This window comes from Lithobates pipiens, unplaced genomic scaffold (genome assembly GCF_037356315.1).
Source record: "Lithobates pipiens isolate NorthernLeopardFrog02 unplaced genomic scaffold, aLitPip1_a1.2 Scaffold_16, whole genome shotgun sequence".
NCBI lineage: Eukaryota > Metazoa > Chordata > Amphibia > Anura > Ranidae > Lithobates > Lithobates pipiens.
Genome location: NW_027507748.1, coordinates 10,228,108 through 10,372,286, shown reverse-complemented (window position 1 = coordinate 10,372,286; position 144,179 = coordinate 10,228,108). Strand labels below are relative to the sequence as shown.

The following is a 144,179-nucleotide window of genomic DNA, read 5'->3' as shown; positions in this document are numbered from 1 at the left end:
GCACCTTGGTTATCCTGTTCACTAGCGGACATATTCTCCCACTTTGGTGTCACGAATCGGTACACTTCCTCCCATTTCAACCTCTTCATGACTCTGTCCGAGTATCCTGGGCATTCAGGGTCCCATATTTCAGGTTGGTCTTGCACCAAGGCTATAATGGCCTCATGGGCTATAGCACAGGCCACCATTGCCATGCCCCTCTCTGAGTACACTCTCATCAACTTCCTGTGTCATTCCCAGGTATACCTTGTAACTCTGAGATGTGCTTCCTGTTCTTCATTTCCTGTTGCTGCAACTATCTGCCGGAGAAATAGTACACTGCGATTACCTGCAGTTATGTGCATATAGCTGCGCTAAATCGTTCCCGGACAAAACCGCATGTAATGAAACCGCCCTTAAACGCAGTGTGTGAATGGGGCCATAGGAAAGCATTGTGTGCGTTTAGCTGCAGTAGATAACTTCATCTGTCCGCAGATAAAAGCACAATTCTGTGAAAGGGGCCTTGTTGTCACCACTTTTAATGGAGGGGGAACCGCCATTTGGGTTATTGGGTGGATTGCTTCTTAGCTGCTCATCACCAGAAGCCTCTCTCTTTCTTGAGGCCGCCTCAAACTCCATTTCAGAATTGGAACTTTGCTCCCGAAGAAGCCCCAGATGAGGAAATATTCACCTTAGAGGACCTATGATGGTTGGAGACAGGCACTGGAGCTATCTCGTCCCTGTTCTGTCCTCGCCGCCTGCTTCTTCCGCCGCCCAACCTTCCTTCTCTCCTCCAGGTACTACAGGTCAGCTTCAGAGATGCCCTCATCCCTTGCTTTTTTTCTTTGAAGTCTTCAGAGAAGATTTCTTTACAGAGGAAGAAGCAGCACCCTTTTTGATACTCTCTAGCACTCCTGGTGGTGGGGGCAGCTTTCTTTAAGTCAGACTTAGGAGGGGTAGACTCCAGGGGGGTAACTGACTCAGGGGACACAGACTTGGAAGGTTCTGACACAAGAGGAGAGGGTACAGTAGGCTGGGGGGACACAGAGACAGATACAGAAGGAATACTTGCAGACACAGGAGGGGTGACCACAGGAACTGGAGAGGGATCCCGAACAGGACCAGGGGAGTCGATCACCGCAGAGGAGGATGGTACACCAGGGGCCTTACCCTCCATACTGTCCAGCCTTGACAAGTCATCTATTACCTCCTTCTCTATATTGTGCCAGGCTTCAGGACATCTGCTATAGGTGTGGCCAAGGCGCAGGCACAGGTTGCACCTGATCATCTGGGTGCAGTCCTTGGGCATATGACCCTGACCCCGACACACTGAACATATCAAGGTTGAACAGGAGGAGCTCAAATGCCCCTTTTGTCCACAGCAGTGAAACCCTATCCCTCCCTTTAACCACTTAAGGACCAGGCCTCTTTTTCGGACTTGGTGTTTCCATGTTTTTTTTGCTAGAAAATTACTTAGAACCCCCAAACATTTTATATTGTTTTTTTTCTAACACCCTAGAGAATAAAATGGCGGTCATTGAAATACTTTTTTTCACACCGTATTTGCGCAGCGGTCTTAGAAGCGCACTTTTTTTGGAAAAAATTAACTTTTTTGAATAAAAAAATAAGACAGCAGTAAAATTAGCCCAATTTTTTTTATACTGTGAAAGATAATGGTATGCCGAGTAAATTGATACCCAACATGTCACGCTTCAAAATTGCGCCCGCTCGTGGAATGGCGTCAAACTTTTAGCCTCAAAAATCTCCATAAGCGACATTTAAAAAAATTCTACAGGTTGCATTTTTTGCGTTACAGAGGAGGTCTAGGGCTAGAATTATTGCTCTCGCTCTACCGATCGCGGCGATACCTCACATATGTGGTTTGACCACCGTTTTCAAATGCGGGCGCTACTCACGTATGCGCTCGCTTCTGTGCGCGAGCTCGTCGTAACGGGGTGTTTTTAAAAATTATTTTTTTTTTCTTATTTATTTTAATTTATTTTATTTATTTTTACACTTTTTAAAAAAAAATAAATAAAATGGATCACTTTTATTCCTATTACAAGGAATGCAAACATCCCTTGTAATAGAAAAAAGCATGAAAGGACCTCTTAAATATGAGATCTGGGGTCAAAAGGTCCTCAGATCTCATATTTGGGCTAAAATGCAACAAAAAAAAACAAAAAAAAAAAAAAGAAAATCTGACATTTAAAAAAAAAAATATACCTTTAAGAGGTATGGGCGGAAGTGACGTTTTGACGTCGCTTCCGCCCTCCTATGGTATAGAGACGAGTGGGGGCCATCTTAGCCTCACTCGTCTCCATACCCAGCAGACTGAAGGACCCGATCGCCTCCGCCGCTACCGACGGCTCCGGTAAGCGGCGGAAGGTGCGGGAGGGCGGCGGGAGGGGGGGTGGCACCTCTCCCGCCGCCGATAGCGGTGATCTCGCGGCGAATCCGCCGCGGAGACCACCGTTATCGTACAGCCGACCGCCGCCTGAAGAGATGGATATCTCGGTTGTGGCAGCAGCTGCTGCCGTTACCGAGCTATCCCTCTTCAAAAAATGGACGTACATCGTCGTGCAGCGGTCGGCAAGTGGTTAAAAGCTGAGGAGGGCCGGTGACAGACGACATTCCCATCCCCGGCCAACCTGACTGTTACTGACCAACCTCCAGTCCAGATGTAACGCTCATCAAGGATTTTGTTGGGCTTAGTCAAAACCTCACCATAATTTTTCAACCAGACCTCTAGATCCCGAGCAGGAATGCTCTCATTAATGAGAATAATTGTGATCTTTTTCACTGTTGACCTTTGCGAAACTGCAACGGGGGCCAGACCTTCCCATTCAGGTCTTGACATGCACCGAGCCTCATAGCGCTCTCAGAACAGGTCAAGACCCTCTGGCCTGGTGAAGCTAATAGTATAATCCCGTGTCCCAGCTACATGTATTAGGGCATGGAGGTCGTTCACCCCAAAACCCATCTCCAAAATCATATCCACCACTGCACGCTGTGCTGAAGGGATTGCACCACCTTCCCATTTAAGAATCACTACATTTCTTCTCGAACCCCAAGCAGAAGCCAGAGACCCAAGACCAATCTTGGGGTGCTCAAAGTGGTAGCTTGTAGTGGGAAAATCTACTTGGATGTAGAGTTACCAGGAGCACAACGTACCACCTTAGCAAATGTAGGCTTGTCAGGGCCAAGGCCCCACACTGATGTCACAGTATTCTGTATATTATTATTATTATTATTATTAATTGCTTGGACTGAGCTGGGACGATTGTCCATCACACTTGTACTGGGACCATTGCTATCAGTCACACACACATTCAATTTCCCATTGGGAATAGTAAACATTTTCTGCTGCAATACTAGCTGTCTCCTGAAGCTGTGCTGTAGAGTCGTCAGCAGCTGTGGGGGCAAACAGCTTTAGACTCAGCTAAGGGAGGGTTAATAGGCTGAGCTGACACCTGTAGTTCCTTTGCAGAAGTTTCATTTTTTAAATGCAACTCTTGCTGCGCTGCAGCATCAGCAGGTACAGCATTGCTACACATAGCATTAGCAACTTAATTGTCGATGGACACACTTTCATCATTGCTCATGGTGTTAGATGGCACACAAACTGAGGCTTGACATTATCAGGCACATCATCTGTTATGTCCTCACCACCAAACTCCAACTGTTCCCCCCTCATAGGAGACTCCATTGCCTGGATGGCCCTCAGCATGCCTCCTGAGTCCTGGGAAGGCATGGGGCTGCTTACCTCTCCCTGAGTGGGCAGGGGGGTCAGAACTGGGGGTCTCCGCCTCCACCTCCACCTTTGCCATCCTTCCAAACCTTTGGTTGACTCATGCAGTTGGATGTGTAATTGCCATCATCCCATATAATATTTAAAAAAATATAAACAAACCTCTATTTTGGGATTTTCAAGGCAATGAAAAAAACTAAATTATATATAAAATTAATTTATTATAAACATAGATAGAAAAATCCATTGTACTTCAACATGTTGTAAACATTACATAGTATCTTAAAATCACATTGCATATTTGAAAAAGATCGCAGGAGATACAGCCTACTACAAGATTCAATGACCACCAATATAGAAAGGTGACGTTGAGTAGCAGTAATCCAACGCGTTTCAACAAATGTTATTAAAAAAATCTTCATCAGGGAAAATGTATCACAATCTACAAAAAATTACAATGTTATACAGTACATATAAATATTGCACTTTGTATAAGCAGACAACAAATATCTATTATTGTGTCCACTAAAGAACTTAAATTTTCCTTATGCATTCAGTAGGTAATAACAGGTGCTTTAGCAGTGTAAGAGTAGCAAAAGTCATCAAAACTGCCACTCATCCTCTACAGGACAGCTGGATGCTAAGCAAATCCCAGTAATGGCATTCCAAAAAGTGTGACTTATTGGCTATATAGAAACATTATAGGTATAGTAAGAAAATCCCCCCATTACTCCAAAAGTACCCCCACCAGTACCCGGATACTCCTCCAAAAAGGGGAAGCCAAAAACGTACTTTCCAGAACCGGACTGGACTGTCAGGTGAAAAATGTCTCCACAGAGTTGTAACCCCCTTCGACTGAGCACCGAGGGGAAGAATGGTGCCATATGCCATCTCTGGCGTCGTTTATATGATCTGGGCGATGGAAGATGATGCGCCTTGCCGTGCCCCTATGGTGACCCGCCATCAGTGATGGCCATCACATGACACAATGGTGACATGTCAGGCCGCCACAGCACAGCCAGGATATTTGTTCAGCGTCGTATCCTGTTCCTCGGATGTAAACATCCGGAATCACAGGATGGCCACCATATTGGAAAGAAGTCGGCTTACAATGCCGCATAGCAACCCCCATAAATGCTGCAAAACTTGCAGCATGTCCCCCTCGCCATAATTTCCATCACCCATGAATGGAGACGGTGAAAAAACAGGCAGTGGGGACTAAAACCACCGACACATTAAGCCCCCAGGCATGAACAAATTTCAAGCCCTGAGGTAAGGAATGCCGCCGCATCTACAAGGACACGGCGGAACCCCTGTGTCAGGTAGGGATGAGTATTCTCAAGCAGAAATTATGAAATTCCCTGAATCTGACCAGCAGGGAGCTGGGAGACAGACCCATAGCCTGATTCTTGACACTGGGAATGCTTTCTGTTGTAGTATACACTGTTTCCTCCTACAGGTAGTCTTGGTCCTAGATACCTAATTATAGCGAAAAAAGCAACCAAAAAAACACATATTTAAATATTCATATAAACCCTCAAAATGTGCATTTCATATTAAGAAAATCCCCAACGGTCCAGGGGCCCAAGGGGGATACCTCGAGCGCGGAAAGGGCAAAGAAAAAAATTGCCTGGAATGGAACATCTTATCAAGAAGATACTAGCCTGAGTTATGTAGTCACCCATCTGCATTAATTTTACCAATTTGGTCCTCTCAAAGATTTTAGGATGACCTCCATATCACAAGTTCCTAGGGACATGGAAATTTTAATTTTTTTCTGTTTTAGTCCATCTTCCCCGAACTAAAACCATCCAAAGAGGGTCTGAAGCTCTCAACTTCATTTAGGCCAAGGGGAGTTGTGGCTTTCAGGTATCTGACCCAGCGCATTTCACGCTGGAGCAGAACCTTGTTCCAATTGCCCCCTCTGATGCGTATATGAAGCCTGTCCAAAACCGAAAAGTTTACTTTAGGCAATCTATAGTTGTGTTGTCTAGCAATGTGTCTTCCCAAGGGTAAGTAAAGATTACCTATACGCATGCTATGCATGTGTTTCTCCACTCGCTTGCCAAGCTCTTGCCCGGTTTTTTAAGATACTATGTAATGTTTACAACATGTACAAGCAAAATGGATTTTTCTATCTATGTTTATAATAAATTAATTGTATTTATAATTTATTTTTTTCATTGCCTTAAAAATCCCAAAATAGAGGTCTGTTCATATTTTTTGATCCTTCCAAACCCTTGATCATTGCCAAACTTCTCCTTGAAAGGCCCATTTTTTCCTTCCATCATGGCCACAATGGTCTCCTGGTGTTCCACCTGACCTTAGCCAGTTTGATCGCTGAAGCCATCGATCCACAGTTCCTGCTGTGCAAGCCCTCATGCTGCCTTTGCAAGTTCCTCAGCTCCGCTCTGAGCTTGTAGAGCTTGTCTCTTTCCCTATTCAGAACCTTAATCCCGGCCACCACTCGCTCCCAAATGGCCTCCGAGCCTTCACCCTCACCAGGGGCAGAGAGATCACCAGCCATGGCTTGTACAAGGGCAGGCGTGTCACTCGACAGCTCAGGAGATGGCTGCGAGCTTTCAGCAGGAGAGGCCCCGCTGACCTCCATAGCTTCCCCAGAAAGGGGCCAGGAGGTCTGGGAGAGATTTCATCACAACACTCCCCTCTCACACCAATCTCCTGCAGCAGCTTCAGAGACACCTTCCTCCTAACACACCTGTGCTCCAATGATGAGTGGGGCACTATTCCTCCCACTGACACTAGTGATGGGGCACGATTCCTCCCACTAATACCACTAAAGTCCGTCCATTTTGAACGTGATGAGTTACAACGGAACTAGAAAAGGAAGTCAATCTCACTACTTATATCAGCGAGATTGACACCGTCGCACGGTATGGATTTTAAGGGGAACCTCCTACGCTGAAAAAACGGCGTGGGGGTTTCCCTAAGGTCCATACCAGACCCTTATCCGAGCACGCAGCTCGGCCAGTCAGGAAAGCGGGTGGGGATGAAAGAGTGCTCCCCCTCCTGAAACGTATCAGGCTGCATGCCCTCAACATGGAGGTTGGGTGCTTTGGGGAAGGGGAGCCCTGCGGCACCCCACCCCAAAGCACCTTGTCCACATGTTGATGAGGACAAGGGCCTCTTCCTGACAACCCTGGCCGTTGGTTTCGGGGTTTGAGGGTGCGGGGCTTGTCGGAATCCGCAAGCCCCCTTTAATAAGGGGGCCCCCCAGATCCCCGCCCCCACCCTATATGAATAAGTATGGTGTACATCGTACCCCTACCCATTCACCTGGGGGGAAAAGTGTCAATAAAAAAACAAACTAGACAGGTTTTTAAAGTAATTTATTAGGCAGCTCCGGAGGTCTCTTCTGTCTTCAGTGGGTCTCTTCTGACTCCTTCGGCCTCTTCTCCCGCTCTTCGGCCTCTTCTCCTGCTCTCCCATTCTTCTACCGGGCTCCTCCGCTATCTTCTGCTCTTCTGCCGCTCTTTTGCTAGCGGTGGCCCGGTCTTTTCCGTCATCTTCTTCCCTGTTCTCTTCTTCCGATGTTGACACAACGTTCTCTCCCGCTTTAATGCTGTGTGCATGGTGTGCAAAGACTTGTATAGGCATGGGGCGGGGTCACCGGGTGATGTCACCCAGTGACTCCGCCTCTTATGATGGCACAGTCCAGAGAAATGCTGCAAATCAGCGATCACTTCCTGTAAAACAAAGATGGCGATGCATGCTGATTCACCATCTTTTTTTTACAGGAAGTGATCGTTGATTTGCACTTCCGAGATTGATGGCGCATCACGTGTCTATTTCTCATTATTGGGGTCATATTTCCTATATACTCAGAATTTCCTATGTAATCAAAATGGTTACAGTGGACCGGCACCCCAGATGATGTCTATTTAGATGAAACGCATCGGGACGGGCTCCACTGCCGCCATACACATTTCTTAAGCGCTGTTTACGCTTCTCAAAAATGTGAGTCTTTAACCTTATTAAATTTAATAAATGGAATTACGCTATGTATACTCCGTTCATTTTGACATACCAACCAATTAGGTGAGAAGACGTGCATCAAAATCTCCATTGGCGACGTTTTAAACATTTTTACCGGTTAATTCTTCAGAGAATGTCTAGTGCTAGAATTATTGCTCTCACTCTAACATTTCCAGCGATACCTCACATGTGTGGTGCAAACAACACTTACATGTGCGCGACTTACGCATGCGTTTGTATCTGTGCATGTACAGGGAGGAATAGGGGGGCTTACATTTTTTTTCTTATATATTTTATTTTTTAAACTGTTCCTTTTTTTTGATCACTTTTATTCCTATTACAATAGATCAAAAAGACCCCAAATCTCTCCTCCACCTTTAAAAGCAAAAGATCAAGAACTTTTTTTGACCATTTGCTTTAAAATAAAATAAAACTGTTTACTTCCGTCCTAGACCGGAAGTAATGTCCTCCAAGGCCCTAGAGGTGATCAGAGACGATCTGGTCTCTGTCCACCTCTGTGACCAGCCGACCACACTTTCGGATTATTTCTAAGGAGTGCCTATGAAAACGATAAGCCTGAGAAACACCAGTGAGCGACGCGCAGGGGGTATGTCCCCTCGCGCTGCTTCTGAAAGCGATCCAGTGGCTAATGAGTAGGGATGAGTCTGTTTGAGTCGAACATGAGTTTGACTCAAACATCGGCTGTTCGATAGTTTGACGAAGATCGAACATTATGGGGCGTTCGCGCCAAATTCCAGCGGCGCGTCACACCCCATAATGCACTGCGTCATCGCAGTGCATTGCTGGCTGATGATTGGCCAAACATGCACTATGACCACTCATAGCGCCGTCAGCAAAGAGAGCCATAATTGGCCAAAAGCACTGTGCCTTTGGCCAATTATGGGTCAGGGGTTAAGTCCACGCCCCACACTATATAAGGCCGCCTGCACATTGGCCTTGTGTAGTGTGTTCTTGGCAGAGAGAGAGAGAGTTAGAGAGAGAGAGAGAGAGAGAGTGTCATTTCATTTACTTTGAACAAGCAGTTGATTCAGTTAGCTGCAGTGTATTTAGTGTGTGTGTGTATATATATATACAGTGGGGATCGAAAGTTTGAGCACCCCAGGTAAAAATGTGTATTAATGGGCATAATGAAGCCAAGGAAAGATGGAAAAATCTCCAAATGGCATCAAATTACAGATTAGACATTCTTATAATATGTCAAAAAAAGTTAGATTTTATTTCCATCATTTACACTTTCAAAATTACAGAAAACAAAAAATGGCGTCTGCAAAAGTTTGGGCACCCTGCAAAATTTATAGCATGCACTGCCCCCTTTGCAAAGCTGAGACCTACCAGTGTCATGGATTGTTCTCAATCATCGTCTGGGAAGACCAGGTGATGTCAATCTCAAAGGTTTTAAATGGCCAGACTCATCTGACCTTGCCCCAACAATCAGCACCATGGGTTCTTCTAAGCAGTTGTCTAGAAAACTGAAACTGAAAATAGTTGACGCTCACAAAGCTGGAGAAGGCTATAAGAAGATAGCAAAGCGTTTTCAGATGTCAATATCCTCTGTTCGGAATGTAATTAAGAAATGGCAGTCATCGGGAACAGTGGAAGTTAAAGCAAGATCTAGAAGACCAAGAAAAATATCAGACAGAACAGCTCGCAGGATTGTGAGAAAAGCAATTCAAAACCCACATTTGACTGCACGATCCCTCCAGAAAGATCTGGCAGACACTGGAGTTGTGGTACATTATTCCACTATAAAGAGATACTTGTACGAATTTGGCCTTCATAGAAGAGTCATCAGAAGAAAACCTCTTCTACGTTCTCACCACAAAAATCAGCTTTTGAACTTTGCAAATGAACATATAGACAAGCCTGAGGCATTTTGGAAACAAGTTCTGTGGACCGATGAGGTTAAAATAGAACTTTTTGGCCGGAATGAGCAAAGGTACGTTTGGAGAAGAAAGGGCACAGAATTTAATGAAAAGAACCTCTGTCCAACAGTTAAGCATGGGGGTGGATCAATCATGCTTTGGGGTTTTATTGCAGCCAGTGGCACATGGAACATTTCACGAGTAGAAGGAAAAATGGATTCAATAAAATTTCAGCAAATTTTGGATGGTAACTTGATGCCATCTGTGAAAAAGCTGAAGTTAAAGAGAGGATGGCTTCTACAAATGGATAATGATCCTAAACACACCTCAAAATCCACGGGGGATTACATCAAGAGGCGTAAACTGAAGGTTTTGCCATGGCCTTCACAATCTCCTGACCTCAACATTATTGAAAATCTATGGATAGACCTTAAAAGAGCAGTGCATGACAGACAGCCCAGAAATCTCAAAGAACTGGAACACTTTTGTAAGGAAGAATGGGCAAAGATACCTCAAACAAGAATTGAAAGACTCTTGGCTGGGTACAAAAAGCGTTTACAAGCCGTGATACTTGCCAAAGGGGGCAGTACAAGATATTAACTCTGCAGGTTGCCCAAACTTTTGCAGACGCCATTTTTTTGTTTTCTGTAATTTTGAAAGTGTAAATGATGGAAATAAAATCTAACTTTTTTTGACATATTATATGAATGTCTAATCTGTAATTTGATGCCATTTGGAGATTTTTCCATCTTTCCTTGGCTTCGTTATGCACATTAATACGCATTTTTACCTGGGGTGCCCAAACTTTCGATCCCCACTGTATGTATGTATATATATATATATATATATATATATATATATATATATATATATATATATATATATATATATATATACATTTTATCCAGTTTAGCTAGATCTCACTGCAGACCAATCCTCCTGGTGTACTGTTTCTAATATAGTTCAGGCAGGCAGGCCAGGCAGGTTATTCAGTGATCTGCAGTGCATAATATATATAGACAGTCTCCAACATATATCTATATATATATCTATATAGATAAATATAGATATATAGATATATATATCCACTGCATTCTAGTCTAGCCAAGCCTATACCTGACTACAGGCCATTCCTGGTGTACGTTTTCAAAAACACTTTCAGGCAGGCAGACAGGCAAATGATTCAGTGATCTGCAGTGCATTAAATATATATACAGTCTCTAAAATATATATATCCACTGCATTACCAGTCTAGCCAAGCCCATATCTGACTGCAGGCCATTGCTGGTGTACGTTTTCAAATACACTCTCAGGCAGGCAGGCAGGTGATTCAGTGGTCTGCAGTGTATAAAGATATATATACAGTCTCCTACATATATATCCACTAGATTGTAGTCTAGCCAAGCCTATACTCGACTACAGGCCATTCCTGGTGTAATTTTTCTAGTAAACTTCAGGCGGTGTTTTACTAATCCAATTTTAAAGCATGTCTGGAAGGCCACCAAGGAAAGGCAGACGCTCGCAGGCCACTAAAAGAAGGCAAGCAGGCTCTGTGTCTACAGCCAACAGTCGTGGACACGGTGCATCCTCAGCACGTGGCTGTGGGACATGCTTGTCCTTTTTTTTTTACAGCTGGCCGTGTTGAGCCACAAGATGCAGAAGAGTTGGTAGAGTGGATCACAAAACCGTCCTCATCCTCCTCATCCTCTGTCACCCAGGCTAAGAGAAGTTTGGCTGCCAATGCAGCTTCCAAAGTGGCCTATTCCATCAGCTCAATGGCATCAGTCACTCCTTCCCTAGCCCCACCATCATGTCCTGAGGAATCCCCCGAACTGTTCGACCACAGTGTCGGGTACATGCTGCAGAAGGAAGCGCAGCATTTTGAAGTCTCTGATGATGGTACCCAGGTTGAGGATTCAAGGCAGTAACGTGAGCCCAGAGAGAGGGGGTGCCCAATAAGGACAAGAAACTGGCAGTCATGTTCCCCCAGCTGCAGCATACTGCCAGGTTTGCTCCAGTGGCGAGGAGGGAAGGGATGATGAGGTCACTGACTCTACATGGGTGTCTGATAGAAAAGAGGAGGAGGAGGAGGCACATCTCCAACGAGGAAGGATGCCCTCCAGGGGCCAGCTTAAGGACAGCCAACCAAATGCATCACACAGCAGAGCTCCACATGTGCAGGGCGCTGCTGACTCTGTGCATTTTTTAAAAAGTTCTTTGGTGTGGGCCTTTTTTGAGATGTGTGCAGCAGATCGCACCATTGCTGTTTGCAACATATGAAGTGTATCAAGCATGGCCAAAACAGCAGCCACTTGGGCACCACATGCTTGACCAGACATATGTTGAGCTCCCATGTAGTCCGTTGGCAATAGTACTTAAAAGACCCACACCAAAGAACAAGGCAGACCTCTCCAGACCTCTCCTTGCTCCTCATCAGCTGGGATCTCCAACTCCACTATACCTTCAGTCCTCTCAGAGACCTACACTGAGTGGAATGAAGGTGTAGAATTAGGAGTCCCAAACACTTCCGGGCAATCTGCTAGCAGTACACCAACATCCGATTGTAGCAGGCAAATTTCCCTACCCCAGTTGCTAAACCGCCAAAAGAAATTTGGTCCCAACCATCCACATGCTCAGCAGCTGAATGCTAGTTTGGCTAAATTGCTAGCACTCCAACTGCTGCCTTTTCAGCTGGTAGACTCTGCCCCCTTTTGCGAATTTGTGGAATGTGCGGTATCTCAGTGGCAGGTTCCCAAATGCCATTTTTTTTCTCGGAAGGCCATTCCGAGTTTCTACCAGCATGTGGAAGCTAATGTCTTGGCCTTGTTGGACAGGGCGGTCAGGTGCATATTACCGCTGATTCATGGTCCAGCAGGCATGTTACTTTTCTTTTACTGCACACTGGGTAACTCTGCTGGAAGCTGGGAAGGATGCAGGACAGGGTGCAGTAATGTTGGAGCTTGTTCGGCCACCACGCCTCCAAAATGCTGGTAGTGGTGATTCTGCCACACCTCTCTCCTCCACCCCTTCCTCTTCTTCTTCTTCCTCTAAGGCCTCTTACTGTGCAGATTTGTCCTCGGAACCAGCGGTGCTCCGTAGGCATTCTAGGGGCTTCACAAGCGCTCAGGTAAAAAGATGCCATGCAGTGCTTGAGTTGGTCTGCTTAGGGGACAGGAGCCAAACTGGGGCAGAGATTCTGGCAGCTCTGCAGTGGCAGGTTCAGAGCTTAAGGCCAGGAATGGTGGTTTGCCACAATGGCACCAACCTCCTCTCCACCCTCCGACAGGGACACTTGACCCATGTTCCCTGTTTGGCTCACATCCTAAATTTGGTGGTGCAGCGGTCCTTGTGCAGGTACCCAGGCTTACATGATCTCCTGAGGCAGGCCACAGAAGTCTGTGGGCATTTCTGACGATCATATAATGCCAGTGCTCGGCTGGCTGACCTTCAAAAAGAATGCAACCTGCCCAAGAACCGCCTCATCTGCGACATGCCCAACAGGTGGAACTCAACTTTGGCAATGCTGCAGCGGCTGCACATGCAGCAGAGGGCCATCAATGAGTACCTGTGTGAGTATAGCACCAGGACAGGGTCAGGGGAGTTTGGCTTTTTTTCGTCGCACCAGTGGCTAATGATCAAGGATGCATGCACTGTCCTATCACCATTTGAGGAGGCCACAAGGATGGTGAGCAGTGACAGTGCATAAATTAGTGATACTGTTCGTCTTGGCTTCCTGTTGGAGCACACGCTGCGTGGAATAATGGACAGGGCACTTGAGGAAGAACAGAGGGAGGAAGAGGAGGACTTCCTTACCTCTCAGGGCCCCCTTTATCCAGACAGTATTCCTGCAGGACTGCCTATCACACAGGAAGAGGAGGAGGATGAGGATTGTGTCAGCATGGAGGTGGAGCCTGGCACTCAGCATCAGCAGCAGTCTTCAAGGGATCGTTTTCATTCCCCACAAACCCATAGACTTGTACGTGGCTGGGAAGAGGTGGCTGCGGATCATGCCATCCTTAGTGACTCAGAGGACTCCGGACAGAGTGCCTCAGCAAACCTATGCTGCATGGCTTCCTTGATCCTGCAAAGCCTGCGAAAGGACCCTCGGATTCATGGTATCAAGGAGAGGGATCAGTATTGGCTGGCAACCCTTCTTGATCCACATTACAAGGGTAAGGTTGTGGAACTTATCCAGCCTTCGCAGAGGATGAAACATCTTCGGGAGGTCTTGCAGAAAGGTTTGTGCAATGCGTTTCCAGAGCCTAGGAGGTTACAATTTCCTGGTCCTCCTTGACAATGTGTTACTGAGGCTTCGGTCAGTCACAGAAGGAGCGATGGAGAAGGTGGCGGTATAAAGGATGCTTTCAGACAATTTTTTTAGTTTGCAGCCCCAAGGTCTGATCGGTTCCAGCAACCATTGCCAGCGTCTGATTTACATGGTGCAGGAATACCTTGGGGAAAGATCAGACTTGGAGACCTTTCCAACCGAAAATCCATTGGGTTACTGGGTCTTGAAGATGGATCACTGGCCAGAGCTTGCACAGTATGCAATTGATCTACTGTCCTGCATCCAGCATTCTATCTGAACGCACATTCAGTGCAGCTGGAGGCTTTGTAACCGATCACACAGTGCGCCTGTCCACAGACTCATTTGATCGGTTCACCTTCATAAAAATGAATCAGTCTTGGATGACCAGCTACCAAGCACCTGATGCTGATTATTTTTTTATGAATGTGAGATCCCTTTCTAGCGCACTACTCCCTTGGGAGCTGCTGGGTATGTTCATACCTTTCTGTTAACTTGCTTCATGGTTCCACCCCTGCACAAATTCCACAAACAGCAGACAGTCCATGATAACTTCAAAAAACTTTTATTACTTGCTTGAAGGATGCTACATAGCGGTTAGAGAATATGAGTTGCCTCTAACACTCTGGATCCTATTTCTGTCTCCATATCCTTTCCTGTAGTGAACTGACCAATGCCCCTCTGAAAGACATTGTGGTATGTGAATGTTAGAAGCCCCAGGCCTCACCTGCCTATCTTCACTCCTGCAATCCTCCCGGCGCCAGTTCAGGAAAGTGTCCTTGATGGATAAGCACTGCTGGGTTGCACTGCCCTTGCTCTCTCCCATTGACAGTCTATGATTGCCACAGAAGGTCAATCCCAGTTTACTCCATGCCTCTTTTCAGTTACTTCTTCCTCCGCATGGTCGGGTACATCCCAGGCTAGGATGCCCGGTCCACCTCTCCGGATTACATTGTGGCTGCTAGGACCATCCAGCACTGAGGTCTCTGAACCCTCAGGCTTTCAAGCCCAATTTTTCTGACCCTGTTTATCAGGGGCATGTAATTACAATTTTTGCTGTAATACTTCGTAAGCGGGCCTGTTCCTGGCTCAACAAGAGTATCTGTGAGGCTTTACAGTGTTGTGTCTAGACATGTGCATTCGTTTTCGTCCAAATGCATTTTCGTCCGAATTTCAGCTATTTTCGTTTTCGTTTTGACAAACAATAACGAAAGCACAGAATCCGAAAAACGAAAAATCCGACATAAATAAATGCTTTATTTTCGTTTTCATTGTTACAACATTTCGATATAGAATAGGAGATTCAACGTGACTCTGACAATAACAATCTGTCTATAGAACCTGTGGTCAAATGTGCCTAACCTTACCTCTATTAGTCCAAGATTATATAGAGAAAATATTCGACAGAGAAAAAAGATTTGACAGAGAGAAAAGATTCTGCAAGTTACTGTCCTAAAAAGTGTTTGGGGACCCGGGTCCTGCCCCAGGGGACATGTATCAATGCAAAAAAACGTTTTAAAAACGACCGTTTTTTCGGGAGCAGTGATTTTAATAATGATTAAAGTGAAACAATAAAAGTGTAATATTCCTTTAAATTTCGTACGGGGGGGGTGTTTATAGTATGCCTGTGAAGGGGCGCATGTTTCTGGTGCTTAGAACTGTGAAGGGGCGCATGTTTCCCATGCTTAGAACTGTCCCTGCACAAAGTGTCATTTATGCAGGAAAAAAAGTCCTTTAAAATCACTCGCAGCTATAATGAATTGTCGGCTCCGTAATACAGAGAACACTCATTGAAAGTCATTGATAAAAAAATAAAAAAATAAAATAAAAAAAAACGTGGGGGTCCCCCAAATTCAATTACCAGGCCCTTCAGGTCTGGTATAGATATTAAGTGGAACCCTGCGTCAAATTTAAAAAAAAATTGACGTGGGGGTCCCCCTAAAAATCCATACCAGACCCTTTATCTGAGCACGCAACCTGGCAGGCCGCAGGAAAAGAGGGGGGGACGAGAGAGCGCCCCCCCTCCCTCCTGAACCGTACCAGGCCACATACCCTCAACATTGGGAGGATGCTTTGGGGGTCTGTGCAGTGGCGTACTAACTAGGGGGCGGGGGGTGCGGTCCGCCCCAGGTGCCACACATTAGGGGGGTGTCAGGCAGCTCCCCTGTATGAAAGAGTGAGAGTGGGACAGGCTTGGTAGTGCAGCCAATGTGACATGCTGAGCAGGGAGACCTCAGGCAGACTGACCCATTGTCACAATGCTCTCACTCTCTGTTTAATTATAACAGCCCAGTGAGTGAGTACAACCCCCCCCTCCCCTCCACAGAGATGGAAGAGTCTGCATTAGCTCTGTCCCCTCTCTCCCCTGCGTGTCCCATCCATGCTCCATGCAGCCCGTGTGCTGAGCTGCTCTGAAAGGAATGTGGGGACGGGGACATTTAAACAGTGTGAGGAAGAACATCCAAGTAAGTTATCAGCACTGTCCCTGTGTCCAGACTCTGCCCTCTCTCTCCCAAATCTCATTCACTCCCCCTCTTTCTATCATGTCCCCATCATATTCCCATCATGCTCCCCATCATGTTCCTTTACCAGGGTTTACACTAGTGTGTTCATAGACATTGCATGTGATTCGCACCGAATTGCTGTGCAAATCACATGCAATATCTGTGCGATGCAAATTCAGCCATACAAACTGTATGGCTGAAATCACATTTGCACCAAAATGGTGAGGGACCCTTTTTTTGGTTGCACTGGAATTGGATTGGATGGGTGTTCACACCTATGCAATGCGATTCTTGCACCATTTCACAGTTCTCACTGCGATTTGCACACGGATCTATGGATGTCATTAATTTTACATTGACACCCGTAGCAGCTTGCAAAGGGCAGTGTGAACAGCCAACAAGCAACATGCGATGCAGGAATCTGCACTGGAATCTCGCCGATTCCTGCATCGCATCGCATCGCATATATGTGAACCAGGACTCAGGTGGGTTCACACTGATGCGCTGTGGTTCAGTTGCCTCAATTTTCACTACAGTCCCACAGACTTCTATTAGGTTACACATTTTTGCACCATTTTCTGAAAGCGCACCGAATGTCCTCTATACTGAATCTTTCAGAAAACACAGTAAAATTACCCCAGCTAATAGACATCTGTGGGACTGCAGCTAAAAATGAGGATTATATGCAGAAAAACTGCATATACCCCAACACTGCGACAAACTCCAAGACACCAGTGTGAACCCAAAGGCTTCAGGGTGCTGTGTAATGTAAAGGGGTCCTGAAGTGCAGGGGGTTGTGTAATGTAAAGGGGTCCTGAAGTGCAGGGGGTTGTGTAATGTAAAGGGGTCCTGAAGTGCAGGAGGTTGTGTAATGTAAAGGGGTCCTGAGGTGCAGGGGGTTGTGTAATGTAAAGGGGTCCTGAAGTGCAGGGGGTTGTGTAATGTAAAGTGGTCCTGAAGTGCAGGAGGTTGTGTAATGTAAAGGGGTCCTGAGGTGCAGGGGATTGTGTAATGTAAAGGGGTCCTGAAGTGCAGGGGGTTGTGTAATGTAAAGGGGTCCTGAAGTGCAGGGGGTTGTGTAATGTAAAGGGGTCCTGAGGTGCAGGGGGTTGTGTAATGTAAAGGGGTCCTGAGGTGCAGGGTGCTGTGTAATGTAAAGGGGTCCAGGAGGTGCAGAGGGTTTTGTAATGTAAAGTTGTCCTGAGGTGCACAGTGCTGTGTAATGTAAAGGGGTCTAGAGGTGCAGGGTGCTGTGTAATGTAAAGGGGTCTAGAGGTGCAGGGTGCTGTGTAATGTAAAGGGGCCCTGAGGTTCAGGGGGTTGTGTAATGTAAATGGGTCCAGAGGTGCAGGGTGCTGTGTAATGTAAAGGGGTCCAAAGGTGCAAAGGGTTTTGTAATGTAAAGTTGTCCTGAGGTGCACAGTGCTGTGTAATGTAAAGGGGTCTAGAGGTGCAGGGTGCTGTGTAATGTAAAGGGGTCTAGAGGTGCAGGGTGCTGTGTAATGTAAAGGGGCCCTGAGGTTCAGGGGGTTGTGTAATGTAAATGGGTCCAGAGGTGCAGGGTGCTGTGTAATGTAAAGGGGTCCAAAGGTGCAAAGGGTTTTGTAATGTAAAGGTGTCCTGAGGTGCACAGTGCTGTGTAATGTAAAGGGGTCCAGAGGTGCAGGGGGCTGTGTAATGTAAAGGGGTCCACAGGTGCAGGGGGTTGTGTAATGTAAAGGGGTCCAGAGGTGCAGGGGGTTGTGTAATGTAAAGGGGTCCAGAGGTGCAGAGGGTTTTGTAATGTAAAGGTGTCCTGAGGTGCAGGGTGCTATGTAATGTAAAGGGGCCCTGAGGTTCAGGGGGTTGTGTAATGTAAATGGGTCCAGAGGTGCAGGGTGCTGTGTAATTGAAAGGGGTCCAAAGGTGCAGAGAGTTTTGTAATGTAAAGGTGTCCTGAGGTGCAGGGTGCTATGTAATGTAAAGGGGTCCAGAGGTGCAGACTGTTTTGTAATGTAAAATTGTCCTGAGGTGCAGGGTGTTATGTAATGTAAAGGGGTCTAGAGGTGCAGGATGCTGTGTAAAGTAAAGGGGCCCTGAGGTTCAGGGGGTTATGCAATGTAAAGAGGTCTAGAGGTACAGGGGGTTGTGTAATATAAAGGGGTCTAGAGGTTCACCGGTTTTGTAATGTAAAGGGGTCCAGAGGTGTGTAATGTAAAGGGATCCAGAGCTGCGGGGGGCTGTGCAATGTAAAGGAGTCCAGTTGTGGAGAGGGGTACAAAGTAGTGACAAAGAGATATTGGTGGATGCAGAGGTATGCAGGGGACACAGTGCGGTGTTTTTACATTTTAAAGTGAGGGGGGGTGCCAGATATAGGAGTCGCCCCGGGTGCCGAATGCTCTAGGTACGCCCCTGGGTCTGTGACCCCTCAAAGCACCTTGTCCCCATGTTGATGAGGACAAGGGACTCATCCCCACAACCCTGGAAAGTGGTTGTGGGGGTCTGCGGGCGGGGGGCTTATCAGAATCTGGAAGCCCCCTTTAACAAGGGGACCCCCAGATCCCGCCCCCCCCTGTTTGAAATGGTAAGGGGGTACAAAAGTACCCCTACCATGTCACAAAGAAAGTGTAAAAAAATAGTTAAATAAGACAAACACACTTTTGAAAAATTCCTTTATTAAAAATAAAAAAAATAAAAAAAAGATTCCAGCGGTGGTAATCCACTCTTGCTATCCAGCGACGAACGATCATCTCTCCGGGGTCCAGCGACCGCTGATCTGAATCAGCGCAGCGAATCCATCCATCTTCTGTCTCCACTGAGGAGACACTGTGGGGATTCCGGCGGCCTGACGTTTCTTATATGCGGCCACCCGTCACCTGACCCCACCCCCTCTGACGCAAGGGGAAACCCGGGCTGTGATGTATGGGTGACCCCGCCCCCCTCTGATGTAACACAGGCAGGTTTCCGTTACATCAGTGGGGGGCGGGGACACCCATACGTCACGGGGAAGCCCGGGTTTCCCCTTGCGTCAGAGGGGGGCGGGGTCAGATGACGGGTGGCCCTGCCCTCCGCATATAACAAACGTCAGGCCGCCGGGATCCCCGCAGTGTCTCCTCCGTGGAGACAGAAGATGGATGGATTCGCTGCGCTGGATCAGATCAGCCATCGCTGGAGAGATATCATCCGTCGCTGGATAGCAAGAGTGGATTACCACCGCTGGAATCTTTTTGTTATTTTTTTTAGGAATTTTTCAAAAGTGTGTTTGTCTTATTTAACTATTTTTTACACTTTCTTTGTGAAATGGTATGGGTACTTTTGAACCCCCTAACCATTTGAAACAGGGGGGGCCAGGATCTGGGGGTCCCTTTGTTAAAGGGGGCTTCCAGATTCTGATAAGCCCCCCGCCCGCAGACCCCCACAACCAACGGCCAGGGTTGTGGGGATGAGGCCCTTCTCCACATCAACATGGGGACAAGGTGCCTTGAGGGGTCACAGACCCCCAAAGCATCCTCCCAATGTTGAGGGCATGTGGCTTGATATGGTTCAGGAGGGAGGGGGGCCCCTCTCTTGCCCCCCCTCTTTTCCTGCGGCCTGCCAGGTTGCGTGCTCGGATAAAGGGTCTGGTATGGATTTTTAGGGGGACCCCCACGTCAATTTTTTTTAAAATTTGACGCACGGTTCCCCTTAATATCCATACCAGACCTAAAGGGCCTGGTAATTGAATTTGGGGGACCCCCACGCTTTTTTTTATTTATTTATTTTTTTATTTTTTTATCAATGACTTTCAATGAGTGTTCTCTGTATTACGGGGAGCCGACAATTCATAATAGCTGCAAGTGATTTTAAGGCTGGGTTCACACTGCTGCGGGGGGAGAACCGGATGTGATTCGCACAGCAAATCACATCCGATCTCCGTAGCACTGCGAGTTCAGCCATACAGATAGTATGGCTGAACTCGCAGCTGTCCCGCAGCAAACTCGCACAGGACCCTTTTTTGGGTCCGCAAAGGAATCGGATCGCATGGGTGTTCACACCATGCGATCCGATTCCTGTGCGAGTCGGCAGATCGCACTGCGATATGCCGAGGGATCTGGGGGTGTCATTAACATAACATTGACACCCCCAGCCGTCCGCATAGGGCAGTGTGAACTGCCGGCGGGAGGTATGCGATGCGGCGTTCCCGCATCGCAATAGTGTGAACCTAGCCTAAAGGACTTTTTTTCCTGCATAAATGACACTTTGTGCAGGGACAGTTCTAAGCATGGGAAACATGCGCCCCTTTACAGGCATACTATAGACACCCCCCAGGTACTAAATTTAAAGGAATATTACACTTTTATTGTTTCACTTTAATCATTATTAAAATCACCGCTCCTGAAAAAACGGCCGTTTTTAAAACTTTTTCGTTTCTAGCACCAAGTGACCCCGAGATATATGGCCCTAAAGTCGGGTCACAAAATATTTTCGAATGCGGTTGAAATAATGTCGAATCATGTTGAAATAATTTCGAATGCGGTTGAAATAATGTCGAATCATGTTGAAATAATTTCGAATGCGGTTGAAATAATTTCGAATTATGTTGAAATAATTTCGAATGCGGTTGAAATAATGTCGAATCATGTTGAAATCATTTTGAATGCGGTTGAAATAATGTCGAATCATGTTGAAATCATTTCGATTGCGGTTGAAATAATGTCGAATCATGTTGAAATCATTTCGAATGCGGTTGAAATAATTTCGAATCATGTTCAAATCATTTCGAATGCGGTTGAAATCATTTCGAATCATGTTCAAATCATTTCGAATGCGGTTGAAATCATTTCGAATCATGTTCAAATCATTTGGAATGTGGTTGAAATAATTTCGAATCATGTTCAAATCATTTCGAATGTGGTTGAAATAATTTCAAATCATGTTCAAATCATTTGGAATGTGGTTGAAATAATTTCGAATCATGTTGAAATAATTTCGAATGCGGTTGAAATAATTTCGAATTATGTTGAAATAATTTCGAATGCGGTTGAAATAATGTCGAATCATGTTGAAATCATTTCGATTGCGGTTGAAATAATGTCGAATCATGTTGAAATCATTTCGAATGCGGTTGAAATAATTTCGAATCATGTTCAAATCATTTCGAATGCGGTTGAAATCATTTCGAATCATGTTCAAATCATTTGGAATGTGGTTGAAATAATTTCGAATCATGTTCAAATCATTTCGAATGCGGTTGAAATAATGTCGAATCATGTTGAAATCATTTCGAATGCGGTTGAAATAATGTCGAATCATGTTGAAATAATTTCGAATGCGGTTGAAATAATGTCGAACCATGTTGAAATAATTTCGAATGCGGTTGAAATAATGTCGAATCATGTTGAAATAATTTCGAATGCGGTTGAAATAATTTCGAATCATGTTGAAATCATTTCGAATGCGGTTGAAATAATGTCGAATCATGTTGAAATCATTTCGAATGCGGTTGAAATAATTTCGAATTATGTTGAAATAATTTCGAATGCGGTTGAAATAATGTCGAATCATGTTGAAATCATTTCGAATGCGGTTGAAATAATGTCGAATCATGTTGAAATAATTTCAAATGCGGTTGAAATAATGTCGAATCATGTTGAAATCATTTTGAATGCGGTTGAAATAATGTCGAATCATGTTGAAATCATTTCGATTGCGGTTGAAATAATGTCGAATCATGTTGAAATCATTTCGAATGCGGTTGAAATAATTTCGAATCATGTTCAAATCATTTCGAATGCGGTTGAAATCATTTCGAATCATGTTCAAATCATTTCGAATGCGGTTGAAATCATTTCGAATCATGTTCAAATCATTTGGAATGTGGTTGAAATAATTTCGAATCATGTTCAAATCATTTCGAATGCGGTTGAAATAATGTCGAATCATGTTGAAATCATTTCGAATGCGGTTGAAATAATGTCGAATCATGTTGAAATAATTTCGAATGCGGTTGAAATAATGTCGAACCATGTTGAAATAATTTCGAATGCGGTTGAAATAATTTCGAATCATGTTGAAATCATTTCGAATGCGGTTGAAATTAGACATGTGCATTCGTTTTCGTCCGAATGCATTTTCGTCCGAATTTCAGCTATTTTCGTTTTCGTTTTGACAAACGATAACGAAAGCACAAAATCCGAAAAACGAAAGATCCGACATAAATAAATGCTTTATTTTCGTTTTCATTGTTACAACAGTTCGATATAGAATAGGAGATTCGACATGACTCTGACAACAATCTGTGTCTATAGAACCTGTGTTCGAATGTGCCTAACCTCACCTCTATTAGTCCAAGATTATATAGAGAAAATATTCGACAGAGAAAAAAGATTTGACAGAGAGAAAAGATTCTGCAAGATACTGTCCTAAAAAGTGTTTGGGGACCCGGGTCCTGCCCCAGGGGACATGTATCAATGCAAAAAAAAGTTTTAAAAACGGCCGTTTTTTCGGGAGCAGTGATTTTAATAATGATTAAAGTGAAACAATAAAAGTGTAATATTCCTTTAAATTTCGTAGGGGGGGGTTGTCTATAGTATGCCTGTGAAGGGGCGCATGTTTCCCATGCTTAGAACTGTCCCTGCACAAAGTGTCATTTATGCAGGAAAAAAAGTCCTTTAAAATCACTCGCAGCTATAATGAATTGTCGGCTCTGTAATACAGAGAACACTCATTGAAAGTCATTGATAAAAAAATAAATAAAAAAATAAAAAAAAAGCGTGGGGGTCCCCCAAATTCAATTACCAGGCCCTTCAGGTCTGGTATGGATATTAAGGGGAACCCTGCCTCAAATTTAAGAAAAAATTTGACGTGGGGTTCCCCCTAAATATCCATAACCAGACCCTTCAGGTCTGGTATGGATATTAAGGGGAACCCCGCGTCAAATTAAAAAAAAAATTGACGTGGGGTTCCCCCTAAAAATCCATACCAGACCCTTTATCCGAGCACGCAACCTGGCAGGCCTCAGGAAAAGAGGGGGGGACGAGAGAGCGGCCCCCCCTCCCTCCTGAACCGTACCAGGCCACATGCCCTCAACATTGGGAGGATGCTTTGGGGGGTCTGTGACCCCTCAAAGCACCTTGTCCCCATGTTGATGAGGACAAGGGCCTCATCCCCACAACCCTGGCCGGTGGTTGTGGAGGTCTGCGGGCGGGGGGCTTATCAGAATCTGGAAGCCCCCTTTAACAAGGGGACCCCCAGATCCCGGCCCCCCCCTGTTTGAAATGGTAAGGGGGTACAAAAGTACCCCTACCATTTCACAAAGAAAGTGTAAAAAATGGTTAAATAAAACAAACACACTTTTGAAAAATTCCTTTATTAAAAATAAAAAATAAAAAAAAGATTCCAGCGGCGGTAATCCACTCTTGCTATCCAGCGACGGACGGTCATCTCTCCAGCGATGTCTCATCTCATCCAGCGCTGCGAATCCTCCGTCCTTCTTCTGTCTCCGTGGAGGAGACACTGCAGGCATTCCGGCGGCTGACGTTTCTTATATACGGAGGGTGGCCCACCCGTCACCTGACCCCGCCCCCCTCTGACGCAAGGGGAAACCCGGGGTTCCCTGTGACGTATGGGTGACCCTGCACCCCTCTGATGTAACACAGGCAGGTTTCCGTTACATCAGAGGGGGGCGGGGTCACCCATACGTCACGGGGAACCCCGGGTTTCCCCTTGCGTCAGAGGGGGGCGGGGTCAGGTGACGGGTGGCCCCGCCCTCCGTATATAAGAAACGTCAGCCGCCGAAATGCCTGCAGTGTCTCCTCCACGGAGACAGAAGAAGGATGTATTCGCTGCGCTGGATGAGATGAGACATCGCTGGAGATATGACCGTCCGTCGCTGGATAGCAAGAGTGCATTACCGCCGCTGGAATCTTTTTTTTATTTTTTATTTTTAATAAAGGAATTTTTCAAAAGTGTGTTTGTTTTATTTAACCATTTTTTACACTTTCTTTGTGAAATGGTAGGGGTACTTTTGTACCCCCTTACCATTTCAAACAGGGGGGGGGGGCGGGATCTGGGGGTCCCCTTGTTAAAGGGGGCTTCCAGATTCTGATAAGCCCCCCGCCCGCAGACCTCCACAACCACCGGCCAGGGTTGTGGGGATGAGGCCCTTGTCCTCATCAACATGGGGACAAGGTGCTTTGAGGGGTCACGGACCCCCAAAGCATCCTCCCAATGTTGAGGGCATGTGGCCTGGTACGGTTCAGGAGGGAGGGGGGGGCGCTCTCTCGTCCCCCCCCTCTTTTCCTGCGGCCTGCCAGGTTGCGTGCTCGGATAAAGGGTCTGGTATGAATTTTTAGGGGGAACCCCACGTCAATTTTTTTTTAAATTTGACGCGGGGTTCCCCTTAATATCCATACCAGACCTGAAGGGTCTGGTTATGGATATTTAGGGGGAACCCCACGTCAATTTTTTTCTTAAATTTGAGGCAGGGTTCCCCTTAATATCCATACCAGACCTGAAGGGCCTGGTAATTGAATTTGGGGGACCCCCACGCTTTTTTTTTTTTTATTTATTTATTTTTTTATCAATGACTTTCAATGAGTGTTCTCTGTATTACGGGAGCCGACAATTCATAATAGCTGCGAGTGATTTTAAAGGACTTTTTTTCCTGCATAAATGACACTTTGTGCAGGGACAATTCTAAGCACGGGAAACATGCGTCCCTTCACAGGCATACTATAGACAACCCCCCCCCTACGAAATTTAAAGGAATATTACACTTTTATTGTTTCACTTTAATCATTATTAAAATAACTGCTCCCGAAAAAACAGCTGTTTTTAAAACTTTTTTTTGCATTGATCCATGTCCCCTGGGGCAGGACCCGGGTCCCCAAACACTTTTTAGGACAGTAACTTGCATATTAGCCTTTAAAATTAGCACTTTAGATTTTGAACGTTGGAGTCCCATAGACTTTAATAGAGTTCTAAAGTATGCTATATACTAGCTCCGTCGAATCTTCTTTATACATTCGACAGACACCATAAGCCTTCCAAGACAGATTCGACCGTGATTCATGTGGATTTTCGGACGAATGCAATTTTTGAATGAAAAACGAAATAAATAAAAACGAATTTCGGGAGTAACTAAATAAATTAAGTTTTCGGACGAAAACGAAATTCCGAAACGAAATATTTTACTCTGCACATGTCTAATTTTTATCAGAGGTGTATTTTATATGATGGAGACAGAATATCACCCAAAAATCACACAATACAAATGTTATAAATGGAGTTGCAGTTCAGTGAGTAAAATAAGTATTTGATCCCCAAGCAGAACATGACTTTGTAGTCGGTGGAGAAACCCTTGTTGGTGATCACAGAGGTCAGACGTTTCTTGGAGTTGGCCTCCAGGTTTGCACACATCTCAGGGGGAATTTTGGTCCACTCTTGCTGCATTGAGGTGCCAATGGACGGGACCATCTATTGTAAGATCTTGGAGGAGAACCTTCTTCCCTCAGCCAGAACACTGAAGATGGGTCATGGATGGGTCTTCCAGCATGACAATGACCCAAAACATACCGCCAAGGCAACACAAAGTGTGGTTAATGAAGAAGCACATGAAGGTCATGGAGTGGCCTAGCCAGTCTCCAGACCTTAATCCTATAGGAAATGTATGGAGGGGCTGAAACTTCGAGTTGTCAAGAGACAGCCAAGAGACCTTCAGGATTTAGAGAAGATCTGTAAAGAAGAGAGGAGCAAAATCCCTCCTGAGATGTGCGAACCTGATCACCACCTACAAGATACGTCTGACCTCTGTGATCACCAACAAGGGTTTCTCCACCAACTACTAAGTCATGCTTTGCTTGGGGTTCAAATACTTATTTTACTCCCTGAACTACAACTTAACCACTTTCGGACCGCCCGCCGTCGTTTTACGTCGGTACTTTGAGGAGGAGTTCTGTTGTTATGGTAGCAACTAGTTACCATCACCCCGGTATCCTCTTCTTCAGCAGGCAGTCCGCTTCAAGATAAAAGTGGTCTCTGCGGCGGATTTCCCCCGAGATTACTTTTATCTGCGGTAGGAGAGAGTCCCCCCTCCCACCGCTCTCCGGTGCCCTCCGCTGCTTACCGGAGCCGACGGTAGCGGGGGAGGCGATCGTGTCCTCTTGCTGGCTTGACATGGAGATGAGTGAGGAGTAGATGACCCCCACCCATCTCCATATCATTGCAGGACGGAAAAGACGTCAAAACGTCACTCCTGCCCAATGATCTTAAAGGGACGTTTTTTTTTGCATTTTAGTGTAAATATGAGATTTGAGGTCTCTTTGACCCCCCAGATCTCATATCTAAGAGGCCCTGTCATGCCTTTTTGCTATTACAAGAGATATAAACATTCCTTAGGAATAAAAGTGACCTCATTTCTTTTTAAAAGAAAAGTGTAAAAATTAAAAATAAAAGGTAAAATTAATAAGAAAAAAATAAATACATTTTTAAATGCGCCCCGTCCCATGAGCTCACGTGCAGAAGCGAACGCATACGTGAGCAGCGCCCGCATATGAAAACGGTGCTCAAACCGCACATGTGAGGTATCGCCGTGATCGTTTGAGATTTCCTCTGTAACTCAAAACATGCAACCTGTCGCCTATGGAGATTTTTAAGGGTTAAAGTTTGCTGCCATTCCACGAGCGGGCGCAATTTTGAAGAGTGACATGTTGGGTATCAATTTACTCGGCATAACATTATCTTTCACAATATATAAAAAAAATGGGCTAACTTTACTGTTGTCTTATATTTTCATTCAAAAAAGTGAATTTTTTCCAAAAAAAAGTGCACTTGTAAGACCGCGGCGCAAATACGGTGTGACAAAAAGTATTGAAACAACCGCCATTTTAATCTTTAGGGTGTTAGAAAAGAAATATAATGTTTGGGGGTTCTAAGTAATTTTCTAGCAAAAAATAACTGTTTTTAACTTGTAAATAGGGATGAGCTGAACACCCCCCGGTTCGGTTCGCACCAGAACTTTTGAACGGACCACAAATTTGTACAAACTTTAGAACCATATTGAAGTCTATGGGGCTCGAACATTCAAAATAAAAAGTGCTAATTTTAATGGCTAATATGCAAGTTACTGTCCTAAAAAGGGTTTGGGGATCTGGCTCCTGCCCCAGGGGACATGGGTCAATGCTAAAATTTTTTTTTAAAACGGCTGTTTTTCCGGGAGCACTGATTTAAATGACGATTAAAGTGAAAAAAAGTGAAATATTCCTTTAAATATGGTGCCTGGGGGGTGTCTGTAGTATGCCTGTGAAGTGCCACGTGTTTCCCGTGTTTAGAACAGTCCCTGCACAAAATGACATTTAACTGAAATAACGTCATTTAAAACTGCTTGCGGTTTTAATGTTATATCTGGTTCCTGCAATATGGTTGAAAATCATTCAGAAAAATGGCATGGGTAGCCCCCCCTGCCCATTACCAGCCCCTTTGGGTCTTGTACTCATATTAAGGGGAACCCCGTACCCATATTAAAAAAAGGAAATGCATGTGGCCCCCAGGCCCTATATACTCAGAACAGCAGTATACAGGCGGTGCAAACAAGACAGGGACTGTGTAGGTTTGTTGTGTTAAGTAGAATCTGTTTGTAATTTTTAAAGTGTAGCTCCAGTCAAAAAAACTATTTTTAAGCTTTTTGGAAAACATAGGGAAGGGTTATCACCCCTGTATAATTTGTTTTGTCGTCCATCTTTTTTCATCTCACTTGCTGTTGTCTCCTTCCGTTTGCAAGTAGGAGATGTTTGTAAGTTGGATGTTTGAAAGTAGGGGCCTGCCCTATATGCTCTGCAGAAATGGCGGAACAAGGTGTTGGTGTTGCCACAACATTGTAAGCCCTCAAAGTGACTCTTGGAGCGCCCTGCTGTGAACGATTATATCAAGAATTGTAATTACATGCCATTGTTGAACAGTGGTTGAAAAATTGGGCCTTTGGTGGTTGTGGTGCTGGTGCCACAACACTATAAGTCCTCACCGTTACTCTGGGTGGGCACAGGAGGGGGCCCTCCTGTGAAATATTATATCAAGAATTGTAATTACATGTCCCTGTTAAACAAAGGGGCTGAAAGATTGGGCCTTAGGCACTAATGCTGGTGCCACCACACTGCAACCTCTCCCATATACTCTAGTTGTAGTGTAGGAATGAGCCCTGCTGCAAAGCATTGCTTCAGAAATTGTAATTAAACGCCCCTGTTAAACAAGGGCTGAAAAATTGGGCCTTAGGCACTGGTGTATACTGTGCTGGCGGCACACAACAACCACTTTAACAGTGCTAGGTTCACAAGGAAAGAACACACTGTCCCTGCCTATCCTGCTTTCTCCCTGAATATAAATCTGGCAGCCTTATATAGTGTGGGGCGTGTACTAAACCCCCTGAGCTATAATTGGCCACAGGCATCCTGCCTGTGGCCAATTATGGCTCTCCTCGCTGCCGGTGCTGTGATTGGCCAAGCATGCATCATATGACGGCCGTCCCAGAACGGGTGGCAACCAGTTAAAAGGATGAAATGCCTAGGGGACTGTACCCCCGCCATGGCTGCTGATAGCCGCCAACAAAAAACTCTGACCATCGACATAATGGGGCATGCAAAATTCAGCTTGCCGAGGAGGGACTGTAACTCCTATAGCTGGATGTTATGTTTGCCACTCACCAAACGGACATGTTCCTTGAGAGAAAGTAACTCCATCACCTGAAAATCAATTACTACCCCCAAGAATTCCATAGATGACGGGGGGCACTTTGTTTTGTCAGCTGCAAGGGGAATCCCAAAACGCTCAGCGAGGTGCCAAACCATAGCCAAAAGAATCCCACATAAATTAGAAGAGGGAGGGCCAACAATTAAAAAGTCATCCAAGTAATGAATAACTGAATTGACACCCACCAGGTCACGAACCACCCATTCCAGGCAAGAGATAAAGGTCCTGAAAAGGGTACAAGATATGGAGCAGCCCATAGGAAGGCACCGATCCACATAAAAGGAGCCCAACCACCTACAACCCAACAGGTGAAAACTGCGTGGGTGGACAAGCAAAAGGCTGACTCGATGTCGGTCTGAGCCATGAGAGGACCCTTTCCCATAGCGCCACACCCAAAAAACGCAGCATCAAACGAGGTGTAAGACACCGCACATGTCACTGGGTCAATAGCATCGTTAACTGACCCACCTTTAGGGAAAAAAAGATGGTGAATCAGGCAAAATTTATAGGGGTCATCTTAGGAGCGACACCCAAGGGAGAGACCATCAAGTTGTCCAAAGGGGGTAGGAAAAGCTCTGCACGTCCAGCCAAATAACACCTCTAGAGAGTTTTTCTGAAACCATCTTAGCCCTTGTACACACGGTCAGAGATTCCGACAACCAAATCCGTTGGATTTTGTCCAACAGATTTTGTCCAACAGATTTTGTCCGAAACTGTTGCATACACACGGTCAGACAAAGTTGTCGGAAAATCCGACGTGATGACGTTATTTCGTTACGACGGTACTACGTTCACACTAGTAGCCAATAGCTTTGGTGTAGGAATTTGATCTGAGCATGTGTGGCACTTCGTCCGATCGGAATTCTCTACACATGATCGGAGTATGTCCGATCGGAGCATTTTGTCGGAAAATTTTACCAACAAGTTGGAAAACTTGGTCCATTGGATACTCCGACGGAAACAGTCCGATGTAGACCACACACAGTCGGAATATCCGACAAAATGGTCCGATAGGACACATTCCGTCGGAATCTCCGACCGTGTGTACAAGGGCTTAGAGTGTAAAAGAGCCAACCGCAAATTGTCTGTGATGGGAGGGATCTGAGAAAGGGAGCAAGGGATTAAGAAACCTTTGGGGAAACCCGTCTGCAATAATTGGGCTGCAGGCTGGACCGGATATCTACTTAAAAAGGGGGCCATCCTGTCCACCTTCACCGGAGTCTTACCTTTTGCCCGCAACATCGCCAGGACGGACCCTGCCAGCTTTGAAACAGTGAGACGGGGAGCCCCCCGCATGGAGATCAATTGTGTTAGTATTTGCAGCCAATGCCGAATCTGCAAGAACCCTCATTGAACTGTTAGCACTGGCTCTGCCATTTTGTGGCCGGTTGTCTGGGGGCAGTCAGACTTCTGCCCCCCCTGGAAAAAAGCGAAGTGGAGGCCTGAGACGAGGTCATAAGTTTCATCCATAAACTGAGGTCCTTATAATCCCAACGTAATGAGTGACAAATAGCCTTATACTGACAAAACTGTTCATCATAACGCAGCCAAGCCACGCCCCCATACACCCGATGGGCCTCGCTAATGGCATCCAGATAACAAAAAAGAGGGGAAGAGTTCTCAGGAGATTTCCCCCGATCACGCTAACAAAAATGGTGAATGCCTGGAGCCAGTTACTAAACCTCCGTGGAATCAAACGGTAGTGACGTTTCTCCTCATCCTCCTTCTTGGATTCTTCTGGTTTAATCACATCCAGGTTAAACTTCTCAAGAGGCAACAATGTGGAATTTCACATAGTCCTCCCGCCAAATCTTGACGGCACCTCAGATTTGAGATGTGCACCCAAAGGACCCTCGAAACAGACATAAACCTCGCATTTGGTCGCATCGGCCAAGCAATCCATGTCTGGGCTCTTACTAATGTCCCTCAGCGAGTCCTCCGAGGTCTTCGCAGCCATTCCTGGAGCCGCCGTGTTCCCCCTGATGTCCCTCCAGGCACCTGTGCAGGAACCAAAACAACCTGGGCCTGTGCCACTGCCTGGCTGGCCCCCGATGGATCTGAAATCCAAGTTGCCACCAGCACTGAGCCGGAAGCCAAGCCCACATCAAATAGTTGTGCTGATGAACACAGCCGGGCCACAAGATCATGGACATCTGTGGAATCACCCTGCACAGCGGGCCCAGAGCCTGCCGGCCGTGGTAAAGGTGGGGCCTGCCGAGATCTGTCGGTGAGGAGGTCACCGGCCACTCTGCTTGACTGGCCAGCACCCATATGATGACTCCCCCCATGCTGGGCCATCACTCCCGCAGCGGCATCCACCTGGGAGGTGGATGTATCCCTCCGAGATCTCTCACATTCCGCAGAGCTCTGCCCCTGTTCCATGGAGCTGCGCCCACGATTGGAATTCCTCCCAATGCTCGCATGGAGCGGCCTGGGCTGGAGGATCCATGGCTGGGCTACCTGACTGGCTCTGCACAGGAGAGGGGGTGAAGAGCTGAAGCTCTCTGGGGGATGTGCCGGCAGAATGTGCCTCAATGGGGAAGCAGCCGGAGCCGAGAAGGAGGCTCCCTGCATGGCAGCTACCTGAGACTGTAGTCAGTCCATCCCCATCGATTCTGCCATGGAGTGGAGCTGCTCCTGCAGAGTGCTCAGATCTGACATGTCAGTCCAGCGGCGTGTAGAGGGAGCGATGCTGCTTACAAAATCTTCTCCTCCTCATGTCTGACCTCTCCCCGGATATCTGTCTCCTTGTATATCCTGCAGACTGACCCCCTGCGGACACTCCCTAGGGTTGCCACCTGTCCGGTTTTGACCCGGACAGTACGGGTTTAGGAGGCTGTGCCCGGGTTTCCCTCTGCCTCACACCCGGACACCATTTCCAGCTGACAGGGGTACCATGGGGCCTCCTTTTACGAGCCCCAGCACACAGGGGTACTGGACAGCAGGGGCATTGGAGCGGCGGGCGGGGGGAGCAATTACAGAGCAATCAAAACATATGGGAGAGAGAGGCGACAGACAGCTGCTGGTGTGGAAGGTTTTAATAAAATAAATGCTTAAAAACAAACAATCCACTCACTCTCCATGTCAGAGCTGTATATGTCAGTCTGTGAATTTGGATGTCCCATCCTCCCCTCCGATCCACACTGCTCTTATCACTGAATCTCTGGAGGAAGCCAAGGATACAGAGCTGTGGGGAGACTGCAGTGAGCTGTCAGCCTGGGATGCTGTGACCAATCAGAGCATTCCAGAGGCTTAACCACGCCTCCATCATCAGAGGCTGACAGTTCACATGAGTTTCCCGCGGCTCTCTGTTTCCTCCAGAGATTCAGTGATAAGAGCAGCGTGGATCGGAGGGGAGGATGGGACAGCCAACTTCACAGACTGACATATACAGCTCTGACATGGAGAGTGAGTGGATTGCTTTTAAGTATTTATTTTATTAAAAACGTCTGCACCAGCAGCTGCCTGTCACCTCTCTCTCCCTTATGTTTTGACCCTTCTGTGTTTGCACCCCCCTCCTCTGTAATTGCCCCCCTCCTCTGTAATTGCCCCCCTTCTCTGTAATTTCCCCCCTCTCTGTAATTTCCCCTCTCCTCTGTATTTGCACCCCCTTCCTCTGTAATTGTCCCTCCCTTCTCTGTAATTGCACCCCTCCTCTGTATTTGCCCCCTTCCTCTTTATTTGCCCCCCTCCTCTGTATTTGCACCCCCTCCTCTGTAATTTCCCCCCTTCTAGCACTCCTCTCCTCTGTAATTGCCCCCCTCCTCTAATTGCTCCCCAATCTCTGTAATTGTCCCCCGTCCTCTGTAATTGCTCCCCACGCACCGCCGCTCCGAACCGCCTGCTGTCTGGGTCTCCCTGTGTGCTGGGGCCCCGTGATACCCCCTGCCGGCGGCCATGGGGGTATTGGAGGGAGGAGGATGTGTGCTGGTAGGGGAAGAAGATTTGTGTAGCACTGACCCCCAAACGAGCAGCTGGATTTTCTGGGCTTACCGTTACCGTCTCCGCCTCGTATACGTCTAGGGGTTTCCCAAGGTAGATGGCCCATAAACTGTAGAGACCAACACTTGAATCCCTTTAGGAATTTTTATTTGCAAAACATTGAACAGAACACAGTCCCTCAGTAGGGAATAGAGGGGGTGGATAATAAAGCTCAGGTACTCTTGGAACTGCTGACACTTGAAATGTCTCTCTAGATAATCCAGGGAATAGCCATTCACAACTGGATATTACAGCAATCGGATAAATCCTTTTTTTGTGAATTTAGCAACCGACAGGTAATTCGGGTGACAAAGTCTCTGCCACAGACTTGGTTGTAGAACGTTAGAATGAGAGAGAGTCTCACAGACTTGGTTGTAACTGAAGGATGAAATTAGGAACTCTCATACGGTACCGGTATCTTGTAGCCGGTCCGGCGATACCGTAAGAGTGCGGATTCACTTGGTGTCCTTTCCAGCTTGGCTTACAGGCTCCTACCAAGCAGCCAGCCTTGTGCATGGCCCTCTTCTGAATAGTCCTCCCCTGGTTGCGTTTTCAGTTGCTGGGCCTCTCCAAACCCGAGACGGCACCGGACCACCTTGGAACCCTCCTTCCAGTTACTGTGACTCGGGCTAGCCAGCCCCGAGACTCGGAAACTGATAGATCCGCACTCCAGGCCATGAGGGCCTCTGGGGGCTGGTCAGGAGGACCAGGACCATGGAGTCAGAACAGACTTCTGGACCGGAACCCAGAATCACGTGACCTCAGCACCTTAAGTACCCTCTCCCTGTATACACAGCGAGACAACACACCCACTGATTGGCTCCGAGAGAGAGATTGGTACCCAATGAGTCCAACCAGACTGCGTTCCAATGCCTGCCAAAGGTGACACCCACACCAATGACCAGGCAGAACATAGTACAGTCCAGCCAAACTGATACGGAGACCACAATTTACTGCAATTAACCCTAAAACCCAACTATGGTCTTAGGAACATTTTAAATTTACAAAAACATAGTGCGTGCTCTTCAGGAGCCCGGCGCTACATTTGTAATAGAAGGGAATGGGGATAATGGCACCTCAATCACAAAGCAAAACTTCTTTTGGGTGACAGGCATCCCACAATTCTGTTTACGTGATTTTGCTGTGATGTGTCGGGTGACCATCTCTGCAAAATCGCACACCGAGGTTGGGGTGCCATGCCTTGCGCCGCTAAACTGTTTGGGTTTGGCTTGAAGAAAAGGTGGCAACCCTACCGTCCACTGCTCAACTGACACCATCCACTGCTCTACTGACACTGTCTACTGCCTGCCCTACTGACACTGCCCGCTGCTCTACTGACACCATTTACTGCCCTACTGACACTGTCCACTGCCCTACTGACACTGTCCACTGCCTCACTGACACCATTTACTGCTCTACTGACACTGTCCACTGTTCTACTGACATTGTCTACTGCCCTACTGACACCATTTACTGCTCTACTGACACTGTCTACTGCCTGCTCTACTGACACTGTCTACTGCCTGCCCTACTGACACTGTCCGCTGCTCTACTTACACTGTCTACTGCCTGCCCTACTGACACCATTTACTGCTCTACTGACACCATTTACTGCCCTACTGACACTGTCCACTGCCCTACTGACACTGTCCACTGCCCTACTGACACCAGTTACTGCTCTACTGACACTGTCCACTGCCCTACTGACACTGTCCACTGCCCTACTGACACTGTCCACTGGCCTACTGACACTGTTCACTGCCCTACTGACACCATTTACTGCTTTACTGACACTGTCCTCTGCTCTACTGACACTGTCCACTGCTCTACTGACACTGTCCACTGCTCTACTGACACGATTTACTGCCTTACTGACACTGTCCACTGCCCTACTGACACCATTTACTGCTCTACTGACACTGTCCACTGTTCTACTGACACTGTCCACTGCCCTACTGACACTGTACACTGCCCTACTGACACTGTCCACTGCCCTACTGACACTGTCCACTGCCCTACTGACACTGTCCACTGCCCTACTGACACCATTTACTGCTCTAATGACACCGTCCACTGCCCTACTGACACCGTCCACTGCCCTACTGACACCATTTACCGCTCTATTGACACCGTCCACTGCCCTACTGACACCGTCCACTGCTCTACTGGCTGACAGTGTCCACTTTTAAGGTAGGCTATTTTCACTGACATTTCTATTAATCGAATCATATTTTATGGGTACACTAAATGCTTTTCTTTTATTTAATCATGCCCCTTTAAGTCCCCCCACTGTTAATGCAATTTGGCTATAACAACTGTTCACTGTAGCACACTTCATTACTACTCTTTTTGGGTAACCCAAGGTATTTTACAATCCTATAGCGTGTACTACAAAAAAATTGCCATGCGCCGTGAAAATGTTCGGGTTTGGCTTGAAGAAAAGGTGGCAACCCTAACACTCCGCCCTTGCTGGCCGACCAATGACCTCCTTATACTTGCTGTGAACCCTCATAATGCTACCCTGTGCTTATTATTTTATTTTTATTTTTTTGCTGTGGGCTGTACTAAACAGCTGAAAAGAGCTGAAATGTGCGCTTATTAGGGCAAGAGAAATAGATTACGGATAGCATCAGTAAATCACTGCTCATTTAACCACTTCCTGCCCGGCCTATAGCAGAATGACGGCCCGGCGGGAAGTGGTTAAATGAACAGTGATTTTCTGATGCTTAAAGTGGTGTTGCCACCAAAAAATTAAAAGCTGCTTAAAATTCGTAAAAAATAAAAATAAAATAATTGGCAAAAAAAAAAACATTTTACTCACCTCTAAATACCTGTTGCTAGGGGGTCCCTCGTAGTCTGCCTTCTTCATTGCCCGGCTGGTGACATCACTTCCCCTCATGCCGCACATTCACCTGGGACCTGTCACGTGTCCCAGATGACTGTACGGCGTATCACAGTGCCCTGCGGAGCGGGGAACGAGGGGGGGGGGGTTTCGTTCCCCCGCATCGCTGGACCCTGGGACAGGTAAGTGTCCGATTATTAAAAGCCAGCAGCTGCAGTATTTGTAGCTGCTGACTTTTCATTTTTTTTTTTTTAGGGGGTACCCCACTTTAAAGTGAAACAATAAAAACAGAAAAAATTACATAATAAACCATAAAAATTAGAAATAACAATAATTCTTATTTTTATAAAATGTAGTGCCTGGGGGGTCCCCTTAGTCTACATGTAAAGTGGTGCATCTGAACTGTGTATAGAAGCTGCTGCAGCAAAACTGACATTTGCAAAGCCCAAAAGAAGACATTTTCCCTGCAAGCTTTCTTTATTTATAAACAACGGCTTGGGGAGCCGGTCTGTATGATGAGGCCACAATGTGGTGCACGTGGAACAAGATTAGAGTTACATTCTGCTGTACTTTGGGTAGAAGTAACAGGTGCATAGAAATTAGGCATTAGATGTTGGTGGTGCCTTCACACCGTAACCCTATAGAGCCGGGGTAGGCAACCTTAAAGAGGTGGAGATCTATCTGAACCACACGGAAGAAGTCAGAGATCTCCGGGCACACTGTCACCTCCTCACACCTGATTTAAACCTCTTGGTTTTGTTATCCTGACTGGGCATCATATGATGTCCAGCAGGATAACATGCCAGTGTGCGCCCACCGGGGGTCGTGAAGCACGGTGATCGGTGGTGATCGGTGGTGCCGTGTGTCACTCTGACACACCGCATCTCCCATCCTGGTAAGGAGCAGGGTTGCCAACCTCCCGCAGCATTTTTTACTGACAACACATGGAAAATTTACTGACGAAGCACATTTTTTACTGGCAGCCTGATAAATTACAGAACTCCTACTGAAAACTAACACAGAGAATATTTGAACAGTATAAACATGATATGGAAACACTGACTATACCGATAACAAAGTTATTTGCTTGAGTTACACTTAAAAAGTCAACACAGCATGAAATTATCAGCGTCTGATATTTACTGGTTTACTTGTTTTACAAACTGTCAGTAAATTTACTGGCGATTGGCAACCCTGGTAAAGAGCCTCTGACAGAGGCTCCTTACCACGTGATCAGCTGTGACCAATTACAGAGTGAACCAGGAAGTGCCGCCGGTAAACAGCTTTCCTCGATTCACACTGACAGAGACAGCCGATCGGCAGCTCTCCCTCTCGGGGGGGGTCTGTGCTGATCATCAGCACATTGATTGTCACGTACCTGGTTATTGAGCCCCATATGCAGAGGGGGGCCTCTCTTACAATCCTGACTCGCGGCCCCTGGTAGAGCAGACAGGAGGCACAGGAGTGCAGGACAGCACAAGTGCCTGGCAGGATCCACAGTTGGTAGGCAGGTCTGATGCTTTGGACGTATCTGGAACAGCAGGAACAGCAGGTGGAATGCAGCAGACAGGAAGCTGAAGCTGGGAGGGAAGCACTCGCAGGATCCGGGGGGGATGGTCCCAGGGATGGAGACACAGGCAGGACAGGCAGGCCGGGTCATACACAGGAAGGCAGTACTGGAACAGGTGCACAAGGCAAGCGGGAGGTCACTAGACAAGCCGGGTGGGTAACAGACTGGGGCAGATTAGCCAAGGGATCAGGCAGGAGAGAAGTCGTGGACAAGCCGGGGTTAGATGCAGGCGGATGGCAAGGAAGGTCACAAGGCAAGCGGGTAGTCACAGGAATGGATCGGGAACACTGGAAACACTCAGGAAATGCTGCAGATCTGGCAACAAGAATTCTCTGACATGACAGGATTTAAATAGTGCTTCTGGCACCAATGGCCGCGTGCCCGCACGCACAGGCGCGTGCACAGAACTACTACTCCCAGCAAGCCTTTCCTGACATTGATTATCAGCACAGCCCCCATCAGATGTGCCACCACAATTAGGGTTGCCATCTTTTCCTCAAGCCAAACCTGAACACTTTAGCGGCACATGGCAATTTTTTTTGTGGTATACACTATAAGATTTTAAAGACCTGGAGAAAAGAAATAATGCGTCACGCTTAGTGTGGATGGTAACAAGTGGTAAATTTGGTATGTATCTACCACAGGGTGGTCCTGGGGATACATTGTATAAAACACATGCCACGTCCCGATATTTAGATTTACTAGAAAACATTTAATGGCGAGGCGGGTTAATTCCCGCTGTCTTCCGGCGGGTGCACTGAACCCGGGACCGCCCACTGCTGTCCGTGGTGCTCGGGACACACGGGGCACTGACGTCAGTCAATGGGAAGTGGCCGGGTTAGTCAATGTCACTTCCGCTTTTGCGGGGTGACGTCACTACCGGGACGGCTGTCCATAAGACGGACGCGTTGGGTCGGCGTCTTTCATAGCAGCCCCGGTGCGTGGCTACGGAGGTACTGAGGGGTTGTTCTCCTTTCCCCTTCTCCCTCAAGGCCAAGTCGAAACTTTATTAGGAAACAGCTCCTTTACATTGGAAGGTAATCACTGACCCTTGTTTGGGGTTTTTTTTTTCGCTTTGCAAAAATACTGAAATGAATAACAATAATATAAGATATAATAAATAAGTCACTTTTTCAATATTGCACTTTTTTAATTTATTCACATAATGACATGTGTTCTAGTAAATAATTCATAAAAATACACATTTTTACTCCTTCTACTTGATAATTTAATCATTTAAATAAATAATAGTGAAATTTGTATGACTGAACAATAAATAAGGAAAATTGACAAAACAAAATATAAGTAATTATATAAATGAACAAATTACACAAAACATTTTGTTAGTAATAACACCAAATGATTTATATATAAATATATAATTGATTGTAAATAATTGATATATTTTTGGTTTATTGCACAGATGACGGTTTCTACAACCTTTTCCCCTTTTCCTTGTCCTGTATTTTTGGAGTCTTTGTTTCCTTTTGTGCCTTTTTTACACGATATATGAGCTACACCACTGCCAAACCTCTGCAGAGACGCTTTTTTTCTCTCTGGCTATCCATAGGGAACGTAAGTAATTAATCAATTCATCGTCCCGTCTATATAATTATTAGTATCATTTTTATCCCCTTCTTTAATCATTTTTAATATTTTTTTAACTTATGTTTGAAGGTGTCACCCCCGTTCCCATGTTGCCCCCAACTCCTATATAGTCCTACAATTTTTTTCTGGAGTTTGGAGATGGAGCTCCTCTACTGTAGTGCTGTTTTCCTTCCTTCCATTGTCTGGGGAGCCTTGGGGAGGATTCAGGAAACATCTGATCTGGCGCACTCACTCACAAGGCTGCTGTTAGCAATTATTGGGGCCCCATACAGTTGAGGTGGGGGAGGGAGGTAAGAAAGGGAAGGGTAAGAGGAAGAGGTGAGAGAGAGGCAGTGGTGAGGGGAGATGAGAGAGAGGCAGGAGAGAGAGGGGGTGAGGGGGGTGGGGTGAGATGGTGGGGGTGAGAGAAGGGGGAATAGAGAAAGAGTGGTGGGTGCAAGAGAGGGGGTGAGCGAGAGAAGATGAGAGAGAGATAGATGACACAGAGGAGGGGGGTGACACGGGGGGACACAGGGGGGGGGGAGTGACACAGAGGAGGGGGTGAAACAGAGGAGGGAGGTGACAGAGGAAGGGGAGCTGACACAGAGGAGGGGGTGAAACAGAGGAGGGAGGTGACACAGGGGAGGGGGGTAACACAGAGGAGGTGAGGTGACACTGAGAGGGGGAGCTGACACTGAGGAGGGGGGTGACACTGTGGGGGTGACACTGAGAAGGGGGAGCTGACACAGAGGAGGGGGTAACACAGGAGGGGGGTGACACACAGGCAGGTGACAGATAGGAGGGGTGTGACACAAAGGAGGGGGAGCTGAAACAGAGGAGGGGGTGACAGAGGAGGGGGAGCTGACACACTGACACAGAGGAGGGGGGTGACATAGGCGAGGGGGGTGACCAGGACAGGGATCAGAAATTTTGGGGCTGCTTAAAAAACTTTAGGCCTGGACCCCCCGGGGCTTGAAAACCATCATTCCCCACGCCCTGCCCACTGGCATCCCACCGAAGCCGCCCACATTGTGGAGACTGGAAGAATGAATAGATGGATGGTGCTGTGGGTGAATGTGGATAAATTGCGGATACTGGAGGAATGGATGGATGATGCTGAGCGTGAATGTGGATACTGGAGGGATGGATGGATGATGCTTGGCCTGGATGTGGCTACTGGAGGGATGGATGGATGATGCTGGGCCTGGATGTGGATACTGGAGGGATGGATGGATGAACCTGGGCCTGGATGTGGATAGTGGAGGGATGGATGTATGATAGGCCTGGATATGGATACTGGAGGGATGGATGAATGAATGATGCTGTGCGTGGATGTGGAAACAGGAGGGATGGATGGATGGATGATGCTGGACCTGGATGTGGATACTGGAGGGATGAATGGATGATGCTCTGCGTGGATATGGATACTGGAGGGATGGATAGATGGATGATGCTGGGCCTGGATGTGGATACTGGAGGGATGGATGGATAATGCTGGGCCTGGATGTGGATACTGGAGGGATGGATGGATGATGGTAGGCATCATCCACACCCAGCTTCATCCATCCATTGCTCCAGTATCCACATCCAGGCCAGGAATCATCCATCCATCCCTCTAGTACCCACATCCACACCCAGCATGATCCATCCATTCACCCCTCCATGCTGTGCCTGGATGTGGATACTGGAGGGATGGATGGATGATGCTGAGCGTGGATGTGGATACTGGGAAATGGATGGATGATGCTGGGCGTGGATGTGGAAACTGGAGGGATGGATGGATGATTCTGGGCGTGGATCCTGGATGGATGGATGATGCTGGTCCTGGATGTTGATACTGAAGGGATGAATGGATGGATGGATGATGCTGGGCGTGGATGTGGATCCTGGATGGATGGATGGATGATGCTGGTCCTGGATGTGGATCCTGGATGGATGGATGGATGGATGATGCTGGTCCTGGATGTGGATAATAGAGGGATGGATGGATGGATGATGCTGGGCCTGGATGTGGATACTGGAGGGATGGATGGATGATGCTGGGCCTGGATATGGATACTGGAGAGAGGGAGGGAGGGATGGATGATGCTGTTCATGGATTTGGATACTGGAGGGATGGATGATGCTGGGCCTGGATGTGGATACTGGAGGGATGGATGGATGATGCTGGGCGTGGATGTGGATACTGGAGGGATGGATGGATGAACCTGGGCCTGGATGTGGATAGTGGAGGGATGGATGTATGATAGGCCTGGATATGGATACTGGAGGGATGGATGAATGAATGATGCTGTGCGTGGATGTGGAAACAGGAGGGATGGATGGATGGATGATGCTGGACCTGGATGTGGATACTGGAGGGATGAATGGATGATGCTCTGCGTGGATATGGATACTGGAGGGATGGATAGATGGATGATGCTGGGCCTGGATGTGGATACTGGAGGGATGGATGGATGATGCTGGGCCTGGATATGGATACTGGAGGGATGGATGGATGATGCTGGGCCTGGATGTGGATACTGGAGGGATGGATGGATGATGCTGGGCCTGGATGTGGATACTGGAGGGAGGGATGGATGATGCTGGGCCTGGATATGGATACTGGAGGGATGGATGGATGATGCTGGGCCTGGATGTGGATACTGGAGGGATGGATGGATGATGCTTGGCCTGGATGTGGATACCGGAGGGAGGGATGGATGGATGATGCTGGGCCTGGATGTGGATACTGGAGGGATGGATGGATGATGCTGGGCCTGGATATGGATACTGGAGGGAGGGATAGATGGATGATGCTATGTGTGGATTTGGATACTGGAGGGATGGATGGATGATGCTGGACCTTGATGTGGATACTGGATGGATGGATGATGCTGGGCCTGGATGTGGATACTGGAGGGATGGATGGATGATGGTAGGCATCATCCACGCCCAGCATTATCCATTCATCCCTCCAGTATCCACATCCAGGCCCAGCATAATCCATCCATCTCTCCAGTATCCACATCCACACCCAGCATCATCCATCCATTCATCCCTCCATGCTGTGCCTGGATGTGGATACTGGAGGGATGGATGGATGATGCTGGGCGTGGATGTGGATACAGGAGGGATGGATGGATGATGCTGAGCGTGGATGTGGATACTGGGAAATGGATGGATGATGCTGGGTGTGGATGTGGAAACTGGAGGGATGGATGGATGATGCTGGGCATGGATGTGGATGATGGTAGGCATCATCCACGCCCAGCATTATCCATTCATCCCTCCAGTATCCACATCCAGGCCCAGCATAATCCATCCATCTCTCCAGTATCCACATCCACACCCAGCATCATCCATCCATTCATCCCTCCATGCTGTGCCTGGATGTGGATACTGGAGGGATGGATGGATGATGCTGGGCGTGGATGTGGATACAGGAGGGATGGATGGATGATGCTGAGCGTGGATGTGGATACTGGGAAATGGATGGATGATGCTGGGTGTGGATGTGTAAACTGGAGGGATGGATGGATGATGCTGGGCATGGATGTGGATACTGGGAAATGGATGGATGATGCTGGGCGTGGATGTGGATACTGGAGGGATTAATGGATGGATGATGCTGGGCCTGGATGTGGATATTGGAGGAATGGATGGACGATGCCGGGCCTGGATGTGGATACTGGAGGGATGGATGGATCATGCTGGGCGTGGATGTGGATATTGGAGGGATAGATGGATGATGCTTGGCGTGGATGTGGATATTGGAGGGATTAATGGATGGATGATGCTGGGCCTGGATGTGGATACTGGAGGGATGGATGGATGATGCTGGGGGAAATGTGGATACTGGAGGGATGGATGGATGGCTGATGCTGGGCATGGATGTGGATACTGGAGGGATGGATGGATGATGCTGGGCCTGGATATGGATACTGGAAGGAGGGATAGATGGATGATGCTATGTGTGGATTTGGATACTGGAGGGATGGATGGATGATGCTGGACCTTGATGTGGATACTGGATGGATGGATGATGCTGGGCCTGGATGTGGATACTGGAGGGATGGATGGATGATGGTAGGCATCATCCACGCCCAGCATTATCCATTCATCCCTCCAGTATCCACATCCAGGCCCAGCATAATCCATCCATCTCTCCAGTATCCACATCCACACCCAGCATCATCCATCCATTCATCCCTCCATGCTGTGCCTGGATGTGGATACTGGAGGGATGGATGGATGATGCTGGGCGTGGATGTGGATACAGGAGGGATGGATGGATGATGCTGAGCGTGGATGTGGATACTGGGAAATGGATGGATGATGCTGGGTGTGGATGTGGAAACTGGAGGGATGGATGGATGATGCTGGGCATGGATGTGGATGATGGTTGGCATCATCCACGCCCAGCATTATCCATTCATCCCTCCAGTATCCACATCCAGGCCCAGCATAATCCATCCATCTCTCCAGTATCCACATCCACACCCAGCATCATCCATCCATTCATCCCTCCATGCTGTGCCTGGATGTGGATACTGGAGGGATGGATGGATGATGCTGGGCGTGGATGTGGATACAGGAGGGATGGATGGATGATGCTGAGCGTGGATGTGGATACTGGGAAATGGATGGATGATGCTGGGTGTGGATGTGGAAACTGGAGGGATGGATGGCTGATGCTGGGCATGGATGTGGATACTGGAGAGATGGATGGATGATGCTGGGCGTGAACGTGGATACTGGAAGGATAGATGGATGATGGGCCTGGATATGGATACTGGAGGGATGGATGGATGGATGATGCTGGGCATGGAATTGAATACTGGAGGGAAGGATGGATGATGCTAGGTCTGGATGTGGATAGTGGAGGGATGGATAGATGATGGGCCTGGATATGGATACTGGAGGGATGGATGGATGATGCTGTGCGTGGATGTGGATACTGGAGGGATGGATGGATGATGGTAGGCATCATCCACGCCCAGCATTATCCATTCATCCCTCCAGTATCCACATCCAGGCCCAGCATCATCCATCCATCTCTCCAGTATCCACATCCACACCCAGCATCATCCATCCATTCATCCCTCCATGCTGTGCCTGGATGTGGATACTGGAGGGATGGATGGATGATGCTGGGCGTGGATGTGGATACAGGAAGGATGGATGGATGATGCTGAGCGTGGATGTGGAAACTGGAGGGATGGATGGATGATGCTGGGCATGGATGTGGATACTGGGAAATGGATGGATGATGCTGGGCGTGGATTTGGATACTGGAGGGATTAATGGATGGATGATGCTGGGCCTGGATGTGGATATTGGAGGGATGGATGGACGATGCTGGGCCTGGATGTGGATACTGGAGGGATGGATGGATCATGCTGGGCGTGGATGTGGATATTGGAGGGATAGATGGATGATGCTTGGCGTGGATGTGGATATTGGAGGGATTAATGGATGGATGATGCTGGGCCTGGATGTGGATACTGGAGGGTTGGATGGATGATGCTGGGGGAAATGTGGATACTGGAGGGATGGATGGATGGATGATGCTGGGCATGGATGTGGATACTGGAGAGATGGATGGATGATGCTCGGCGTGAACGTGGATACTGGAAGGATAGATGGATGATGGGCCTGGATATGGTTACTGGAGGGGTGGATGGATGGATGATGCTGGGCATGGAATTGAATACTGGAGGGATGGATGGATGATGCTAGGTCTGGATGTGGATAGTGGAGGGATGGATGGATGATGGGCCTGGATATGGATACTGGAGGGATGGATGGATGATGCTGTGCGTGGATGTGGATACTGGAGGGATGGATGGATGATGCTGGGCCTGGATGTGGATACAGGAGGGATTGAAGGATGGATGATGCTGTGCGTGGATGTGGATACTGAAGGGATGGATGGATGGATGATGCTGGGCCTGGATGTGGATACTGGAGGGATGGATGGATTATGCTATGCGTGGATGTGGCTACAGGAGGGATTGAAGGATGGATGATGCTGGGCGTGGATGTGGATACTGGAGGGATGGATGGATGATGCTGGGCCTGGATGTGGATACTGGAGGGATGGATGGACGATGCTGGGGGGAATGTGGATAATGGAGGGATGGATAGATGGATGATGCTGGGCCTGGATGTGGATATTGGAGAGATGGATGGATGATGTTGGGCCTGGATGTGGATATTGGAGGGATGGATGATGCTGGGCCTGGATGTGGATCCTGGAGGGATGGATGGATGGATGATGCTGGGTGTGGATGTGGATACTGGAGGGATAGATGGATGATAGATGATGCTGGGCCTGGATGTGGATACTGGAGGGATGGATGGATGATGCTATGCGTGGATGTGGATACAGGAGGGAGGGATGGATGGATGATGCTTGGCGTGGATGTGGATATTGGAGGGATTAATGGATGGATGATGCTGGGCCTGGATGTGGATACTGGAGGGATGGATGGATGATGCTGGGGGGAATGCGGATACTGGAGGGATGGATGGATGGATAATGCTGGGGGGAATGTGGATACTGGAGGGATGGATGGATGATGCTAGGCGTGGATGTGGATACTGGAAGGATAGATGGATGATGGGCCTGGATTTGAATACTGGAGGGATGGATGGATGGATGATGCTGGGCATGGAATTGAATACTGGAGGGATGGATGGATGATGCTGGGCGTGGAAGTGAATACTGGAGGGATGGATGGATGATGCTGGGCCTGGATGTGGATACTGGAGGGATGGATGGATGATACAGGGCCTGGATGTGGATACTGGAGGGATGGATGAATGGATTATGCTGGGCCTGGATGTGGATACTGGAGGGATGGATGGATGATGCTGGGCCTGGATGTGGATACTGGAGGGATGGATGGATGATACTGGGCCTGGATGTGGATACTGGAGGGATGGATGAATGGATTATGCTGGGCCTGGATGTGGATACTGGAGGGATGGATGGATGATGCTGGGCCTGGATGTGAATACTGGAGGGATGGATGGATGATGCTGGACCTTGATGTGGATACTGGATGGATGGATTATGGTGGGCCTGAATGTGGAAACTGGAGGGATGGATAGATGGATGAAGTTGTGCGTGGATTTGGATATTGGAGGGATGGATGGATGGATGATGCTGGGCCTGGATGTGGATACTGGAGGGATGGATGGATTATGTTGATCCTGGATGTGGATACTGGCCAGGTTGCGTGCTCATATAAAGGGTCTGGTATGGATTTTTAGGGGGACCCCCACGTCAATGTTTTTTTTAAATTTGACGCGGGGTTCCCCTTAATATCCATACCAGACCTGAAGGGCCTGGAAATTGAATTTAGGGGAACCCCCACACTTTTTTTTTATCAATGAATGAATTGTTGGCTCCGTAATACAGAGAGTTCTCATTGAGTGTTCTCTGTATTATGGGAGCCGACAGTTCAAAGTGATTTTAAAAGACTTTTTTTCTGCAGAAATGACACTTTGTGCAGGGACAGTTCTAAGCACGGGAAACATGTGCCCCTTCACAGGCATACTATAGACACCCCCCAGGTATGAAATTTAAAGGAATATTACACTTTTATTGTTTCACTTTAATCATTATTAAAATCACTGCTCCCGAAAAAATGGCCGTTTTTTCCACATTGATCCATGTCCCCTGGGGCAGGACCCGGGTCCCCAAACCCTTTTTAGGACAGTAACCTGCAAATTAGTCTTTAAAATTAGCACTTTAGATTTTGAACGTTTGAGTCCCATAGACTTTAACAGGGGTTCTAAAGTTCACACGAAGTTTAGGTCTGTTCACAAGTTCTGGTGCGAAGCGAACCGGGGGGTGTTCAGCTCATCCTTATTTTCATTATTACATGGTTACATACATATTACATACAATTTTATTACATGGTCAAGAAGTCCAGCAGCTTCTCCTCTGACAGTCCGATCTGGTCCAGATTGGAAAGTAAGTGCTTCTTAAGCCGCGTACACACGTAGCCGTCTGTCCGACGTACTTAGTCTGGCGGACGTCCGCCAAACTGTCCTTCAGAATTTTCGAACGGGCTACTTGCCCACACACGGCACTTTTTCAGCGGACTAATACGGCGTACTAAGTCCACCGTACTAAGTCCGCCGTACTTTCGAAATGAACGGACTCGCCCACACACGCGGAGGAAAGTCCGCTCATTTCGAGCGCTTCTCCAGGTAGGCGGGGCCTGCGAAGGAGTCGTCGCTGGCCCCGCCGCCTGGTATGGACTTAAAGGGGAACCCCCAACGCTGAAAAAAATCAGCGTGGGGGTCCCCCCCAAGTCCACAACAGACCCTTGTCCGAGCATGCTACCCGGCCGGCCAGGAAAGGGGGACGAGCGAGCGCCCCCCCTCCTGAGCCGTACCAGGCCGCGTGCCCTCAACATGGGGGGTGCCTTGGGGAAGAGGGGGCTGCGCGGCCCCCCCACCCCAAAGCACCTTGTCCCCATGTTGATGAGGACAAGGGCCTCTTCCCGACAACCCTGGCCGTTGGTTGTCGGGGTCTGCGGGCGGGGGGCTTATCGGAATCCGGGGGTCTTCTCGCCGGACTCCTCCGCTATCTTCTTGTAGCTCTTTTGCTAGCGGAGGAGTCTGGCTTTCTTCCTCGCCGCCGGCCTCTTCTCCCGACTTCGGGGGTCTTGTCCCCCTCTTCGGTTCTTCTGCCGGGCCACCGCGCCTTCTTATAGCTCTTTTACAGGCGGTGGCCCGGTCTTCTGTTGCCGCTGCCGCCTTCCATTCTTCTTCTTCTTCTTCTTCTCCTGGAGATGTTGACTCAACGATCTCTCCGGCCGCAATGCCAGGGCCGCGCTGCGCGGCCACTTATATAGGGACAAGGGGCGGTGTCACATGGCTTTATGTCACATGGGTTGATCACATGGGTTGATGTCACATGGGGACTGTGACATCGTAAGGGGGTGGGGTCACCATGTGACACCAACCCATGTGACATAAAACCATGTGACACCGCCCCTTGTCCCTATATAAGTGACCGCGCAGCTCGTTCCTGGCATTGTGGCCGGAGAGAACGTCGAGTCAACATCTCCAGGAGAAGAAGGAGAAGAAGAAGAAGAACGGAAGGCGGCGGCGGCGACAGAAGACCGGGCCACCGCCTGTGAAAGAGCTATAAGAAGGCGCGGTGGCCCGGCAGAAGAACCGAAGAGGGGGACAAGACCCCCGAAGTCGGGAGAAGAGGCTGGCGGCGAGGAAGAAAGCTGGACTCCTCCTCTAGCAAAAGAGCTACAAGAAGATAGCGGAGGAGTCCGGCGAGAAGACCCCCGAAGACGGAAGACCCCCGGAGCTGTGCAATAAAGTATTTTATCTCGTGTGTTGTGTTTTTTTTTGTACTTTTATTTTACAGGTGAATGGGTAGGGGTACATTGTACCCCATACTCATTCACATAGGGTGGGGGGCCGGTATTCCGGGGCCCCCTTATTAAAGGGGGCTCCCGGATTCCGATAAGCCCCCCGCCCGCAGACCCCGACAACCAACGGCCAGGGTTGTCGGGAAGAGGCCCTTGTCCTCATCAACATGGGGACAAGGTGCTTTGGGGTGGGGGGGCCACGCGGCCCCCCCCTTCCCCAAGGCACCCCCCATTTTGAGGGCACGCGGCCTGGTACGGCTCAGGAGGGGGGGCGCTCGCTCGTCCCCCCTTTCCTGGCCGGCCGGGTAGCATGCTCAGACAAGAGTCTGTTGTGGACTTGGGGGGGACCTCCACGCCGATTTTTTTCCGGCGTTGGGGTTCCCCTTTAAGTCCATACCAGGCGGCGGGGCCAGCGACGTCTCCTTTGCGGGCCCCGCCTACCTGGAGTCCCGCTCGAAATGAGCGGACTTTTCTCCGGGCGGGAAAAGTCCGCTCATTTCAAAAGTACGGCGGACTGGCACACACACGGCCGGATTGTCCGCCGAAATGCGAGTACGGCGGGCAGATTGTTGTGCAAACTGAAATTCTAAGTCCGCCGTACTGTTGGGTCAAAAAAGTATGCCAGAGGCTACACACGGGGGATTGTTTGGCAGACTTGAGTTTGCCGGACTTTTCCACCGGATTGTTTGATCATGCCCATTCGAGGCTGGGTGATAAGGAGCTGTTTTGTGGTGTTGGATGCTCAAGCCACTGAGGAAGGATTGAAACTCATGCGATGTAAATTGAGTTCCATTGTCTGAGACTATGGCTGTTGGCAAGCCATACTGAGCAAAGAGCTTCCTTAAGACTAGAATGGTAGCAGCTGAGGTAGTAGAAGGCATTTGAAATACCTCCAGATGTGCATCTACCACGATCAAATACATTTTACCCTGGATTGGGCCAGCAAAATCAAGATGGAGTTTTGACCACGGGTCTGTCGGCCATGGCCAAGGTAGCAGGGTTCCTTTCTTTTGGGGTCGCTGAGCTGACAGCACCCAGGACTTTGAGCCACATAATCTTCAATTGCTTTATCCATTTGTGGCCACCAAACATAGCTCTGGGCTCGCTGCTTCATGCATACCACGCCAGGATGGCCCTCATGCAGTATCCTTAGCATGGTTGGTTGCAAATACTGAGGTTTAACCACTTGCCGCCCGCCCTATAGGCAATTGACGGTGGCAAAGTGGTTGCATAATCCTGACCGGACGTCATATGACGTCCTCAGGATTATGAGCCGCTGCGCGCCCCCGGGGGCGCGCATCGCGGCGATCGTTGTTTCGGGGTGTCAGTCTGACACCCGGCAACTACGATCTTGGTAAAGAGTCTCCGACGGAGACTCTTTACCACGTGATCAGCCATGTTCAATCACGGCTGATCACAGTGTAAATGGGAAGAGCCGGTGATCGGCTTTTCCTCACTCGCGTCTATCAGACGCGAGTAGAGGAGAGCCGATCGGCTGCTCCTCTGACAGGGGGGGGGGTCGATTATCAGCACAGCCCCCCTGAGGATGCCCACACTGGACCACCAGGGGCGCCACCAGACCACCAGGGAAAAGGTAATCCTCCCTAGACCACCAGGGGCGCCACCAGACCACCAGGGAAAAGGTAATCCTCCCTAGACCACCAGGGATGCCAGTCAGCATAATGGATGCCAATCAGTGCCCATAATGGATGCCAATCAGTGCCCACAATGGGCATCACTGATTGGCATGCATTATTGTTTGGCACTGATTGGCATCCATTAGTACAGTATAACACCAATGCCGCCTATGAGTGCCCACCTGTGCCGCCTATGAGTGCCCACCTGTGCCACCTATCAGTGCCCACCTATGCCCATCTGTGCCGCCTATCCATGCCCACCTGTGCCGCCTATCCATGTCCACCTGTGCCGCCTATCCATGCCCATCTGTGCCGCCCATCCATGCCAATCCGTGCCAGCTATCAGTGCCAATTTGTGCCACCTATCAGTGTCCATCCGTGTCGCTCATCCGTGTCGCCCATCAGTGCCGCCTATCAGTGCCACATATCAGTATCCATCAATGCCACCTCATCAGTGCCACATCATTGGTGCCCATCAGTGCCGCCTTATCAGTGCCCATCAGTGTAGCCCCATCAGTGCCCATCAGTGAAGGAGAAAACATACTTATTTACAAAGTTTTGAAACTGAAACAAAAAAAAAACATTTTTTTTTTCAAAATTTTCGGTATTTTTTTATTTGTAGCGCAAAAAATCAAAACCGTAGCGGTGATCAAATACCACCAAAAGAAAGCTCTATTTGTGGGAAAAAAATGATAAAAATTTCATTTGGGTACAGTGTAGCACGACCGCGCAATTGTCATTCAAAGTGCGACAGCGCTGAAAGCTCAAAATTGGTCTGGGCAGGAAGGTGTTTAAGTGCCCGGTATTGAAGTGGTTAATCACTCTATTGCCCCACTGTAGGCAACCAGCGTTAGTCACAAGCTCACATTTTCTGGTAAAGCATGGAGGAAATTCACCTGGGACTTTCTCTGACCATCCAGCCTGAACATACGAGAATATCTGAGACAGGAAGGGATCTGTGGCTGTATGTCTGGCAATTAGGGAGGTGGACATGCAGGGCCGTGGCCTGTGTACTTCCACTATGCGTATGTCTCTAGGTAGGTGGTCTCCAATTGGCAATCTGCAAAATGCATCTGCATTGCCATGGGCCTCGTGGGAGCGATATCTGATAGAATAAGTATAACCTCCCAAGAATAAAGCGTACCTTTGTAAGCGAGATGCGGTTGTTGTAGAAATTCCTTTCTTAGGATTCAGTACGGACAACAGAGGTTTGTGGTCAGTGATCAGTGTGAACTCTCGTCCATAGATGTACGTGTGAAATATTTTTGTGGCCCATACAATGGCCAAAGCTTCCTTGTCTATTTGGGAGTAATTTTATTCTGCTGAGGTTAAAGACCTGGAGGCAAAAGAAATGGGGTGCTCCGTGCCATCTGGCATGACGTGGGAAAGCACGGCACCCAGTCCATAAGGTGAGGCGTCACAAGCCAAGGTGACGTGTTTCTTTAAATCGACCAGAACCTGAGAGGACTGAATGAGCTCTTTAGAAAGCCGAAAAGCTTCTTTACATTTGTCTGTCCATATCCATTGAGCTCTTGTATACAGTAAGCGATGTAACGGTTAGAGCTGGTGTGCTAGATTCAGCAAGAAATGGTGGTAGTAATTTAGGAGGCCAAGGTAGGACCTGAGCTGTGTGACATTCTGGGGAGTAGGGGCATGGGTAAGGCCTTTTCTTCAGTAGTGTGTAACCCATGTCGGTCCACAGTGTGGGCACAAAATTCCAGTCGAGATTGGAAAAATTTGCATTTTGAAGATTGGCACGTAAAGCATACCGTCGGAGTCTCTCTAGCACAGCTTCAACATTCTTTCTATGTTCTTCATCAGTGGGACCAGTAAAGAGCATGTCATCCAGTAGACATTGGGTGAAAGGTATGCCTGCCAGGACCTCATCCATGATCCGCTGCCAGATGGCTGGAGCTGGGGCTATGCTAAAAACCATGCGGTTATAGTGGAATAATCCTTTATGGGTGTTAATGGTCAACAGATGGCGTGAATCTGGGTGTTCTTCCAGTTGCAGGTAAGCTTACTTTTATCTATTTTTGTAAACTTTTGCCCCCAGCCAGTGAGCCAAATAAATCTTCAAGTCGAGGCAACGGGTATTGATCCACAAGAAGTTGGTTGTTCAGGGCAACCCTGAAATCTCCACAAATTCTAAGGTCTCCATTCTTTTTCTTGACAGGCAAAAATGGCGATGCCCATTCACTTCTATCAACTTTAGTTATGATCTTTTCAGCCAATAGATGGTCCAGCTCTGCTTCCACTTTCTTCCGCAAGGCAAAGGGCACTGATCTTGCCTTACAAAAATGAAGTGTAGCACCAGGATTTAAGATAAGGTGGGCTATTTTTCCTTTTACCGATCCCAAACAGTCCTCAAAAACCTCCTTAAAGTGTGACTTCAAGTATTCAACCCAGTGGTCTACCTCAGAAAGCAATGTACATTGGGCAATGGCAAGAGGGGGCATGCCCAGGGCTTTGATCCAGTCCCTACCATACAGCGGAGGACCTCCTTTACTTACAATATAAAGGCGTAGAGCTTTACTGCACTTGTCTAATGTCACAATGGGTTTCACATATCCTAAGGGCTGTAGCAGTTCCTTGCTGTAGGTTTGTAGTGTGAGATTTGTAGGTTGGAGCGGTAGGGACAGATCCGATGCCTTTATATCAGTCCATGAAATTAAGGACACAGCTGCCCCTGTATGAACATCCATGGAGAGAGGACAGCCATTGAGTGTGACATCCACTTTTATCACAGGAGTGTTCCCAGCTACCCGAAACATTCCAACATGCTGGACACAGGTCTCCTCATCAGAGCTGGAGCCATTCTTGTCACTATCCACATGAAATGTCTGTTTACGTCTACCTTTTGTGGTAGTGTTCGGGGCTTGTGAGCTGCGGCAAACACGCCCAATATGACCAGTCTTTCTACAAAGAAAACAAATGACCTCCTTGAACTTGCAAGCAGGTGCCCTGTGAGAAGTGTTACCACAATGGTAGCAAGTTGGTATCCTAGAGACAGAAGGATTAGGGTGGCGAGGTTTAGGGTGATTTGGTGACGGCCGTCGTGGGTGTCGGGTAAAAGCAGTGTGGAATATTTCCTCTCCCTGGCTTGCAGGAGGTTCAGGTGGTGCCTTCAGTAGGGTGGTATCCCGTGTAGCCAACTCCATGACCGTAGCAAGGTGCGTGGCTTTCGTCAGAGTCAAGTCGGGTTCTGTGAGTAAACGTTTCTGTATGGCTGGGTCGCAGAGTCCCATGACAAACATGTCACGGAGAGCCGTCTGCAGGTCTCCAAACTGACAAGTGGCAGTTGGTTTATGTAAAGCAATGATATAAGTCTTTATATCCTCCCCAGCATGCCGCCTCCTACTGTAGAATATAAACCGCTCTGCGATTTCTAATGGCTTTGGGTTGTAGTGCTCATGTAGGTCTCTGAATAAACTCAGGAAAGGGCTTAGAGGCCAGCTTGTCTGGAGAAATGAAGTCTCTGAGAGGGCCATATGTAGCCTGACCCAATGCTGTGAGCAAAACGGCAACTTTCTTTTCTACAGCAACACTATTTGCTTCCATCTACTGCTCCGGCCTCTCCACCCAGGAGCTCCATGATTCAGCAGCAGGATCAAATGTTTGAATAAACCCTATGAAAGCCACGTATGCTAAAATCCACAATCCTCCCCGCCACTGTTATGTCCCTTGGACACAGGGCCTCTCAGGGTGTTGGTAGCAATGCTGCCAGTATCTGATCAGTGAGTTACACACAGGCTGGAGGCACTTCTTATCCAGGGAAGGTTTATTACAGAAAGCGATGTACATTCTTACATGGAGGAGTCATATACAACAGATCTCCCTCTAAGTATCATGCTGCTGCTTCCAGTCCCACACACTGTGACTGACTTCCTGGTACAGCCCCTGCCCCAGAATGCATAAGGAGAAAGGGGTTAAGAGTCACAGTGATTCTGCATGAACATTACATCACCCTCCTCTTTGTCAGCTCTCCCTCCTCTGTGTCACCCCCTGCTCCGTGACAGCTCCCCCTCCTCTGTGTCACCCCCCTCCTCTATGACAGCTCCCCCTCCTCTGTGTCACCCCCCTGCTCCGTGACAGCTCCCCCTCCTCTGTGTCACCCCCTCCTCTATGACAGCTCCCCCTCCTCTATGACAGCTCCCCCTCCTCTGTGTCACCCCCCTCCTCTGTGACAGCTCCCCCTCCTCTGTGTCACCCCCCTCCCCTGTGACAGCTCCCCCTCCTCTGTGACAGCTCCCCCTCCTCTGTGTCACCCCCCTCCTCTATGACAGCCCCCCTCCTCTGTGTCACCCCCTCCCCTGTGACAGCTCCCCCTCCTCTGTGTCACCCCCCTCCTCTGTGTCACCCCCCTCCCCTGTGACAGCTCCCCCTCCTCTGTGACAGCTCCCCCTCCTCTGTGTCACCCCCCTCCTCTATGACAGCTCCCCCTCCTCTGTGTCACCCCCTCCTCTATGACAGCTCCCCCTCCTCTGTGTCACCCCCTCCTCTGTGACAGCTCCCCCTCCTCTGTGTCACCCCCCTGCTCCGTGACAGCTCCCCCTCCTCTGTGTCACCCCCCTCCTCTATGACAGCTCCCCCTCCTCTGTGTCACCCCCCTCCTCTGTAACAGCTCCCCCTCCTCTGTGTCACCCCCCCTCCTCTATGACAGCCCCCTCCTCTGTGTCACCCCCCTCCCCTGTGACAGCTCCCCCTCCTCTGTGTCACCCCCTCCTCTATGACAGCTCCCCCTCCTCTGTGTCACCCCCCCTGCTCCGTGACAGCTCCCCCTCCTCTGTGTCACCCCCCTCCTCTATGACAGCTCCCCCTCCTCTGTGTCACCCCCCTCCTCTGTGACAGCTCCCCCTCCTCTGTGTCACCCCCTCCTCTATGACAGCTCCCCCTCTTCTGTGTCACCCCCCTCCCCTGTGACAGCTCCCCCTCCTCTGTGTCACCCCCTCTCTGTGACAGCTCCCCCTCCTCTGTGTCACACCCCCTCTGTGACAGCTCCCCCTCCTCTGTGTCATCCTCTCCTCTGTGACAGCTCCCTCTCCTCTCTGTGACCCCCTCCTCTGTGACAGCTCCCCCTCCTCTGTGACAGCTCCCCCTCCTCTGTGTCACCCCCCTTCTTTGTGTCACCCCCTTCTCAATGTCAGCTCCCTCTACTCACTGTCACCTCCCCTCCTCTGCATCACCCCCTCCTCTGTGTCAGCTCCCCTTCCTCTGTGTCAGCTCCCCTTCCTCTGTGTCACCTCCCTCCTCTGTGTCACCCTCCTCCTCTGTGACAGCTCCCCCTCCTCTCTGTGACCCCCTCCTCTGTGACAGCTCCCCCTCCTCTGTGTCACCCCCTCCTCTGTGTTACCCCTCCTCTGTGTCACCCCCCTTCTTTGTGTCACCCCCTTCTCAATGTCAGCTCCCTCTGCTCACTGTCACCTCCCCTCCTCTGCATCACCCCCTCCTCTGTGTCAGCTCCCCTCCTCTGTGTCACCCCCCTCCTCTGTGTCAGCCCCCCTCCTCTGTGTCACCCTCCTCCTCTGTGTCACCCCCAGGGCTGCCATCAGGGGGGTACAGGCAGTACTCCTGTAAGGGGCCCCAGCATCCCAAGGGGCCAGTCTGTCATTATTCTGTTGCTGATATCATAACATCCAGCACAGCCAAGGATGGGCGAGCAAGCCTGCAGGATATCCACTGTGAAGCCCGTGACTTCCACTCATTCCCGCCCCCTTTGTCAAGCAACCAGTATATAGGGGAAGAGGCATTCCTATATTGCTGGCTGGGAAAAGGACCAAGGCAGTTTTTTTCTACTTTCAGTTTCTGCAGTAGTTGTAATGGGGGAAGAGCAGCTCTCCCACCTCCCTACTCTGCACAACCACCCTTATCTCCGATCTGGTCGGGGAGTTCAGAAGCTGAAAAGGAGGGTACAGAAAAGTTATTTTACAAGGTAATCATGTGGAGGATGGGGGAGCTTTGGGGGATGAGGGGAGGGCAGAGGAGAGGTGTGTGTATGGCAGAGGTTGTAGCACGGGAGGAGAGGTGCAGTATTGGGATGCACATGGATGAATGGACTCTGTACCTAGTGTTCTCTTGAACCCAGTACACAACACACACACTAGAACCCACCTTCCTGTACACAACGCACACCAGAACCTTCCTTCCTGTACATAACATACACCAGAACCCTCCTTCCTGTACACAACGCACACCAGAAACCACCTTCCTGTACACAACATACACCAGAACCCACCTTCCTGTACACAACGCACACCAGAACCCACCTTCCTGTACACAACGCACACCAGAACCCACCTTCCTGTACATAACATACACCAGAACCCACCTTCCTGTACACAACGCACACCAGAACCCACCTTCCTGTACACAACGCACACCAGAAACCACCTTCCTGTACACAACATACACCAGAACCCTCCTTCCTGTACACAACGCACACCAGAAACCACCTTCCTGTACACAAAATACACCAGAACCCTCCTTCCTGTACACAACGCACACCAGAAACCACCTTCCTGTACACAACATACACCAGAACCCTCCTTCCTGTACACAACGCACACCAGAAACCACCTTCCTGTACACAACATACACCAGAACCCTCCTTCCTGTACACAACGCACACCAGAAACCACCTTCCTGTACACAACATACACCAGAACCCTCCTTCCTGTACACAACGCACACCAGAAACCACCTTCCTGTACACAACGCACACCAGAACCCTCCTTCCTGTACATAACATACACCAGAACCCACCTTCCTGTACACAACGCACACCAGAACCCACCTTCCTGTACACAACGCACACCAGAAACCACCTTCCTGTACACAACATACACCAGAACCCTCCTTCCTATACACAACGCACACCAGAACCCTCCTTCCTATACACAACACACACCAGAACCCACCTTCCTGTACACAACGCACACCAGAACCCACCTTCCTATACACAACGTACACCAGAACCCTCCTTCCTATACACAACGCACACCAGAACCCTCCTTCCTATACACAACACACACCAGAACCCACCTTCCTGTACACAACGCACACCAGAACCCACCTTCCTGTACACAACGCACACCAGAACCTTCCTTCCTGTACACAACGCACACCAGAACCCACCTTCCTGTACACAACGCACACCAGAAACCACCTTCCTGTACACAACATACACCAGAACCCTCCTTCCTATACACAACACACACCAGAACCCTCCTTCCTATACACAACACACACCAGAACCCACCTTCCTGTACACAACGCACACCAGAACCCTCCTTCCTATACACAACGCACACCAGAACCCTCCTTCCTATACACAACACACACCAGAACCCACCTTCCTGTACACAACGCACACCAGAACCCACCTTCCTGTACACAACGCACACCAGAACCCACCTTCCTGTACACAACGCACACCAGAACCCTCCTTCCTGTACACAACGCACACCAGAACCTTCCTTCCTGTACATAACATACACCAGAACCCTCCTTCCTATACACAACGCACACCAGAACCCACCTTCCTGTACACAAAGCACACCAGAACCCACCTTCCTGTACACAACGCACAACAGAACCCACCTTCCTGTACACAAAGCACACCAGAACCCACCTTCCTGTACACAACGCACACCAGAACCCACCTTCCTGTACACAACAAACACCAGAACCCACCTTCCTGTACACAACGCACACCAGAAACCACCTTCCTGTACACAACGCACACCAGAACCTTCCTTCCTGTACATAACATACACCAGAACCCTCCTTCCTGTACACAACGCACACCAGAAACCACCTTCCTGTACACAACATACACCAGAACCCACCTTCCTGTACACAACGCACACCAGAAACCACCTTCCTGTACACAACGCACACCAGAAACCACCTTCCTGTACACAACATACACCAGAACCCTCCTTCCTATACACAACGCACACCAGAACCCACCTTCCTGTACATAACGTACACCAGAACCCTCATTCCTGTACACAACGCACACCAGAACCCGCCTTCCTGTACACAACATACACCAGAACACCCCTTCCTGTACACAATGCACACCAGAACCCTCCTTCCTGTACACAACGCACACCAGAACCCTCCTTCCTGTACACAATGCACATCAGAACCCTCCTTCCTGTACACAACGCACATCAGAACCCACCTTCCTGTACACAACGCACACCAGAACCCTCCTTCCTGTACACAACGCACATCAGAACCCACCTTCCTGTACACAACGCACACCAGAACCCTCCTTCCTGTACTGCTAGGCTAAATGCTAAACTATAGGCAGGACTAATGGGCCCCATGCCATCCAATAGGCAGGGCTCTGACAGGTCCCCTTTGTAATGCATGCTTCCCTATAGTCAAGACTCACATACACATCCCCCCCTCCCCCCACTGTAACGCATATTACACTATAGGCGGTACTGTAATGGGTCCCCTTTGTAATGCATGCTGGGCTGTAGGCAGGACTGTGACAGGTACACTTTGCAATGCAACACTACACTATGGGCAAGACTTTGACGAGGTCCCTTATATATGCAAAACATCATCCATCCCTCTCCACAATGTGTCCACATCCACGCCCAGCATCATCCATCCATCCATCCATCCATCCAGTATCCACATCCAGCCCCAGCATCATCCATCCATCCATCCCTCCAGTGTCCACATCCACGCCCAGCATCATCCATCCATCCATCCATCCATCCATCCATCCCTCCAGTATCCATATCGACGCCCAGCATCATCCATCCATCCAACCATCCATCCATCCCTCCAGTATCCACATCCACACCCAGCATCATCCATCCCTCCAGTATCCACATCCAGGCCCAGCATCATCCATCCATCCATCCCTCCCTCCATTATCCACATCCAGGCCCAGCATAATCCATCCATCCATCATTCACATCTAGGCCCAGCATCATCCATCCATCCATCCCTCCAGTCTCCAGGGGGTGACACAGAGGAAGGGGGGTGACACAGAGGAAGGGGGGTGACACAGAGGAAGGGGGGTGACACAGAGGAGGAGGAGGTGGTGACACAGAGGAGGAGGTGGTGACACAGAGGAGGTGGTGACACAGAGGAGGGGGGTGACAAATAGGGGAGGGGGTGACACAGAGTAGTAGGGTGATACAAGCAGGCATGATTATCATATCCACAGTGCAGCCCTGCCCCCGTCTCCACACATGACCAGCACCATCGCCATTCACAGACCCCCATGTTTGTCTGCCACCTGCCCCGCACATGGCCCGTTCAGCCAATCACAGGGCACCTGCCAGCTCAGAGCGCACCTCTCTGTCTGTGTAACAGTGATAGCGGGCACAGGATAATGCGCACAGCCCCTCTAGATGTTGCGACTGGGGACAGAGATCCGGCTCTCACTGGCCACAAGGCAGTGTAATGTGTGCCTGGGTTTCCAGCAGGCAGAAACCCAGGCACATGTGTCAAAACCCGGACTGTCTGGGTCAAAACCAGACAGGTGGCAACCCTAACCACAATATCAATCAGTGCCCATCAGCTGCCAGTCAGTGTCCATTAGCAACACCTGTCAGTATCTGATCATCGGTGCTGCCCATCAGTACCACCTGTCAGTGTCCATCAGTGATGCCTGTAAGTACCCATCAGTGCCAATCAGGTCTGCCTGTCAGTACCCATTAGTGTGGCATATCAGTGCTGCCCATCGGTGCCATCTATCAGTTGCCATCAATTCTACATAGCAGTGCCCCCTCATCAGGAAGGAGAAAACAAAATGAAAACCTGCAGAGGTGATCAATTACCACCAAGAGAAATCTCTATTTGTGGGAAGAAAATGATAAACATGTGATATGTGTACAGTGTTGTGTGACCGCGTAATTGTCATTCAAGGTGTGACAGAGCTGAAAGCTGAAAATTGTGCTGGGCAGGAAGGGGCAAAAGTGCCCCCCGGTATTGAAGTGGTTAAAAATGATGTTTACTAACTTTTTTCCCATTGATACATCCCCCCTCCCCCACGGCACCACCCGGACCCCCATAACCAATGTATTCCCAATAACTTGAATATAAGCCTTCAAATTGGGCACCTTTTCTTTTTCTCAGTTCGGGTCCCATAGACTTCAATGGGGTTCATTGTTTGGCTCCAAAACTTTTGTGATGTTCTAAAGTTCTGCCGCAAACTGAACTGGGGGGTGTTGGGGATACACTGAGCACCACAGACTGGGAATGGGGTTACAATGGAACATAACAAATAGCATGCAAATTATAAATCTTCTGCCCCTGGAAGCAATTGTCATATGAAATACATAAACCAGCAGGAATGGTGGGTAGGGTTGCCACCTGTCCGGTTTTGACCCGGACAGTACGGGTTTAGGAGGCTGTGCCCGGGTTTCCCTCTGCCTCACACCCGGACAGCTGACAGGGGTACCATGGGGCCTCCTTTTACAAGCCCCAGCACACAGGGGGACCTGGACAGCAGGGGCATCGGAGCGGCGGGCGGGGGGAGCAATTACAGAGCAATCAAAACATATGGGAGAGAGAGGCGACAGACAGCTGCTGGTGCGGAAGGTTTTAATAAAATAAATGCTTAAAAGCAAACAATCCACTCACTCTCCATGTCAGAGCTGTATATGTCAGTCTGTGAAGTTGGACGTCCCATCCCCCCTCCGATCTGCTCTTATCACTGAATCTCTGGAGGAAGCCAAGGATACAGAGCTGCGGGGAGACTGCAGTGAGCCGCCAGCCTGGGATGCTGTGACCAATCGGAGCATTCCAGAGGCTTAACCACGCCTCCATCATCAGAGGCTGACAGTTCACATGAGTTTCCCGATTCAGTGATAAGAGCAGCGTGGATCGGAGGGGAGGATGGGACAGCCAACTTCACAGACTGACATACACAGCTCTGACATGCAGAGTGAGCGGATTGCTTTTAAGCATTTATTTTATTAAAAACTTCTGCACCAGCAGCTGCCTGTCGCCTCTCTCTCCCTTATATTTTGACCCTTCTGTGTTTGCCACCCCCTCTGTAACTGCCCCCCCTCCTCTGTAATTTCCCCTCTCCTCTGTATTTGCACCCCTTTCATCTGTAATTGTCCCTCATTTCTCTGTAATTGCACCCCTCCTCTGTATTTGCACGGGTCCCTCCTGTCACACCGCACCCCCTCCTGTCACACCGCACCCCCTCCTGTCACACTCTGCACCCCCTCCTGTCACACTCTGCACCCCCTCCTGTCACACTCTGCACCCCCTCCTGTCACACTCTGCACCACCTCCTGTCACACTCTGCACCACCTCCTGTCACACCGCATCCCCTCCTGTCACACCGCAGCACCACCTCCTGTCACACCGCACCCCCTCTTGTCACACCGCACCGCACTGCCCTACTGACACCATTTACTGCTCTACTGACACTGTCAACTGCTCTACTGACACAATTTACTACCCTACTGACACAATTTAGTGCCCTACTGACACTGTCCACTGCCCTACTGACACTGTCCACTGCCCTACTGACACCATTTACTGCTTTACTGACACTGTCCACTGCCCTACTGACACCATTTACTGCTTTACTGACACTGTCCACTGCCCTACTGACACCATTTACTGCTCTACTGACACTGTCCACTGCTCTACTGACACCATTTACTGCTCTACTGACACCATTTACTGCCCTACTGACACCATGTACTGCCCTACTGACACCATGTACTGCCCTACTGACACCATGTACTGCTCTACTGACACTGTCCACTGCCCTACTGATACCATTTACTGCTCTACTGACACTGTCCACTGCCCTACTGACACCATTTACTGCCCTACTGACACAATTTACTGCTCTACTGACACTGTACACTGCCCTACTGACACTGTCCACTGCTCTACTGACACCATTTACTGCCCTACTGACACCATTTACTGCCCTACTGACACCATTTACTGCCATACTGACACCATTTACTGCTCTACTGACACTGTCCACTGATCTACTGACACAATTTACTACCCTACTGACACCATTTACTGCTCTACTGACACTGTCCACTGATCTACTGACACCATTTACTGCCCTAATGACACCATGTACTGCCCTACTGACACTGTACACTGTCCTACTGACACTGTACACTGTCCTACTGACACCATTTACTGCTCTACTGACACCATTTACTGCTCTACTGACACTGTACACTGCCCTACTCACACCATTTACTGCCCTACTGACACCATTTACTGCCCTACTGACACCATGTACTGCCCTACTGACACTGTCCACTGCCCTACTGATACCATTTACTGATCTACTGACACTGTCCACTGCCCTACTGACACCATTTACTGCCCTACTGACACAATTTACTGCTCTACTGACACTGTACACTGCCCTACTGACACTGTCCACTGCCCTACTGACACCATTTACTGCCCTACTGACACCATTTACTGCCATACTGACACCATTTACTGCTCTACTGACACTGTCCACTGATCTACTGACACAATTTACTACCCTACTGACACCATTTACTGCTCTACTGACACTGTCCACTGATCTACTGACACCATTTACTGCCCTAATGACACAATTTACTGCCCTAATGACACCATGTACTGCCCTACTGACACTGTCCACTGCCCTACTGACACTGTACACTGTCCTACTGACACCATTTACTGCTCTACTGACACCATTTACTGCCCTACTGACACTGTCCACTGCCCTGCTGGCTGACAGTGTCCAATTTTAAGGTAGGCTATTGTCACTGACATTTCTTTTATTAATCGAATCATATTTTATGGGTACACTAAATGCTTTTGTTTTATTTAATCATGCCCATTTAAGTCCCTCCACTGTTAATGCAATTTGGCTATAGCAACTGTTCTGTGTAGCACACTTCATTACTACTCTTTTTGGGTAACCCAAGGTATTTTACAATCCTATAGCGTGTACTACAAAAAAATTGCCGTGCGCCGTGAAAATGTTCGGGTTTGGCTTGAAGAAAAGGTGGCAACCCTAATGGTGGGAGACCTGAAAACTCAGCACAGAGATCTCACCAATATAAGAAGATAGAAGAAGTCAGAGGATGTAACACTTCTACATCCACCCAACACTGAGATATTCATTACACCAAGTGTGACCCCCTATAATAGGGTGACCAGATGTCCCCGGATTCAGGGGACAGTCCCCAGATTGAGGACACTGCCCCCGGACCAAGTCTGTCCCCGGACCAAGTCTATCCCTGGGTTTGACTTCAACAGGAGCTGGGGCAATTTTCAAAGACAGTCAGTGCAGAATAAAAACAAAATCTGAATTACACCCCCCTCCCCCGCTCCTACTAGCTGTACTAGGGGGTGTATTCTTTCCATTATCTGTGCCCCTTTCTGATGATGATGTGCTGGTCGGAGCCGATGGATTATTTCTTCAGTTTCCGGCACATGCCCATTCAGCTCCGCTCACATCTTCTTCTGCCTTGGCTCAAATCCCGGCCAGCCGCCTGCCTGCTTATCTCCTTGCCTTCCCCGGCAGAGTCATTTTCCTCTGGGCCCCACTCAGTAGTAGCCGGGGCCTGGAGAGGGAGACCTGAGAGGCTGTGAGGCTGGCGGGGGGCGACAGGCAGAGAGAGGCTGTGAGGCCGGTGGAGGCGACAGGCAGAGAGAGGCTGTGAGGCCGGTGGAGGCGACAGGCAGAGAGAGGCTGTGAAGCGGGTGGAGGCGACGGGCAGAGAGAGGCTGTGAGGCGGGTGGAGGCGACGGGCAGAGAGAGGCTGTGAGGCGGGTGGAGGCGACGGGCAGGGAGAGGCTGTGAGTCTGGTGGAGGCGACGTGCAGAGAGAGGCTGTGAGGCGGGTGGAGGTGACGGGCAGAGAGAGGCTGTGAGGCGGGTGGAGGCGACGGGCAGAGAGAGGCTGTGAGGCGGGTGGAGGCGCCGGGCAGAGAGAGGCTGTGAGGCAGGTGGAGGCGAAAGGGCAGAGAGAGGCTGTGAGGTGGGTGGAGGCGACGGGCAGAGAGAGGCTGTGAGGCCGGCGGAGGCGACGGGCAGAGAGAGGCTGTGATGCGGGTGGAGGCGACGGGCAGAGAGAGGCTGTGAGGCCGGCGGAGGCAACGGGCAGAGAGAGGCTGTGAGGCCGGCGGAGGCGACGGGCAGAGAGAGGCAGCTGAGCTGAGCTGATGATGTCCAGCAGCAGGAATAGAGGGGGAGGGGATCCAATTGGCGGGCTGCCAGTGCCTTCGTTGGGTGTCTGTGAATAGACTACATGGCACTGTGTCTGTCTCTCTGGCATAATGGATGGTATCAGAACTCACAGGCAGCACCACTTATTGGTCATGTTAAAAAAATCAGCACCCAGCAGCCATGTTATGTGACACACTGTGACAGAGTCAGCCAGAGCTATGATAGAGCGCCCCCTGCCTGTGAGTTATCATAATGCTGCCAGAGCCAGCCAGAGCCATGATAGAGCGTCCCCTGCCTGTGAGTTATCATAATGCTGCCAGAGCCAGCCAGAGCCATGATAGAGCGTCCCCTGCCTGTGAGTTATCATAATGCTGCCAGAGCCAGCCAGAGCCATGATAGAGCGCCCCCTGCCTGTGAGTTATCATAATGCTGACAGAGCCAGCCAGAGCCATGATAGAGCGCCCCCTGCCTGTGAGTTATCATAATGCTGATGATCTTAACCAGTTGCCGATCGCCTGATAGCAGATTTACTGCTACAGGGCGGTCTCACTGCGCAGGATCACTTATATACGTGATCCTGCATTTCTGGGTGTCAGAGCCAATCAGCGGATCCGGCGGACTCGCCTAGTGGTCTGCCTATGTAAACAAGGCAGTTCACCATTCTGTCAGTGTGGAAGACATTGATCCTGTGTTCCTGCAAAGCAAGTACAGGGATCTATGTCTTCCCTTAGTAAAAGCACCTCCCCCACAGTGAGAACATACTTGTTAGGCACACATTTAACCCATTGATTGCTCTAGATGTTATCCCCTTCCCAGCCAGTGTCATTAGTACAGTGACAGTACATATTTTTAGCACTGATCACTGTATTAGTGTCACTGGTTCCCACAAAGTGTCAAAAGCGTCACTAATGCCGCGTACACACGAGCGGAATGTCAGACAGAAAAAGTCAGACAGAATCTTTTCATCGGATATTCCAATCGTGTGTGGGGCCTCATCTGACTTTTTTTTTTAAATTCTGACAGACCTCGAAATAGAACATGTTTTAAATATTTCCGACGGAACCAATTCCTATCGGGAAAACTGCTCATGTGTATGCTGTTCCAATGGACCAAAAACGACGCATGCTCTGAAGCAAGTATGAGACGGAAGCTATTGGCTACTGACTATTGAACTTCCTTTTTATAGTCCCGTCGTACGTGTTGTACGTCACTGCGTTCTAGACCATCGGACTTTGGTGTGATCAAATGTAGGCAAGACAGTTTAAGTGGAAATCTGTTGGAAAAACCTTCTGAGTTTATTCTAAAGTGAAAACTGGTCGTGTGTACGCGGCATTAGTGTCCGATTTGTCCACCAAAATATCGCAGTCGCGCTACGAGACGCTGATTGCTGCCATTACTAGTAAAAAAAAATATGTCCCCGGATTTCATTTTAAAAATCTGGTCACCTTACTCTATAAATGATAAATAATTCATGTGTGAGATGGAGAGGAAACACGAGCCTGCCGGGCAGAATCTTCTTCCCTTTTATTATTTTATATACATTGTATTTATTTATTTTAATTCTCATCCTTTCCACACAGACCAGAGACCCCGACTGCAGCGATGTGTCCGCTCCGTGTCCTCCTCCCGTGTCCCCTCCGTGTCCTCCTCTCGTGGCCCCTCCGTGTCCTCCTCCTGTGGGCTCTTCTCTGTCCAGGCACAGGTATGTAAGAACATTATACAGTATTATCATTTTTTTTTATTGTTTTAATATTTAAACTTTCTTTTATTTTCTTAGTTTTTTTCTTTTATATGCTCATTTTAAAATACTACATAAAAAATACACAAAGTTGTAAAAAAACCTCCTTTATCTGATGTGTAAATAGCTTGTCCATGCTTTGTATCAGGAATGTAATGTGTCATTATAAAGCGGACATATTATAGAATAAAATGTGTACTTTGTATCTCCAGTCACATTCCTTCCATGAATGGTGAGATGTGAGGTGATTCCGCGCTATGGTCTGATATTTATAGTGATAGGTAGGGATGACCCCCCGGTTCGGTTTGCATCAGAACAGGCAAAACAATTTGGACGAACACCGATAAAGTCTATGGGACGTGAACATGAAAAATCAAAAGTGCTCATTTTAAAGGCTTATATCCATGGTATTGTCATAAAAAGGGTTTGGGGACCCGGGTCCTGCCCCAGGGGACATGTATCAATGCAATTTTTTGTTTAAATGGCCATTTTTTTCTTTAATAATGCTTAAAGTGAAACAATAAAAAATGAAATATTCCATTAAATATCGTGCCTGGGAGTCCCCTAATGCCGCGTACACACGACCAGACTTTTCAACATCAAAGGTCCGACGGAACAATTCCGGCGGACCATTCGATCGTGTGTGGGGGCTGCAGCAGACTTTTAATTTGCAAAAATCCGACAGACTTTAGAAATGGAACATGTTTCAAATTTTTCCGCCAGAACTCCGCCGGACCCAGTTCCTACCGAGAAATCCGCTCGTGTGTGTGCTGGTCCGACGGACAAAAACCGATGTGAGGGCAGCTATTGGCTACTGGCTATGAACTTCCTTATTCTAGTCCGGTCGTACGTCATCACGTTCGAATCCGTCGGACTTTGGTGTGATTGTGTGTGACCAAGTCCGTTCATTCGGAAAGTCCATCAGAACTCTGTCAGAACTCCATCAGAACTCCATCAGAACTCCATCAGAACTCCATCAGAACTCCGTCGAAAGTCTGTCGGACCTAGTCCCTCGAAAAGTCCGGTCGTGTGTACGCGGCATTAGTCTGCCTGTGTCAGTAAAATTCCATTCCTCTTACTGATCAGTCAACTCCGGTCACGTTGATTAGAAGACAGATTTATTACAGATGTACAGTACAAACGGATGAAGGACCCTTCCAGCAGAAGATCCACAGCAAAATCACACCAGGAAATATGTACACAGTTACTTTATAGTAGTATTTGGCAACCTGCCATTGGCAAAGGCACACTGGTGACTCACGGTGCATTGTCAGCTTCATTGCCAAAGCCAGAGTGCCTTCACAAGCTTTCCTAATTTGGTAATATCTGCTAGTTTCTTAAGTATTGCCCCAGACCTTGGTCAGGACCTGAAAAAGTTGCATAAACAATAAGCCAGCGCCTTTTCAGCTACACAAAGTACACACAAGGAACAAGGCAAACATCGATATCACCTGCAATTCTTTGCATATTTCTTATCATTCCCTCCTCTGATATCTATATTTGCCTCCTCAATTTATTATTTCAGTGCAGGCCCGTTCCACAACTGGGTTTTCAGACCTTACTTCATTCAGAGGAGTACTCTCATCATCATAGATATCTTCTCCTTGGGGATCTGTGTGGTACATTGTCCTGGTCATGGCTGTCTCAATTAATCTTTGAGAGAGTCCTCGAATACAGGGAATACAACAACATCCACAAATGACTAAGATGGCTAAAACCACGGCGATAGAGATCAAACATGAGGTGACAAGTCTGGTCCATTTCCCAAACCAACCTTCAAGCCAATTTGTGAATGGATCATTAATACCCGAGTTTTCTGCGAATTCATTCCATAAAGCTGTCAATCCTTCGAGGGCTCTAGTCACGGTTCCTCCAGGAGCTGTATTGTTAGGAATAAAGGTGCAACACATATCGCCAAACATTTTACAGACCCCTCCTCTTTCTGCTAGGATCATATCTAATGCCATCCTATTCTGCCATGCCATCAAAGAGGTAGGGGCTAATTGCTCTGCTAATCCCTTAACTGCATCCCTGGTGTAGTTTACAAACCTTTGTTGGTTATAGTATATATAGTTAATCCAGTCAACATTCTTGTTTACTGTCACCCACCAAAGAAGAGACTCAAATCCAGCTGCCACTTGATTCCTAGCCTTAAACTCGCTCGGCACTCCACGTGGAACCCCAATCTCATCCATGTAGATCTGGGGGTCAAAAGACCCTGCGGGAGAGGTGTCCCTTCTGCTCCTCTGGTGACCCTTCTTCCAAGGGGACTCTGACAGTAAGCGCAGAGGCATTGCCAGCTGTACTAGGGCACAATCCCCTCGGGAATTGGCTGGGATTCTCGTTCTGAGCCTCTTATCTCCGCATAAGCACCAGACGTCCGCTCTCTGGGTGTCGTGCTCAACCCAGTCGTCACCCTCTCCCTTTACAATTTTGTTAATCCTCTCCATGCAGTAGTCATCCGGTAAAGACCCCAAATCTGTGCAACTCTCATTCCCCGGAAGTGCAAAACAGAGGCGGCTCTCTAATTAGGCAAATAAGGCGGTCGCCTAAGGCCTCACACTCACAGGGGCCTCCCGACAGCCTAATTGAAGAGCCGCCTCTGCTGACAACAATGTCGCTGCAGCATTAAGCTCAGATCGACAGCGGTTTAACATTGCCTGTGAGATAGAGAGCACAGACACCAGCACTGAGATAGAGAGCACTGACACCAGCACCGAGAGCACTGACACCAGCACCAAGAGCACTGACACCAGCACTTTAAAGCTCTTAATATATGTAATTTATACGGTTCATTTTTTTATCGCTTGAATTATTTTTCCCATTATGGGCAGGAGTGGGGCCTCATGTCTAGGTTTTGCCTAAGGCCTCAAAAAAGCCTAGAGCCGCCTCTGGTGCAAAACAAGTAAAGTTGCCAGGGTATGCCATGACAGCTGGGGGTATCTGAGGTCTCTGAACCTGGGGAAACAACAAACTTAACGTGTGACAGGAAGTGTTGGTGTCAGGTTTGTATGTTTTTTTTTTTTTTTTTTAATATAATTTTTATTGAAGAATAACAGATACATCAGATAGTATCGGATAAAGTCATATACTATTTTACATTGTAACATTTGGCATCAATATACAGTGTAAACATGAATGAGATTAATACCGTTAATGCGAACAAACAGTTACCATTATGAATACTAAATAATAACAGTGTCAACTCCAGCTGGTCACCTCGTCTTGGGTCCCTATCTAGCCCCCTCTGGCGCCCAATTAGGCTCACACTGCCCCAGAGGAGGATAGACATGGGAAGGGGATATAAAGCTATCATATATCAACTCATATTGTTATTGCAATAGTGTCTCTGTTTCCTAACCAGTTATCAGATGCTATATAATAGGAGTATTGTTGTAGAAGAAATAGGCGTAAAAAATCAAAAGGGTAGGATAGGGAAGGATGGGGAAGGAGAAACAGGGTTATGTTTCAACGACCGTACCAGTCTTTCCAACAATTCCAGTTTTTGTCAAAAGTTGCACACAAATTTTTTCTGATCGACAATAGTCTTTCGTAGTGATAGTTAAGATTCACTTGTGCCATTACTTCTGAGGGGTTCGGGGAGAGGGCGTTTTTCCAGTGTCTGGCTATGATAAGCTTTGCAGTAGTTAAGATATGAGTGACCACCGATCTATATTGGGAGGGGTATTCATGTATGCCTATATGCAGGGCAGGACTCAGGGTGGTGGGGGCCCCTGGGCTTGAGTCACTTTCGGGCCCTATCTTCTATACATTACCGTATTTATCAGCATAGAACACGTGCCGGCGTATAACACGTACCCCAAGCTTAGGAAATTTAAAAAAAAAAAACTTTTAGGAGGGAAGTTTAAGGAAGAAACTTACATTTAAATGCCCATCAATGCAGCCTTATCAGTGTCCATCTGCAGCCTTGTCCATCCATCTGCAGCCTTGTCCTGTGTCATTTGCAGCCTTATCATTTGCAGCCTTGTCATTGCAGTCTTGAAGTTTAAAAATGGCGCCGCCGAGATAGAGAGGACTCTCGGGTCCTCTCAGCAGCTTTCCGGTCCTCTCATCGGCTCTCGGGTCCTCTCAGCGGCTCTCGGGTCCTCTCGCAGTCCTAAGCGGAGCCAAGAGTAGTCAAGTGTACTCGGCTCCGCTCACAGTAATGCCCAGTCCCTGTGTTATGTCCATCATAGGGCGGGACTGGGCGTGACTGTGAGCAGAGCCGAGCCGAGTACACTTGGCTATGTATCTCGGCGGGGGGCCCACGGGGCCCCCTATTGGGCGGGGCCCATGGGCTTGAGCCCAGTCAAGCCCAATGGTAAGTCCTGCCCTGCCTATATGAAGGAGTGCCAGTGCTGGATTTGGTGTTTGTAGTATCCCCGTGACTTCTGCTAGAATGGTAAATATTTTCCTCCAATAGCTGATCAAATTCATACATTGCCAAAAAATATGTAGAATTGTTCCAGGTGTATCACAATTCCTCCAACATAGTATGGAGTGCGTAGGGAACATCTTAGCTAATTGAAAGGGGGTCCTGTACCATTTTGTTAACATTTTTTGGGTCAATTCCCAGTGATTAATGCAGCTCGTGGCCTTAAAGTTGTATCTCAACGCTGTACGCCAGTGGCTTATGTCAAACGTTGTATCTAGGTCCTTTTCCCAGGATAGTATATTTGGGGACTTTATGAATTCTCGTTTAGATCGAAGTAGGTTGTAAATGAGAGATATACCTCTACATTTATAGGTTTGTATGTTTTTTTGATACAGCTTTAGCATACACCCCAAGCCATCTGGATCTGTATTATTATTTAAGGGAAAGGGCACTGTAGCTAGCTGGGGTCTGGCCCCTGCACAGACCAAGCAGTTCTCTTTTTTAAGGGTATTAGCAGTATATATTAACCATTCAAGCCATTCATTCTTATCCTGGTATCCTGTTTCTAATATTATAGTTTCTTCCACTGTGAGATTGGTGAATCTCACTGTGGGTCCTAATACCTCTACTGTAAGTTGGTCCTCATTAGCTAATTCTTTCTTCTTGTTTGTCTCATTCTTGGGTTTGACTTCAAGGAAGAATTTTCCCATAGATCAGTTCCTGATATCCAAGCTCCTATACGGTATAACCTCTGATCTTCTAGTTTAGGGTCCGTCAGGGAAAATCAATAATATATTGCAATTCTTTGGTTCCGTACAGGGAGAGTGGGCCCCTTTAGTTATGGTTAATCTATTCTTTAAATCTCCTGCTGCTGGGATCTCATATCCCCAATCCTGGGCTGCAGTTGTCCACATGACTGAATCCCAAGTAGTACACCCGGTAGTTCCAGTCAAGTAGCACACGTATTTGTCTGCCCAGGTCAGCTTACCTGCTTCTACCTTATCTCCACAATCTGTCATCTAGCAGAAATCCACCTGTATAGTACTGGTGGTTCCCTCAACAAAGGTGAGGTTCAATGCTCTTCCTGTCTCTTCCCAATTGATTGGTTCCACTATCCTCCCGTGTCTCCTACCTCCCCGTATAGAGGGCTCACCTAGAGTCACCAATGCTGCCACGAGGAACAAAATCCCTACCATCCTATCTGAAGTGAGGGGGGCCTAAATAGGGCCTTTTCTTCACCAAGGTTGAGACAAGCAGACCTTTTATCTGCCTCCCTTTGTAGTTGGGCTTTCCCCCTCCTTCAGTCTTTCTGTCCCTACTCTGCCTATGTTTACCTTTTTACAGTGGGATTGGTGAATCCAGGTAGTCCTTTCAGCAATTCTTACTGCGGTGGGAGTAGTAAGGAGTACTTGATATGGTCCATCCCACTTAGGGGAGTGCCAGTGCTTCTTTTTGATCACCTTGATGAGGACCCAGTCTCCGATTTGTACTTTATCTTCTCCTATGGGCTCTCCTTCTGGAATGGAACACACTTGGTTAATTTTTTTCTGTTTTAATAACCTTGACATGTATTCTGCTAAGGTTCTCTCCACTTCCTCTATGTGGGTTTCATTTGGTAATAAAGGTATTTTATAAGGTCTACCATACATCATTTGAAATGGACCCAGCCCCTCCTTAGTGGGGGTGATGTGCATGCTTAAATAGCTAGTGGGAAACAGTACATCCAATCTTTCCCTGTCTCTGCCATAGCCTTTTTTAGCTTGCTCTTTAATATCCCATTATGTCTTTCTACGAGCCCTGCTGACTGAGGGTGATATGCACAGTGATTCTTTACTTCTATACCCATCACTTCTGTTAAATGTTTTATGGTCTGATTTACAAAATGTGGACCATTATCACTATAAATCTTCTCTGGTATCCCAAATCGTGGAATGATATATTTTAGTAAGGCTTTGGATACTGTTAAGGTATCAGCACTTCCTGTGGGGAATATCTTTACCCATTTGGTCAATGCATCAATGATTACCAAACAATATTTCTTCCTTTCACATTTGTCTAATTCAATAAAATCCATGCAAATGTGTTGGAATGGATATTGAGGTGTGGGGAACTTCCCTTTTCCATGGTCTTATGCCTCCCTGAGCATTGTGTCTTGCACATATAATGCATTGAGAACAAAAAGTTTTTGAGTAGTTTGTAAAGCCAGGCTGCTACCACTTTATTTAGTATCTCACTCATCCCCCTGTTTGACACATGTGTTACTCCATGGGTCAAGAATGCTGCACTACTTAACCACTTCCCACCCGGCTAATGCACATATACGGCCGGGTGGGAGCCGTCTACTTCTGATTGGACATTTAGGAACGTCCTTCAGAAGGAGCGGAATCGCGCGTGCCCGCGCAGTGGCGCGATCCCGATGTGCTCGTGTCACCCGGACACGGTGCATCTCAGATCGGCAGGAGGGCTCTGTGATTGGCCCTCCTGATCACATGACGGCCGTGTCCAATCACGGCCGTCATGTGATGTAAACAAACAGCCGGTTGCTAGGCAATCGGCTCCTCCTCTCCTCACACAGAAGTCATCGCTGAGGAGAGGAGAGCAGATCGCTGCAGCCGGCTGATGATCAGTGAGTATGAGCTGTTTTTTACAGATTTTTACTCACTGATCACCAGTCTAGTGTAAACACACAACACACCACACAGTACAAACACAGTCCCCACATATGTCCCCAAAACATACATGTCCCCAAATAATAAAAACACATGTCCCTAATAATAAAAACATGTCCCCCACATATGTCCCACTAAAATCACATGTCCCAATGATTATCTGCACACATATGTACGTGATCACCTGCACACATATGTACATGATCATTTGCGTACATATGTCCCTGATCACACAAACCAATTATTATACACTTAACGGAATTTTTTTTTACCAAAAACATGTAGCAGAATACATTTTGGCTTAAATTTATGACAAAATTAGATTTTATTGGATTTCTTTTAAAATAGAAAAAAGAAAATATTGTTTTTTTTCCAAATTTCCGCTTTTTTTGCGCTTATAACGCAAAAAATAAAAAACGGAGTCATGAATAAATACCACCAAAATAAAGCTCTATTTGTGCGAACAAAATGATAACAATTTCATTGGTGTGATTTTGGAGTGATAGTCACTGGCTGGACTCCCTTAATAAGTCCTACATCTGCCGGTCCCTTGGTCCAGAGTTTCTCTGGAACCTGGTCCAAAGGATCAGCATCAGTCACCAAATATCATGGTGTTATGGTCTTTCGCACATGGGCAGATGGTGTAGTGGTGAGTGACCTCATCTCCCCTGGGTCACTGACAGAAGTAGCCAGTAGAATAACTTTCATACATGTCTGGTATCCTTGTCTGCTTCCAGTCTTGCAATTCCTGGCATTGTTTTACAAAATCCCCACAATCCACCCAAGCCCTATCTTTTGGTTTACTGAGGGACAGATGGGGGGTTGTTTCCTTAAACAAATCCTTTTCCTCTGGTGGCAGAGCACAAGATGATGCACAAAACCCTTCATTGTTCCAATAGACATTAGTTAACTGTAACACCACTTCCTTTTTCAAAAAGAAGTGTGAGGTATAGTCTCTGTCCGGTCCTGGTGTCTTTTTAACCCACATAGTGCAATGCACTCTGCCCATTGGCTGGAAATCTACTGACCTTTTAGACCCCATGACTTCCCTTGTATGTTTAACCATTTTCTCGATTGTTTCTGAAGTAATTTTGTCTTTAAAGTATGCATCTAGTGAGTAATAGTAATAGTTTTCATCCCATGGGTGGAAAACATGTTCTTTCCCCACCTTCACTGTGAACCCCGTGTCTTGTGCATGTATTGACATGTGCATTGCTGACATCAAATCTCTTCCTAGTAAGTTTACTGGGCATACAGTTGATAGGATTACCCTAGTAGTTACTCGCATCCCTATCCTGGGATGTTCTACTGTGACATATTCAGACAGGGCCTCTCTTACTGGTGTACTATTTACTCCCTGTACCAAAATTGATTTTGTGGATTGTTTTATTTGTGGTATGTCCTCTGGATGTATTAATGTCCTGGATGCTCCAGAATCTACCAAAAACGTAACTTCTTTCCCTTCAATCTTCAGGGTCACCTGCTGTAGGTTATCCACATATCCTACCCTACCCAGGTGACTTATGCTCTCGATGTCTAGTCATTCTGTCCTGCAGGGGTCCTGATCCCTCTGGACAGTCTCTGGCCAGATGTCCCTGTCGGTGGCATGTCCAACATACTATTTTTTTTACCCATTCCCTATCTTGCCATCCTTCTCTGTTTCCTTCATTCCTACCTCTTCCTCTATACCTGCCCCTTCCTCTCCCCCTGTTGCCGCCCCAACCTCTCCCTCTGTTTTCTGGCGCGGCATCAACAGTATATTCCTCCCCATCATCCTCATTATCGTCACCTTACAAGAAAACTTTCACTTTCACATTCTTCTTTCCTTTCTCCTTAAGCCAACTTTCATTATGTTTTGCCCATTGTAATGTGTCTAACACTCCAGCTGTTCTATATGTGACCATACTTTTTGTGATATACTCTTTGTGCTCTGGTTTTAATCCATTAATCACTTGAGATCCGCGCTATAGCCAAATGATGGCTACAGCGCGGATCTCCTTTTCCGGGACTACGTCTATTGACGTCGTCCCGTGCACGAGCGGCCTGCGCGCCCCCTGAGGGGCGCGCGCGGCGCGATCTGTGATCAGCGAGTCCATGAGACTCGCCTGATCACCGATCCGTGCAAGGGGTCGATCCCGACCACTTATCACGTGATCAGCTGTCAGCCAATGACAGCTGATCATGTGATATAACGGAGCCAGTAATTGGCTATTATTCCTCCTCGCGCTGTCAGCGCAAGGAGAAAAAAAAAAGCCGATCACCGGCGGCCGTGATCGGGACATCAGTCCCGATCACGGCCAGCCCTGCTAGTGTCCACCTGCCCCCTGCCAGTGCCCACCTGCCCCCTGCAGTGCCACATGTCTAAAAAGTAAGTGCCCCCCGTCAGTGCCACCCAGCAGTGCCCACAGTGCCACCCAGCAGTGCCACCCACAGTGCCACCCAGCAGTGCCCACAATCTGCCTCAAAGGTGCTGCACCCCAGTGCCACTTATCCGTGCCCATCAGTGTCATCTACCAGTGCCCAGCAGTACCGCCCATCAGTGCCCAGCAGTGCCACCTATCAGAGCCACCTATCAGTGCCACCTATCAGTGCCCATCAGTCCCATCTATCAGTGGTACCTATCAGTGCCCATCCGTGCCACCCATCCGTGCCACCCATCTGTGCCACCCATCCCTGCCAATTTATCTGTGCCCATCTTTGCCCATCAGTGCCGCCTTATCTGTACCCATCGGTGCCGCCTTATCTGTGCCTATTAGTGCCGCCTTAACTATGCCTATCAGTGCCCACCAGTGCAGCCCATCAGTGCCCACCAATGCAGCCCATCAGTGCCCACCAATGCAGCCCATCAGTGCCCACCAGTGCAGCCTATCAGTGCCCACCAGTGCAGCCTATCAGTGCCGCCTAATCAGCGCACTTCAATGAAGGAGAAAAATGACCTGTTTGCAAAATTTTATAACAAACTATTAAACATGATTTTTTTTTTTTTGCATCTTTTTTTTTTTGTTTAGCAAAAAATAAAACTCCGAGCTGTAACTAAATACCACCAAAAGAAAGCTCTATTTGTGGGAAAAAAATGATAAAAATTTCATTTGGGTACAGTGTTGTATGACCGCGTAATTGTCATTCAAAGTGCATCAGCGCTGAAAGCTGAAAATTGGTCTGGGACTGAGGGGGGTTTAAGTGCCCAGTAAGCAAGTGGTTAACAAAAGTAATCTTCAGCTGTTGCTGATATGCATTATTACCGTCCTCTGATTCCGGTAACCCGGAGTATGATTTGAAAATTTCCCTTAATCTATTTAAATAATCGTTAACGTTTTCCTTATCCTCTTGTGCAGTCATATTGATCTTTTGCCAATCTGTGTGCTGGATGAATCTATTAGTTATTCGTTGGAGAAGATTATTTACTCTCGCATTTAAATCTGAGTGATTTGGAGCAAGAGGGAGTTCCCTATTCCCTTGGTGGTCCACTGCACATGGTTCCCAGTCTCCTTTTACTGAGGCCCAATCTGGCCCCAATACACGTCTGATTGCCCGCTCTACCTCCACCCCATTTAGTTTATAGCTATCTCGTAGCCCTTGAATATTTTCAACAAATTCTGCTGGACCTAATTTGGGGTGCTTAATATGTTCGGTGGCTTTTTGTACATCACTTTCAGTCCAGGGCCAATATACGGTCATAGTAAGAGGCTGGACTTGTCCATTTATGTTTTGACCTGCCAATGGATTAGGGACCTCAATCAGAGGGCGCATATTCTCCTCATCGTCCTCCCCAGGGTATCTTGTGGGAGATCTTCGATTTCGGGCTGTTTCCCCCGCCTGTGCCCACCCCTTAGCAATGGCTTCCATTAATGTCTCTATCATGGATCTGTTTAACCTAGGGCTGTCATGGGATGCTTGTGCAATAGGGGAGATGCCCAAGCCTTCCTGTGGGGGCTGGTTGGGTCCCTTCTGGGGAGTGGAGGCTTGAAGGGGAAGAGGGTGTGACTGCAGGATGAAGGGGTTAGTTCCAGCCCCCTGCGGCAGGGTGGGATATGTTGGCTGTGGAGGGGGCGGGGCATGATAGGGCGGTGGTTGCTGCACTATACACATAGTATCATCTTCTCCATCAACCAAAGGCAACTGCATTTAGGATTTATTCCTTTGGTTTGATTTAGCTTTACTTTCTGCTCTACTCTGCGCTTGGTGCAACCATTCCTCTGCTACTTGAAGTCCATATCGCTTCTGATCCTTTGGTCCAAACATTTTAATTCTATCTACTAAAGCTTGACAACCCCTCACTGTTATTTTCCCATTAAACCCACAGTCCTTTTCCCACTTACGGCAATATTTAACATTCTTTGGACTTTTACCATGCATAAATTTCTTATCACCTTCTAATGGTACATTTGGTACACAGCAACAACACAAACAAGCGCAAGAAATACCTTTGCAGAGTCTATTCCCCATGTCTCTCTCTCTTTTTTGTTTTGTTTTTAACCACTTTCAGACCGGACCAATTTGCTGGTCAAAGACCAGACCACTTTTTGCGATTCGGCGCTGCGTCGCTTTAACTGACAATTGCGCGGTCGTGCGACGTGGCTCCCAAACAAAATTGACGTCCTTTTTTCCCCACAAATAGAGCTTTCTTTTGGTGGTATTTGATCACCCCTGCGGTTTTTATTTTTTGCGCTATAAACAAAAATAGAGCGACAATTTTGAAAAAAACGCATTATTTTTTACTTTTTGTTATAATAAATATCCCCCAAAAATATATAAAAAAATTTTTTTTCCCTCAGTTTAGGCCGATACGTATTCTTCTACATATTTTTGGTAAAAAAAATCGCAATAAGCGATTATTGATTGGTTTGCGCAAAAGTTATAGCGTTTACAAAATAGGGATAGTTTTATAGCATTTTTATTAATAATTTTTTATTATTTTTTTTTTTACTAGTAATGGCAACGATCTGCGATTTTTATTGTGACTGCGACATTGTCGGGGACCCATCGGACATTTTTGACACATTTTTGGGACCATTGTCATTTATACAGTAATCACTGCTATATAAATGCAGTGATTCCTGTGTAAATGACACTGGCAGTGAAAGGGTTAACCAGTGGGTGGCAGTGTAGGGGTTAAGTGTTCCTAGGGGTGTGTTACTAACTGTGGGGGGGGGTTGGGCTTTCATTTAGTGTACACTGATCTCTGCTCCAATCACATGGAGCAGAGATCAGCGTCACTAGTTGCTAGGCAGAATGGGAAAATGTTGTTTATACAGCATTTCCTCCATTCGGCCGCTCCGTGAGACGATCGCGGGGATGCCCGCGGCGACCGAGTCCGCGGGTCCCGCGACCGGACTCACGGGGGTCCCGACCAGTGCGGGAGCGCGCCGCCGCAGGCGCGCTCCCGATGGCACGGCGGCAACGAATATTGGACGTACCTGTACGCCAATATGCCTGCCCGTGCCATGCTGTCGACGTACATCGTCGTGCGCTGGTCGGGAAGTGGTTAACCACAAATCTGCAGGGACACAGATATATATATATATGGCTTGGGACTACATGCTAGCAGCCTTACGATCGATGGGATTTGGAGAACATGTCATAGCATATATCACAGCACTTTATTCGTCCCCGTCGGCTAAAATCAAAATTAACGGTCACCTGTCGGATGCCTTCTCCCTGTCCAACGGAACCAGACACGGTTGTCCTCTATCCCCCATACTTTTTGTTCTCTCCATGGAACCAATGCTCCAAAGAATCAGGGAAAATCCATCTGTCAAAGGAGTACAGGTTACGGATATTCAACACAAAGTAGCGGCTTTCGCCGATGATGTACTCCTGTTCCTCACTGATCCGATCACCACAATTCCCAATCTATTACAAGATTTTGCCCTGTTCAAGGAAATTTCCAATCTCCAAATTAACTTTGATAAATCTAAAGCCCTTAATATCACTCTATCTGAAGATGTTTTTCGGTTATGTAAAGCCAATTTTCCTTTTAGTTGGGAATCGCATTCCATCACATATCTGGGTATACAGCTTCCGGCCAAGTTGGGAGACTTATACCCCAGAAACTTTTTACCACTTCTTAACACCCTCAGACAGGACCTCGAACTTTGGCATAAACAATCCTTTTCCTGGTTTGGTAGAGCGGCGATCCTGAAAATGAACGCCCTTCCCAGACTCTTATACCTTTTACAGACAATCCCTATTAAACTTCCTCTAGCGTTTTTTTCCACATACAAAAGTATTTGCTTAAAATTCTTATGGGCAGACAAGCCTCCCCGCATCAGATGGAACACCTTAGTAAAACCCATTGGGAAAGGGGGAATAGGACTACCAGATGTACAGAAGTATCATTGGGCTTGCCTCTTGTCCAGAATAGTTGACTGGCACGTACATGCTGACATTAAAGCATGGGTGAGACTGGAAGAGTGCTTTTTCATCAATCCCAATACACCACCTACCCTGGATCAACTTTCGCTCCACGTTACCAGTCACCTTAAAACACCCCCTAATAGGCCCAACCATACACACCTTTAGTCGTGTCTGCCAGAGGTCACACATAGCTCAAACTCCTGGCCCAATGACCCCGCTGGATGGAAATCCAGATTTTCCTCCGGGCTTGCTTAATTGTTCAACTACTCTCGATAAGGCATTCACCGCCAGAAAGGCAGGAGCTTTTTTCGACAAGGGGGAATTAATCCCTTTCTCCACCCTCACATCCCGTTTCCCCGAATGGGAATTATCGTTTTTTCAATTCCTTCAAATTCGCCACTTTTTACTTCAGACGTCCACATCACAACAATGGAGTAGAGCTTTCACCCCATTTGAAACCTTGTGCAATAACAGGGACCCTGTTAAACACCTTATCTCCCAACTGTACACCATGCTATCCCCAACGCCATCTAAATCGGAAAACCCTTACGTCCAGAGATGGGAACATGACCTAAACATAACGCTGACTCAAGAGGATTGGGATAATATTTGGCTCAATATACACAAAGGCTCCTTAAACGTGTCGATACAAGAAAACGGTTACAAAATATACTCGCGTTGGTACAGAACTCCCGATCGGCTACACAAATGTTATCCCCAGGTCTCACCCACTTGTTGGAGGTGTGAGGGAGCCAGGGGAACTCTCTTGCACATCTGGTGGGAATGCGACCGAATCCAACCCTTTTGGGTCGCAGTTCACCGCCTCATCGCGAAAATCACAACATACACGCCTACATTTACTCCAGCTCAATTCTTGCTTCACCACACCTCTTTACCCCAAAGGCAATACAGGAAGTCCCTTATGCACCACTTAACTAACGCAGCAAAACTTTGCATCCCTACACACTGGAAATCAAACACCCTTCCTAGCGTCACAGTCTGGTCGCAGAGGGTATCCAGAATTGCCGAGATGGAAGCCCTAATAGATCAAGCCAAAGAAACCTCACATAAATTCCAGAATACATGGGCCTGCTGGCTGCAGTTTCAACAATCAGAGGAATACAAAAAACTTCTATGTAACCAATAGCTTGACCTGGGGGGGGGATTCCCACATACGTACCTACTTCAGGATATGCATATTTGACATCTGTACCTCACTATCCTATATTCCCTTTATCCTACCTCCTTTACCCTTCCCCCATACTTAACAATTAGTAGCAACTATGGTTGACCCTTATACTGTCTCTAAACCTCACTGACATAGTTACTTTCAAACCTTTCATGTCACAATCTCCAGTTGACGATTGGGTTGTCATTATTCACTAACAATTTTTGGGCTCCCCTCCCCTCTCACAGTCAGATCCCAGTTGGGGTGAGAGGGAGGGGGAGTGGAATACCAGAGTCCCGAAATCTTCATTTACTAGCCCTTTGGAGCAGAAGTTATGGTTTATTCTCCACCACGGTGGGTCTCATAAAACCCACTCAAGAATTACCTAATCCATACACTGACGACAGGCTGTAGGACTATAACTCGGCGTCAATAAGGCTGTACAAGAGGTTCTACAGCCTCTTGCTCTTCGTCCCAGATTATAGGAACCCTCACAATATGCCTGTCAGTAATAGAATATAGGACTATTCAGAATGAATCCCATGTTGACATATAACTTAAGGCACCCTATTCACTCTGATATGGGTTATAAATATGGAAATAAGTACAAATGTTATCCTTGCCACATAAAATATTTATGTCACTAGATAACTGTAACTTATACTACTTAACCTAATTTACGTGCCTTGATTGTCATTTTCCTACCTGAATGTTCCTGACCTTAGGTATGTTTTTGTTATTAACTACACCTGGCGGCTGCGTCCGCAATAATTTTTTTTTCATTTCTGTTCTGTTTCTCAAAACTCAATAAAATGTTTAAATATATATATATATATATATCTGCCTTAGCAAACAAATTCCCTACCATTAGCATTTAAGCGGGCCTTTTATCACCAGACTAGCAACCCTTGGATCATGAACAATAAGAATACAAGAAAAGCAAAAATATCAAGACACTCCACACTCAGTAGAGAATCCAAAAAAAAATAATCGCTGCAGTAAGGTTAAACATGAGGAAGAAAGACCAAGAGAGTTAGTCTCATGTGTTAACAAATGCAGCAAAAGGAACAGTGCTGGAAATATTGCTCTCGAGAGAAAAAGAGAAAAAGAATCGATCTATGGGGGGGAAGTGTTGCTGAGAAAGTTCCTACTCGCACATTCACTTCCTCTTTTGTCCCAACCATCGAAAACCTGAAATGGCCACCGTGACTCTCTGTAATCTATCCAGAATACTTGTAGTCACTATTCACAACAATTATCAATCATCTTCCGGTACCTTATATTTTTTGTAATCTGTCTCGGACAGCGGGCTACGTCTATTTACCATAGGCAACGTCCCCAAGTGCCTCTGTCTTCGGCCCCTGTGTCACCTAGCCACAGTGCCGGCATACTCAATAAATTGAAAAACCCAAATCACCTTGAGTAGAAGAGAAAAAAAAAGATCTGTCTTACCTTTCAGGCCGCGTACACACGGGCGGACTGTTCGCCCAACTTTGTCCGCTGAACAGTGTTTCGGCGGACAGTCCGCCCGTGTGTGGGCTTTCAGCGGACAGTTTCAGCGAACAGTCTGCTGAACAAAGTTTTTCGGAAATTCTGAAAAACTGTCCGCTGAAACTTGGTTTCAGCGAACAGTCCCCTCGTGTGTAGGCTTGTTCGTCAAACTAAGTTCCGCGCATGCTCAGAAAGGATTTACACGCCGAAAGTTGTAATGCAGTGTATAGGACGTCGTATTTTCCGTCCCGTCGTACGTGCCGTTCACGTCATCGCGCACGGTTTCAGCAAACTGTTCGTTCGTCGTGTGTGGGCAAGTCCGTCCATGCTAATTTTGAGCGGACTGTTCGCTGAAACTGTTTGACGGACAAAGTTGAGCGAACAGTCCCCGCGTGTGTACGCGGCCTCACAGACGGAGGACTGGATCGAATAAGTCCAGTAGCAGAGCTTAGGTGTGGTTCCGGAACCGACCAGCCTCTTTTTACCACTTAACGTGAGTGGGAGGACCTAGGTCTCGGCGAGAGGGAGTTTGATACTCACCGATATTTTGGATGGAACCGTTCGATCCACCACCTAATCCTTGCTTCCGGCTCGAAAGGACCATGATGTCAGTAAAATTCCATTCCTCTTACTGATCAGTCAACTCCGGTCATGTTGATTAGAAGACAGATTTATTACAGATGTACAGTACAAACGGATGAGGGACCCTTCCAGCAGAAGATCCACAGCAAAATCACACCAGGAAATATGTACATAGTTACTTTATAGTAGTATTTGGCAACCTGCCATTGGCTAAGGCACACTGGTGACTCATGGGGCATTGTCAGCTTTATTGCCAAAGCCAGAGTGCCTTCACAAGCTTTCCTAATTTGGTAATATCTGCTAGTTTCTTAAGTATTGCCCCAGACCTTGGTCAGGACCTGAAAAAGTTGCATAAACAATAAGCCAGCGCCTTTTCAGCTACACAAAGTACACACAAGGAACAAGGCAAACATCGATATCACCTGCAATTCTTTGCATATTTCTTATCAGCCTGTAAAGTAGCGCATCTTCCCTGTGTTTAGAACAATACCACAGCAAAATGACATTCCTAAAGAAAAAAGTAATTTAAAACTGCTTGCAGCTGTAATGAGTTTCCATGGTACCCCCAGTGCATTACCCCAAACCAAAATAAAAATAAAAATGGACCTTCAGGTCTGGTATGGATATTAAGGGGAACCCTGTGCCAATTTTATTTAAAAATGGTGTAGGGGTCCCCCCCAAAATCCACAGCAGACCCTTATCCGAGCACACAACCTGGCAGGCTGCTGGGAAAGAGGGGGGAAATACCCCCCTCCAAAACCGTACCAAGCCACATGCCCTCAAGAAGGGGAGGATGCTTTGGAGTCACCCCCAAAACATCTTGTCCCCATGTTTATGGGGACAAGGGCCTCATCCCCACAACCCTTGTGGGGGTCTCCAGGTGGGGGCATATCAGAATCTGGTAGCCCCCTTTAACCAGGGGATCCCCAGATCCCTGTCCCCCTATGTAAATTGGTAACGGGTACATTGTACCCCTACCATTTCACAAAAAAAATATAAAAAATTGTAAAAATTACAGGAGACACTTTGGGATTAGTCCTTTATTAAAAAATGCAAATAAAAAAATGTCCTGTGATGTAAATCCATCTCACGGACCAAAAAGAAAAAAAAATGCAACAGCTCCGCCTCCATGGCATTCTCCTGCCGAGTGACGCTTCTTCTCAAAGACAGCTGTTATATAGCTGAGGGCGGGGCCTCGTGGGGATAAATGGGTGGCCCCGCCCCCCTCTGATGCTACGTGGTTATATAACAGCTGTCATCGAGAAGAAGCGTCACTTGACTTATCAGTAAATCGACTTAAATACTCTTATGATGCGGACACACGATCGTAAATTCGGCCAGCAAAAGAACAATGAAATCTTTTGGCTGGAAATTCCCACTGTGTGTATGCTCCATCAGACTTTTGCTCCATATGCAGCTGTCCCCGCTGCCCCTCCTATCCAGGCACACAGGAGGGTGGCATGGCCGGGCACTCACTTTCTCTCTGGGCAGTTGGCCAGGCTGCAGCAAGCGCTGGGATGGGATCCATCCACCGGAGCTCCTCCTATCCAACTTCTTTTACTGCCCCCGTGCTCCCTGGTTCCTCCCAGTTCTCCCTGCATACCCCCTCTACTCACTGGCTCCTCCCAGTGCTCTCTTTGCCCTCATGCTCCCTGGCCCCCCCCCATGGTGCTGTCCAATACCCCCACTGCTCCCCCCTCCACCTCCCCCATGCTCTCCCCCCCCACTGTGCTCCACCTCCCCCCAGTGCTCTGTGCTCCCTAGCTTCCCCCACACTGATATTCCCCCACAGTGCTCTCTGGTCCTCCCTGTCTCCCCCCATACTCTCCCCCAGTGCTCTCTGACCCCTCGTGGTCCCTGGCTCCCCCCAACAGTGCTCTCTGTAATGTTTATGCAGAATCACTGTGACCCTTAACCCCTTTCTCCTGATGCATTCTGGGGCAGGGGCTGTACCAGGAAGTCAGTCACAGTGTGTGGGACTGGAAGCAGCAGCATGATACTTAGAGGGAGATCTGTTGTATATGACTCCTCCATGTAAGAATGTACATCGCTTTCTGTAATAAACCTTCCCTGGATAAGAAGTGCCTCCAGCCTGTGTGTAACTCACTGATCAGATACTGGCAGCATTGCTACCAACACCCTGAGAGGCCCTGTGTCCAAGGGACATAACAGTGGCGGGGAGGATTGTGGATTTTAGCACACGTGGCTTTCATAGGGTTTATTCAAACATTTGATCCTGCTGCTGAATCATGGAGCTCCTGGGTGGAGAGGCCGGAGCAGTATATGGAAGCAAATAGTGTTCCTGTAGAAAAGAAAGTTGCCGTTTTGCTCACAGCATTGGGTCAGGCTACATATGGCCCTCTCAGAGACTTCATTTCTCCAGACAAGCCGGCCTCTAAGCCCTTTCCTGAGTTTATTCAGAGACCTACATGAGCACTACAACCCAAAGCCATTAGAAATCGCAGAGCGGTTTATATTCTACAGTAGGAGGCGTCATGCTGGGGAGGATATAAAGACTTATATCATTGCTTTACGTAAACCAGCTGCCACTTGTCAGTTTGGAGACCTGCAGGCGGCTCTCCGTGACATGTTTGTCATGGGACTCTGCGACCCAGCCATACAGAAACGTTTACTCACAGAACCCGACTTGACTCTGACGAAAGCCACGCACCTTGCTACGGTCATGGAGTTGGCTACACGGGATACCACCCTACTGAAGGCACCACCTGAACCTCCTGCAAGCCAGGGAGAGGAAATATTCCACACTGCTATCACCCGACACCCACGACGGCCGTCACCAAATCACCCTAAACCTCGTCACCCTAATCCTTCTGTCTCTAGGATACCAACTTGCTACCATTGTGGTAACACTTCTCACAGGGCACCTGCTTGCAAGTTCAAGGAGGTCATTTGTTTTCTTTGTAGAAAGACTGGTCATATTGGGCGTGTTTGCCGCAGCTCACAAGCCCCGAACACTACCACAAAAGGTAGACGTAAACAGACATTTCATGTGGATAGTGACAAGAACGGCTCCAGCTCTGATGAGGAGACCTGTGTCCAGCATGTTGGAATGTTTCGGGTAGCTGGGAACACTCCTGTGATAAAAGTGGATGTCACACTCAATGGCTGTCCTCTCTCCATGGATGTTGATACGGGGCAGCTGTGTCCTTAATTTCATGGACTGATATAAAGGCATCGGATCTGTCCCTACCGATCCAACCTACAAATCTCACACTACAAACCTACAGCAAGGAACTGCTACAGCCCTTAGGATATGTGAAACCCATTGTGACATTAGACAAGTGCAGTAAACCTCTACGCCTTTATGTTGTAAGTAAAGGAGGTCCTCCGCTGTATGGTAGGGACTGGATCAAAGCCCTGGGCATGCCCCCTCTTGCCATTGCCCAATGTACATTGCTTTCTGAGGTAGACCACTGGGTTGAATACTTGAAGTCACACTTTAAGGAGGTTTTTGAGGACTGTTTGGGATCGGTAAAAGGAAAAATAGCCCACCTTATCTTAAAGCGGGAGTCCGCCGGGACTCCGCGTTTTTTTTTTTTTTTTAAAGCCAGCAGCTACAAATACTGCAGCTGCTGACTTTTAAAATAATGACACTTACCTGTCCAGCGCGCCCGCGATGTCGGCACCCGAAGCCGATCTCTAGATCGTCTGTCGGGTGCTGCCACCGCCATCTTGGGTATGGGAATCAGGAAATGGAGCCTTTCGGCTTCATTTCCCGGTTCCCTACTGCGCATGCGCGAGCCGCGCTGCGCAATGAGGACGGTCCCCGCTGCCTCTGGGATCTGTGTGTTTCCCAGCAGGCAGCGGGGCACTTGCGGAAAGGGGCGGGCACTTGCGGAAAGGGGTGTAATCTACGCCCCTTTCCGCAGAGAGCTATCCCGGAAGTGGGTGCAGAATACCTGTACTGTACAGGTATCTGCACCCCCCTCCCCCCTGAAAGGTGACAATTGTGGCGCCGGAGGGGGGGAGGGTTCCGATGAGCGGAAGGTCCACTTTAGGGTGGACCTCCGCTTTAAATCCTGGTGCTACACTTCATTTTTGTAAGGCAAGATCAGTGCCCTTTGCCTTGCGGAAGAAAGTGGAAGCAGAGCTGGACCATCTATTGGCTGAAAAGATCATAACTAAAGTTGATAGAAGTGAATGGGCATCGCCATTTGTGCCTGTCAAGAAAAAGAATGGAGACCTTAGAATTTGTGGAGATTTCAGGGTTGCCCTGAACAACCAACTTCTTGTGGATCAATACCCGTTGCCTCGACTTGAAGATTTATTTGGCTCACTGGCTGGGGGGAAAAGTTTACAAAAATAGACTTAAAGCAAGCTTAACTGCAACTGGAAGAACACCCAGATTCACGCCATCTGTTGACCATTAACACCCATAAAGGATTATTCCACTATAATCGCATGGTTTTTGGCATAGCCCCAGCTCCAGCCATCTGGCAGCGGATCATGGATGAGGTCCTGGCAGGCATACCTTTCACCCAATGTCTACTAGATGACATGCTCTTTACTGGTCCCACTGATGAAGAACACAGAAAGAATGTTGAAGCTGTGCTAGAGAGACTCCGACGGTATGCTTTACGTGCCAATCTTTCAAAATGCTAATTTTTCAAGTCTCGACTGGAATTTTGTGCCCACACTGTGGACCGACATGGGTTACACACTATTGAAGAAAAGGCCTTACCCATGCTCCTACTCCCCAGAATGTCACACAGCTCAGGTCCTACCTTGGCCTCCTAAATTACTACCACCATTTCTTGCTGAATCTAGCACACCAGCTCTACCCGTTACATCGCTTACTGTATACAAGAGCTCAATAGATATGGACAGACAAATGTAAAGAAGCTTTTCGGCTTTCTAAAGAGCTCATTCAGTCCTCTCAGGTTCTGGTCGATTTAAAGAAACACGTCACCTTGGCTTGTGACGCCTCACCTTATGGACTGGGTGCCGTGCTTTCCCATGTCATGCCAGATGGCACGGAGCGCCCCATTTCTTTTGCCTCCAGGTCTTTAACCTCAGCAGGATAAAACTACTCCCAAATAGACAAGGAAGCTTTGGCCATTGTATGGGCCACAAAAATATTTCACACATACATCTATGGACGAGAGTTCACACTGATCACTGACCACAAACCTCTGTTGTCCGTACTGAATCCTGAGAAAGGAATTTCTACAACAACCGCATCTCGCTTACAAAGGTACGCTTTATTCTTGGGAGGTTATACTTATTCTATCAGATACCGCTCCCACGAGGCCCATGGCAATGCAGATGCATTTTCCAGATTGCCAATTGGAGACCACCTACCTAGAAATATACGCATATTGGAAGTACACAGGCCACGGCCCTGCATGTCCACCTCCCTAATTGCCAGACATACAGCCACAGATCCCTTCCTGTCTCAGATATTCTCGTATGTTCAGGCTGGATGGTCAGAGAAAGTCCCAGGTGAATTTCCTCCGTGCTTTACCAGAAAATGTGAGCTTGTGACTAACGCTGGTTGCCTACAGTGGGGCAATAGAGTGATTAAACCTCAGTATTTGCAACCAACCATGCTAAGGATACTGCATGAGGGCCATCCTGGCGTGGTACGCATGAAGCAGCGAGCCCGGAGCTATGTTTGGTGGCCACAAATGGATAAAGCAATTGAAGATTATGTGGCTCAATGTCCTGGGTGCTGTCAGCTCAGCGACCCCAAAAGAAAGGAACCCTGCTACCTTGGCCATGGCCGACAGACCCGTGGTCAAAACTCCATCTTTATTTTGCTGGCCCAATCCAGGGTAAAATGTATTTGATCGTGGTAGATGCACATCTGGAGGTATTTCAAATGCCTTCTTCTACCTCAGATGCTACCATTCTAGTCTTAAGGAAGCTCTTTGCTCAATATGGCTTGCCAACAGCCATAGTCTCAGACAATGGAACTCAATTTACATCGCATGAGTTTCAATCCTTCCTCAGTGGCTTGAGCATCCAACACTACAAAACAGCTCCTTATCACCCAGCCTCGAATGGGCTGGCAGATCGGTTTGTGCAGACGTTTAAGAAGCACTTACTGTCCACTCTGGACCAGATCGGACTGTCAGAGGAGAAGCTGTTGGACTTCTTGACCATGTACCGAAACACAAAACATGCTACTACTGGGCTGTCCCCTGCTTTTCTTATGTTTGGCAGGCATCTCCGCACCAAACTGGATTTAGTCCGTCCACAGGAACAGTCACCTCCTCCACCAGGCCATCCTGGATTCCATGCTGGTGATCTTGTATGGTTTTGGAATTAGAGTTTTGCCTCATTGGATTCCTGGCATAATTGATTGACCTCTTGGAAGAAGAATGTAACTTGTTTGCCTGGAGAATGGAGTTTATGTTCGACGACACCTTTCGCAATTGAGGAAGCGCATTTGCCGACCACTAGAGACAAACCCGACCCCTCTTTCTAACCAACCACCGGAGTCTACTCAGGGCTCTATTGGTGACATATGGCATGGTGTCTGGCATGATCCCACAAGTTCACAACCAACCCCTGAAAAGGTTGGTGACCATATTCCTGAGGAGTCCGGATATGTGCCTGGAGTCGCAGAGACTGATTGGTCTGTTGGACATCTCCAGAACCCTTGACTGACTCTATCCCTTCCAGTGCTGTGCCGCTTCGTAAGTCTGCCCGCCAAAGACATCAGACTCCTCTTTGGCAAAGCACTGAAATCTTACAGGACAGGAAACTGAGAAAGGGGCTCCTGAAGTGCTGTGGGAGCCACAGACCTGAGTTGGAGATACTAATTGCTGAACTGATCCTGTTTGCCTTGTTCTTTATGTGTTGAGTATTTTATGTGTTGTGTATTTGTTCTCTTGTTTTATTTATATATATATATATATATATATATATATATAGAAAGGCCAGTATGGTGGCCTGAAATTATGGGAGGAGCCCGGTGGGGTATTTAACTAGCCGTTCGCCTATCTTCCTCGTCGGTTCCGGTGCGCGATATCTGATACGTCAGAAATCAAGGGCCGACTATCCTCGAGACCTTACAGTGAGCCGGGTTCGTGAGTTCCCACGCTATTCCGTCCGCCTTCGTGTCGACAAAGCCTTGTCGTTCGTCAGCGTCCGTTTGATTGCCGTCTGAGTTGCTATACTCAAAATCGAAATTTTCCGTTGTCGTACAACACGTCTGGGCCGGCTGTCGCAGGTAGGGCTTCGGCACCCGTTTCATTTCATGTGTTACAAAATCACGTAAACTAGATTCCTGAACTCACGAACCACTCACTCTAGATTGCACGAACGTCTTAACTGTGGCACTCGTATTCGTTACTTCATGTCACTACCCCTTCTTCGAAAGAAGTCGTTATCACTTTTTCGGTACATGTCGTTCGTGCCACCAGGCACTTCGTTTCGTAGCACGTCATTGCTAAACTGAACGACTCCCCCGATCGTTTCTCTATGTTCGAATCGATCGAACCGTTTCGAAATTACAGCTGTCTGCTTGTCACGTTAAATTGAGCAGTCCGGACAATGTCAATCTCATGTTGTTCAAACCGTAAAAACGGTCGGACCGTTTCAAATCCGAATAAGTTTAAACATTTCAATCATTTCATGCCGTTTGTACCATGTCTGTCATTTCGTTTCATTTCATTTCAATCATTTCAGTCATTTCAATCATTTCGAGTCATTTCAATCATTTCAGTCTGTTATATCGGATCATTTCATTTCTACCATTTCTAAATCATTTCATCATTTCTGTCACTTACCGCGCTCCGATGCGAATCCCGTCGCATCTCCAATGCACCGATTCGCTTCGAAGTGCCCCAGGGTTCGGCCTCATTTCTGTACATGCTCCAGAGACTGAGTCACTCGCAGGTTCAAGCACGGTCCTTGATTCTAGTCTTTGTCATGGCTTTTCATTTCTGTCACTTATTACGCGCCAATTCGAATCCTGTCGCATTCTGCTATGCACCGATTCGTCCTGGCGTGCCCAGCTGCTACGCCTCATTTCGGTACATGCTCCAGAGACGGTTTCTTGGTTGTAACCATCAGTCCAGTCGTTGAAACTTGTCTCTGTCATGGCATATCATTTCTGTCACTTATTACGCGCCAATGCGAATCCTGTCGCATTATGTTATGCACCGATTCGTTCTGGTGTGCCCAGCTGCTACGCCTCATTTCAGTACATGCTCCAGAGACGGGTTCTTTATTGTAAACCATCAGTCCAGTCGTTGAATCTTGTCTCTGTCATGGCTTATCATTTCTGTCACTTATTACGCTCCAATTCGAATCCCATCGCATTCCTTATGCATCGATTCGTTCTGGTGCGCCCAGCTGCTACGCCTCATTTCAGTACATGCTCCAGAGACGGATTCTTTGTGGTAACCATCTGTCCAGTTGAATCTTGTCTCTGTCATGGCATATCATTTCTGTCACTTATTACGCTCCGATTCGAATCCTGTTGCATTTATTTATGCACCGATTCGTTCCGGTGCGCCCAGCTGTTACGCCTCATTTCAGTACATGCTCCAAAGACAGGATTCATCTGTTTGGTTCATGGGCTCGTCCTCTGATTCTTGTCTTTGTCATGGGTTTTCATTTCATTTCACCTATCACGTTCCGGTACGAATAGTCACTTCTGTGTACCAAATTCGTCTCGGCGTGCCCCAGGAATGGCCTCATTTCAGTACATGCTCCAGAATCCGTTTCGTGCTCGGTCGCAAGTTTGTGGCATGGCGATTCGGATCTCTGTCATGGCAGATTCACTCATTTCATTGTCACATACCGCTTCCCGGTTTGGGTCCAGTTGATTCTTCAATGTTTTGGATGCCTACCGGGGGCCTTGCTCCTCGGCCTCATTTCATTATACGTTACCACAAAAGGAAAACACAGCTTCGTTTAGGCGTTTCTCGCTGTTTTCTTTCCTCATACAAACGTAGACTTCTTGCAATCGTTGCAAACACACATCCAAGCGTAGACTTCTTGCAATCATGGCAAGCACGCATCCAGACATAGACTTCTCGCAATCATTGCAGCACACATTCGAGCATAGACCTCTTGCACTCATTACAAGCACGCATTCGAACATAGACCTCTTGCAATCGTTGCAAGCACGCATTCGAGCATAGACATCATGCGATCATTGCAAGCACGCATTCGAGCATAGACCTCTTGCAATAATTGCAAGCACGCATTCGAGCATAGATTTCTTGCGATCATTGCAAGCACGCACTCGAGCATAGACCTCTTGCACTCGTTACAAGCACGCATTCGAGCATGGACCTCTGGCAATCGTTGCAAGCACGCATTCGAGCATAGACCTCTCGCGGTCATCGTAAGCACGCATTCGAGCATAGACCTCTTGCACTCATTACAAGCACGCATTCGAGCACGGACCTCTTGCGATCATTGCAAACACGCATTCAAGCTTAGACCTCTTGCGATCATGGCAAGCTCGCATTCGAGCATGGACCTCTTGCAGTCGTTGCAAGCAGATGTCCAGGCACAGCTCATTGCAATCATTGCTGGCAGGCACTTCTGGCTTGCTCAATAGGTTGCTTTAGGGAAAGCCTGGATACTTTCCTAAAGGTACGTTGTATTACGGGGTACTCATTATAGTTATAGTTGATCCAGGAAAATCCGATTGCCTCTCGAGGGATCAGGAAGGAATTTTTCCCCTGCTGTAGCGAATTGGCCTATGCTCTGTTGGGGTTTTTTTTGCCTTCCTCTGGATCAGCTATGGGCGTAGAATTAGGTGTGTCGGGTTGTGTGATACCTTATTTATTTTGATTTGTGGTTGGACCGGATGGACTTCTGTCTTTGCCGGCCTGGCTACCCATGTAACCTACCATAATTCCTTGCAATCGTTGCAGGCACGAGTCCTGGCATAACTCCTCGCATTAGTGGCAGGCACGCTTCCAGCATAACATCTTGCAATCATAACAAGCACGTATCCTGGGTAACATCTTGCGATCGTCGCAAGCACGCATCCAAACATACATTTAAGCACAACTCTTGCAGTCTTCGCAGTGCACATGCGGTAACACGAATTGCTCACAGTCACTACGCATACATCTCCAGTGATAAACTCCCGGGCAATTGTCGCAAGCACATGTTTAAACACAACTTCTCAGTCATGCCAAGGCTCGTGACTTATCATAACTTCTAGCAATCATTCGTTGGCAAGCACATTCTCAGTGGCACACAAATTGGCTACACGTCATTTTCAGCAGCACTCAATGGGCCACTCGTCTCCTGTGACTTTTCTTACAAACCACTCACTGTTGTCTGCCTACCCGTCTCTTCCTCAGGACAGTTGAGTTCAACTTCCGTCCTGCACCAGGATCATGTTGACACACGCAACTGGCTTCTTCCTGTAGCTCGCCCAGGCTATTTCTAGCCAGCGTTCAGCATTTCTTACCCTTACAGTGCACGGAGAGCCATCTGTCGTTAAGGCCCGTACAGCAAGATCCCCACTACGAGGCATCCAGAGACATCAGCTCATAGCCAACGGCAAACGCTCGCCCATCACAACTGCCATCTTTAGGGGCATATAATGTCCTCGCATATTCCCCAGTCTAGTCATCCTATAGACTCCTACAGTCCCTACACAGCATGTTGAGTTTCGCTATGCACATCATCCCTCAAGGTCGCGCTTTTATGTCACGCCTATTGGCCTCACTGTCCCTCTCACAGGATTCAGAGCAAGTCCTCAGCCTGGGTCCCGCGGCGGTAGCAGTCCTTGCGATGCGGGAGGATTTCCTATCGTCTGGGAATGGCGTCTCCCTCTTCATTCCCTCTGTGTCTTCCCTTTCACCCCAGGTGATGACCGACGCAGCTGCCTCCACGGGCTTGCGGCTGTTTTTGGCCACCTCTGGCTCGCAGCTCCCTGGCCTCCCCAGTTACTGGCAATTCCTGGCTGCGCCAAGGCGTCCTCTCTGTTAATTATGTCCTTCCTACGTCAACTGGTCCAGCTCTTGTTGTTGTCTCAGTTCAACATCCATTGTTCCTTTATCCTCGGTAAATTCAATCAGGCAGCGGACGCCCTTTCCCGCTCTAACATTGTTTCATTTTCAATCAGGTACCCGGAGCCGGACTAACATCAGCAGCTATCCCGGACTGGTCTCAACTGACCCTGGATTAGCCCCTCACCTCCGAGCGGCTACCCAACTCGTCGATCACTCCCTTTCCCGCAATACCCCCAGGCCTATCAATCAGCCTGGAGGGCCTTTAACCGCTTCATCACGCGTCTCAGCACAGAGACGTCCCGTGTCAAGCAAGTCATAGCCTTCATTTCATACTGCCACTCGCAGTTGGCGTTATCCTTTGATACGACCCGGCTATACCTGACCGGCGTACAACGTTTCACATCCCTCCAGGACCCTACTGTACCCTCCTTATTTCTTACCACACCGTTCGGGCGGTTATGCGCGGTGTCCAGAAGCGCCAGCCGATGGCCGGCACCAAACGACTGCCTATCACAGGAGACGTTTTAGGAATATGTCAGATATCCTGGCCACTTCACCTTTCGGTCTCCACATTAGTGTCGTTTACAAGCAGCCATACACCTGGCCTTCTACGGCTTCTTACGGCCGAACGAGTTTACTTGTAGTAGCCCCACAGCACGCATGCTGTGCAAGCACCACCTGGTCCGATACGAAGACCATTTCGTCTTACACTTAACAGTCTCTAAGACGCAGCAGCTTGGCTCGGGTATGGACATACACTTCTATAAGTCCAACAACCGCTGGTACCCGGTTGCCATTCTCACCCGCTTGTTGACCCTTTTGGCTGATCAACCAGGAACTAGTCTGCTTCTGCCATTTCACACTAAACCTCTGAACGCTGCCCGCTTTATGGAACACGTCAGGATACTCTAGGGTATCCTTCACCTCAATCCTACTCACTACTCCGGACATCCATTCCGTATCGGAGCAGCTTCAACAGCATCCCGCCAAGGCGTCCCGGACCATTCTAACAAGAGGTTGGGCAGATGGAGGCCCACCTGTCTCGCCCGCTGCATACCCGATCCGCAAGTGGAGATGGCCCAGGCCTTTGTCAAGCTCACCCAGTAACAAGCTTGAAACAATGAAGATGCAACCCCTACCTGAATGTTTTTGCCCCCTTATTTTGGTATACCGTACGTTAGACCAGGGCACACTTTCAGGTCCATTTCGAGTAAGCGAGTTTATGTTAACCTTGTTTGTCATCCTTATCCGTATCGGTCAGAGGGCGCTGGACCATAAATAGAAAGGCCAGTATGGTGGCCTGAAATTATGGGAGGAGCCCGGTGGGGTATTTAACTAGCCGTTCGCCTATCTTCCTCGTCGGTTCCGGTGCGCGATACCCACCCTCCCATTCCCTTTTCCAGGGCATTTCTCAAGCGTTATACTCCTCATGAGAGTACTCATTTCACTCCATTTCCTTTTCATTTCATTTTATCACCCACTTCTCTATCTAAGGTATGCCCCCTTATCTTGGTATACCGTACGTTAGACCAGGGCACACTTTCAGGTCCATTTCGAGTAAGCGAGTTTATGTTAACCTTGTTTGTCATCCTTATCCGTATCGGTCAGAGGGCGCTGGACCATAAATATATATATATATATATATATATATATATATATATATATATATATACATATATTTTTTTTATGTTTTATTTTTTCTTTGAGAAAAAGAGGAGGTGTAATGTTTATGCAGAATCACTGTGACCCTTAACCCCTTTCTCCTGATGCATGCTGGGGGGGGGGGGGGCTGTACCAGGAAGTCATGCACAATGTTTGTAGGACTGGGAGCAGCAGCATGATACTGAGAGGGAGATCTGTTGTATATGACTCCTCCATCTAAGAATGTACATCGCTTTCTGAGTGAGTAATAAACCTTCCCTGGATAAGAAGTGCCTCCAGCCTGTGTGACTTGCTAAGCAGATACTGGCAGCATTGCTAGCAACACCCTGAGAGACCCTGTGTCCAAGGGACATAACACTCTCTAGCCCCCCAGAGCTCCCTGCTCCCCCGTGCTCCCTAACCCCTCCCAGTTCTACCTGCACTCCCAGTTCTGTCCAATTCCCCCCCATGCTCTCTGCCCCTCCGTACTCCCTGACTCCCCCTGTGCTTTCAACTTCCCCATGCTCTCCAGCTCCCCCTTATGCTTTCCAGCCCCCCCACTTTTCTCCCTGGCTCCCCCCACTATGCTATCCAGCTCCCCTAGTGCTTTCCAACTCCCCCATCCCCTGTGCTCCATGGCTCCCCCCCCATGCTCTTCACCACACTGCTCTCTCCACCCCCACCCCCCCTATGCTCTTCTGCCCCTCCCCCAGTACTCTCTGGCCCCTATGCTCTCCATCACCCCCCTGTGCTCTCTGCTTCCACCAGGCTCTCCACTCCCATCAGTGCACCCCCCTAGTACTCTCCAGTTCCCCCAGTGCTATCCACTCCCCCAGTGTTCTTGCCCCCCACACTCTCGGCCACCCCTCTGCTGCTCTCAGCCTCACTCTATGCTCTCTGCCACCCCTGTTTTCTTTTCTAGCCCCCTCATCCCGGTCAGCTCTGCTAGGTTCCCCCATCGTTTCCCTCTGGCTGCTGTGGGGGACTCTCAGGCTGGGGAGCGGGGAAGGGACTGCTATCATGGGCTCCTCAGTCTATTTTTTGTCCCGGTCCAGGCCTGGCGGGGAAGTTGAGCAGCGAGGCTTGCAAGGATCAATAGTCCTGGAGGGAGAAGAGCTCTAAAGACCTCCCAGGACTGGAGGACAGGCTGACTGGGGCCAGAAAATGAGGACGGTGGAAGGTAAAGGTGACCGGGGACCACCCCATCTCACAGCAAACAGATCCTCTGGAAGGAGCAGGACAGTGTCCCCACCCAGAAAGAGAACGGACCCTGTGTCACGTACCTGAAGGGAGACTGAAATGACGAGGTCGGCCTCTCTTGTATCTCCAGTTCAGGTCCCGCTGAGGGTGAGACAGAAGGATCCGAAGGACCAGAGGCACACGAGTGCCTGCAGATGAAGACCAGAAGACTTGCAGCAGGAAGTCGCAGCCGGTCACAGGACTGTAGTTGCGGAACAGGTCGCAGCCAGTTGCAGAACTGTAGTTGCAGAGCAGGTCACAGCTGGTCGCAGAACCGTGGTGGCAGACACTCTGGTAGTAGTGCTGAGCTGAGCAGGGCACAGAAGCAAGGCCGTCAGGAAAGCCGGGTTCGTCAGTGGGCGGGCAGCAGAGTACAGGCACATCAGGCTGAAACCGGTCAAGGAGGAAGCCAGAGTCGTCAATAGGCAGGCAGCAGGGTACTTGAGCATCAGGCAGAGACAGGTCAGGTGGGTAGCCGGGATCAGGAACCAGGAATCAGACAGGCAGAGTCCAGAAGCAAGGTCAACAGGAGCCAGGGTCAGCAATGGGATCAAACCGAACAGCACAGGTTTCAGGGCAGCAGGATACAGCTGAAGACCAATCGGCACAAAATGGTGGGCGGAATCCCTTTAAATAGGCTGCCTGGCACCAATTGGCGCCAAGTGTGCGTTCCTGCGCACACACGACACTACGCACACGCAAGCACATAAACGTGCATGGGCATATGCAGTCGCCCGCGAGCACGCGCATGTGCACCAGCGCACGTCCATGCGCCTGCGTGCAAATGTGTAACGGGCGGTCTCTCTTAATTTCCTTACACCCTGCCTGCTGCTGGCCATCATGAATAAGGATGAGCCGAACACCCCCCTGTTCGCTTCGCACCAGAACCTGTGAACAGACCTAAACTTCATGTGAACTTTAGAACCCTATTAAAGTCTATGGGACTCGAACGTTCAAAATCTAAAGTGCTCATTTTAAAGGCTAATATGCAAGTTATTGTCCTAAAAAGTGTTTGGGGACCCGGGTCCTGCCCCAGGGGACATGTATCAATGCAAAAAAGTTTTAAAAACGTCTGGTTTTTCAGGAGCAGTGATTTTAATAATGATTAAAGTGAAACAATAAAAGTGTAATATTCCTTTAAATTTCGTACGGGGGGGTGTATAGTATGCCTGTGAAGGGGCACATGTTTCCCGTGCTTAGAACTGTCCCTGTCGGCGGACTATTGCCGCTGTTCGCCCGGCGGACTTACGTGTTTACTGTGTAAAAGAACTTTGACCTATGATGACACATCCATCATGGGGTACAGGACAGCCAATTGAGACATTACAGCACATGGACAATTGGACATTCCCCCTAACTTATAAATAGACCCGATCCGGCGGCCATTTTACATTCTTTCTACTGTCACTATAGGGAGAGGTTGCTGTGTGGAGTAGGGAGAGACTGCAGTGACCCAAAGCACTAGCTATTAGGTCCACAAAAGTCCTTTTAAGGACTGGTATGGTGTAGGTGTAGTTCAGGATATAGATTTGAGGTACTGCTATTCAAGTCATTGTTGCAGCAGATTCTTGTAGCCAAAAGCTTTGCGTATAACTTAGTATCTACGTTTAACAAGGCTATTGGGCGGTAACTGGAGCAGATGGAATCATCCTTACCCGGTTTTGGTATGACTGTTATATTTGCCAATAGAGCCTCTTTCCTCATACTCTCATCTTCGCCCAAACTATTCCAATACTTACATAATTCAGGAACTAATTGATGTTTAAATTTCTTATACCTGATTGTGAAACCATCCGGGCCTGGGCTTTTCCCATTTGGTGTTTCTTTTATTACTTTATATATTTCTTCTGGTCTAATTGGCTCCTCTAAGCTTATAACACTATTTTCGGTAGTTCTGCTTCACTAATGTATTGCTGAATTTTCTTTTTCCTTTGCTCCTTCTCTGCCCCTGATTCTTTACTTCTTTTTGAATAAAGGGTATTATAATATGTTTTAAAGGCCTCTGCGATCTCTGACGATCTAAATTTAACTTCCCCATGTTCATCTTTGATTTTTTTCTATATAATTTAAAGCTTTTTTTTCCCGGGCTATTCTAGCTAAAAATTTCCCAGACTTATTTGCCCACAGATATCTTTCTTTAGCTACATTTTTATACACTCTTCTCTGTTTTTGCTCTATCAATTCATCTAGTTGTGCACGCTTCTGGATGATCTCCTTGTATATCTTTTTATCTAAATGTCTCTTATGATTTTGTTCTAGCTCAAAGAGTGCTTTTTTAAATTTTTCGTATCTTTCTTCGCTTTCTTTTTTTTTCCCGATCCTATACTAATTAACTTCCCTCGAATTTGAGCTTAATGAGCTTCACATAAGGTGGCCCTGGAGACTGCTGTGGTGTCATTTATTTTAAAATATTGTTCTATTTCTGTTTTTATTATACTTTCAACGTCTTCCATCTCAATCAGCGCCTCATTTAGTCTCCAAGCCCCCCTTACGAGCTCTTTATCGTTCATCCTTTATCCTAATAATAAGCAGCCCCAGGAGGAAGTCAGCACAGCACAGGGATGGTGGGAGCCCCTCATAATGAGCATAGCACAGGGATGGTGGGAGCCCCTTCTTAATATGCACAGCAGAGGTACAGCCCCAGGAGGAAGTCAGCACAGCACAGGGATGGTGGGAGCCCCTCATAATAAGCAGCCCCAAGAGGATGTCAGCATAGCACAAGGATGGTGGGAGCCCCTCATAATAAGCAGCCCCAGGAGGAAGTCAGCACAGCACAGGGATGGTGGGAGCCCCTCATAATGAGCATAGCACAGGGATGGTGGGAGCCCCTCATAATAAGCAGCCGCAGTAGAAATATGACACAGCTCAACCAGGAGGGTAGGGGCATATAGTACGGTGTGCTTTTTTGTACAAGGAAGTGAGCCAAATGAAGAAAGAAGGTCTGTGTGCTCGATTAAAAAAAATGTTTATAGACATATACATGGTCTACTGGTTACATGTGTTGACTTCCTCCGAGATCCATGCCTCATTCATTTTTAGAAATGTGAGGTAGTTAACACTGTCGTGAGCTAGGCGAGTACGCTTATCGGTCACGATCCCCCCTGCTGCACTGAACGTCCTTTCAGACAGGACACTGGATGAGGGGCAAGCCAACAGTTCGATTGCAAATTGGGCAAGCTCTGGCCAGAGGTCAAGCCTGCCCACCCAGTAGTCCAGGGGTTCATTACTCCTCAGAGCGTCCACATCGGCCGTTAACCCGATGTAGTCGGACACCTGACGGTCTAAGCGTTCCCTGATGCTGGATCCGGATGACACCTGTCGATGGGTCGGCTGAAAGAATGACCTCATATCCGAAGTCACCAACACATCTTCAAACCGCCCTCTTCTTGCAGGCGCTGTTGGATTGGTACCCGCAACTCCTTCTCTGGGAGAGGGAATTGCTCCTCTGTCAGCGCACGCAAAAGCAGAATGCAGCATTTCTCAAAGCAAGGCGTGGAAGTGCTCCATTCTGACAGCCCTCTGTGACGGCGGTAACATTTCTGACATTTTGTGTTTGTACCGGGGGTCTAAGTACGTTGCCACCCAGTACTGGTCCTTGACCCTTATGCTTTTTATACGGGGGTCCCTATTAAAACACTGGAGCATGAAGGCCCCCATTCGCACTAAATTGGAAGCGGTGTGGTGGCCTGGCTCCTGCTCATCATCCAGGATAATGTCGTCCTCTTCATTCTCCTATCGATCTCCTGAAATGGGCGGAGATTTTCCTTGCCTGTCGCAAGATGTCCTGGACCCCAGGGTATTTGACAACGAATCGCTGCACAACCAAGTTTAAGACGTGTGCCATGCATGGCACGTGCGTAATTTTGCCCTGTTTCAATGCGCTAAGCAGATTGGCACCGATGTCACACACCACTTTACCAACTGTCAAATTGAGCGGTGTTAGCCACTGATCTGTCTGTGAACGCAAAGCTGAAAGGAGTGCCGGGCCAGTGTGGCTCTTGGCTTCCAGGCACAACAGACGCAGCACAGCATGGCAACGTCTCACCTGGCATGTCGAATAGGTTCTGGGGAGCTTGGGCGGCGCAGCGGAAGAGACGCTAGCAGCGGAAAAGGAGGAGTCAGCCGAGGAGGAGAGGGAGGAGGATGGAGTAGGAGGAGGAGGAGAAGAAGAGCCAGGCCTGCATGCAATCCGTGGTGGTAAAACTAAATCTACATGGGTGCCACGGGTTACATGCTTGACGGCCGTCAGAAGGTTCACCCAGTGAGCAGTAAAAGTGATATACCTTCCCTGCCCATGTTTGCTAGACCACGAGTCTGTGGTCAGATGTATCTTGGCACCGACACTGTGTGCCAGAGATACATTCACTTGCCGCTGAACATGGCCATATAGCTCTGGGATGCCCTTCTCTGAGAAATACTTCCTTCCTGGGACCTTCCATTGTGGTGTTCCAATGGCCACAAATTTTCTAAAGACCTCCGAGTCCACCAGTTTATATGGCAGTAGTTGGCGGGCTATCAGTTCTGACAAGCCAGCCGTCAACCGTTGGGCAAGAGGGTTATCCGGGATCATCATTTTTTTTACGCTCGAACATTAGGCCCACGGAAGACTGCCTTTTTGCAGAAAAACGTGAGCTTGGCGTGATGGAAGGTGGAGTGGAGGACAATTGTGTGGAGAGAGGAGAAGGAGAAGTAGAAGACGAGGCTGGACGGTGAGAGCCTGGAGTGTGGCTTTGTGTGTTCCGTTGCTCCCACTGGGCTCGGTGATGGCTGCCCATGTGCCTTCTTAAGGCGGTTGTCCCTAGGTGAGTGTTGGGCTTACCGCGACTAATATGTTGACTGCAAAGATTGCAGATGGCAACGCTATTGTCAGCAGCGGACACGTTAAAAAAAGCCCACACTGCGGAGCCATGTGCCGGTGTCCTGGGAGCGCGAGATGTGACCGTACATGGTCGATGACTCGCTTCTGATGCATTAGCAGTCTGCTTTTTCCCTCCTGTGCAATGTAAGTTATTCCTGCTTCTCCTCCCTATCTGCTGGTCCATATCTCCCTCTGAACTCCCCTCCTCTTCCTCTCTTGTGGGCACCCACGTGACATCACTAGACACGTCATCATCGACGTCACCTTCCCCACCGCTATAAGTAGAGATCTCGGAGTAGGCAGCAACAGCGGGGACAAACCTCCTCCTTGGGCTGATCTGGGTACTGTCGTCAGACTGCTGAGTAGCGGTTGTTGCTACCTCCTCTTCCTGATCCAATACCAAGAGTGGCTGCGCATCAGAAATGTCTTGATATGGATTGGAAAATAATTCCTGTGACTCAAGCGGAAGGTATGTGGTGGTGGTGTTGTTGGTGGTAGTGTCTTTGGGGGTGCACATAGAGAGTGAAGAAGAGGGTGCAGATCGAGAGGATGAGGAGGGTGCAGAAGAGTAAGGCTGAGTGAGCCACTCAACCAATTCTGGTGCTTCCTTTGACATAAACGCTCGCACCTTCTGCAATTCGCCACTTTGGCTCAAGCCTGTTGCTCCTGCCCTCCCCCTACCACCCCTGCCTCTTCCTCTGCCTGTCATTTTTTAAATGACCCTGTGACAAAATTCTCAGTCCCTATACTGATAAAGGACTGCTGCAGAATAGGGCAGCAGTCAGCAGTAGTGCACCTCAACCCTATATATTGTGGACCTATACCAGTCCTTAAGGATTAGCAGACTGTACCTCACTCAACCCTATATACTCTAGTACATTATACCTTACCAGTCATTAGAAGGACCTTTGTGGAACTAGTAGGTTGTGATTAGCAGACTGTACCTCAGTCCCTATACTGATAAAGGACTGCTGCAGAATAGGGCAGCAGTCAACAGTAGTGCACCTCAACCCTATATATTGTGGACCTATACCAGTCCTTAAGGATTAGTAGACTGTTCCTCACTCAACCCTATATACTCTAGTACGCTATACCTTACCAGTCCTTAGAAGGCCCTTTGTGGAACTAGTAAGTTGTGATTAGCAGACTGTACCTCAGTCCCTATACTCATAAAGGACTACTGCAGCAGAAGGGCAGCAGTCAAGTATAATATTCTTTTTATATTTGGAAGAAAGAATATTATATGTGTACAAGCCTTATCACCATACCAGTCCTGAAAAGGACCTTTGTGGACCTAATAGTAACAGCTAATGATTAAACTGACTGTCCCTCTCTGCAACACACAGCGTTCTGTCTGTCCCTATCTGCACTGAGAAAAGACAATCTGCGGCAACAATGACTTGAATAGCAGTGCCTCAAACCTATATCCTGAACTACACCTATACCATACCAGTCCTTGAAAGGACTTTTGTGGACCTAATAGCTAGCGATTTGGGTCACTGCAGTCTCTCCCTACTCCACACAGCAACCTCTCCCTATAGTGACAGTAGAAAGAATGTAAAATGGCCGCCGGATCGGGTCTGTTTATAAGTTAGGGGGAATGTCCAAGTGTCCATGTGCTGTAATGTCTCAATTGGCTGTCCTGTACCACATGATGGCTGTGTCATCATAGGTCAAAGTTTTTTTTGCACAGTAAACACGTAAGTCCGCCGGGTGAACAGCGGCAATAGTCCGCTGATCGGGCAGACCGCGAACAGCCGAAATTCGCCACGAACCGACCGCCGGACCACCACAGTTCGGCCATCCCTACTCAAGAGTGCGGCAGTCCAGAGTCTATTCCTGTTCATACCCTCGAGTAGGCATTCCATGTAGCCGTACTCATGGATTGCTCGATCCACCATGCTGTGAACCCAATGCTATGCTCCATATCCAGGCGAGGCAGGCGATCCCGTGTCGCTCCACCTCTGGTGCCAACTCCCGGAACCTGTCCCACTGAAAATGAGACAGAGCATCAGCCAATGTGTTGTCAACCCCCAGCAAGTGCACAGCATAGATGAAAGCATTCACCTACAAACAGCGTAATACCAAATTCCATAGAAGCCTGACAACCGGCACAGATGCCGCCATCAGCCGATTAACCACTTGCACCACCCAGTTGTCGCAGTTAAATCTCCAAATCTCACCTTCAGGTTTGCGAAAAAGATTCCCCCAAATCTCCATGGCCACGACAATGGGGAAACAGCTCCAGCAGAACAAGGTTCTTCAACAACCTGGCCTCAGACCACTCCAAGGGCCAATGTGCTGCACACCATTGCCCCTTGAAGAATGCCCTGAAACCCATGGACCCTGCCGTGTCCGTGAATAACTCCAGATCACAATTACTGATGGGACCCAACATCCAAAGGGCCTGCCCATTAAAGGACTCCAAGAATTCTTGCCAAACCTTAAAATCCTCACTATGTTCCTGCCTCAGAGTTGCGTAGGGCATAGGGGCCCGAATACCCGCCATAGTGGCTGACAGCTGGCGGAAAAATACCCTCCCCATTGGTATTATATGGCAAGCAAATTTTAGTTTCCCTAATAAAGACTGCAGCTGACACATTTGCAACTTTTGCACCCCGATGGTCCCACGTATCTCCTCCTGCATTCCATCCTTACCGAACTGATCACAATCCCCAAGAATGTGATGCACTCCATGGGCCCCTCTGTCTTTCCCGGAGCCAAAGGGACACCGAAGCGCTCCACCAAATGTTGCAACGTTCCTAACAGAACCGAGCAGGCATTGGTGCCCGCCGGGCCAACACATAAGAAGTCATCCAGGTAGTGAATGACCGAGTTGATGCCCGACACATGCCGGACAGCCCACTCCATGAAGAAGCTGAACTTCTCAAAAAAGCACACGAAATCGAGCCACCCATCAGAAGGCAGCGGTTTACGTAAAACCCCCCTTCCCAGGTGCAGCCCAGCAGCTGAAAGCTGTCTGGGTGGACCGGCAAAAGTCGGAAAGCCGATTCAATGTCAGATTTAGCCATCAATGTCCCCCAGCCATAACGCCGGACCCAAGCAACTGCCACATCGAATGAAGTGTACGTCACCGCACATTCCTCCGGAGCAATGGCATTGTTAACAGATCCCCTTTTGGGAACAATAGCAGAGTGGAGAGTGGAGAAACCACCAAGTCTGGAAATGGCGCCTTCCGATAGGGGGTGGCCATACGTCCCAATGCGTCTTCTTTACCCAATTTTTCCGTAACCACTGCCGAATAGAGCAGGGCGGACTTCAAATTTTTGGCCATGGGTGGGACTGAGGTCAATGAACAAGGAATCTTAAAGCCCAAAGTAAAGCCAGACTCCAACAACTGCGCTACCGCCCGGTCTGGGTAGCTACTGAGAAAAGGCAACATCCTTTCCACCCACACCAGAGTCATCCCTCCTATTCGTAGAATCTCCGGGATGTCCTTTTCCCCTCTTGAAGCACTTGGAAAGTGCGTGCGATTCCCCCACAGCCAGAACACGTGTGCTTGAATCGACAGTTTGCTCCAAACCTACACGTGCCCTCATTAAACTGCCAGCAAAAACCCCATCTTTTTTTGGTCGGTTGTCCTGAGGTTGCTGAACTCTGACCCCGCCTGAAAAAACTGGTTAGGGGCCCACGCTGTCCGTCATCAGCTTCATCCACAGGCTAATGTCCTTGTGATCCCAGCGGAGAGACGATCAGACTGTCATTCATTGACGGAATTGCTCATCATACCGGAGCCATGCCATACCCCCGTATGTCCTATGCGCTTCCCTAATGGCTGCGGAGTGCCAGCTGACGATGCTGGGGCCTTGTTAACCACCAACCCCACACTAGGTGTTGTAGAGGGTGCCTGCACCCTGCCCCCTGCACCGACCGGGGCTGAGACCGGCCCAGCCACATGCGTCCATGCCTGAGCCGGCCCACCCGCTCCACAGTGTTCAAATCTTTGTACCAGCTCCTTAAGCCCCAGTAACAGACCCCCCCAGGCCTACCTGCCCCACACAGGTGTCCTGAGCCCACACACGAGTTCAAGTCCACCAGATAGTCCGATCGTGTGTACGCAGCATAATACCTGTAAGTGCATCTCCAAGTGGGACCAATGCTCAGAGTGACAATGCCTTGGCTCTGGGCACCTTCCCACTTCCAGCACACTGCAATAAACACAGCACCACACAATACAATTTCTAGGGAGCTCCCCCTGCTTTATAATGTAGCCCTTTCTTATTGGGATTGACTGCAAGGCCTTACAATAAAGATGTAGTCTTTAGTCTTCTGTCTTCTGCTAGCTATTGGGTTGAAGAAATTGCAATCCAAAGGGTTTAACAGACAAAGAATAGTGTAGACTGAGTATTGAAACTGTTCCTGTGTTGTAGCACAATTATAACTACCTCCGGTGTAGTTGTCTCCAAATCACACAGTGTCAGTTCTCAGTGGAGTATAGGCTTGAGGCTTGCTTGAACTTGTCTAATAATGTGAAACCTCCTCCACGGGACTACAGGTCCCAGCAACACTGTGCTCTGAGTCTAAGTTTGTGAAAGTGCGTTAAGAACTATGGGCGGCAGCCCTCTAACCAAAACCAGGAAACCTCTGCTCCGGTTGTCTCAGGCCGCGTACACACTAAGTTCGTCAGACAATCCGACAGACAGTCCGTCCAAACTTTTGAATGAACGGACTTGCCCACACACGGCACTTTTTGAGCGGACTAATACGGCGGACTAAGTCCGCCATACAATCCGCTCTACTTTTGAAATGAACGGACTCGCCCACACAGGCGGAGGAAAGTCCGCTCATTTCGAGCGTGTCTCCAGGTAGGCGGGGCCCGCGAAGGAGACGTCGCTGGCCCCGCCGCCTGGAATGGACTTAAAGGGGAACCCCAACGCCGAAAAAAATCGGCGTGGGGGTGCCCCCCAAGTCCACAACAGACCCTTGTCCGAGCACGCTACCCGGCCGGCCAGGAAAGGGGGGCGAGCGAGCGCCCCCCCCCCTCCTGAGCCGTACCAGGCCGCGTGCCCTCAACATGGGGGTGCCTTGGGGAAGGGGGGCCCCCCACCCCAAAGCACCAGCACACAAGTGTAGTGTGTAGGGTAGAATCGCTGATTGTTCCACTCCGTGATTGCAGCAGGCTGCCCTCTCTGGAACACCTCCTCACAGATCTTCGCAGGCAGGCCACACGTCCAGAAAGAGACAGAAAATGGCCGCGCTGGGCCTTTTATATCCTACCCAGCATGCAGTTCATATTTAGGTGTCCGGTCCCTTTTGGGGTGCTGGGTGGTGAATTAGAGTGGCGGGTGGGGGGGTGTTTTTGCAGCACCTGATTAGAGCCATAGGCTCTAATAGGCTTCAAAATAGGTGAACTGCAAGCGCCATGCTTGACGCTCACAGTCTACCCAGGTGTGTTAGAAAAGTGAATTAATATTGACTTTCCTAACACTGAACTGCCTCTCCACCAATCAGGTGTGTGGGTCTGTTACCCGTCACCTGATTGGCTGAAACGTTAGGCGCAGCTATTGGACACCTATCAGGAGGAAAGGACGGGAGATGAGAATGGCAGGAGATGCCTGGAGGACCCCGCTCATGGCCATCACCCGCTGCCCCACCAAGACAGGGTAAGTGGCGGGCAGACGGCGAGTGGGCTTAGGGGATTCACAGTGGCAGCAGTTGATGGCACACTGCCAGCATTTAATGGGCACACCACCAGCATTTGATGTGCACAGTGGCAGCATTTGATGGGCACAGTGGTGACATTTGATGGGCACAGTGGTGACATTTGATGGCACAGTGGTGACATTTGATGGGCACAGTGGTGACATTTGATGGGCACAGTGGTGACATTTGATGGGCACAGTGGAGGCATTTGATTGGCACAGTGGTGACATTTGATGGTACAGTGGCTGCAATTGATTTTTTTTTTCTGAATTTTTCAGCTTGCTTGCGCCCCCTAAAAATTTTGAGCACCAGCCGCCACTGGTTTATATGTGCATATATATATTTATATATATATATTTATTATATGTGTGTGTTTTTATATATTATAGTATATGTGTGTGTTTTATGTAAAATGCTGTTTCTCCGTAAAGTGATCCATGCTCAGATCGCTTTTCAGAGGCATTTGACAGCCGGTAGAGAGACAATATGTTGCCTACTGACCACCTGTTTTTACCCCTTAAATGCATCATCACTGTGGTGCAACTGCATGCAATGCACACAGTTTCAGGGGGGTTGCAGTGCAGCCCCACTCACCTAGGGATGTACTTCAAGGGGGCCCTGACTGGAAAAAGATTGTGAAACACCAACATAGAGGAACCCGTCTCTCCATTTTCCTCCTGCAGCCACTGAATGCCTGTGGGTGGGAAAGGAGGAGAAGCGGGGGAAATGGAGAAATCGGCTCCTTTATATGCGGCCACCCACTTGGGACCGGGCCCCGGTGTTCTGCCATCGGGCTCAGAGAAAAGAGCCTTGTCCGGAGGTCGGGGGTGGGGGGCCCTCCATGGTTTCTTGCATCAGGCCCTGAAGGTTCTAGTTACGTCACTGAAGGCTGTTATGGCCAGTTATACTCCATAAGCAATGTGTGGATCCCGGTTATTTTAGTAAGAGGGTTAGGGGGATGGGAGTATTAAGGACATAACAGTATAATAGAGGGGCCATTTGGCACAACATACTATGAGATGAATACTTCCATATGTAGTCTGGTAAAGGGCAGCTTCTCTCCACCCCTCTGTCCTACTGTCCCCTCCTCACACTCCCTGCAGCTCCTCCCTATGCCCACCCACACACTCACAGCTCCTCTTTCTGCCCGCCCACACACTCACAGCTCCTTCCTCTGCCCGCCCACACACTCACAGCTCCTCCCTCTGCTCGCCCACACACTCACAGCTCCTCCCTCTGCCCGCCCACACACTCACAGCTCCTCCCTCTGCCCACACACTCACAGCTCCTCCCTCTGCCCGCCCACACACTCACAGCTCCTCCCTCTGCCCACCCACACACTCACAGCTCCTCCCTCTGCCCGCCCACACACTCACAGCTCCTCCCTCTGCCCACACACTCACAGCTCCTTCCTCTGCCCGCCCACACACTCACAGTTCCTCCCTCTGCCCACCCGCACACTCACAGCTCCTCCCTCTGCCTGCCCGCACACTCACAGCTCCTCCCTCTGCCCACACACTCACAGCTCCTTCCTCTGCCCACCCACACACTCACAGCTCCTCCCTCTGCCCACCCACACACTCACAGCTCCTCCCTCTGCCCCCCACACACTCACAGCTCCTCCCTTTGCCCACACGCACACTCACAGCTCCTCCCTCTGCCCACCCACACACTCACAGCTCCTCCTTCTGCCTGACCACACACTCACAGCTCCTCCCTCTATCCACCCACACACTCACAGCTCCTCCCTCTGCCCACCCAAAAACGCACAGCTCCTCCCTCTGCCCACCCACACACTCACAGTTCCTCCCTCTGCCTGTCCACACACTCACAGCTCCTCCCTCTGCCCACCCACACACTCACAGCTCCTCCCTCTGCCCACCCAAAAACTCACAGCTCCTCCCTCTGTCCACCCACACACTCACAGCTCCTCCCTCTGCCCCCCACACACTCACAGCTCCTCCCTCTGCCCACACGCACACTCACAGCTCCTCCCTCTGCCCACACACACACACTCATAGCTCCTCCATCTGCCCCCCACACACTCACAGCACCTTCCTCTGCTCACCCACACACTCACAGCTCCTTCTTCTGCCTACCCGCACAATCACAGCTCCTCCCTCTGCCCGCCCACACACTCACAGCTCCTTCCTCTGCCCGCCCACACACTCACAGCTCCTTCCTCTGCCCGCCCACACACTCACAGCTCCTTCCTCTGCCCGCCCACACACTCACAGCTCCTCCCTCTGCCCGCCCACACACTCACAGCTCCTCCCTCTGCCCACCCACACACTCACAGCTCCTCCTTCTGCCTGCCCACACACTCACAGCTCCTCCCTCTATCCACCCACACACTCACAGCTCCTCCCTCTGCCCACCCAAAAACTCACAGCTCCTCCCTCTGCCCACCCACACACTCACAGCTCCTCCCTCTGCCTGTCCACACACTCACAGCTCCTCCCTCTGCCCACCCACACACTCACAGCTCCTCCCTCTGCCCACCCAAAAACTCACAGCTCCTCCCTCAGCCCACCCACACACTCGCTCCTCCCTCTGCCTGTCCACACACTCACAGCTCCTCCCTCGGCCCACCCACACACTCAGAGCTCCTCCCTCTGTGCACCCACACACTCACAGCTCTCTCTACTAGATCAGTCTGTGAACAGTGAACAGTCTGGGCAGGGCTCCAGTACCCGGAACTAGAAGCAGAGCATTGGGAAATGCGGTCAGGGGGTTCTGTATCCCTCCACAGAGAGAAACAAGTCCCTTGTAATTAGGGCTGTTTCCATCCATACAGTTACATATATGTAAAGATATGTGACATTCTAATACATGTTATGGATCCTAAATTCTGATTAAGATTTTATGGGGGTATTATAAGAATTTCTAAGGATGCCCTGGTGGCTGGTGTCCGGGTGACGGGCAGTCAGAAACCCAGGCAGAGCATGTAAAAGCCGGACTGTCTGGGTGTACAGGTGGCAACCCTAGCTGGGGCGACATTTGGTAAGGGATACCTCACGATTCCAGTCCTGATCAGGTGAGAATAAAAAGTGAATGCTGTGAGCCGGGTCTGTCTTTGATTTATAATTAACCAGACCTATCAGGTTGTGGGGGCGGAGTCACAACCCATATGTATGATGTCATGATGCAACAGGAAAGTACATTTTATATACAACTCTATAGATCAGACCAAAATGAGGAGGAAAGAGGGACAGAGGGACATTGCTCCAAATCAGGGACAGTCTCTCAAAATCCGGGACATTTGGGAGCGACGAGAAAATAGAAAAAAAATCCTCCAATCCCATCTACACAATCCTATACCTACAGAGGATCCAGAGGAAGGTGAAATAAAGGATGCTCCAATTTACTCCAGCAGGGGAAATGGGGGGAGGAATGATTGTCTATTCATTGATGATTTATTGGTAGAATAATGGAGAGTATAGGGGTGTCAGAGGAGATTCCTCAATGATCTGAGATGGGAAGAAAACAGAGGAATCCCAGGAAGACCCGGAGGACTCTGATAGATGGAATCTGAATATTTCTGGGATCCTCATAGAGGGATATATGTTATATGAGGGGGAGGGGAGTACACTGTGACCTGACTGGGATCTGTATTCTGTCTGTGCAGGAAAAGTCCAGGAAATATTCACCCAGCCGGGATCTGACCTTCTCATCCCAATCAGACGTCATCTCACCCTCAACCGTACAGATAGATGGAGATGTGACCGGATTATGTGGTACTATGACAAATATCCTGGAGTCTGGAAGAAAATAGCTCATCACTGGAATTGTGATCCGTCTGATGTCAGATATTTCCCCAATACAAGGATATCAGAGAATGGAAGTCGGATCATATCCAATGTGACTCCGGAGAATGACGGGAGATACCGTGTGCATATACACATCTCTACAGGACGCCGTATACAGAAAGATTATTACACCGTCCATGTAGAAGGTAAGTCCAGAAGGTTGTAGAGCGCTGTGTATGGGGGTCACATGACTGAAGACAATGGGTGTGATGTTAGTGGGGGATTTAGTGTTGGGGGAGGGGTGCACACAGACACAATCTATCTCCTCCAGTCTCCAGGAAGATGTCTGCACACCTGATTATAGGTAAGGATGGGGGAGGGGCATGCTGTGTATATATTGGACCTGATCAATGGAAATGATTGTCTCTCTCAATTCCAGTATCGGTTCCGCTCCTCCATGTCTCATAGTTTCATAGTTTCATAGTTAAAATGTCTCCGGAATGGCAGCGCTGAGATCTCCTGCAGGGTGGAGGAGGGGACTAAGCCGAATATCAGTCTATCTGTGATTGGAGGATCCCAGTGGAATTATTCCAATCACATTACAGCCATTGTGGGGTCACCGGGGCACTGTAACATCACCTGTACTGTGAAGAATGGGGTCAAGGATGAGGGCTGCTCTCCAGGACTTAGACTGGAAGAGAATATTGGCACCAATGGGCACAGAACAGAAATGGGAATTCTTCAAAAAGCTTGTTTGTGATCTCACGGCACAGTATATTCCCATGGGGAATAAGTTTAAAAGGTTAAAAATAAAGCCGATGTGGCTCACGGCCAAAGTTAAAAAAGCTATAAACTATAAAAAAAGAGCTTTCAAAAAATTTAAAAATGAAGGAATGCTAGTGTCATTTAAATGTTACAAGGAATATAACAGAATATGTAAAAAGGAAATCAAGGATGCAAAAATTCTGAATGAAAGACAGATTGCAAAAGACAGTAGGACAAACCCCCAAAAATTCTTCAAATATATTAATAGTAAAAAGGCTAAGTCTGAGCATGTAGGCCCTTTGCAAAATAATATGGAGTGGGTGACTGGGGACAAAGAGAAGGCTGACTTATTAAATACTTTCTTCAGCTCTGTGTATACAAAGGAGCATGGGGGAGCTCATGTCCACAATGGGGGTGGTACTGACGCAGCCCCGAAATCCACAATGGCTCATAAGTGATATGGTCCAGAAATATTTGGACAGAATAAAGGTGGATAAAGCACCTGGACCTGATGGCATCCACCCACAGATCCTAAAAGAATTGAGCTCTGTAATTTCAAAGCCATTGTATCTAATTTTTAGGGACTCATTAATGACAGGAATAGTACCACTGAGTTGGCGCAGGGCCAATGTGGTGCCTATATTTAAAAAGGGAACAAAGTCTTTACCAAGTAATTATAGACCCGTTAGTTTAACTTCTATAATTGGGAAGATACTGGAGGGATTAATAAAAGACCACATAGACGAGTTCTTGCAGGAAAAAAATATTTTGAGCAACAGACAGCATGGATTCATGAAAGACAGAAGTTGTCAGACAAACCTGATTTATTTTTATGAGGTGGTAAGTAAAACCTTGGACAGAGGGGTGGCTGTGAACGTGTTATACTTGGACAGAGGGGTGGCTGTGGATGTGGTATACTTGGACAGAGGGGTGACGGTGGACGTGGTATACTTGGACAGAGGGGTGGCTGTGGACGTGGTATACTTGGACAGAGGGGTGGCTGTGGACGTGGTATACTTGGACAGAGGGGTGGCTGTGGATGTGGTATACTTGGACAGAGGGGTGGTGGTGGACGTGGTATACTTGGACAGAGGGGTGGCGGTGGACGTGATATATTTGGATTTTGCAAAAGCGTTGGATACAGTTCCGCACACACGGCTCATGTGTAAGGTAAAGTCTACAGGTCTGGAAATATCAGTTTGTAGATGGATAGAAAACTGGCTTAATGACAGAATTCAGAGAGTCGTGATTAATGATTCTTACTCTGAATGGTCTAAGGTTATCAGTGGTGGACCCTTACTTTTTAATATCTTTATAAATGATATTGGGTCTGGGATCAAGAGTAACATTTCCGTCTTTGCAGATGACACCGAGCTATGCAGTGCAATAACGTCCTTACAGGATGTCTCCAATTTACAAGCCGACCTCAATGCTCTGTCTAATTGGGCGACTATGTGGCAGATGAGGTTTAATGTTGAGAAATGTAAAGTTATGCACTTGGGGGCTAAGAATATGCATCATACACGCTAGGGGGAGTACAACTGGGGGAATCCATAGTGGAGAAGGATCTGGGGGAATCCATAGTGGAGAAGGATCTGGGGGTTTTGGTAGATCATAAGCTCAATAATAACATGCAATGCCAAGCTGCGGTTTCCAAAGCGAGCAAAGTCCTTTCCTGTATAAGAGAGGTATGGACTCCAGAGAGAGAGATATCATTTTGCCCCTGTTCAAATCATTAGTAAGACCTCATCTGGAATATGCCGTTAAGTTTTGGGCACCAGTTCTCAAAAAGGATATCGGGGAACTGGAGAAAGTGCAGAGAAGGGCAACCAAACTGATAAGAGGCATGGAGGAGCTCAGCTATGAGGAAAGATTAGAGGAACTGAATTTATTCACTCTTGATAAGAGGAGATTAAGGGGGGATTTGATCAATATGTACAAATATATAAGGGGTCCATATAGGGAACTTGGTGTCGAGTTATTCACTTTACAGTCAACAATGAGGACAAGGGGGCACTCTTTACGTCTAGAGGAGAAGAGATTTCATCTCCAAATACGGAAAGGTTTCTTCACAGTAAGAGCTGTGAAAATGTGGAATAGACTCCCTGCAGAGGAGGTTCTGGCCAGCTCAGTAGATTGTTTTAAGAAAGGCCTGGATTATTTCCTAAGTGTACATAATATAACTGGGTACTAAAATTTATAGGTAAAGTTGATCCGGGGAAAGTCCGATTGCCTCTCGGGGGATCAGGAAGGAATTTTTTCCCCTGCTTTAGCAAATTGGATCATGGCTCTGCTGGGGTTTTTTGCCTTCCTCTGGATCAACTGTGGGTATAGAATTGGGTATATGGGCTGGTATATTTATTATGTATATATATATTTATATATATATATTATTATTTTTTTGGTTGAACTGGATGGACTTGTGTCTTTTTTCAACCTGACTAACTATGTAACTATGTAACTAACTATGTAACTATGTCAGCCAATCGGAGGAGAGCAGAGGCAGGGGGTCACCTGTTCAGGGGAGGAGAGATCGGGGGATGGGCACAGAGACATTTAAAGTGGTTGTAAACCCTTACTTTGACCTACAGGTGAGCCTAGATTAAGTCTTACCTGTAGGTCCAAGAAATATCTCCTAAACCTATACGGTTTAGGAGATATTTACAAAAAGACAACGGCTCGCAGGCACACTGGGCAGGCTGCAGATCGCGGTGATATGCCGCTTGTGTCGGGTCATGTGCGCTTGCGTGGGAGTGACATCATCGTGGCTCCGGCGAATCACAGCGCCGAAGCAGCGAGACCTGGATGTCACTCTGGGATCCATGGCAGCGGTGAACATGAAAACGGAGGACCGATTCGGGGGTTTTGTTCTCAGGTAAGTTATTCATAATGAGCTAGTATACTATGCATACTAGCTCATTATGCCTTTGCCTTGCAGGTTGCATTTTTTTTAACTGCCTTTACTTCCTCTTTAAACAGAGGAGTGGGAGGGGCAGAAAACAAATAAGCTCCGCCCACTGACTGAATAGAGAATATGAAATGTATACAGAAATGATAGATTTACATTACAGGTTTTATTTTTTTAGTCCTGATCATAATAAAATAAAAACACAATATTTCCCCTTCACGGTGTTTGTTCTCAGAGGACAGGAAATGATTTCCAATCATAGATGGCGCATAATATTCCTGTCTATATAATCCGCAGTCTAGAGCGGGTAAGGAGCGCCCCGCGTACATCTACTGCGGCAGGGCGGCAAAATCACTTACCTGTTCATTTAAAAAAAAGGAAAAATGGGGACATAAAGGCACCAGGTAAATTCAAAAGTATAAAGAGTTGTAGTTTTTTTGTATAAATTTATTCAAAATTTGAAAAGACATACATAATTAAATAGTTAAAAGTTTTGACACAGGAAATGTATCCACACATATAAGGATCTACCTCAGCATTGACATCACAGATCAAATAGTATAATTCAAAATATATACAGGAGATCTTATCACCCAAAGACATATAGATTAGTGTATATAACCGCTATGGTGAGGAGCTGATGGAGCATCCACAAAACTTGCCCGACACGTTTCGCGTTATTGGGGAAAACGCTTCTTCTGGGGCGCGAATAAAAACACTCTTAAAGATTAGAAAAGAAAACAAAATACATAAATGAATACAATATACATTTCCAAACTATTACAAAACATAAGTTGCTGCATACATTTGATCGAAAATATATAAAAGGACAATATGCAAGAAATAGAAAAACAGAAGTGCTTGTCAGAAAGGGAACACGCAGGTATAGGGCCCATATGTGCCGGTCATATATGGGACACTGTGGGGGCATGCACACTATTATGAATATTTAACCACTTCCCGACCAGCGCGCGACGATGTACGTCGACAGCATGGCACGGGCAGGCATATTGGCGTACATGTACGTCCAATATTCGTTGCCGCCATGCCATCGGGAGCGCGCCGCCGGCGGCGCGCTCCCGCGCTGGTCGGGACCCCCGTGAGTCCGGTCGCGGGACCCGCGGACTCGATCGCCGCGGGCATCCCCGCGATCGTCTCACGGAGCGGCCGAATGGAGGAAATGCTGTATAAACAACATTTTCCCATTCTGCCTAGCAACTAGTGACGCTGATCTCTGCTCCATGTGATTGGAGCAGAGATCAGTGTACACTAAATGAAAGCCCAACCCCCCCCCACAGTTAGTAACACACCCCTAGGAACACTTAACCCCTACACTGCCACCCACTGGTTAACCCTTTCACTGCCAGTGTCATTTACACAGGAATCACTGCATTTATATAGCAGTGATTACTGTATAAATTACAATGGTCCCAAAAATGTGTCAAAAATGTCCGATGGGTCCCCGACAATGTCGCAGTCACAATAAAAATCGCAGATCGCCGCCATTACTAGTAAAAAAAAAAAATAATAAAAAATTATTAATAAAAATGCTATAAAACTATCCCTATTTTGTAAACGCTATAACTTTTGCGCAAACCAATCAATAATCGCTTATTGCGATTTTTTTTACCAAAAATATGTAGAAGAATACGTATCGGCCTAAATTGAGGGGAAAAAATGTTTTTTTATATATTTTTGGGGGATATTTATTATAACAAAAAGTAACAAATAATGCGTTTTTTTCAAAATTGTCGCTCTATTTTTGTTTATAGCGCAAAAAATAAAAACCGCAGGGGTGATCAAATACCACCAAAAGAAAGCTCTATTTGTGGGAAAAAAAGGACGTCAATTTTGTTTGGGAGCCACGTCGCACGACCACGCAATTGTCAGTTAAAGCGACGCAGTGCCGAATCGCAAAAAGTGGTCTGGTCTTTGACCAGCAAATTGGTCCGGTCTATAAGTGGTTAATGTTCGTTAGAAAAAGGTAATGCATTTATATATATGTATAAATTAGATGTCCTACCCCAAAACTTTCTGTAGATGGCGCTGATGGTAAACGAAAAAGGGTTGTATTGTATATGTATTGTAGTAACTTGTTTCATGTAAATAATGCTGGAAATAGACATAACATCAGTATAGATAGAAGCATTCCACAGATGTATATATCAAGGTTAGAACTGTATACATATAGTGTAGAAAAATATTTATTTGCCCTTTCAAAACTGATGATATACAATAACTTTAATGTATACTTCTTTGATATATATGTATAAGTGCTCTATCGGCAACAACAGAGCCATATACAAATCATATGTTCACACTCTACCCTCTTTTTCTATATCATTTTTCAACTCTAATATTACCTCACCTAGTTCCTCTCTGTCCATTGGGATTATATATATTTATACATTTATATCACGACTTTTTCCCTGTTTTATGGGTTTTTATTATCACATCATGTTCCTCTCTAATGTTCATTATAGTCTTGTCATTTGGGGGTCTGGTGGCAGATGGCGCTGTGACGGCCTTTCGGACACTGTGCGGCCGGTAAGCGCCACAGGAAATGTCCTGTTTTGACGCATCAGGAGTCTTTTTTACGCGGGCCAAATATACATCTTTTGACCCGACGTCCCTGACTCCTCCCCCGGGCGCTGTCTATCCCTGCATCCCGCCCCCATACGTACCTGTGTATGGCGCAGGCGCGCGGGGGAATGGGCGGTCCTGCGGGATGACGTACGCCCGGGGATCTCGGCCGGTGTCTTGTAAAATAGTGTCCCCCATCAGATGCTGTCCCCTGCGTACTGCGCATGCGCAGTACACAGGAACACAGATTCCGAAAATTGCCGAGGACGAACGGCGCCTGCGCCGTGAGTCCAGGTTCTATCCCCACTATCCAAGTGGACATAGAGTTAGAATAAAAAAGAGCCGAGCGGAGCGAGGCCGAGCCCGGAGCGAGGCCGAGCCCGAAGCGTGGCGAGCGAAGAGGGGCCCTCTAAAATTCTTAACCCTATGTCCGCTTGGATAGTGGGGCTACCTCCTCCACTCACGGCGCAGGCGCCGTTCAACTTCGGAGTTTTTCCGAAGCTTCGGCTGCTCCGTACTGCGCATGCGCAGTACGGAGCGGACAGCATTTGATGGGCGGACTGTATTAGGCAGAACACCGGCCCAACGCATCTTACTGATTGGCGGTTCGCCGACCATGTGGCGGTGGGCGGGACATGCACCTACTTAGAGAGACGCAATTATCAGCGTCTCCCTGAGATGTCTCCATACCGCATAGATTGGAGGTGTATATGGCGGGTAATCCACAGTTCTAACCTTGATATATACATCTGTGGAATGCTTCTATCTATACTGATGTTATGTCTATTTCCAGCATTATTTACATGAAACAAGTTACTACATTACATATACAATACAACCCTTTTTCGTGTACCATCAGCGCCATCTACAGAAAGTTTTGGGGTAGGACATCTAATTTATACATATATATATAAATGCATTACCTTTTTCTAACGAACATTAAATATTCATAATAGTGTGCATGCCCCCACAGTGTCCCATATATGACCGGCACATATGGGCCCTATACCTGCGTGTTCCCTTTCTGACAAGCACTTCTGGTTTTCTATTTCTTGCATATTGTCCTTTGATATATTTTCGATCAAATGTATGCAGCAACTTATGTTTTGTAATAGTTTGGAAATGTATACTGTATTCATTTATGTATTTTGTTTTCTTTTCTAATCTTTAAGAGTGTTTTTATTCGCGCCCCAGAAGAAGCGTTTTCCCCAATAACGCGAAACGTGTCGGGCAAGTTTTGTGGATGCTCCATCAGCTCCTCACCATAGCGGTTATATACGCCAATCTATATGTCTCTGGGTGATAAGATCTCCTGTATATATTTTGAATTATACTATTTGATCTGTGATGTGAATGCTGAGGTAGATCCTTATATGTGTGGATACATTTCCTGTGTCAAAACTTTTAACTATTTAATTATGTATGTCTTTTCAAATTTTAAATAAATTTATACAAAAAAACTACTACTCTTTATACTTTTGAATTTACCTGGTGCCTTTATGTCCCCATTTTTCCTTTTTTTTTTAAATCTATATTCATTAAGGATGATGGCACCCCCTCACAATGATACATTTGAGATATCCACTATCTAGCCACAAAGTGTTTTTCTGATATCTCTTTTATTTCCCATACACTTACCTGTTCATGATTTCTTCTTCCTGGTCTGGGGGGCGTGTGCGCCACTGGAGGCCACTCCCAATGTTATTGGACACAGCAGGAGCCAATCAGTGGGTCCGACAGAAGTGGTGAGTCTATAGCAAGAGCCCCACAAGTCCCCACAAGTCTATAGCACGGGTCTTGTAATGTGGATTCCCTACAATTGTACAACAAACTTGTGAAGTCCGGCAAGTCTGGCAATAGCTTGTCAAGTCATCTTCAAACTTGCAGCTGATTGGCTATCTGGGCCCCTTCCTACACCTTGTGATAGGGGGCGCCCCTCTTTCTTATCTCAGAAGGTTGTTGGGTTTCCATTTTCTGATGTGACTGTTGTGTCTTCTCTTCTTATGATAATGATAATTGTATGAGAGGTCAGGACCCCACATATAGGATACAGGATTGTCTGCATGCCAGTTTGAAATATAAGCCATCCAAGGGCAGACTGATTGGACTGAAGTTGGTCCATCGGCTGACTTCAGAACAACCAGCCCGTCGTGTTCTTTTTTTTGTACAATCACTGCCGGTGGCTATAGCCTCCAGCAGTGATCATTGTATTCTGATGGCGTGGAAACCTTCCACTCTCAGAACACAATGACTCCACAAGAGGGATTCTTCCCATCAACACTGACTGTGCTGATGGGGAATCAAGCGATTTTCTTTCCTTCAATCTGTGGAAGAAGAACCGAAAATTGGAAATGTATGTCTAGCCTTAGACCAAATAATCCAAAATATCCAGAGAAGACATTTATTGTCCTCCACATGTCCATTGTCCTTGTCCATGTATGGATGGACGCCCACCATCATCTACTGGAAGGTCAGGGATTATCTTACCTGACTGCATTATATATGTAATACATTCTCTATTTATCATCTCTTCATAAAGTCCATCCAGTTCCACCAATAAAAGAGAAGAAATCCTCCAATCCCATCTACACAATCCTATACCTACAGAGGATCCAGAGGAAGGCCAAATAAAGGACGCTCCAATTTACTCCAGCAGGGGAAATGGGGGGAGGAATGATTGTCTATTCATTGATGATTTATTGGTAGAATAATGGAGAGTATAGGGGTGTCAGAGGAGATTCCTCAATGATCTGAGATGGGAAGAAAACAGAGGAATCCCAGGAAGACCCGGAGGACTCTGATAGATGGAATCTGAATATTTCTGGGATCCTCATAGAGGGATATATGTTATATGAGGGGGGAGGGGAGTACACTGTGACCTGACTGGGATCTGTATTCTGTCTGTGCAGGAAAAGTCCAGGAAATATTCACCTGGCCGGGATCTGACCTTCTCATCCCCATCAGACGTCATCTCACCCTCAACCCTACAGATAGAGGGAGATGTGACTGGATTTACTGGTACTATGAGAAATCTCCTAGAGTCTGGAAGAAAATATCTCAACACAGGAATTGTGATCCGTCTGATCTCAGATATTTCCCCAATACAAGAATATCAGAGAATGGAAGTCTGATCATATCCAATGTGACTCCGGAGAATGACGGGATATACATGGTGTATATATACAACTCTACAAGACACCTTATACAGAGAGATGATTACTTCATCCATGTAGAAGGTAAGTCCACCCAACCCCCACCCCCAGTCCTAGCAGTGTCCTCCCCGCTCCGTGTCTTTATATACACCGTCCATGTAGAAGGTAAGTCCACCCAACCCCCACCCCCAGTCCTAGCAGTGTCCTCCCTGCTCTGTGTCTTTATATACACCGTCCATGTAGAAGGTAAGTCCACCCAACCCCCACCCCCAGTCCTAGCAGTGTCCTCCCCACTCCGTGTCTTTATATACACCGTCCATGTAGAAGGTAAGTCCACCTAACCCCCACCCCCAGTGCTAGCAGTGTCCTCCCCGCTCCATGTCTTTATATACACCGTCCATGTAGAAGGTAAGTCCACCCAACCCCCACCCCCAGTCCTAGCAGTGTCCTCACTGCTCCGTGTCTTTATATACACCGTCCATGTAGAAAGTAAGTCCACCCAACCCCCACCCCCAGTCCTACCAGTGTCCTCCCCGCTCTGTGTCTTTATATACACCGTCCATGTAGAAGGTAAGTCCATCCAACCCCCACCCCCAGTCCTAGCAGTGTCCTCCCCGCTCCGTGTCTTTATATACACCGTCCATGTAGAAGGTAAGTCCACCCAACCCCCACCCCCAGTCCTAGCAGTGTCCTCCCCGCTCTGTGTCTTTATATACACCGTTCATGTAGAAGGTAAGTCCACCCAACCCCCACCCCCAGTCCTAGCAGTGTCCTCCCCGCTCCGTGTCTTTATATACACCGTCCATGTAGAAGGTAAGTCCACCCAACCCCCACCCCCAGTCCTAGCAGTGTCCTTCCCACTCCGTGTCTTTATATACACCGTCCATGTAGAAGGTAAGTCCACCCAACCCCCACCCCCAGTCCTAGCAGTGTCCTTCCCACTCCGTGTCTTTATATACACCGTTCATGTAGAAGGTAAGTCCACCCAACCCCCACCCCCAGTCCTAGCAGTGTCCTCCCCGCTCCGTGTCTTTATATACACCGTCCATGTAGAAGGTAAGTCCACTCAACCCCCACCCCCAGTCCTAGCAGTGTCCTCCCCGCTCCGTGTCTTTATATACACCGTCCATGTAGAAGGTAAGTCCATCCAACCCCCACCCCCAGTCCTAGCAGTGTCCTCCCCGCTCCGTGTCTTTATATACACCGTCCATGTAGAAGGGAAGTTCAGTTTATTGGGATGGAGCTGATTCTTCAACAGGGTGGAGCTTCTGCCAACAGCAGCCAATCGGTTTTCACATCTCAGGGAAAAAGGACTTGAGAATTCTGATTGGTCGCTGTGGGCAGCCCCTCCCCCTGTGCTCATTTTCCTCTCTCACTATGAGGACTCCATGATCTGGATGGTGGGAATTCTGCTGATGGGTGACAATGGTGGATCTCCAGCTGGAAACACAGACGGGGTGTGAAGATCTCCTCCTTCACCTGAGCGGGGAAATCTTCACCCCTCCCCCCTGCACAGATGTTGGGGGATTCCCAGCATGGGGGGGCATCTTCATCCCAGAAGACTCCACCAAGAACCACTGGGCGGAGGTCCTTTGGAACTCCTCACATCCTGTTTTGTATCATCCACTTTGTATTACAATGTACAGAATATCTCTCACACAGCAGTAGCCATGTACAATGTTCTTAGAGCCGATCATCCAGATGAGATTGTACAGCGCTGTGTATGGGGGTCACATGACTGAAGAAAATGGGTGTCATGTTAGTGGGGGGATTTAGTGTTGGGGGAGGGGTGCACACAGACACAATCTATCTCCTCCAGTCTCCAGGAAGATGTCTGCACACCTGATTATAGGTAAGGATGGGGGAGGGGCATGCTGTGTATATATTGGACCTGATCAATGGAAATGCTTGTCTCTCTCAGTTCCAGTATCGGTTCCGCTCCTCCATGTCTCATGTCTCCGGAATGGCAGCGCTGAGATCTCCTGCAGGGTGGAGGAGGGGACTAAGCCGAATATCCATCTATCTGTGATTGAAGGATCCCAGGAGAGATATTTCACATCCGCCAATAACATGACAGCCATTGTGGGGTCCCCGGGGCCCTGGAACATCACCTGTACTGTGGAGAATGGGGTCAGCCAATCAGAGGAGAGCAGAGCCGGGGTCACCTGTCCAGGTGAGGAGAGATCGGGGGATGGGCACAGAGCAGGTGGGAGGGGCCAGAAGCAGATAAACACAGAGCTCCGCCTACTGACTGAATAGAGAATATGAAATATATACAGTAATTATAGATTGATCTTACATGTTTTATTTTTAGTCCTGACCATAATAAAAATACATTATAACATTATTTACAATCATAGCGGCACATAAAATTCCTCTCCCTACAGTCCAAAGTTTTACATTTTTGTATGAATTTCCATTCCCATTCCAGTCTTTTGGAATGATTAGGGATCAGCTTCAGGTTCGGGTCAAACATGAGACTCCCCCAAATCCAGTCTATGGGATGTTCAGTGAAGGACAGGAGAACAAAGTGGGCAGATTTCTCCACTTCTCCCCCCAATCCTCCGCCCGGCATTTAGCGGTGATATCACTAATGTCAGTAAATGACAGATCCCTGCCGGCTTCATTCTGTGTATAACAATCCACCGAGGACTCCGAGTGACATCACTGACACGATGAGGTCATCACCCCTACATGGTCTATGACATCACTGACACAATGAGGTCATCACCCCTACATGGTCTATGACATCACTGACACGATGAGGTCATCACCCCTACATGGTCTATGACATCACTGACACAATGAGGTCATCACCCCTACATGGTCTATGACATCACTGACACAATGAGGTCATCACCCCTACATGGTCTATGACATCACTGACACAATGAGGTCATCACCCCTACATGGTCTATGACATCACTGACACAATGAGGTCATCACCCCTACATGGTCTGACATCACTGACACAATGAGGTCATCACCCCTACATGGTCTATGACATCACTGACACGATGAGGTCATCACCCCTACATGGTCTATGACATCACTGACACAATGAGGTCATGAGCTCTATATGGTCTATGACATCACCCAGGTTCCCTGATGCCGTTGTTTACATTTAGTACCACGCTAGAATAGACATGTGCAAAAGAAATAATTTGTTTTGTTTCGTTTCGTTTTAATTTGTTAATGAATTAATTTTGTTTTGTTTTCTACCGAATTCGAAAAATTGGTCGCATTCGAAAATATTTCTACCGGATTCAAAATTATTTCAACATGAACAATACACAACTTGTGGCAGGTGATATGTCAAGTGGACAATCCACAACTGGGTCACGTGGCAGGTTACGTGGCAAGTGGACAATACACAACTTGGGGTTTGGGTTAGGCTTAGGGTTGGGGTTAGGCTTTCCCCTTGAAGAATAAGGCTTGGACTCAGTGATTGGAATAGAATAAAATAATATTTTATACTATTCTGTTCAATTGTTTTTCTAGTCTATTCTCTTCTATTCAAATCTTTTCTATTCTAATTCATTCTATAGGAAATTCGAATTTCGGAAGATGGTTATAGATATAAAATATATATATAATTATATATAAAACCATCTTCTGAAATTCTAACTTAGTATAAAAATTTGGATCAAATTTGAATAGAAAATATTAGAATATAAAATAATAGAAAAGAATAGACTATAATAAAATATAATGTATATTATTTTAGTTTCCATTGTTTTGACTTATTTTCAAATCTATTCTCAAATTTGAATTTATACTATTCGAAATTATAATTAAAGAAGGTCATATTCTTCTATTGTATTTTATTACATTCTATTAAATTCTATTCTGTTCTTTACTATTCCTTTATTTTCATTCTATTGTGTTATTATTTTTTATTCTATTTTACTGTATTCTTTTTTAGAAATCGATTTATATTTTTTTTAAATTTTTATTAAAATTTTATTCAAATTCAAATTTTTTTGAATTCAATTAGAATTTCATCCGAATTCGGTTGAGTTAGTTAGCATTGTAATTCGCTAATTCCGATGCATCTGAATGTCCGAATAATGAAAATTTGTCCGAATTTTGATTCAGAACTAAACTGAATACACATGTCTACGCTAGAATAATAAATGGGAAGGAGACAAAGCAGTCTCTATTGTTCTCACCGTTTTACAGGCACCCCATCCCTTCATGTATGACACTGAAATATAATGAATTCCTAACAAAATGCAAACTAATGGCACTTTCAAGGCACCACACCACAGATTACACTTCATATTTTTATCACTACAAACATATTTGTAAATATATGATAATTCATATATTGGAAAATCTGAAAATAAGAAAGAAAATCCAAAAATTTGAAAGAATAACTAACTAATAATAACTAACTATTAAATTATAGGTGTTGGAATTTCCTTTCAGATTTAGCTGTTAGTGAACGTAATGAATACGAATTTATCTAAAGTTATGAATGATCCGAAATAACGAAAGCCGTATCTAAATAAATGGAACAGAACAAATTATTTATAAATAATAACAATAATAATAAAAAGTTCTAATTATTATTATTTATTATTATCAATCCATTACATTCCCTTTGTTCAGATACGGCATTCATTATTTTGGATAATTTTGTATTCGTTACGTTCACTAACAGCCACATTTGAAAAGAAATTCCAACACCTATAATTTAATAGTTAAGTTATTATTAGTTATTATTTCAGATTTTCAAATTTTTGGGTTTTCGAATTTATGAATTTTTGAGTTTACTTTTATTCAAATTTACAAATATTTGGAAAAAGAAATTAAATGGGTTTTCGTTATTTCGGATATTTCTGAATGAATTACCTTGTCAACATTTGTAGAAAAAAAATTATTTGGAATGAAACAAATTGCACATGTCTATAAATGAATAAAGGAGCTGCAGTTACATTGATTGCCACTTACAGATGAGCAGATCCCCAGGTGGTAAAATGGGGTATTCCATACAGTAGCCTCCAATGCGTTTCGCTGGGGCAAAGCCGACTTACTCAGGGAAAACTGGCAACAAGTTCTAAAGATTAGAAACATAATAAAAGTAACAAAATGCATACACCCCTCTAAATACACAGACAGGCTGAGTCATTACCCAAATGTGTACACATTGTAAACTTTATAACTCCTGTCAAAGATATTAGGAGCACATGCAGTCTGGACCAGGAGAATGGAACTACGACCATTGCATATCCTTATCTTGGATTTGGAGATGTTCATGCGCATGGTCGAGGGCTAGTCCTCTATTTTTCAAGGTTTTCTAGGATTTGTAAAATATAACATTTTTGTAAAAGTTATAAATACGGGGGCTCCTGAAAATGCTACATTCCTGGCTATCTCTGGTTTCTGTATCTGTAGGTTGTGAGTCTCAGATCCAGAACAAGCAATTCACAAACAATATATTCATTTCAGGTCAGTGATTCTTGTAGTCAGAGGACCAGTATGACACCCAGGTAACTGGTACTTTAAGAAGGAGAGGTTCACCTTGGCAGCCTCCATATTCCTATAGGACGGTTATGGCGAACCTTGGCACCCCAGATGTTTTGGAACTACATTTCCCATAATGCTCCATTACACTGCAGAGTGGATGAGCATCATGGGAAATGTAGTTCCAAAACATCTGGGGTGCCAAGGTTCGCCATCACTGCTATAGGACCATTGTGATATGTCTCACTTTCCATGTCATTACTCTGACCAATCATATCCTGGAATTCTGTTCCCCCAGTCCCCCTCTCTGACATCATTGTGACCTCCTCCTGTCTCCCGGATGGGAGCGCAGAGGCCGAATGTTCGGTGAAAGGATCAGATCCGCGTTATTCCTGGAGTTTAGATGGAAGATCTGTCTCCTCACACCGCCGGGTAAATCTTCTTCCTCCGATCTCCGGAACCCTCCACTGTGATGTCACCAATCAGATCAATAATCTAAGTAGATCCATCAACATCTCCTGTGCAGGTGAGTGAGAGACAGAGACCTCTCTGGAGTTTATATATCCATCCTAACACTGACACAATACCGGCTCATTCACACCAGCAGACCAGATTATAACACCGCCAATGGTGTGTGATAGGAACAGAACCGGGCATTGCTCTGATTACAACACATTGTACTCTTTCATTACTTGTTACTTGACTGGTGTAGTGCTGAGATGTTCGGTGCCCAGCTAAATAACCATACCAAAACCACCCCATTAAAATAATAACTTAAAGAGGAAGTAAACCCTGATGGGTTTACTTCCTCTTTTTCTCCCTGCAAAGGTAAAGCATAATGTGCTACTATGCATGCCGCTAACGGCGATAGTGCGCCTGCACACCACTGCGCCGCATGCACCGTAGACAGCTGTCACTGTCTTTTAGTAAATATCTCCTAAACAGTGTAGGTTTAGGAGATGTTTCTTGGACCTACAGGTAAGCCTTAATCTAGGCTTACCTGTAGGTCAAAATGGTTTGTAAGGGTTTACAACCACTTTAACCTACTAAATCTAATTAACACATGACACCTTCTGGATTAAATGGCCAACAAAGGCCCCTTTATTAAATCTGAACCATAACTGTATCAAAAATAACTTTTATTAATATATATATAACAAAATATTTCAAACAACATACCTCCTTCTTGAACCTTCAGCTCGATGACCGATAGTCCAATTACCAATTAGGGAAAAGTACCCATCCCGAGATAGGTCTCAACCCATACCGCACCAGATAGTATATGTCCATATACATATATCTACCACCACCATTCTGACCTTCAGGAACCAGAGACCCCTGCCACAGATGCCCACCAGTGATCCCTTACACATGGATGACCCGCCCCACAGCCGCAAAGCCCGCTGGAGACCTTCCTGGAGCCCCAGGAACCACATATCTATTCCCACCACTGACAGGTGAACCCCATCTCCCCTCAAATAAATGCCATTGTCCCCCTCTAATTCCAGATGCCAGGCCATCCTCCCTCCGTTCCTGACCACAAACTTCGCCACAGCCTTGTTGACCTTTATCCTTGTTTTATTGATGCGGCCCACTTACAGGGCCCCCCGCCATGTTGCCCTCCTGATATGACTGTATCAGGAAAGGCCAATCAGAGTCGAAGGAAATCCCACTTGACGTCCCTAATCGGCTCCCTTGAAGTCCGAAGGCAAAGGTCGTTGCCCCCAACATGTAATAATAACACATCCGGTGGCCTGTCCAAGTGAGCGTACCATTGTATTTCCAGATAACTATGGACCATAGCATACCCGGAATGACAATCCACCTCACCCTGGCCTCTTCCCTGGAGAAACCCAAATGACGGCCCTCTGGTCTGACCAATACGCTCCTTTACCCCCAGTGTACATAGGAATGGCTCAGGATCCACATCAGACAGGTAGGGGTTGAAAAGAAAGAAAAACACAGAAACATAGACCCAGAGGACAATCAGCAATCACACACCCGTCATGCAAGTACCTAGAAAAGACAGCCCCTGGCACACAAAACATACACATGACAAACACCATATAGGACTTGTGATGGATCCAATCTCACACTCCGATTGAGTGCTTCCGTCAGTACATCCTGCTTCCTCCAATCTGACTATCAGAGATATATATTATCATAGCTGCACTGTATACAAGTCTAGCCGAAAATAGCTTGTAGAATCTTGGATGCCTTTATTGGACAGAATCCAGTGCCTTTTATACACATTTTACACAAGGGGTAGATAACGAGGTAGGGCTGCTCATGGATACTCCCCCCTCCCCTATAGCAACAACTTAAAAAACAATTACACAATTAACATGTTAATTAAGCCAGCACTTAAGGCAGCCTAGGTGACCAGACAGTCCGTCTCCAGAGGTCAGTGTGATTAGCTCTTTTAAGGATTGTGTATTGTTCAAAATTAACATTCAAGAGAACAGTCTCGCAACAATGTAACAAAAGAAAGATTAATATATGTTCTGTCACCACTTTTTACAGATCGGTCGTGCATTCCTCTACCCGATCATTTCTTTTTCTAAGGTAGATATAGAGGAGCGCAGTTCATTATGAAAGTCTCTTTGCAAAGAAAGCAGAATGAGCTTTAGTGTGTGCTCAGACGCTGACTGGTCACTGGCAGGGAGGGCTGCTAGGCAGTCTGAGGGATTTCCTCAGGGTTTGTGCATGTCTGGACATCCCAGTGCTGCTTCTTAAGCAGTGGTTCCTTAGCAGGGGAAAGTGCTGGGGACAGTGCAGCCCGCTCACCCCTATCTGAAGGTGATTGCTGGGGAGAGGTAGGCTCTGATGTGATATTTTCCATGGGCTCCGAGTTGTCTGCAGGTCCCTGCATGATGCCTGTGTCCTATGAGGGATCACAAGGCGCCACACCGTCACCATCTTTGGATGATTGCATGGCCAGCATGTGGGAAATATTCGGTGAGGTGGCGCAGCTTGTGGAGGCTGAGGTATTTTTTATAAACTATTATAACAGAGATAAGAAGAGTTAGAACTTCTGGCAGTTTTTTATTGCTGTCTTTCTCCATATTGGGAGGATTTCCTTTCACTTCCTGTGTGGTCACCATGATAGAAAATGAGGGGAAATCTCCCCAATGGGTAATAAGGAGGACACCAACAAAGGAGAATTTTATTATGAAGATATATTTTTACAGTATTGCCAAAACCAATATTGATCAAGGTAAAGACAAACAAACTACAAGTATACTATACTCTCCTATAAAGTTCCGTGGTGGGGACAGGGAACCAGTGGCAGGAACTATAAGGGTGCTCCCTGCACCCTTGGCTGTCTGTTTAGCATGCGGAGGGAGCGAAGAGCAGGAGGAATAGCTGATGTAGTTAAATAATTAGTTCTGGAGGTTTAACAGTTTCTGGTATGCCCTTAAATTTGATATTATTCCTCTGGAGCGATCCTCTAAATCAGCCACTATCACTTGGAGGAATCGGATTTCTTCAGTGTGATGGTCATAGGCATCTGCCATTTTGTTATAAACTGGGGTATGTTCTGTCACCACTTTTTACAGATCGGTCGTGCATTCCTCTACCCGATCATTTCTTTTTCTAAGGTAGATATAGAGGAGCGCAGTTCATTATGAAAGTTTCTTTGCAAAGAAAGCAGAATGAGCTTTAGTGTGTGCTCAGACGCTGACTGGTCACTGGCAGGGATGGCTGCTAGGCAGTCTGAGGGATTTCCTCAGGGTTTGTGCGTGTCTGGACATCCCAGTGCTGCTTCTTAAGCAGTGGTTCCTTAGCAGGGGAAAGTGCTGGGGACAGTGCAGCCTGCTCACCCCTATCTGAAGGTGATTGCTGGGGAGAGGTAGGCTCTGATGTGATATTTTCCATGGGCTCCGAGTTGTCTGCAGGTCCCTGCATGATGCCTGTGTCCTATGAGGGATCACAAGGCGCCACACCGTCACCATCTTTGGATGATTGCATGGCCAGCATGTGGGAAATATTCGGTGAGGTGGCGCAGCTTGTGGAGGCTGAGGTATTTTCTCTTGGACATACCGTCCGTTCGCTGAGGATGAGGGCTCCCCTCCGGTGCATCAGAGAGAGGGAGCTGCTGCTGGTAAGTCCTGGGAGCAGCTGTTTGTCCCGGGGCTGAGCAGAGCTGGGTGGTTAAGCAGCCACCTTGCTTCATGGCTGGCCACGCCCCCCAGGAAGGAGTAGATTTTTATTGGCTGATGGTCCTCTCCTGTAGAGATCAATCAAAGCCTAGGAATCCCAATCACACAATTGGCCCCTTTAGTATCTTGCAATAAAATGTTCTGCAGCAAAGATATTTCAGGAATTCTGTGACTTTTTATGACTGTAATGGATTGGGATGGACGGGTATTACAGGGGAAATCATATTTCATTATAGTACAATGTTACAGATCTCCCCATCTCTGTGTCTCTTAGTTCCGGTATCAGATCCAGTCCTGGATGTGAGGTGTCTCCAGAATGACAGCGCTGAGATCTCCTGCTGGGTGGAGATCGGGACTGACCCCTCCATCTACCTGACTGTGAGTGGAGGATTGGAGGTATATAATGTCACCAGCTCAGAGCGGACAGTTCGTGTCACTGTGCCTCCTGTGTCACCACCCGATTCCTGGAATATCAGATGTTCAGCAAAGAACCACATAAGTGAGAGATCCATCAATCAGACACAAGACGCTTGTCCAGGTGAGTGACGAGTGACCTTTCCCTTCCCTTTAGAAAGGCCCGGAGTGAAAAGAAAGAATGCACTAGACGTAGGGCCTGCATGACAGGGGGTAAAAGGGGCTTGTTAGGACCTAGTTAAGGGCACAGGATAGGTCAGTAGTTGTAGGGGGCAGGCTTTGAGTGGGGAGGAGAAAAAGTTATATTTTTACAGGAAGGGGAGGGCTTCAGTTAGCAAAAGAAAGTGAAGGAGCAACTTCCCAACTTCCCGCCCTGTATAAGGTGGTTTGGAACCGATTACGGACTCTGGGGGTCTTTCTAAGTAAGAAGGGTTGATGGTGGGGTGTAAGGTCCTTTTTAGGTTATCTTGGCACCAAAAGGTATGGTGTAGGGACCCGTCTGAGGCACGGCTCCCAGGTGGTGGATGTGTACCTGCTAGTTGTCTCTGAGTTGGTTTTTGCGGCTGGAGGCCGGTGAAGTGACTAGCAGGTACTGTTCTGGTTATTTATGCCTATTAGGACCTTGCATCCTTTGCTCTTTAACTAGTTGCTGACCGCCGGCCGTCAAATGACGGGCAGGCGGCGCAGCTATTGTGGCGGGAGGCCGTCATATGACGGCCTCCCGTTTAAACAGGGATGCGCGCGATCGTGCGCGCGCATCCCTGTTTCTTCGGTGGCGGCGTGTCACGGAGACACCGCTCGCCACCGAAGGGGGTGAACAGCCATTCGTTATGGCTGTTTACCACGTGATCGGCCGTGATGAAGTCACGGCCGATCACAGATGGTCACACCCCTTACGTGCACGGCGCATGCGCGCGATCGCGAGCGCGCTGCGCGTGCACGTCGGTGGCGGCGTGTTCCCCGGGAACACTGCTCGTCACCGACACTGGTAAACAGCCATTGGCTGGCTGTTTACCCACGTGATCGGCTGTGATCCTTTCACAGCCGATCACTAAAATGTAAACAAACCGCGGTAACGGGATGTTACCGGGTTCTCCTCCTCACACACCGATCGTGTGTGAGGAGGAGATTGCGGTAACATCTCGTTACCGCATACAGTGTACACCAAACATACTGATTCCCCCCCCCCAATAAAGAGGACCTGTCACCACCCCTCATAGTACCTGTCAATCACAGTCCATCAGAGTACCTGTCACAGTCCATCAGAGTATTTGAGTACCTGTCCCAGCCCATCAGAGTACCCGAGTACCTGTCCCAGCCCATCAGAGTACCCGAGTACCTGTCTCAGCCCATCAGAGTACCCGAGTACCTGTCCCAGCCCATCAGAGTACCTGTCCCAGCCCATCAGAGTACCCGAGTACCTGTCCCAGCCCATCAGAGTACCCGAGTACCTGTCTCAGCCCATCAGAGTACCCGAGTACCTGTCCCAGCCCATCAGAGTACCTGTCCCAGCCCATCAGAGTACCTGAGTACCTGTCCCAGCCCATCAGAGTACCCGAGTACATGTCCCAGCCCATCAGAGTACCCGAGTACCTGTCCCAGCCCATCTGAGTACCCGAGTACCTGTCCCAGCCCATCTGAGTACCCGAGTACCTGTCACAGTTCATCTGAGTACCCGAGTACCTGTCCCGGCCCATCAGAGTACCCGAGTACCTGTCCCAGCCCATCAGAGTACCCGAGTACCTGTCACGGCCCATCAGAGTACCCGAGTACCTGTCACAGCACATCAGAGTACCCGAGTACCTGTCACGGCACATCAGAGTACCCGAGTACCTGTCACGGAACATCAGAGTACCCGAGTACTTGTCACGGCACATCAGAGTACCCGAGTACCTGTCACGGCCCATCAGGGTACCCGAGTACCTGTCACGGCCCATCAGGGTACCCGAGTACCTGTCACGGCCCATCAGGGTACCCGAGTACCTGTCACAGTCCATTAGAGTACCGAGTACCTGTCACAGTCCATTAGAGTACCGAGTACCTGTCACAGCCCATCTGAGTACCCGAGTACCTGTCACAGTTCATCTGAGTACCTGTCACCGCCCTTCAGAGTACCCAAATACCAGTCACCAAACCATCAGAGTACCTGTCACCAGGCCATCAGAGTACCTGAGTACTTGTCACCAGGCCATCAGAGTACCCGAGTACCTGTCACCAGGCCATCAGAGTACCCGAGTACCTGTCACCAGGCCATCAGAGTACCCGAGTACCTGTCACCAGGCCATCAGAGTACCCGAGTACCTGTCACCAGGCCATCAGAGTACCCGAGTACCTGTCACCAGGCCATCAGAGTACCCGAGTACCTGTCACCAGGCCATCAAAGTACCCGAGTACCTGTCACCAGGCCATCAGAGTACTCGAGTACCTGTCACCAGGCCATCAGAGTACCCGAGTACCTGTCACCAGGCAATCAGAGTACCCGAGTACCTGTTCCAGTCCATCTGAGTACCCGAGTACCTGTCACAGTCCATCTGAGTACCCGAGTACCTATCTCCAGCCCATCAGAGTACCCGAGTACCTATTTGCAGCCCATGTCTCATAGAATATACGTTGGGGTGTTTGCTTTCCAAAATGGGGTCATTTTGTGGGTAATTTCACTGTCCTGGTGGTCCAGGACCTTCAAAAGTGTGATGGGTAGGAATGAAATAAGATGTGTCATTTATGCTCCTAGAACGCCTGAACGTACTACTTCAATGTTCGGCCTCTCTATGTGGCCAGGCTGTGTAAAAGTCCTACACATGTGATATCGCCATACTCTGGAGGAGTAGCAGAATGTATTTTGGGGTGTAATTTTTGCTATATACATGCTATGTGTTAGAAATATCTTATAAATTAACAATTTTGTGTAAAAAAAATGCGTTTTAATTTTTTTCCACATATTCCAAAAACTTCTGGAAAAAAATTAACCATTCAAAAGACTCATTATGCCTCACAGATTATACGTTGGGGTGTTAGCTTTCCAAAATGGGGTGATTTTATGGGAAATTCCATTGTCCTGGTACTCCAGGGCCTTCAAAAGTGTAATAGGTGGTTGAGAAATGAGATGCGTCATTTTTGCTCGTAGAACGTCTGAAGGTACTACATCAATATTGGTGCTCTGTATGTGGCCAGGCTGTGTAAAAGTCTCACACATGTGGTATCGCCGTACTCGGGAAGAGTAGCAGAATGTATTTTGGGGGGTAATTTGTTGTATACATTTGCTGTGTGTGAGAAATAACCTGATAATATGACAATTTAGTAAAAAAAAAAAAAAAATCTTCATTTTGCAAAGAATTGTGGGAAAAAATGACAACTTAAAAAAACTCACCATGCTACTTACTTAATACCTTGGGATGTCTACTTTGTAAAAAGGGGTCATTTGGGGGGTATTTGTACTTTCCTGACTAGTTAGAGTCTCAAGAAATGAGATACACCTGATGTACTGAAGGCCTGATCAGAAGTGATGAATTTTTAGTGATTGGCACCATAGATTGTAGACTCTATAACTTTCACAAAGACCAAATAATATATACTAATGTGGGTTATTTTTACCAAAGATATGTAGCAGTATAAATTTTGGCCAAAATGTATGAAGAAAAATTACTAATTAGCAAAAATTTATGACAGAAACGAAGAAAAAGGCATTTTTTTCACAAAATGTATGTTTTATTTTATTTATAGCACAAAAAATAAAAAACCCACTAGTGATTAAATACCACTAAAAGAAAGCTCTATTTGTGTGGAAAAAAGGACGCAAGTTTCATATGGATACTGTGTTGGATGACTGAGTAATTGTCATTCAAAGTGTGAGAGCGCTGAAAGCTGAAAATTGGTCTGGTCAGGAAGGGGGTGTAACTGCACTGTACTGAGGTGGTTAAATAGTCTGGTCTGGTTTGTTATGTAATTAATGTTATTTATATTTGTTAATAAAAAGGCTGCTATGGTCAATTTACTCCAATTGGTGTAGTGTGATCATTAAGGGAAAAGGTGTTTTTTTTTTAGTTTTTTAGTATAGCAGTAACAAGACATATTTAATACCATAGTCGTGGATTTGAGTCATAGTTCCAGGGAAAATGGCCCAATACATTGATTGCTATTTATAAATATAGACAGTACATATATACTAATACCTCCTAACTTTTTGAGATGGGAATGAGGTACACCTATTAGCAAAAGTATGTGGCCATAGGACACACCCCCCTGCCACAGCCCCTTAAAGTAGAATTCTACAAAAAAAATTATTAGTTAAACCCACAAGTGTTTTTTTTTTACCACTACTTTTCCTTTATATTGGCTTTTAGAATTTACAAATGCAGCAATTTAGAATTTGGGTGAAAGGTTTATCTCTGGGAAACACTTTTTTAAATAATACATTTTATATACAATTATATAGATCACACCAAAATGAGGGACACATGAGGGGGACAGAGGGACACTCCCTCCAAATCAGGGACACTGATATTGGCTGACAGCCAATAATGGGCAGTGGAGGTATCCCCCGCCCCACAGCATGCCCATTGCATACATGCAGTTGCGGGGTGGGCAATGCCTCCAACACCTATGATTTGTTGTCAGCTTTGATAGCTTTCAGGCAAGATAGCTTGGGTGGTTTTGGACTTGTGTCACCCCTACCTAGGAGGCAACCCTGGACACTGGCAACCAACCCTTCACCACTGACCACACCACAGAACAAGTCCTAATACAAAATATAATTTTTATTCTGAGGGACAGAGATAAAAAACCTAAACAGAGACCCAACATTCAGTAGAAGAGGTCATACAAGTACATAATGTGAGGAGGACACCAGAATGAGCTGCTTCATAATCTCACAATTTATAATTGTGAGACCTTCTATTTTTCCCCCAATAAATCTACCAGGACATTTGTAGATGAAGCCCAATTCCAGCTAAGACTTTTTATAAACTATTATAACAGAGATAAGTAGAGTTAGAACTTCTGGCAGTTTTTTTATTGCTGTCTTGCTCCATATTGGGAGGATTTCCTTTCACTTCCTGTGTGGTCACCATGATAGGAAATGAGGACACCAACAAAGGAGAATTTTATTATGAAGATATATTTTTACAGTATTGCCAAAAACAATATTGATCAAGGTAAAGACAAACAAACTACAAGTATACTATACTCTCCTATCAAGTTCCTTGGTGGGGACAGGGAGCCAGTGGTAGAAACTATAAGCATCGCTGCAGTCACACTTGTGACTGGGCCCTGTCGTTCTGCTGCTGTGGAGGGGGTCCAAGACCCGGCATCTCTCCCTGCACCCCTGGCTGTCTGTTAACATGTGGGGAAGCGAAGAGCAGGAGGAATAGCTGATGAGGTTTAACAGTTTCTGGTATGCTTTTAAATGTAATGTTATTCCTTGTGGAGCGATCCTCTAAATCAGCCACTATCACTTGGAGGAATCGGATTTCTTCAGTGTGATGGTCATAGGCATCCGCCATTTTTTTATAAACTGAGCTATGTTCTGTCACCACTTTTTCCAGGTCGGTCGTGCATTCCTCTACTCGGGCATTTCTTTTTCTAAGGTAGATATAGAGGAGCGCAGTTCATTATGAAAGTCTCTTTGCAAAGAAAGCAGAATGAGTTTTAGTGTGTGCTCAGATGCTGACTGGTCACTGGCAGGGAGGGCTGCTAGGCAGTCTAAGGGATTTCCTCAGGGTTTGTGCATGTCTGGACATCCCAGTGCTGCTTTGTAATCAGAGGTTCCTTATCAGGGGAAAGTGCTGGGGACAGTGCAGCCCGCTCACCTCTATCTGAAGGTGATTGCTGGGGAGAGGTTGGCTCTGATGTGAGATTTTTCATGGGCTCTGAGTTGTCTGCAGGTCCCTGCATGACGCCTGTGTCCTATGAGGGATCACAAGGCGCTTCACCAGCGCCATCTTTGGATGATTGCATGGCTGGCTGTGGGAAATAGTCAGTGAGGTGGCGCAGCTTGTGGAGGCTGAGGTATTTCCTCTTGGACATATCATCCAGTCTCTGAGGATGAGGGCTCCCCTCTGGTGCATCAGGGAGAAGGAGCTGCTGCAGGTAAGTCCTGGGAGCAGCTGTTTGTCAGGGAGCTGAGCAGAGCTGGGTGGTTAAGCAGCCATCTTGCTCCATGGCTGGCCACGCCCCCCAGGAAGGAGTAGATTTTTATTGGCTGCTGGTCTACTCCTTTAGAGACCAATCAAAGCCTAGGTATCCCGATTACACAATTGGCCCCTTTAGTATCTTGCAATAAAAGTTTCTGCAGCAAAGATATTTCAGGAATTCTGTGACTTTTTATGACTGTAATGGATTGGGGTGGACGGAGTATTACAGGGGAAATCATATTTCATTATAGTACAATGTTACAGATCTCCCCATCTCTGTGTCTCTTAGTTCCATTATCAGATCCAGTCCTGGATGTGAGGTGTCTCCAGAATGACAGCGCTGAGATCTCCTGCTGGGTGGAGAACGGGACTGACCCCTCCATCTACCTGACTGTGAGTGGAGGATTGGAGGTATATAATGTCACCAGCTCAGAGCGGACAGTCCGTGTCACTGTGCCTCCTGTGTCACCGCCCCATTCCTGGAACATCAGATGTTCAGCAAAGAATAACATAAGTGAGAGATCCACCAATCAGACACAAGACGCTTGTCCAGGTGAGTGACGTGTGACCTTTCCCTTCCCTTTAGAAAGGCCCGGAGTGAAAAGAAAGAATGCACTAGACGTAGGGCCTGCATGACAGGGGTTAAAAGGGGCTTGTTAGGACCTAGTTAAGGGCACAGGATAGATCAGTAGTTGTAGGGGGCAGGCTTTGAGGGGGGAGGAGAATAAGTTATATTTTTACAGGAAGGGGAGGGCTTTGGTTAGCAAAAGAAAGTGAAGGAGCAACTTCCCAACTTCCCAACTTATTCATGTGGTTTATATTTTTACATTCTTAGCTGTGCTTCATATAAAGTCCCAACTTTTCTTTTAGATATTGTATATACATTAGGGATGGAGGCAGATGAACGTATCCATTCATTGCCTCACACAAAGTCCCAAATCCCGCTTTCCCCCCTTTTTTGATGACATGATTCAGGGATGGAAGCACATTAGCTAAGGTAGCATACAGTCTATTAATTGTATTAACTATATTGAGGTTTCACTATTGCAGGGAGACTTTTGCTGGACATTTTGGATTTTTTGCTATTAGTTTTGTGTTTTGTTTTGTGGACTCCTGGGTTCTGCATCCTCGGGAGCTGCGATGTTTGGTATGGCCCCTCCCTCTGCCTCCCCCTTTGGTTGAGGTGGTGGGCGGTGCCACCCACACATCAACGCCACGCCCGTGCACCGAGTGCGTTGCGTCACATGATGCCGGGCGTCCACGTGCGGCATGGTCATGGCGCCGCGTGCTGTTGTGCTTGTTTGTCTATCAGGTTTTGACATGAGGGAGGACTTTGAGCGCCAACTGTTGAGTGACACTGTGCGCCCGGGTGGTGGCTCCGCCTTCTTTCCCTCTGTTTCATAACGCAGCGTGGCGTTGGCGGCATACTGCGGTTATCCTTGGCCATTGGGACTGCATGCTGGTGGAGCACACACCTCACTTTGATTTTGAGATACACACACACACCGGCTCCCATGATCTCCTTTCGAGATCTAAGGTAAATATACATTCTTATTTTTTCATTCATTTTTTATTTCTCCTCACATTCGTTTGGGCTGTCACACTATAGCCCTCACTTGGCTTGGGCAGGTTCTGCCCAAGAACGGCCCTTTTTTTTCACTTAACACAATCACACTTTTACATTTCATTTTTATTGATTTTTTTACTTTTTATTATTTCTAACAGTACATCTTATGGTACTAGTACACATACAGCATCATTTATTCTCTTATCTTATTACAAACTGTGAATCACAACGTCACTATCGCTCCACATGCTGCATCCCCGGGCCTTAATGTGGCCGTGTTTATGTTGCCTCAGCTCCCGTGGGAGGTGTGACTTCCCCATGGCGTCCGCAACCTCTAATACTATTATCTTATTACTGGCCTGTATTCTCTGGTAAGAGTGTTATACGATATGTATACACTTGTACTTTTGCTTTTGTTTTCCTCGGTGTCCAGTGATTGTTCACCCTGTTAACCCTTTATATTATTTTATTATTACAGATAATGCGACTGCTCCTGATGAATGGGACTCCCCCACGAAACGCGTAGAGCCCTAGCCTTATGCTACATCTATTAATCACGTAATCTTGAGATGCCGCAATAAGTGATATCAACTTTTGCTAATGTTTATCAATTGATTATTATTGCTATGGTTGTGTTGATGAATCGGCATAATCGCTTTACCGTGCTACCAGGTTTTTACTATTTATAGACTGGTTTTGAATTATGTTATTAACCTAATCATGCTGTTCTTGAAATAGTATAAACTAGTATAATTGTACTATCAAGTATCAATATTCTTTTACTTATAGATTGGTTATCAATTGTGTTATTATCATGTATAACAAATTATTAAAGATTTTTGAATTTTATTATTTTATTTATTATTGTTTTTTTTATTTTTATTTAATGTATATGCTTTTTGGCATCCTTAATCATGTGGTTTCTATTTTTACATTCTTAGCTGTGCTTCATATAAAGTCCCAACTTTTCTTTTAGATATTGTATCAGCAAAAGTATGTGGCCATAGGACACACCCCCTTAAAGGAGAATTATACAAAAAAATGATTAGTTAAACCCACAAGTGCTTTTTTTTTACCACTACTATTCCTTTATATTGGCTTTTGGAATTTACAAATGCAGCAATTCAGAATTTGGATGAAAGGTTTAGCTCTGGGAAACACCTTTTTAAATAATACATTTTATATACCATTATACAGATTAGACCAAAATGAGGGACAAATGAGGGGGACAGAGGGACACTCCCTCCAAATCAGGGACAGTTGGGAGCTATGTATACTTCATTCATTTCTGCTTTTCTTTTTTTCTACTTTTCTAATCTTCCCATAATGTGATTTCCTGGACCTCCCCATGTCAACCTACTATGGGTCAGCTCTGCCCCCTCTGACCCCTCCAGGACCACCTTTTTCCTATCCCATAATGGGCGGCTGTCTGCCCACACCAGTGTTCTATTTTCGTCCTCGCTCCGGACACCTTTTAAAGTTTATTTATTTATTTTGTATTTATTTATTTATTTTTTCACCATCCATCTTGTTCGGGTTCAGCCTCTCCCTTATCAGAAGACCCCCCCCCCATAGAGACAGTAAATCTCCTGAGGAGTGTGGGTTCCCTTGGTGCTGGGATAAAAAGGTGCAGTATAAATGACTGTGTATTACTGGCAAAGGTCACTGGCAGTATAAATGACTGTATATACCTTCGTTAGCAGGTGTTGGCACTCTCTCCTTCCATGTTTTGTGTGTTCAGGCAGTGATTTGGCTCGCTGGGTCTTGTAGTTCACCACCTCCACATGTATTCCTTTCAGGAAGCTCAGTTGAGCAGGTGAGGTCAGAGGTGGCTTCCTCTTGGATTACCTAACAAACACCAGAATGCTCACTGCTGATTAGGGATGAGCTTGATGTTCAAGTTGAACATACGTTCGACTCGAACATCGGCTGTTCGCACGTTCGGCGAATACCGAACGTTATGGGCTGTTCGCGCCACATTCGTGTGGCGCTCATGGCCCACAATGCACTGCGCCATCGCAGTGCATTGCTGGCTCATAATTGGCCAAGCATGCACTGTGACCCGCAATGCTTGGCCAATCACAGCGTCGGCAGCGAGGAGAGGCATGATTGGCCACAGGCAGGATGCCTGTGGCCAATCATAGCTCTGGCTATGTAGTACACGCCCCACACTATATAAGGCCGCCAGCGCGGCGGCCTTGTGTAGTGTGTTGGCGTCTGTAGGAGTTAGTGGGTGTTCTCTAAGTACCTTCAACACAGTATACACCGTTTGTTATCGGCCGATTTAGCATTCTTGCTCTTCTGTAATTGAGCTTTTAGCAATCTGCTGGAGTTTGTGGGTGTTGTCTGTGTGCCCTGACCGCAGTATACACCATTATATCCACCTATATAGCTAGCTATATTGCTCTTCTGTAATAGAGCTTTCAGTCAGTTGTAGGAGATTGTGGGTGTTGTCTGCGTGCCCTGACCGCAGTATACACCATTATTCACCTATATAGCTCTTCTCTAATTGAGCCATCTGCCATCTGCAGGAGTTAGTGGGTGTTGTGTGTGCCTCCAGCACAATATACACTACCCAATTACTGGTTTTCCCATCTCCCTTCAGGCCATTACCATGTTTGGAAGGCCAACAAGGAGAGGCAGACAGGCACGAGCCAATAAAAGAGGGCAAGCAGGCTCTGTGTCTAGAGACAACAGTGCTGGTCGTGGACACGGTGCATCATCATCATCAGCATGTGGCCATGGGACACACTTGTCCTTCTTTTCGGCAGCTGGACGTGTTGAGCCGCATCATGCCAAAGACTTGGTAGAGTGGATGACCAAGCCCTCTTCATCCTCCTCATCCTCTCTCACCCAGGCTCAGGGTACTAGCAAAGCAGCTGCCAACGCATCGTCTTCCCTCCTCTCAATGTCATCATCAGTGACTCCTTCCCTAGACCCACCACGTCCTCCTGAGGAGTCTCCTGAACTCTTTGAGCACAGTGTTGGGTACATGCTCCAGGAGGATGCCCAGTGTTTTGTAGGCTCTGATGATGATACTCAGCTAGAGGAAGGCAGTAGCGTTAGCGCAGAGAGAGGGGATGCTCAAGAAGGACAGCAATCTGGCAGTCATGTTCCACAAGCTGCAGCATACTGCCAGGTTTGCTTCAGCGATGAAGAGGGAGGGGATGATGAGGGCACTGACTCCACGTGGGTGCCTGTTAGGAAGGAGGAGCAGGAGGAGGCACATGTCCAACAAGGCAGGATGCCCTCCAGGGGCCAGCTTAGGGGCAGCACACCGACTGAATCACACCGCAGAGCTCCGCCTGTGCAGGACGCTGCCTCTGCGCGTTATTCTAAAAGTTCTTTGGTGTGGGCCTTTTTTGAGACGAGTGCATCAGATCGCACCTCTGCTAGTTGCAACATGTGTCTCAAGCGTATCTCGCGTGGCCAAAACATCAGCCGCTTGGGCACCACATGCTTGACCAGACATATGTTGACCTGCCATGCAGCTCATTGGCAAGCGTACCTCAAAGACCCACACCAAAGAACAAAGTGGACCTCTCCTTGCTCCTCATCAGCTGGGATCTCCAACCCCACTAGACCTTCAGTCCTCTCTGAAACCTGCTCTGAGAGGAATGAAGGTGTAGAATTAGGTGTGTCACAGCCAAGTGCTTGTGGGCACTCTGCTAGCAGTACACCCACGTCCGATTATAGCAGGCAAATTTCCCTGCCCCAGCTGCTGGACCGTCGAAAGAAGTTCACTCCCAGCCATCCACATGCCCAGCGGTTGAATGCTAGCTTGGCTAAATTGCTAGTACTTCAACTGCTGCCTTTTCAGTTGGTAGGCTCAGCCACCTTCCATGAGTGGCAGGTCCCCAAACGCCACTTTTTCTCACGGAAGGCGATTTCGGCTCTCTATCGGCATGTGGAAGGCAATGTCCTTGCCTTGCTGGACAGGGCAGTCAGCGGTAAGGTGCATATTACCGCTGACTCATGGTCCAGCAGGCATGGACAGGGACGTTACCTGTCTTTCATGGCCCATTGGGTCACTCTTCTGGTAGCTGGGAAGGATGCAGGACAAGGTGCAGTAGTGTTGGAGGTTGTTCCGCCACCACGCCTCCAAAATGCTACTACTGGTTGTGACACACCTCTCTTCTCCACCCCCTCCTCTTCTTCTTCCTCCATGGCCTCTTCCAGTGTTCTGTCCTCAGAACCAGCGGTGCTCCGTAGGCGTTCAAGGGGCTACGCAAATACGCAGGCAAAACGATGCCATGCCGTGCTTGCGCTGGTTTGTTTGGGGGACAGGAGCCACACTGGGGCAGATATTTTGTCAGCTCTGCAGGGGCAGGCCGAGAGGTGGTTGACACCACGCCAGCTTAAGCCAGGAATGGTGGTTTGTGACAATGGCACCAACCTCCTCTCTGCCCTCCGACAGGGACAACTGACCCATGTTCCCTGTGTGGCTCACGTCCTTAACCTGGATGTGCAGTGGTTCTTGGGCAGGTACCTGGGCTTACAGGATGTCCTGAAGCAGGCCAGGAAAGTCTGCGTGCATTTCTGCTGACCATTTAATGCCTGTGTTCGGCTGGCTGAGCTCCAAAAGGAGTTAAACCTGCCCAAGAACCGCCTTATATGTGACATGCCCACCAGGTGGAACTCAACGTTAACCATGCTGCAGCAGCTGCACACGCAGCAGAGGGCCATCAATGAGTACCTGTGCAACTACGGCACCAGGACAGGGTCAGGGGAGCTCGTTTTTTTCTCACCACGCAAGTGGGGCATGATCAGGGATGCATGCACTGTCCAGACAACATTTGAGGAGGCCACTAGGATAGTGAGCAGTGACAGTGCATGCATCAGTGACACTGTACCTCTTGTCCACCTGTTGGAGCATACGCTGCATGGAATAATGGACAGGGCACTTGAGGCAGAACAGAAACAGGAAGAGGAGGACTTCCTTGCCTCTCAAGGCCCCCTTTATCCAGTGTTCCTGCGGTCACACCCATCACACAGGAAGAGGAGGAGGAGGAGGAGGAAGAGGAGGAGGATGATTGTGTCAGCATGGAGGTGGAGGCTGGCACTCAGCAGCAGCAGCAGTCATGTAGGGATGATTTACAGTCCCAAGAAACCCGTGGACTTGTACGTGGCTGGGAGGAGGTAGCTGCTGATCATGTTGTCCTTAGTGACCCAGAGGACTCCAGACCGATTGCCTCAGCTAACCTACGCTGCATGGCCTCCTTGATCCTGCAAAGCTTGCGGAAGGATCCTCGTATTCTTCGGATCAAGGAGAGGGACCATTACTGGCTGGCCACTCTCCTTGATCCACGGTACAAGGGTAAGGTTGCCGACCTTATCTTGCCATCGCAGAGGGAGCAGAAGATGAGACATCTCCGGGAGGCCTTGCAGAAAGGCCTGTGCAACGTGTTCCCAGAGACTGGGAGGTTACAAACTCCTGGTCCTGGACGTGTTGCTGAGACATCGGTCAGAAGGAGCGGTGGAGAAGGTGGCCGTCTGACTGATGCATTCAGACAATTTTTTAGTCCACAGCCCCAAGGTATGATCGGTTCCAGCAACCATCGCCAGCGTCTGATTTACATGGTGCAGGAATACCTAGGGGCAAGGTCAGACTTGGAAACCTTTCCCACTGAAAATCCTCTGCCTTACTGGGTCTTGAGGATGGATCACTGGCCAGAGCTTGCACAGTATGCAATTGAGCTACTGGCCTGTCCTGCATCCAGCGTTCTTTCGGGAACGCACCTTCAGTGCTGCTGGTGGCTTTGTTACCGATCACAGGGTGCGCCTGTCCACCGACTCGGTTGTTCAACTGACCTTCATAAAGATTAATCAGTCTTGGATCACCCACAGCTACCAAGCACCTGAAGCTGATGTAACCAAATATATATATATTTTTTTTTAAATATCACATCCCTTCAAGACTGCCTATGCTGATGCTGAGTGACTGTCCTGTTATGTTGATTGTCTATCATCTTCCTCCTCCGCTGATATGTTGGAAGAACATTTTTGGTTCTGGGTGATGCCACCAGCCCAATTTTTCAGCCCCTGTTTAACAGGGGCCTTTAATTACAATTTTTGATGCAATGCTTTGCAGCAGGGCTCATTCCTGCACCACAACTAGAGTATATGGGAGAGGTCGCAGTGTCGTGGCACCAGCACCAGTGCCTAAGGCCCAATTTTTCAGCCCCTGTTTAACAGGGACATTTAATTACAATTTTTGATGCAATGCTTTGCAGCAG

At 47.7% G+C, this 144,179-nt stretch overlaps 1 protein-coding gene across 6 annotated transcripts; it reads left to right on the top strand.

Moving 5' to 3' along the window:
* The first annotated feature begins 38,991 nt into the window (after window positions 1–38,991).
* Window positions 38,992–138,792, top strand: LOC143981586 (uncharacterized). 6 transcript variants are annotated; one of them, XM_077479557.1, is made up of 11 exons: window positions 38,992–39,086; window positions 52,301–52,454; window positions 65,886–66,007; window positions 110,674–111,000; window positions 119,960–120,286; window positions 122,124–122,375; window positions 125,603–125,656; window positions 125,970–126,197; window positions 130,109–130,372; window positions 136,666–136,929; window positions 138,422–138,792. In XM_077479557.1, exons 3-11 carry the CDS (start codon window positions 65,908–65,910, stop codon window positions 138,475–138,477), a joined length of 1,872 nt encoding a protein of 623 aa, XP_077335683.1. In that variant the 5' UTR covers window positions 38,992–39,086; window positions 52,301–52,454; window positions 65,886–65,907; the 3' UTR covers window positions 138,478–138,792. The 6 variants fall into 6 exon arrangements, with proteins under 6 accessions (XP_077335683.1, XP_077335681.1, XP_077335684.1 ...); XM_077479555.1 differs by lacking the exons at window positions 38,992–39,086; window positions 52,301–52,454 and adding an exon at window positions 55,823–56,056; XM_077479560.1 differs by lacking the exons at window positions 38,992–39,086; window positions 52,301–52,454; window positions 110,674–111,000 and adding an exon at window positions 55,824–56,056.
* The last annotated feature ends 5,387 nt before the right edge of the window (window positions 138,793–144,179 follow it).

Excerpts from the sequence above, each read along its gene's own strand:
- LOC143981586 (XM_077479555.1), top strand. The coding sequence starts at position 55,944 with ATGGGGGAAGAGCAGCTCTCCCACCTCCCTACTCTGCACAACCACCCT. Across the intron at positions 125,657-125,969 it reads AAACAATATATTCATTTCAG|TCCCCCTCTCTGACATCATT; the intron begins GTCAGTGATTCT and ends CTGTTCCCCCAG. Across the intron at positions 136,930-138,421 it reads GACACAAGACGCTTGTCCAG|ATAATGCGACTGCTCCTGAT; the intron begins GTGAGTGACGTG and ends TTATTATTACAG.